General features: G+C 47.6%; 15 protein-coding genes, 2 long non-coding RNA genes, 1 other non-coding gene and 1 pseudogene across 31 annotated transcripts; 7 read left to right on the top strand and 12 right to left on the bottom strand.

Annotated features, from left to right (window-relative positions):
• Nucleotides 1-442: 442 nt before the first annotated feature.
• Nucleotides 443-5,791, top strand: LOC120681800 (CMP-sialic acid transporter 4). 3 transcript variants are annotated; one of them, XM_039963410.1, is made up of 16 exons: nt 443-738; nt 1,138-1,370; nt 1,640-1,756; nt 1,993-2,049; nt 2,343-2,420; nt 2,865-2,909; nt 3,065-3,124; nt 3,412-3,534; nt 3,649-3,726; nt 3,852-3,921; nt 4,314-4,421; nt 4,540-4,673; nt 4,781-4,857; nt 5,037-5,085; nt 5,177-5,243; nt 5,471-5,791. In XM_039963410.1, exons 2-15 carry the CDS (start codon nt 1,200-1,202, stop codon nt 5,225-5,227), a joined length of 1,218 nt encoding a protein of 405 aa, XP_039819344.1. In that variant the 5' UTR covers nt 443-738; nt 1,138-1,199; the 3' UTR covers nt 5,228-5,243; nt 5,471-5,791. The 3 variants fall into 3 exon arrangements, with proteins under 3 accessions (XP_039819344.1, XP_039819341.1, XP_039819342.1); XM_039963407.1 differs by having other exon boundaries at nt 5,034-5,085; XM_039963408.1 differs by lacking the exon at nt 443-738 and adding an exon at nt 793-1,113 and having other exon boundaries at nt 1,150-1,370; nt 5,034-5,085.
• LOC120681801 (PTI1-like tyrosine-protein kinase 1) lies at nt 5,773-11,017 on the bottom strand. The gene is made up of 5 exons (XM_039963411.1): nt 10,664-11,017; nt 7,145-7,799; nt 6,929-7,061; nt 6,253-6,339; nt 5,773-6,163 (listed from the first exon to the last, which is right to left on the bottom strand). Exons 1-5 carry the CDS (start codon nt 10,812-10,814, stop codon nt 6,047-6,049), a joined length of 1,143 nt encoding a protein of 380 aa, XP_039819345.1. The 5' UTR covers nt 10,815-11,017; the 3' UTR covers nt 5,773-6,046.
• Nucleotides 11,018-12,072: 1,055 nt separating this feature from the next.
• Nucleotides 12,073-15,363, top strand: LOC120682243 (ribosome-recycling factor). Its single transcript, XM_039964065.1, has 8 exons — nt 12,073-12,382; nt 12,619-12,759; nt 12,862-12,977; nt 13,274-13,365; nt 13,793-13,814; nt 13,888-13,956; nt 14,816-14,884; nt 14,961-15,363. Exons 1-8 carry the CDS (start codon nt 12,190-12,192, stop codon nt 15,039-15,041), a joined length of 783 nt encoding a protein of 260 aa, XP_039819999.1. The 5' UTR covers nt 12,073-12,189; the 3' UTR covers nt 15,042-15,363.
• Nucleotides 15,364-15,471: 108 nt separating this feature from the next.
• LOC120682241 (ankyrin repeat domain-containing protein 17) lies at nt 15,472-26,179 on the bottom strand. Of its 2 annotated transcripts, XR_005678327.1 has the most exons (5): nt 25,687-26,179; nt 18,646-18,921; nt 17,829-17,966; nt 16,063-17,720; nt 15,515-15,689 (listed from the first exon to the last, which is right to left on the bottom strand). XR_005678327.1 is itself a non-coding variant. In XM_039964064.1 (4 exons), exons 1-4 carry the CDS (start codon nt 26,032-26,034, stop codon nt 16,170-16,172), a joined length of 2,313 nt encoding a protein of 770 aa, XP_039819998.1. In that variant the 5' UTR covers nt 26,035-26,179; the 3' UTR covers nt 15,472-16,169. The 2 variants fall into 2 exon arrangements, 1 of the variants encoding a protein (XP_039819998.1); XM_039964064.1 differs by having other exon boundaries at nt 15,472-17,720.
• On the bottom strand, nt 18,213-18,336 carry LOC120684157. Its single transcript, XR_005679137.1, has one exon. It is a non-coding gene; the product is annotated as a U6atac minor spliceosomal RNA (small nuclear RNA).
• A 9,414-nt stretch (nt 26,180-35,593) lies between the features above and the next one.
• LOC120682329 (protoporphyrinogen oxidase 2, chloroplastic/mitochondrial) lies at nt 35,594-41,365 on the bottom strand. Its single transcript, XM_039964173.1, has 17 exons — nt 41,033-41,365; nt 40,765-40,900; nt 40,287-40,352; nt 40,138-40,188; nt 39,998-40,054; nt 39,693-39,778; nt 39,459-39,495; nt 39,284-39,349; nt 39,030-39,070; nt 38,404-38,536; nt 37,506-37,694; nt 37,254-37,328; nt 36,979-37,105; nt 36,710-36,818; nt 36,561-36,635; nt 36,284-36,390; nt 35,594-36,019 (listed from the first exon to the last, which is right to left on the bottom strand). The coding sequence occupies exons 1-17, from the start codon at nt 41,182-41,184 to the stop codon at nt 35,907-35,909; spliced, it is 1,620 nt and encodes a 539-aa protein (XP_039820107.1). The 5' UTR covers nt 41,185-41,365; the 3' UTR covers nt 35,594-35,906.
• Nucleotides 41,366-44,710: 3,345 nt separating this feature from the next.
• On the bottom strand, nt 44,711-45,753 carry LOC120680568 (receptor homology region, transmembrane domain- and RING domain-containing protein 1-like). Its single transcript, XM_039962076.1, has one exon. The coding sequence runs from the start codon at nt 45,733-45,735 to the stop codon at nt 45,199-45,201; it is 537 nt and encodes a 178-aa protein (XP_039818010.1). The 5' UTR covers nt 45,736-45,753; the 3' UTR covers nt 44,711-45,198.
• A 3,385-nt stretch (nt 45,754-49,138) lies between these two features.
• On the bottom strand, nt 49,139-50,302 carry LOC120680567. Its single transcript, XM_039962075.1, has one exon. The coding sequence runs from the start codon at nt 50,220-50,222 to the stop codon at nt 49,452-49,454; it is 771 nt and encodes a 256-aa protein (XP_039818009.1). The 5' UTR covers nt 50,223-50,302; the 3' UTR covers nt 49,139-49,451.
• Nucleotides 50,303-51,362: 1,060 nt separating this feature from the next.
• On the bottom strand, nt 51,363-52,394 carry LOC120682850 (E3 ubiquitin-protein ligase RNF13-like). The gene has a single exon (XM_039964883.1). The coding sequence runs from the start codon at nt 52,096-52,098 to the stop codon at nt 51,655-51,657; it is 444 nt and encodes a 147-aa protein (XP_039820817.1). The 5' UTR covers nt 52,099-52,394; the 3' UTR covers nt 51,363-51,654.
• A 1,359-nt stretch (nt 52,395-53,753) lies between these two features.
• On the bottom strand, nt 53,754-59,345 carry LOC120683205 (annotated as a pseudogene).
• A 151-nt stretch (nt 59,346-59,496) lies between these two features.
• Nucleotides 59,497-62,866, top strand: LOC120680635 (cyclin-dependent kinase G-2). The gene is made up of 7 exons (XM_039962141.1): nt 59,497-61,214; nt 61,298-61,426; nt 61,546-61,681; nt 61,773-61,861; nt 61,951-62,062; nt 62,155-62,261; nt 62,359-62,866. The coding sequence occupies exons 1-7, from the start codon at nt 59,779-59,781 to the stop codon at nt 62,453-62,455; spliced, it is 2,106 nt and encodes a 701-aa protein (XP_039818075.1). The 5' UTR covers nt 59,497-59,778; the 3' UTR covers nt 62,456-62,866.
• On the top strand, nt 62,859-73,708 carry LOC120680634 (sister chromatid cohesion 1 protein 2-like). Of its 6 annotated transcripts, XM_039962137.1 has the most exons (18): nt 62,966-62,996; nt 64,009-64,126; nt 65,114-65,233; nt 66,056-66,379; nt 68,040-68,505; nt 68,598-68,638; nt 68,862-68,908; nt 69,916-69,977; nt 70,055-70,183; nt 70,269-70,418; nt 70,538-70,770; nt 70,851-71,040; nt 71,667-71,803; nt 71,888-72,498; nt 72,589-72,625; nt 72,715-72,739; nt 72,835-72,967; nt 73,291-73,696. In XM_039962137.1, exons 4-18 carry the CDS (start codon nt 66,244-66,246, stop codon nt 73,399-73,401), a joined length of 2,508 nt encoding a protein of 835 aa, XP_039818071.1. In that variant the 5' UTR covers nt 62,966-62,996; nt 64,009-64,126; nt 65,114-65,233; nt 66,056-66,243; the 3' UTR covers nt 73,402-73,696. The 6 variants fall into 6 exon arrangements, 5 of the variants coding, with proteins under 5 accessions (XP_039818073.1, XP_039818071.1, XP_039818072.1 ...); XM_039962139.1 differs by lacking the exon at nt 65,114-65,233 and having other exon boundaries at nt 62,859-62,996; nt 63,957-64,126; XM_039962138.1 differs by lacking the exon at nt 65,114-65,233 and having other exon boundaries at nt 62,977-62,996; nt 66,097-66,379.
• Nucleotides 70,507-71,653, bottom strand: LOC120680638. Its single transcript, XR_005677748.1, has 2 exons — nt 71,454-71,653; nt 70,507-71,092 (listed from the first exon to the last, which is right to left on the bottom strand). It is a non-coding gene; the product is annotated as an uncharacterized LOC120680638 (long non-coding RNA).
• A 620-nt stretch (nt 73,709-74,328) lies between the features above and the next one.
• Nucleotides 74,329-79,555, bottom strand: LOC120680636 (protein FLOWERING LOCUS T-like). The gene is made up of 4 exons (XM_039962142.1): nt 76,397-79,555; nt 75,583-75,644; nt 75,429-75,469; nt 74,329-74,933 (listed from the first exon to the last, which is right to left on the bottom strand). Exons 1-4 carry the CDS (start codon nt 76,586-76,588, stop codon nt 74,704-74,706), a joined length of 525 nt encoding a protein of 174 aa, XP_039818076.1. The 5' UTR covers nt 76,589-79,555; the 3' UTR covers nt 74,329-74,703.
• Nucleotides 74,573-76,341, top strand: LOC120680637. The gene is made up of 3 exons (XR_005677747.1): nt 74,573-75,011; nt 75,090-75,199; nt 76,004-76,341. It is a non-coding gene; the product is annotated as an uncharacterized LOC120680637 (long non-coding RNA).
• A 3,158-nt stretch (nt 79,556-82,713) lies between the features above and the next one.
• Nucleotides 82,714-83,424, top strand: LOC120681181 (serine/arginine repetitive matrix protein 3-like). Its single transcript, XM_039962706.1, has one exon. It carries the CDS (start codon nt 82,714-82,716, stop codon nt 83,422-83,424), a length of 711 nt encoding a protein of 236 aa, XP_039818640.1.
• Nucleotides 83,425-84,006: 582 nt separating this feature from the next.
• Nucleotides 84,007-89,497, bottom strand: LOC120681821 (pentatricopeptide repeat-containing protein At1g06710, mitochondrial). 5 transcript variants are annotated; one of them, XR_005678099.1, is made up of 4 exons: nt 86,495-89,497; nt 85,443-85,837; nt 84,622-84,779; nt 84,007-84,279 (listed from the first exon to the last, which is right to left on the bottom strand). XR_005678099.1 is itself a non-coding variant. In XM_039963444.1 (2 exons), the coding sequence occupies exons 1-2, from the start codon at nt 89,357-89,359 to the stop codon at nt 85,796-85,798; spliced, it is 2,907 nt and encodes a 968-aa protein (XP_039819378.1). In that variant the 5' UTR covers nt 89,360-89,493; the 3' UTR covers nt 84,007-85,795. The 5 variants fall into 5 exon arrangements, 1 of the variants encoding a protein (XP_039819378.1); XR_005678100.1 differs by having other exon boundaries at nt 84,622-84,722; nt 86,495-89,493; XR_005678101.1 differs by having other exon boundaries at nt 84,622-84,699; nt 86,495-89,493.
• Nucleotides 89,498-91,905: 2,408 nt separating this feature from the next.
• Nucleotides 91,906-94,982, top strand: LOC120682307 (uncharacterized protein ycf20-like). Of its 2 annotated transcripts, XM_039964140.1 has the most exons (3): nt 91,969-92,303; nt 92,341-92,399; nt 94,188-94,982. In XM_039964140.1, the coding sequence occupies exon 3, from the start codon at nt 94,201-94,203 to the stop codon at nt 94,666-94,668; it is 468 nt and encodes a 155-aa protein (XP_039820074.1). In that variant the 5' UTR covers nt 91,969-92,303; nt 92,341-92,399; nt 94,188-94,200; the 3' UTR covers nt 94,669-94,982. The 2 variants fall into 2 exon arrangements, with proteins under 2 accessions (XP_039820073.1, XP_039820074.1); XM_039964139.1 differs by having other exon boundaries at nt 91,906-92,399.
• A 3,446-nt stretch (nt 94,983-98,428) lies between these two features.
• LOC120680498 lies at nt 98,429-101,490 on the bottom strand. The gene is made up of 2 exons (XM_039961996.1): nt 101,147-101,490; nt 98,429-99,251 (listed from the first exon to the last, which is right to left on the bottom strand). The coding sequence occupies exons 1-2, from the start codon at nt 101,434-101,436 to the stop codon at nt 98,909-98,911; spliced, it is 633 nt and encodes a 210-aa protein (XP_039817930.1). The 5' UTR covers nt 101,437-101,490; the 3' UTR covers nt 98,429-98,908.
• Between the last annotated feature and the right edge of the window lie 15,725 nt (nt 101,491-117,215).

Below are 117,215 nucleotides of genomic sequence, written 5' to 3'. Positions count from 1 at the left end.
TTTCTCTTATAAATAAATCAGCATCAGCTACCAACCACAGCCAGCCGAACAGAGCGATGATGTTTTACCGTGCCAACTAAAGATAATCACACACTAAGATTGGTACTTACAAAAGCGCCCTACAAATAGGAAAAGATGTAATTCATTTGGAATAAAATAATCAAGCGTAGAAGACAAGAATAGAAAATATCAACTGTTGGCATTAAAATCATATAATAATAGCTAATTGAAGAAGGTGTAATTCACTTGGAATAAAATCAAAGATACTAGAGAAGACAGGTATAAAGCAGAGAGAAGTGTCTACCTTCTTAGAGTACAAACATTTTCTTTTAGCCAAGAACTCTGGAAAAGGCGTAAACGTGCAAAACGCAGGGTCCTTGGAGCATTTTTCCGCGAGCGCAAAAGCGCGGGGTCACGCTCCTCCCCCCACGCGCACCTCGACACGACACACCTCCCCACCTCCCACGCCAGCGCCACCGCCACCGCGCTCGAAACCCCCCTTCCCCTCCCGCCCGCACCCACCCGAGATCTCCGCGCCGACGCTCTCCGCCCGACAGCACCACCGCCCGCCCGTCCCGCGCGGCGCGCGAGCGGGACGCGTGCCGGGAGCGGATCTCCACTCGACAGCGCCGAGCGGGATTCCCTGCGCGCGCGCGAGCGCGGTGACCAGGCAGACGGAGACGGGGCTAGATCCGCGAGATCCCGTCCCCGCGTTCCCGCACCTTCCGTGAGCCTGCGGTACAGTCCAGCGACGCCGCGCTCTCAGATCTCTTCGATGTTTGGCTTGGTTCAGCGATTTTTGGAGTTGATTTTTGTAGGCTGATTGGGCGGTAGAGGCAGTAGGACTGGGGTAGTTGCATGTGATCGTGATTCAGCTGTGTGCGTGTCTTTTAGTCCATTTATGTTGAGCTGCTGGCGCTGCTGATTTTTGGTGATCTGGTGTGGATTTTGATGTAGCTAGTTCCTGGCGCTTGTTTATATTGCCTTGCCGTTTGCATTTTCAGTGTTTAGGGTAATGATAAGTTTTGATGAAATTCGCGCTTTCTGATGCTTGAACTAGCAACAATGCTGTGAAAATTAGAGGGAACTGCTAGTTATTACTCAGTTTGCTGATGTGTTTTGGCTGTCTGTTGGCAGGGATTATTTATCAGCGGCCGCAGCTACACGGTGGGGCTGCTGATCCTGGTTGGTCGGAGGAGATGCAGAGGAATGGCGTGCTGGAATGCAGCGTTTGTCGCTCCAAGGTGGCGGTTCCGAGCCCCAGGAGTGTGTCAAGGGCATACGACAAGCACCGCAGCAAGGTGTCATCCAAGTACCGTGCACTTAATGTGCTTCTCGTGTCTGGGGACTGCATCTTGGTCGGCCTCCAGGTATTTCGCTCACCTTAGTTACCTATCACTTCATTTCCAATGATGAAATCATTCAATGAAATATGACTGAACTCGTTCTAGGAAAAACGCGTGCATTACTGTTCAACTCGTGTGATATGCTTGTTTGGATATAGCAAATTCTTTGTAGGAAAAGCTAGTTCTGAAATCTCCATAGGAAAAGCTAAACCTGGAGATGAGTACAGATGATTGTATCAGATTCTAATATGCTCACTGTTACAACTTTGCTAATAGTTACCCTTATTTTGCAGCCTATCTTAGTCTTCATGTCGAAGGTTGATGGGAAGTTTCAGTTCAGTCCTATCAGCGTTAACTTTTTGACAGAAGTTGCAAAAGTTATTTTTGCCATTATAATGCTAATAATTCAGGTTAGTTTGTGCTCAGTCATGCTTTCCTCAAGAGCGTGTACTTTGATTCTTGTCCGCTGTGTACAACCCTGCTGTGAAATATCAATATTTTTTTTTGTGTGTGTGTGTGTGTGTGTTGGGTGGGGGGGGGGGGGGGGGGCGTTCAGTGGACCAGTGGCACATCAGTTGATTACGTCAATATAGCTTTTGTAGTGTCAAATCGTTTTCCCTAACTTTATTACTCTTCTATTTCGCAGTCTAGAAAACAAAAGGTGGGGGAAAAGCCTCTTCTGTCACTTTCAACCTTTGTACAGGTGATTTATCTTGTCAAAAAGACAGCACAACATGTACACGTGCTCATATATGATACTTGACTTCTGGTTCTCATTTTGGACCATGATTATCTACTTTTTTTCTTCTATTCGTTTGAATTCCTTCAGATAAGCATTGCTCTTTATTTGGTTATCTTTCTGTCCTAGTTCCTGGTTTCAGTTTTCCAATATGATCCAGATTAATCTACGGAACTATGCTTCATATTTCTGCATTTTTTTTAAATTTTTGAGCGATGACAACTGATCTTTTGTTTCTTAAATGCTTTCTTGTGTAGGCAGCTCGTAATAATGTGCTCTTAGCTGTTCCTGCTCTCCTATATGCCATCAACAACTACCTAAAGTTTATCATGCAGGTAAAATTTATTGAACTGACTGAGATGCCATTCCCTTATGGGTGCACCTGTATTCTATGAGCCACACTTTTGAATGCTGGACATTTAGTTTTATCATACTATACATTTTTATCTACATTATTAAATTTTTTCTATAAACATATGCACTTTTATAAAATGCTTTCTGGCAAATTATGACTGATACTAGTACCATTTTGTTGTGCTCTAGTGAGTAGTGACTTATCTTTTGAAGAATTAATTGATGGAAAAAAAGGGAAAAAGAGAAAGGCATGACAATAGATAAATAAAGCATTTTGATTTACTACTTTTCAGGGTTCATCCGTCTTTATAATATAAAGTTTAACATATCTTGTTAAGTATTAATTCAAAGACAGACATTCAGTACTATCTTGAGTAGCTCTAGGTCCAGGCATATGCATATGATGTTTTGTACTTTCTATGCAGTTATACTTCAACCCTGCAACTGTGAAGATGCTAAGCAATCTGAAGGTACTTGTTAATTTACTGTCATGTTCACAAGTTTCTGTCCTGTACTGTCTGAGTACATGCGCATCTGTGCACACTCTTGAGTGAGTACACATCTAATTCTCTAAGCATGAAAAAACAAGGTTGCTAACATTGCTACTCTTTGATATCCAATATAGGTGCTGGTCATAGCTGTTCTCCTAAAAATTATAATGAGAAGAAAATTCTCTATAATCCAGGTAAGACTGATGCCAGCATTGTCAATATCACTACATTTTCATTGAGGAGTGAGGACACATTACTTTGATAGTTTGATGGTTAACATAATCTAAGTTCAGCTGTTTCTACATAGCCAAAAAGTTGTCTCATTTAAGCTATGAATTATGACAATATAGTATGTCCATTTTTTGTTCAGCCTTTTGCTCCCTCCCCCTTGCTGACTTTTTTCATGGCCTCTGTACTATCTTAATTAAAAAATTGTTACCTCAGCAATATCTAACCCCCCTTGCATTTTCATATGACTCAGTGGGAAGCCCTTGCCCTATTACTGATTGGAATCAGTGTCAATCAACTACGCTCGATACCTGCGGGCACCAATGCTTTTGGTCTTCCCGTCACTGCTGTTGCATATGCATATACACTAATTTTTGTAAGTTTGTACATATTGCCATATTGGTTTCATAGTTTTTATTTATCTTCGTCAGATGCCCGAACAATTGTTGGATGCAGAACCTCATGTACACGCATTCCTGTAAAATTTTAGGTTACCGTCCCATCGTTTGCCTCTGTCTACAATGAGTATGCTCTAAAAAGCCAGTTTGATACAAGCATCTACCTTCAGGTTATTTCTTTTTAAATTAATTTAGCTGGCTTGCCTAATTTTTACCTTCAAGTGACGCTGAAATTAAGCATAATTTCTTGATCATGCTCTCTCTTCAGTCCACTAATCCTTTACATAATTTGCAGAATTTGTTCTTATATGGTTATGGTGCAATTTTCAACTTCCTTGGCATCTTAGGGACCGTCATATTTCAAGGTAAGCATCTTAAGTGAAAGTTATTTTTCTACTGATAAGTAAGGTTGCTACACATTACAACTGCAGTTTTGTAAACTATATATAGGAATCCAAGGGTAAAAATATGGTCGTACTCCTACCCATACTAAGCAGTGGTAGCCAGGTCAGATTATTGGTGGTGCTTTGTAGGTTAGATTGTTGGGCAGCTGTTTAAGCGTTGTACATTGACCTGTATATTTGTGGTGTCAAATTGTTTTTCCCGAACGAAGTGGTGTCAATTTGTTGATTGTTGTGCACAAATGCTGCAAGCCTGCAATGTCACAACCCAAATTTTGAGTCATGTGTATATGTTTTGTTTATGACTATTGTTTATTACAGTGTAAGCTATAGTTTACTATGTCCTGCGTTTACAGGTCCAGAGAGTTTTGATATCCTTCGAGGGCATTCAAGGGCAACAATGTTTCTCATTTGTAACAATGCAGCACAAGGCATTCTCTCCTCTTTCTTCTTTAAGTACGCAGGTAAGGGAAAATATACTCAAATATCTCTTTTATCATGACTATTTTTCCAACCCTTTATCTTTTTCATCGATTGTTCTCTTACCTCATACTTCTGAATGATTTACTAATAACACTGCAGATACCATTTTGAAGAAGTATTCATCAACAGTTGCCACAATTTTTACGGGTTTAGCTTCGGCTGCATTTTTGGGACAACCCTTGACTGTTAACTTTCTTCTAGGCATCTCAATAGTATTTATTTCAATGCACCAGGTAATTGTTGCTTTTTATTATTTAGCTCATTTTTCACTCGATATATATATGAGCTACTTTTATTCAGTTTTTCTCTCCACACTTATATTAGTATTATTTTTGTTCAGTTTTTCTCTCCACTAGCCAAGGTCAAAGATGAAAAAACAGCAGGAACAGTGGAGCTAGGAGATTCACAAAATCATAGGTAAATAAACTGAGAAAATGTTGTTTTTTTTAGCCATTAACAATTTTATTGGTTCTCTTGGTTCAGTTGCTACCAAATAAATTCAGAATGTTAAAGGAGGACAGCACTATAACTATATTAGCACGTGTTGCTAAATATTTCCCAACATCCAGCCTAATAAGAATATTTCTGTTTAGCAGGTCCTCTGAGTCTTCTTTTGTAAATATGACTGCTGGTGCCGCTGACGATGTAAGTGACTCATTGCTTGACTGATTATATCTAGAACTAACAGTTCGTTTTTGGAGGCAGTTTCTAATTTCTGAGGTGGCAATGGTTTCAGGCAAGCCATCTTAGCGCAACTGACGAGAGAAAACCGCTGCTGCCCATTTAAGATTACATATTTTGAGGTACTTATAACTTTTCATATGTATGAGGGACACTGGTGTCCTACATGTAAATGATAATTTGATGGCACTGATAAATATAAACATAAAATGTAGTTCGGAATTGGTCATATGCTGGTACACCAATCCATCCACATGTCAAAAGTCTTTGAGCAGTGAACTTTTATACTTGCGTAGGAACATCTCATTCATAAGTATTTTGATGAGGTCGTTTTAATTTGGTTCTGCAGGTAGATATAGAAGAAATTCTTTTTGCGGAGAGTAGAACAATTGCCATTGTAGACTTTACAAGCAAAAGAAATATCATATATATGCAGAATTCATTTCAGGCCACCTTGTTCCACTGTTTTCTTGTTTTATACTCCGAGCTTAGAGCTTTGGGGTCAACATATGGCAGTAGGCCCCTGTTATGCAGTATACACAACAAATGTAATGCGTATCACATACCGTAATTGTCCCCTATTTTTGGGGCAAAATGTACTTGTGTCGATGATTGTTGTACCATCACATAGTTGCTGATCTATCGACGAGCTTGGTCCCTGTTCAACTTTTCTTCTGTACCTCTTCAAAGAATTATGTTCCGTAAAAAATTATATATACAGTGTTATTACACACTGGCCCATCTTCCATACTTGACCCCAATCGCTCTGGGCTGCTTTCATAGACTCCTATAGAATAGCTGTTGCTCAAACATGGCTAGCTTATACATGATAATTTGCATAGGACAAGACATGCTCGAATGGATTCACAGCTGCAGTGGTCGCCATGGGCGAGGGCAAAACTTGGCATCTCCACACGGGCGGCCATCAGACCACGCCCTGCTGGTCTCGCAAGACGGCGTAGTTGATCACGCGGGCGACGGTGCCCATGGACGGCCGGAAGGTCGGGTCGTACTGCAGGCACTGCACCGCGATCCGCCCGAGCTGCAGGGGACAATCAGGCTGACGGTTGGTTCGGGCATAACAAAAAAGAGTTCATGGGTAACACTGTTATCTGGGCTAGAGTCTGGGACCTTGAGAGCTCCGGCAGGAGGATACTGGTCGCCAAGCTTCGGGTCGATGCATTCCTGAACCCTGTCCTCCGTCAGCATCGGAGTCGCCTGAGGCACCAACATGACCAGCAAATCGTCAGACATTGTTTTCGCCATGTCTTATTCAAAAAAAAAATGTTTTCGCCATGTGGTGGTGCTTGTTGGATTTTTTCTTTAAGTTTTTCTTTAAAAGAATCTTAGGACTATTGCTAATGGAGTGCTATGTGCGGTAGCATCAGTTTAAGATAACCCATTTGCCACATCACAGCTAACTGCCATCTGTCAGTACTACATTCTTTGCTTATCACATTTCGAAGGCCAACTCCATAAAAATTTAATCTGGGCTAGAAGTTCCTTGAACAAACAAAATACATTTCGACCAATGTGACTGAACACCAGCTAAATCTTCCATCTAGTTGGGTCTCAAGGTGTCAGTTATTCTCAGCTCGTTAGGTATGACAATGCAGGGAGAATGGTTGATAAGTAGGAATCATTAACTGGTTGAAACTATGCAAATTTGGTTAACCTCTGCAAGTTGTAGCCATGTTGTTTGGGCAGGTGACCTACAACTCCATGAACACCCAACAAATCCTTACCCAGATTTTTGCAAGCTACAAACAGAGCTTTTCTAACAGAGCAAGAACAACGACGCTCTTACCCAGTTGACCAGGCTTCGCTGGCCCTGCGGCAGCGTCCGGTCCAACGGCTTCCTCCCCGTGAGGAGCTCCAGCAGGACGATCCCGAAGCTGTACACGTCGCTCTTGTCCGTCATCTGCCCCGTCATGGCGTACCTGAAAACCATCAGCCCGTCAGAAAACCACCCGACGTACTCCACTCAGCAGCAGCAGCGAGCTAGCCCAGGCGAGGCACGTACTCGGGCGCCTGGTAGCCGAAGGAGCCGAGCGTGTGCGTGGAGCGGTTGAGCCTGGCCATGTCGGCGGCCTGGCTGAACATGTTGTAGTCGGCGATCTTGGCCCGGAAGCCGTCGAAGAGCAGCACGTTGGTGGAGCGCACGTCCTTGTGCGTCACCGCCGGCCGCACCACCTCGTGCAGGTACTCGAGGCCCCTCGCCGCGTCCAGCGCGATGTGCACGCGGTGGATCCAGCTCAGCACCGGCCTGCCGCCGTCGCCGCCCTGCCCCGGCGCCAGCGACTCCCTGTCCCCGTGCAGGACGTCGTGGAGGGTGCCCATGGTGGCGTACTCGTAGACCAGCACGCGGAGGTCGTTGCTGATGGTGTAGCCGAGCAGGCGGACGAAGTTGCCGTGCCGGAGCCGCGACGCCACCGACAGCTGCTTGAGGAAGACGACGTTGGAGGCGTGCTTGGAGGGCTTCTCCAGCCGCTTCACGACGACGGGGTGGCCGCCCCGCAGCATGGCGCGGTACACCTTGGCGTAGGAGCCCTGCCCGATGAGCCGCTCGTCCGAGAAGGACGCCGTGATCTCGTTCAGCTCCCGCAGTGGCACCTCCGGCACCTCCACCGTCACCACCTCCTCCGGGACGGGGCCGCCGCCGTGGCCTTTTCGTTTCTCTGAATAATAAAGATGTTATGTCCAAGGTTTTGAAAAAATTGAAATTCCGGAAGCTCCGGGTTCAAAAACCGGAACCTCCGGTTTTACTCTAATCCGGTGGGCAGAGCGCGAATCGCGGCGCGCCGCACATCGCCACCGCCGCTAGCCATCCTCGCGCCATGCGCCGGCCATCCTCGTGTGCCGTGCCGCCCCCTCACTCCTCTCCTCGCCCTTAAGGCCCGACCGGCCCCTTTCCCTCAAACCCTAACCCTATTCGTTCCCCAAATCCTCCATGGCCGCCGCGGTCTGAGCTCCGTTGCCGCCACGATTCGCCGTCCTCGGTGCGTCTCTCACCGATTCCTCACTTGGGGAGCTTCCTTGTGTCGTCCTCCTCCGTTTTTCTTCCTCACCCGGCCTTGGGCCTCGCCGTGCAGGGCCGCCGGCGTCGCCCTCCGCCCGCAGCCATCGTTCGCCGCCGCACCGCCCGCTTAGCGCCGCTCCCCGTCCGCGCCGTCGCCGGTGAGGTCCACCGCCTCCTCCTCATCGCCGTGCGCGCCTCCCCCGGCCTGCTTCGGCCCGCCTCGTCGCGCCGCCTCGCGCCGTCGCCGTGCGCGACGTGCGCGCACCCGCGCGACGCGCCACACGCGCCGTGGCCGCATCCACGTTGCGCCGCGCATGCCATGGCAAAGACCGGCTGAAACCGGAACCGCCGGTTTTAGAAACCGGAACTTCCAGTTTTTCCCTGACAAGTGCCTCAAACCGGAACCTCCGGTTTAAAATTCCGGAACCTCCGGTTTTGTCAGGGTTGCATATCCAAAATGCTATTTCATGTATATCTTTTCGCGCATATCATTTCATGCAGTTTATTTTATGCACAATCGTAGCATTGCACTAACGCATGCATTATAGTGACCGAACCATCGGAGGTCGAACTCGTGGAGCCCACCGAGTCCGTTGAGCCTGAATCCGAAGTCCCGTTCGTGGTCGAGCCCGAAGCTAGCCGAGGCAAGCAGCTAAGCATGATTCCTTACTCCTATTTAATCTGAGTTAGTTAGTTATCTCACCGGGTAATGTTGGGTTAATATATATATATATATTGCATTTTTGTACCTAGCTGCGTGCATTATCCTTCCTTGATTTGTCATCCTTGTTCTTGGCACTAGTTAGTTAATTAATTACTTAATCTGACTAGATGCTTAGCCCTGCTTAGAATACTTCTTTTGCTCGCTAGACAAGAATAATTTGGAGGATCACACTTACCGGTTACCCTTGATCGCACTTGTTCGGTTTAGTGGTAAGGGTTTGGTAGTATCGAGGTTCGAGCGGAATGGTATAATCGCACTTGTTCGGTTTAGTGGTAAGTGTTTGGTAGTATCGAGGTTCGAGCGGAATGGTAGGGACTATAGAATGAAGTCACATGGGCATAGTCCGTTTGGATCGATTAAGGACCGAGTTGATGCCATCGGTCTTGAGCACCTTTCCGTGCTACCACATATCCAATATAATGGTACGGATGAGCCAATTACCTTCTTTGACTTGATCATTGATGTGCAGTCCTAGATATGTGGCTACGGGCTATGCAGAGAGGCTCAGTGTGTCCCCAGGTGGACCTATGTGTAGAAAAGTTTAGAGATGTCCCTGGTGAAATTAAGTCTCTACTCATAAACTAGGTGTGAGGTTCAATGATCGAGCCATGTTGGGAACGGTTGACGCGAGTACCCCCTTATCCAACTTTGGCCAGTTGGGTGAGTCGCATGGTCCTTGCGTCGTGTGGGTAAAGTAGTACACCCTTGCAAGGTTATAGTCAATTCGAATTGTCGCGCTCTCGGATATGAGCAAGCTTTTGGTTCGTCGAATTCTTCATAGAGAGTTTCGGTATTGTTGACTTTGGATTCATGTTATATCGAGGATCTATTATAGATTATGTTACTCTCTTAATCAACTAAAATTGTTTGGGGGTTGGGCAAAATTAATTAAGTTGCTAGATGATAGTCTAGACAGCTCATGCTTATGCAATAATTATTTAACCCTAAAGCCTTTACTTGAGCCTTTGCATGATCCTTGTTTATTTAATCGCGTAAGTCTTGCGAGTACTTTTGTACTCAGTGTGCTTCTAACCCTAGTTGCAGGTGAACCGGAAGTGGTGTTCGGCCACTTCTACCCCGCCGATTCAGGTGCGATGAGGAGTAGGTCGTTGAGGCTGGGATGGTGTCCTTGAGCAAGACATCATCATCGTAGTATGTTTTTATCGTAATCGAACTCCGTGAGAGCATATACATATAATAATTTTTAAGTTTTTGTTTAATATGGCTTTCGTGAGGCCAAAGTTTGTAATGGAAGTTAGTTGAACCCTCCTATATTAAATTTGTAATTTTAAGTGTGTAAAGTTGCTCTTTGTGGATCATCGGCAATGTACGTGTTTATGTAATGGTACGTGTGTTTAATCCTGGCCATGTGGCAAACACGTACCGGGACTACCGGGTTTGCTCTCGTTCTAGGTGAGTTGTGTTGATTAAGTGCCTCTAAGGTGTGGATTAGCACATGGCGTGTCGAGAGACGGATATGTGCTAGCCCTCGTCTTAAAAAATTAATTAATAATTTCACCTAAACCGAGTGCAAATTGTGTGGTTCTCTTAAACAATCACCAAAGGGGGAAACTTTTACCGATAGGCAATCTCGAGATGCTGAATTGCATAGTGTTTGATGCGGGCGTGTACACACGCGGAGAAAAAAAAAGAAAAGAAAAGAAAAATCAGCGCCGAGTTTTCTCTGTGCTGACTGACAAAGCATGAGATAATCCAGTAGAATCTAAAACGAACAGAGCACAAGAACAACAAATTCTCGCCAAGAAAAAAACAACAAGAAAGAGCGACCAACAAAGTACCTGGATCCGCCGTGCAAGCGTACGTGTTCCTGGACCGCTTCCTCCTGATCCTCGGGAAGCAGCCGACGCTCCCGCCGTCCTCCTCGCCGTCCTCGCCGCCGTCCCTGCCGTCGCCGAACACGCTCTTGGCGCTCTCCCACCACCGCCCCATCGCCGGCGAAAGCAGCACACCCCTGGCTCTCGCTCTTACCGCCGCCGGGCCCGGGCTCTGCTGCTCTCGGTTGCGGAATCAGAAGTCACTCCTGCCCTCCGAGCAAGACCGGGTGGCTGGGTGTCCGCCGCTTATGTACCGCACGGTTAGAATCCGCTGACGGTTTCGCTCCAGTTTTTCCTCCAGCTCGTTCTGTGGACGGCAACGCCGCTGCAGGAGCAGCAGGAGCGACGGGAATGTGGACAAAGCTCCGAGACCCGGGAACGGGGACGGCAGCGATGGGAAGCTCCGGCCGTGACATGACATCTCGGCCTGAATTTTCTCGGTCGCGGGCCCCGGCACTGACCATGGCGAGCCGAGCAGGTCCGGGCGGTTGCGGTTGTGTTTGGACCGAGTCCGCACTGACCGCGCGCTTCACCCCCCGCAAGGATGATGCGTCGTCGATGCCCGGTGGCTCATCTCATCTCGTCCTGCAAGCCCGCGGCCGTGAGGGAGGGAGTTGGTCCAGCAGCGGCTGACCTGTTGCTGCCTGGTGCAGCGACATGGCTGGCTTTGATGGGGCGCCCTGACTATGACGGGCGTTGGGGACTTGGGGTCGCGCGAATGAGCTGGGCTCATTCTTCGGCGCAGGGCGCGCGGTCCGGACCGGCGCTTGGTTGCGTGGATGGGCACAGGCATCAGGGCGTGTCTCCGTCGCGGTCGCGGCTTCTGATCGAATTCACAGATGGGATCACGTACAGGAGGCCAAATCCCGGGGTTGCTACGTTTTTTCTTAATGCCCGGGTTGCTACGTTTGGTTGAGGTCATTTGCGGCGGCCGTTCGGGCGTGCTGTGGCTTCTTGTTACGTTTGCACCCTTTTTTTTTTGCCCCCGGTGTAGGTGAATGGTAGTGCTTGTCTTCTCATGTGAATGTTACGTTGGCGGAGTGCAGTTATGGGAAGAGGCTCCGAAGTCCAAGCGACTGAGATCAACACGGACGGCAAGCAAGATTTTCTTCTGAAAGCTCTGCGACCCATCCATCCTCACGCTCGACAGCGATCTACATCCTGTGCAACAAGCAACAACTCCGTAACGGCGTAACGGCACACTGTGGGAGTGTATATTGATCGGCTAGTGATCGCTCCAACAACTTTGGGCTGTAAAGGCCCATTAATAGAGGCCGCAGAGAGAGAGAGAGAGAGAGCCCAGTGGACAATCCAACCGGAAGAAGCGTCTCGCCCCCAAAAAGGCCGAAACGGGTAAAAAGTAAAAACCCACTGAACGGTTTGCATTGCAAAACCCTTCCTCCCGTTATCACCTCGCCGCCGCCGCCGCTCGCCGGCGGAGCCTTCTGCCGACAGACCAGCCAAGGCGGGACCCCACCTCCCCTGCCCTTATGGCCCTCCTCCTTCGCCGGGGCGCGGCGCTCGCCGCCCGCTCCTTCCGCGCCGCGGCCGCCGCTTCGTCCGCCTCCGCCGCCGCGCACCGCCTCCCCGCCGCGGGATCCCTCGCGGGCGCTGGGGAGCTCGCTCCGGCGCGGCTCTTTCTCCTCGACAGCCGGAGAGGCTTCGCGAAGGGGAAGAAATCGAGTGAGTTGCGCACCCGCCCCCTCCTCGGGCCACCTCCTTTACATACTTGGATGTTGTGTATAAAATGGCAGCTCAGTTCCTGCTGTGTGTTGCTAGTAGTGCTTGTTAGGTCGCTAGATTTGATAGAAGTGGTTGATAAATCAAGGTCTTATGACTGCCGATCAGAAAAGGAAGGATGATAATCCAAGCATTGCTTTTGATTAATCGGTCGCGTTTGTTTGTATGTGGCTGTGTAGAGGATGACCGAGGTGACACGGTTCAAGCCGCTCCTGACATTGGTCCAACCGTCAAATCAACTGCCACCGCGCAAATGGATGCTGCAGTGATCGCGCTGTCGCGAGAGCTGAGCAAACTGCGGACAGGAAGAGCTACTCCTGGTACCATTGCATTCCTGCCTGTGCCATGCTGTTGCTATTTTTCTTTTGCTGGTCAATTGCAGTTTCTCCCACAAATAACGAAACAAATACACTGTTCTGCAGGTATGCTTGACCATATCATGGTGGAGACTGCAGATGTTAAAGTTGCGTTGAATCGTATTGCTGTTGTTTCTGTCCTGGATGCACATACCCTATCAGTGATGCCTTATGATCCTAGTGTAAGAGCCTCTCTTTCCTTAAATTTGGCTAGATGAGCTTGTACATTCGGCTATCATACATATTCTTCTTTGTATCAATAGTTTGTTGCCCAGATAATCTAGTTAAACTTCCTGAAAGTCTGAAGCTGTGATATGTAATGTCTTGTGTTGTTTTAGGCCTAAGTGCCATTTCCAAGTGTGATGTTAATATGTTTGTTACTTGTTTCCCTGAACTTACGTAGCATAGTAATGTGAATTGTACTTGGGTTTTTGCTTTCAGGCTCCCTTTGACTAATTTCTAATCTATTTCTGAACAGTCCATGAAGTCTATTGAGCATGCTATCATCTCGTCACCCTTGGGCATTAATCCAACTCCTGATGGAAATAGGATTATTGCAAATATCCCTCCGTAAGTATTTCCTTTAACGTCAATGCTTATTGTCTATCTTAGGTCTCTGCCTGCTAGTTCCGTTACAACACTAGCTGTGTATTCTAATTCTGTAGTTGGCATATAATGTTATGTTGTACCATAAGCAGCGGTTTCTGTACCGGGTGCCAATGATGATCTAGTGATCCGCAAGGCAATACGTTTTTGGGAACCAGCTTGTGAGGGCGAAACTGATTCTGTACTGGCTTTATTCGTATAAGTGATTCGGAGAAGTTCTTTCACGGTCAACTCTAGTCTACAAACTTGAGATCAACTCTAGTCTACAAACTTGAGATCCCTTCCACTCAATATTTATGTAGGGATAGCTGGAATAACTTGGTTTATATTACTCAGTAGCTACCGTCTCAAATTTGCTTCCTTCTGCTAACTTAGTTTTCGTGCATGGCAGGTTAACAAAGGAGAATATACAGGTTAGGTTTGCTAACTTAACACTAATCCATTGGTATTCCTGAAACAACTAACCTTTTTTTGTGCCGAGTATAGGCACTGTGCAAGGTTGTTACTAAATCTGCTGAGGATTTTAAACAAAGCATTAGAAGAGCACGCCAAAAGGTAAAAGCAGACTTGTTCTTTTTTTCTTCTTCTTTTATCTATTCTGGTGACGACAGTGCCTGTGTCCACAGTAAATCTGGACCACCTGATGCTTCATGTTATCAACTAAACATTATTTAGAAACTTGGAATTTAGGAGACAAATGTTGTAACAGGGCTTTCTATCTTTTTTTTTTTGATACTTGAATATCTATAGTTCTCTGCTCTGTTGCTGTTAATGGTATTATAAGTAAAAAAACAATTTGTGACTGAGCTCATCCAGTCTTCCAATAATTATAGCTGCGATCGAGATATCAGAACTGAAGACTGATGGTTTGATGTATGTACTCCCTCCCACCACTTGTGTTGGACACATTTTGCTCCAAAACTTGTACCAGTGCTCCTCTTAAATTGACCAGAATGCTACTAGTTAACCCCAGAAGTGCTGTCTCTCAATGCATTTGCATTCCAGTTTAGCTTGCTGGTGCCAGCTGCATGTACATTTTAGGGGCATCTGTGACCAACACAGATTTTGCATGGGGAAGGCAAACGATCCTCACAATCTTGGATAGCTAAAGAAAAATATACATCCAACATAAGTGGATGGAGGGAATAGCAATAGTGATGAACATTGCTATTGTGGATAATGTTCACTTGGATACTGACTAATTTGTGATTTCGCTTTGCATAGCATCTCACTCTAAGCTTTAGGGATAACTTCTTGCTCTCAAACTAAATTTATTTTGTTCAAAATCTTCCATTAAACTAGAGTTGATAAGAGCATAGGACTGTGGGTACTCAATTTCAGTTTCTATCGGCTCCAGTGCTCGATGCCGGTATTAGAGTTATGCAACTTAGTAAACTTTGCCGTGTGTGTCCAGGCACTTGATACAATAAAGAAATCTGCATCTAGCATGCCCAAGGATGATGCAAAGAGGCTGGAGAAGGAGGTGAGTAACTGAAACGATGCTGTAAAAGGAATACATTGCCTGACAGTAAACATTTAACCTGTTCTCTTCGCTCCAGATTGAAGAATTGACCAAGAAGTTCATTAAGTCAGCAGATGACATGTGCAAGGCAAAGGAGAAGGAAATCAGCGGAAGCTGAAGTCATACGTCTTGATGAAGTAATGTTTTATTCCAATTCCGACGATGTTGAGACTGCAATTGTGCTGTTGCGCAGCCAATCAAAAAATTTATTTCCTTTCGTGCCATTCTAACTACACTGTTAGCAGTTCAAAACGGTGTGATGCCCAGGGCAGGGTGGCCCTGTGGTATTGTAATTGAGTCACGCAGTCACAAATTCTTACAGAACGAAAGTTAGTGTAGTTTGGATATGATTCATCTTTGTTTAAAATTACCATGCCTTATTTTCTGTGAAAGAACCTGATGTCACTCTGTTGATTTCAATGCAGACACCTTTGCCTGTATACTCCATCCATGATCTTGCAAAGTGCAAATCCATCTCGATACTGAGCGTGCTGTTGCGGTGTTTGCTTTTATAACCTATGTGGGACTTTCTTCGAGGAAATGAAGGATTATACTGGGCGTGTTGGAGCTTGGAACAGCTCAAACAGCGAGTTTTCTGAAAGAGACTGAGTTCTGATAGAAAAACTACAAGCCAGTTAAGCTAAAGCAACTTATCCGAGATTACACCAAGCTATATAGACACACAACACAGCCCCCATGCTCCTGAACCAAAAAACCTCGTGGCAAGCCACACCCATCAGCAGCCTAAAGCCTTCGAGTTGAAGACCAGTTGCCTAAGGTTGTTAGTCCAGTTGGTGCGAAGCAACCGGCGGCACTCCACAGATGGGGGGTTCGAACCCCACCGGGGCGGATTTACCCTGCCTGTGGGGGAAAAAACCTCTCGCTGTGCTTCCGTTGAGCTTAGCTGTGCGACACGGCTCTTGGGCAACGGAACCCGGCCCATGTGGCTACGGCCCGGCCCAGTGGGCGACGGAACCCGGCCCATGAAGGTTACGGACCGGCCCAGGGCTAAGGTGCCGCCAGTCCAAGCCCGGAAGCCGGCTTTGGGGGGTTTTCTTGGCCGGGGTCAACTGGCCTCTTCTTAATTGAAAGCCGTGGGGGCGGTCTTTCCCCCGCCGGTCGAGTTTTTAGTTGAAGACCAGCGCAGCTGCGCACCACACCGCACCACACGCCCGCTAAAACTCTTTACACGTACGCATGCAAACCTACAGAGCCTAACGGACAGAGCGCAAGGCCACGCGCCCGCTCACTCCTTGCCCATCTTGCCGAACGCCGCCCTGGTCACGGCCCTGATGCCGCTCACCCACAGCTCCGCGGCCTCCTCGCCGCCCCCGCACACGAAGTGCACCTCCCTTCCCGTCGCCGTCACCACGCGGAACAGCCCCGGCTCGTACGCGTCGCCCTTCCTCTGCCGGTGCCGCTGGAACGCCGAGCTCCCGCCGACCTCGGCTTCCCGGCAGATCACGTTGCGCCGGCTCGAGCCGCCCCACCGGAGCAATCCCGCCGCGGCCACCATCCGCAGCGACTTGCCGTGGGGCTTCCCGCGCCCGCCCTTGGTGTGCTTCCGGACGCGCGCGCCCTGGAGGACCGCCTGCCGGCCCAGCTCGTCCATGATCACGTCCTCGGCCTTGTTGAACGCCGCGGTGGCCAGTGCCGCCCGCGCCAGGGAGAGCGCCGTCTCGCCGCGGGGCGTCTCGAGGTCGCAGCGGGCGCCGTAGGAGATGAGGAGCTCGCACACGCCCGCGTGCCCCTCCCTGGCCGCGAGCATCAGCGGGGTGCACCCGTCGCCGTCGGGGACGTTGACGTCGCAGCCCGTGCTCGCCAGGTGCCGCACCGCCGCGGTGTCACCGCGCCGGGACGCGCAGTGCAGCGCGTAGAAGCCTCCCGGCATGCCCTTCTCGAGCGCGAACTCGAGCATGACCTGCTCAAATAGGTCCCTCTTCTTGCTCTGCTGCGCCAGCCCCATGGCCGTCTCCCCGCGCTTGTTGCTCAGCTTCACGTTGGCGCCGGCGAACACGAGGGCGCGGAAGGCCTCGACGTTGCCCACCTTGGCAGTAGTCATTATCGGCGAGTACCCTTCCAAGTCCTGCTCATCCACGTCCACGTCCGGCTGCGCGAGCAGCACTTCCATCGCGGCCGCGTCACCGCACCGCGCGGCGAACATCAGCGGCGAGAACACGTTCCGGTCGCTTGAACGCGGGATGGTCCCGGACCGAATCGCGCCAAGAACAGAACGGTCGAAGCCACTCTTCCATCCGCCGGAAGAAGCGACGGAAGCCGCGGACTCACCAGCCGAGTTAAACAGCGCGACGTCAGCACCGGCGGCCACGAGCACTCTCAGGCAGTCCTCGCGGTTGTGGCGCGAACAGAGGATGGCGGCGGTGTCGCCGGCCTCCGCCCTCACGTTCACGTCGCAGCCCCTGTCGAGCAACGTCTGCAGGATCTCCGGCTGGCCAAGCCGCGCTGCCAGGTGAACCGGCTTGAACCTGCTGCTCCTGGAAGTCTTCACGGGAGCTTCGGAGTCCGCACCAGACGCCAGCAAGGTCCGGACGGCGCCGGCGCTGCCGCAGAGGATGGCGTGGTGGAGGAGCGTCCGTCCGAGGTGCGTGGCGCTCGACTTGTACCCGTTCTGGAGGAGCAAGCGCAGGATGGAGCCCGTGGACTCGTAGTACTCCACGGCGCACCAGACGGCGTCGTAGGGCTCGGCGAGCCCGGCGCCCACGCGCAGCTCCTCGCCGGTGGACGTGTCCCAGGACCACGCGCCCAGCCGCACCTTCGTGTCCCTCTTGACACCGGACTGGACATGACACGAGGGAGATGGTGAGTGAAGCGTCAGTTGCTGGGCCGAAGACTGAAGAGTAACTAAGTATGTGTTTGTGCAGCTGCAGTTCAAATGATGCGTCACCTCGAGTAGATGGCGGACCACGGCGACTTGGCGGCTCACAATTGCGGCGAAGAGCGCCGTGCAGTCGACGTTAGCGTGCAGGGATGGTTTCAACGAGCGCAGGAGCACCCTGGCGGTCGCATTTGGATCAGCCCCGCGCTGCAAAATAGACACACGAAATCAGGGGTTGAAATTGAATTTGATTTGTGCTTGGAAGGCTCTCTTGGAGTAGAAAAAAATATTTTGGATTGTCAAGGATAGCAGAATACTAAGATTTTGTATAACTCGGAACTTACGCAAGTAGAAAATGGAAGGACAGAGAGCCAAAGTGCAAAAGAATGAAGACGAGCAAACGCAGAGGGGGTCAAAGTGCAAAAGGAAGAAAAGGAGAGGGCCAAAGTGCAAAAAAATTTTGGGTAAGATCCGCCGAAACGGGTAGCCTTAACCGCAAATGTGCTATAGGAATGTCCGAAGACAAATCCCGTCCCTGTCAGGGGAGATGCCAACCGTCTCTCCTTTCTACGAACACGGGGTGCAGGGCAACGCTTGAGCTTATAAACTGAGAAAGGCTATCGTCGGCCAGCGAGGTGGGACTAAACGACCGTCTCTGTTGCCTGTCCTGACCCGTTGCCGGTTGCCCCGACATGTTGCGATGGCCCATATGAGAGCCCAACTTCCTCGGCCCACACAGCTTCTAATTTTTGGGCCCAAACATACGGACTGACCATAAGAGTACTGCGTCCTTGACTCCTTGAACAGTTTCTGAAGGCGACCAGGACGCGTAAACACACTGCTGATACGGTGATACAGAGTCAGCAACCACAGGAAGGCATTGTACCTTGATGAGCGTGTCGGCCACATCGACGAAGCCGCGCGCCGCGGCGGACACGAGCGCGTGGACAGCGACGCGCGGGCGGATGAGGTCGGAGCCCATGAAGATGGCCGCGAGGGCGGCCTGGCCCTGCAGCGCCGCCTCCACGACGGCCTCCTCGCAGGCCGGCTGCGACGCGCCCGCGCGCACCAGCAGCTCCGCCACCTCCACGCGCCCCTCCCGCGCCGCGGCCGTCGCCGGGTAGCCTCGGAACACCTTCCCGTTCACGTCGGCCCCCTTCGCCTGCACGCGTAGCACGCCATGTAAGAACCGAGAAGCGTCAGAAAACGTGCGGCCGAGGGATCGAAAGCACGCTGGGCTGGCAGTTTTAAGTTTCAACGAGATTGATTAGAGGTTCAAAAGCAAAACTGAAACATCCAATGGAACAAAAAAAAATCAGGCAGATTGGACATGACAGCAAAATGCTCGTGAAACCATCAACGAAGTTTGGGCGTGTTTAGATGAAACACAAAAATTTACAACATCACTGTTGCAAATCATAGATTAAGTAGATTCATTAGATTCGTCTCACGATTTACAGCCCACCCATGCAAAAAGTTTTACAAATAGACTTTATTTAGTACTCCGTACATGTTACTCCGCTTGAATGTTTACCATTCTTCTGCACCCATTTCACCCACACTCTTTTACTGTCGCATTCACAGTTTTACCTTCGTCCACTGCATGCTTTTCCTACTGCCTACTGTTACTTTCCATCGCTCTCTTTAGTCTTGTTTGGTTCGCGCTAGTATTTTAGCTGGCTAATGAATAGTGATATTTTGACTGTTAATTACGGTGTCAAATAAAGACAGTTTACAAAACCAACTCCAAAACCCCGCGCTAGTGACTTTGAAGAATCTAATAAGGCATTTAACCGCGCGATTAGAGGAAGGTCACTGTAGCATCACTGTAGACAATCATCGATTAATTACCGTCATTAGATTCGTCGCGAAAAATTACACACATTCCTTAAAAAATTATAAATAAACTTCATTTAGTATTTCATGCATACGAAATTCGAAATTCTCTTTTCGAAAAACATACACACTATTTTTATAGAATGCCAAACAAGACAGATGGAAGCAACAGCATCGAGCAGGGCGTGACAGCGACCATCGGGACTCGAACAACAGCTGTGCGGGTAACTAATGTCGCTGTTAGGGCGTGTTTAGTTGCTGAAAAAGATTGGGTTTTGACGCTATAGCACATTTTGTTGTTACTTGATAAATAATATTCAATTATAAATTAATTAGACTTAAAAGATTCATCTCGTGTTAATTAGTTAGACTGTGTAATTAGTTATTTCTTTCAACTGCATTTAATACTTCATATTTGTGTCCGAACATTCGATGCGATGAGTATTGTGCAAATTTTGTTGGAACTAAACAGGGCTTTACTACTACTATGTCCGATCAGGTCGGTGCTGCGCGGGCCACCAACGGAGAGTGGCCGCGTTGGATCACCGGAAGCAACCGGAGCAGTAGCGCGCCGTGGCTGGCTGGAACTCATTTAGGCCCTGTTTAGTTGAAACGCAATTTTTTTTTTTTTGAAAAAATCTTACTAATTTAAAGTACTAAATGAAGTCTATTTACAAAATTTTTAGCATAGATGGGTTGTAAATCGTGAGACGAATCTTATGATGCTAATCTATCCATGATTAATTCATAATTAGCGGACGGTTACTGTAGCATCACTGTTGCAAAATCATAGATTAAGTAGACTCATTAGATTCGTCTCGCGATTTACAGCCCATTCATACAAAAAAATTGTAAATAGACTTTATTTAGTACTCTATGTATGTGTCGAAATATTTGAGGTGATGTTTTTTTTGTGTTTATAGGTATATGGGGGTGGGAAACAGGGCCTTACGCGCGAGACAAGAGGGGACCGCCCCACCTGGAAGTAGGAATCTGGTCAAAATTCTGCAGGGCGATTGCTATCCGCCGATGATATCTCGTGCGTGTTGGTGTCACCTCGCCTCGTACAGTGACAGTAGACAGTAGTGCCCGGTGCGCCCCAGCTGGTACTCTTCCAGCTTTCAAGATTGCCTCCGTCGGCTTCGCAAGTCACGTCTGCCGTGCCTGGTGCACACTTGGAACAGGGAACAAATTTGCCACCGCCACACAAGCAAACGATGCTGCCGGACCACTTCGCCACGGACGCCGTACGATTCGCAAGATCCGGCGACAAGAGTTGCTGCGCCGGTGTCCCGATCCAACAATCATCAGGCATCGAGTCACCAGCAGGTCCCAGGGATGGATGGATGCTCATGGTTAATAACCACGCATTCACGATTCCCCAGGATTTTCTACTCAAGGAACAGTGAACGCGTCACTATTCGCCGCACCGGGCCGGGGTGATGTTCTTCGATCGCAGACACCCACCGTCCTTCCTCCCCGTGTCATCATCAATATTCCGCTGGGGGCGCGCCACAGTGCCATGAAACACGAGCTGGCCGGGGCAGGGCCGCAGGCAGCAGAAGTGGAATTTTTTTCTTTTTTATATTAAAATAATCAAAATTTTAAAAATATATGTCCGTTTTGAAAAATTTCAAAAATACCCCGGTCGCCCTATAGGAGAGCGACAGGCCCTAGATGTAATTTTTTTCTTCAAATTTGCAACGAGATCCATGGCCGAAAAAAAATGAAAGGGGGCCTGTCGCCCACCCCAGGGGCGACAGGGTCCCCTCCCCCCTATATAAAACTCTGGCCGTCATTCTTTTGTCATTTGAGACTAAAAATTCCGTATGAATCCGTTGATATTGAATAACAATTTAATTTAATTAGGGGATTAGCTGAATTAGATTTGGTGTTTTAGAAAACTCGTTTAGTATTACAATTTGAGTACTTTTATAGACTTGTTTTTAAATTAATTATGTATTAGAATAGAATTATGACAACACCTTATTGATATTTCAACATAAGACAATAGAATTATGACAGTACCTATATTTTTACACATCGATTTAGTATATGATATGTGCATTATTTAAATCATTGTTCGTCATTTGGCGCACCACACTATAGCGCCAATGTCTTCGTCAGGATCAACCTACATTCCGTGGAGCAAGTGTGTAGCCACCGTATCTGAAGGAATTGATGTGCCAATGTGCTTATATAGAGAGGGTACCCCCGGTCGCCCGAGGGGGGCGACAGTCCCCCACTGTCGCCCGCGGGGTAGGGGGGCGACAGGTCCCCTGTCGCACCTGTGGGCGGGGGCCACCGGTCACCCGAGGGGGGCGACAGGCCCCCTGTCGCCCGTTGAGAGGGGCGACAGGCCCCCTTTCATTTTTTTCGGCCATGGACCTCGTTGCAAATTTGAAGAAAAAAAATACATCTAGGGCCTGTCGCCCCATAGGGCGACCGGGGGTAGTTTTAAAATTTTTTAAAACGGACATATATTTTTGAAATTTTGATTTTTTTTAAATATAAAAAAGAAAAGAACGCGCAGCAGGAGGGCGTGCCCGCGGCTGTGCATGGGCGCCAGGTCACCAGTCACCATACCAGGATGGAGGAACGGGGGGAGCAGGCAGCCGCGCGGGGGATACAGCTGGCCGGTGGCAGGCGCGCGGGGCTCAAGGGCAGATGGCTACAGGGCAGGGCAGGGCAGGGCAGGGAAGAGCCGAAGAGGACAGGGCACGATACGGACGAGCACGAGCTCGATCGCTCCGTACCACGCCCCAATACACCGCACTGGGCGGCCCGGCTCCTGCGACACATGCGCTGCCGTCTTTAATACAGCAGAGATGGGGGCAGCCGGGCGCTAGGCCGAGGAGAAGCATCGCCGGCCGGCCCTACTACCTAGCCTGGGACCAGGACCAGGATGTAATTTCCATGGCGCGATGAAAATACACACAGCTGGTTCGGCTTGGACGTATTGGGGCGGCGGGGAGCACCGGCATCTGGCCTCGGATGCAGGTCATCATGTGATTGTGAGCGTCGTCCACTGCCCTGGCGTGGACGAGATCACTCGACCAGGCCCTATTTTGCCACCGCGGCGTGATCGGGAATCCAGGATCAGAGCACGCACGCGGTATCCTGAGCTAGACGACGTGTGGCTGTAAACTAGACCCGGGGAGGGGTCAGATTCTGAACCCTGTGATGGCCAATCTCAGAGAGTGGGGGCCTGCCTTTCACCCAAACCATCCAAACGACTGGCGACGCCTGATCACGCAGCGATGCAAGTTGAGGCCATGATTGTCCGGCCGAAGATGGCGGGATGGACGGCCACACGGCCGCCGCGCTTGCTCCATGCTGGCCGGCTCGACGAGGCCAGAGCTCAACCAAGGAAAAACAAAACAGATGCTTCAGCGTGTGTTCCGGGACAAGGGCCATGAGGGGGGCGCCTGCCAGCCCCGTGCAGCGGCATTCATTAGTAGGCTCTCTCGGCAGAGGGATCATCAGGGCAGGGAGGGGAAGCGAGCGCCGGGACAGGCGCCGTTCGCGCGACAGCGGAAGTACACGGCCGATGCCGGGCGCAGGAGCATGCAAGCGGCGCCCATGACGCCGGCGAATCAGCCGGGCCGCGCGGCGGACGCCCCGGCCACGACACACACCATCTCGCCTGCATCTGCGTGACTGCATGAGGATGTGCCACCAGCCACACCTTTAGCCACGTTCCGCTGACACATGATCTTCATCCTCGCACGACGCCGATTACTTGGTCGTATTCTACTACAGATACACATGCACGATGCCAAGAGGTCGCATGTAGGGCTTGATCATTTCCATCAGAACAGATCCGAAGGTGGCAAGCGTTACAGACAGGTGGGGCCGTAGTGACAGATTAGGCTCGAGGGGCGGGTGGCGAACTATCACTACCATAGGATCCCAGAGCTCAAGATGACACCGCACACAGGGTTATTAAAATGATAAAACGACGAAACGATTAGAGGGTAGATTTTAACAAAACAATGGATGTTTTATCATTTAAACGGACGTTTTAACGTTTAAATATCGATTTAACAAGAATGTTTTCTCGTGAAAACGTCATTTAAACATCGTTTTAATAACCAGGACCCCACACGCAGACGAGGGAGACGCGGAACGTGGCCGGAGGTCGGAGCCGGAGCGCAGTGCGGGGAAGGTCACGTGATCGGCGATGCCGCCCCCGACCGCGCTCTCGAGGGGAATATATTGGTCGCTACCAAAGTGCTGAGCTGGTGGCCCTTGGTCGCACGAGTTTAACAAACCAAAGGCCAAGCTTGCTTTCTACTCCTGATTACGTTACTGTCAGCAGTAAATAAACATTGGGCTCGAGTCAAACCCATCCGCCGCTGTCTCCCAATCCTCCCACTAAAATAATCTCCAGTCCAGGATGTATTTTTTTTTAAAAAAAAAGGGTAGTTTACTCGCCTACAGTTTACAGTTATGGATCTCCAGGCCTGGCCAGCTTCGTGACGCGACAACACGGTGAAACAGTGCAGCTCGCCAGGGACAGTTCCTTGAGATAATTTTTTTAATGAAACTACTACAGTGGTATTATAGTGGTGCCTGGTACAATACCATACGGTACATACTTTAGCTAGCCCCATATATACTTGGTATAATACACCACAATCGATGCCTCCATGGTACACGTATACCAAGGATATCGACGTGTGCCCAGGAAGCTTCCCCTGCCTAGGTTGCATGCCCCCCATTTGACGATTTCCATCGTGGCTGGCTAGAGAGCAAGAACGAGCACGCTGCACGTCCGTACGCAATAAAGAGGAGCTGCAAGACAGGTATGGTCCCGTTGCAGCGCAGACTGCAGACGGGAATGGGTAGGGGTCCTTCTCGTCCCAAAATGCAAAATGTAAAATTTTTATAAATTATTTGTATAGTGTACTAAATGTAGTTAAAAAATAAATCGCATTACATAAATGGATTGTAAATCGCGAGACGAATCTAATAAGCCTAATTATGACGTGATTATGCACTAAATTGTTACAGTAACACTACAGTAAATATACTCTAACGATGAACTAGATTCATCTCGTAGTTTTAGTTTACAGACGAGATTTGTAATGCAAAGTGATCTAAACACACCCTTGGTACGATCTGCTCAACTAATTAATCCCAGATTAAAGCTTCCAAATGATTTTAAGCTAGTAATGAGCTGCATAATTTGGTCTTGAGCCATTTGCGAAATTCCTCATAATGAGCAGCATTTTTATCAAGATTTATACCCTACTCTTTTGTTGGGAAAGTTGGCAATGGAAAGTGAATACTAACATATAGTACTAGTACTAGTAGCATGCAAAAGAGCAAGCAATTGAGAAGGGAGGAGGTAGAGTACAACTAGCATCATATATACTCTGCTTCGCATTCCTCTCCCCCTCCAATCCGTACTCATGGTTTGGAGCGATGAAAAGGGCGAAAGGATTTCAAGTGGGTCCGGTGAAATCTCTTTGGTTCCTACATGTATTCATGTACGCGCTTAAAGGATGGGATTTGTCCTCCGCGTGCATTTATACAGTGCGTTGAGCTATGATTGGGGTAGAGAAGGAGCTGAGTTGGTGGCTGGTACTTGGATGAACAGTGCGGATAAGCACCAGCCTTTTTCTAGCAAGCAAAAGCGAGGCAAAGATGCACTGGCACCTGAGAAATGTTGGAAGCGCCCGCTAAAAACCATTCGAAAATGCCGTGTGCCCTTTTCACCAACCAAGTAAAAGTGAAGATGAAAATAATGGGCCAGTGGGGCTAAGCAAACCTTAACCTATGACCCTTCAAACTTGATAAAGCTCGGCAAATTTGAATGCCAACTCGCACAAAAATCGGCCAAACATTTCAGGGCCAGGGCCACGCACGCACGCACAAGGGGCTAGAAATGCAACTTGCGTGGGGGCGTGGCAAGCCAAATCTGGGCTTAAATTTACTCCTTGGACGATTAATTCTACCACCGACCCAAAAAGCGACAAAAATGCAGAAACAAACAAGCGAGATGCGGATGGTGAAATTCCGACGCGAGAATGCAGAGCAGGGAGGTGGGAATGCGGGTGGGCAGGGATTGGTTTTGATCACTCACGAGCAGGGCGCGGACGAGCGCGGCGTCCCCGTTGCCGGCGGCGAGGAAGAGCGGCGAGACGTCGGCGCGGATCTCCTCGTGCACGGCCCGCGCCTCGGCGGCGGCGCCCTCCCGCGGCTCCGCCTCCGCGACGCGCCGCGCCCGGAGCCAGACAACCCCGGCGTAGTTCACGTCCGCGCGCCCCGCCGCGAGGAGCTCGCCGGCCTCCCGCGCGTCGCCGCACGCCACCGCCTCCACCAGCCGCTGCGACGCAGCCTCCGCCTCGCGCGCCGCCTCGTCCTCCGCCTCCGCCACCGGCCACACCTGCCGGCCGCCGGCGATTGCCGCCGGGCGGAGCAGCACCGCCATTCCCGAAGCTTTCCCTGGAGGGCTAGAGGCGCGGGGCTACTCTGTCTCTGCTCTGCTCCAGCTTCCTCGGTGCGCGTCCCTCCCTGGGTGTGCGGGGAAACTTGAAAGGGGGAGGCGCGCCGGCACGGGGGACGGGGCCATATATAGGTGGAGGCTCGGGAGGCGAGACGAGGAAGGTGGAGACGAGCGGTGAAGATAGGCCTCTTAGCGGGGCCACTTGTAAGTGGCAGCCGGTGTACGGATAGGGCGGGCGGTAGGACCCGGACCCGCTGCTCATAGAGGGGGCGTGAGTGGCCGTAAATACAACAAAGCTCGGGCGCTCCTCCGCGGCTTCGCTCCCGGCTCGGCTTGAATGGTCGCCGGCAAGGAAGCTTTCGGCTAGGCTAGAGCCTTTGTTCAGGCGTTTGGGTTGGTTGTCTAAACCGACATGAGGCGTTTTAGGGTTCAAAAGAAAATATCTCCAGCCAGGTTTGTAAGTTTTGAGCAGTGATTTACATAATGGGAGTTTCAGAGCTGCTGCTATAATCATTACAATAAAAATAGTGGATAGCGATTCCTTTAGCAGTCCGACAAGGATGCCTCTGCTATAACCTGTCATTTAAAATACTAATTTGAGCCACTTAAAAAGTATCTTTATTATGAATATTTGTATTACAATTCGGCTCCAATACTTTTTGTATATAACTACTAATAGCACTTATTATATTACAACGACCATTTGGATTTTTAATCTACCTTTTTAAACTAGACTCCATAGCATGACCTGGGAAAAAGTGGTAGTTTCTAAAATCTTGCTTTAGAGAAATAATCCAATTTCGTAAAAGTGCAAATAACATAAAATTTGGGACACGATTTCTTCAAATCAAAATTCATCCATATTTAGGCACACGTTCTTCCCTCTTTATTCTTTGTCCTATATATTTTTTGTTGCTAATTATGTTTCATAAGAAGTGTGGTAGTTAACAGTTGTTTATACTACATATTCCTATCCTAGAAATAGAAACAGGGGCATGGGTAATGTGTTATTGAATAGCCAAAGATGCAATTGTATTTTTATACTCTTCTTTTTTTCTCTTCATGTAGGACGGATACTTAAAAACTGAAAATCATTATCAAAGGGCCTCGTATAGGGACCATGCAGAATTTTTTTTAAAGAATTTTTCTACCCAATAGAAATTTACGAATTTTTTATTAAGACTAGGATCCGATAATACGTGTGCATACCGGTAGTGGTCTTGTGATTAGAGCCGATCCTCGAGCCCAAGCCTGAGCCCGGACTAACCACAGCTAGTCATCATAACCTTGCTAATTAAGTTGCTATACCAAGTTTCAATCCACTTTGTCATCTGGTGGACCTTTTAGTTTGTAGTAAAGGTGTGTCATATTTTCTCTTTTAATTCACGCGCTAAACGAGAACCGGAAGAACGTGAAAATGGTAGCCCCGGTCGAACCCCCGGAACGGATCACGTACAGTACTAGTAGTATAGCACGCGGCGGACTGGGGGGTCTAGGATACGGTGCCCTCGCTACCGATCCGGCGCTAGCTACCGACTGCTCCTGTGACATGTCTATGCAGCGGCTCGCCAGGACTCGTCGTTGGCGTTGCCACTGCAGACGATCGGGGTTGGCGTATTCCGAGCGCGCGCGAGCCAGACATGCATGCACCGACGCACGCGTACGAGCAGGTATAGTGGCCGGCTGAGAGTTGGCGGGAGTCGACGTGGCAGAGGAGAGAGACTAGACCAAGAGACTCGCAAATCGCCGGCTGACTGGCTGAGGCAGGCGGAGACGCGTTGGGCGTCCTGCTATTGGGTGAGCACTGAGCTAGCAGCGGGGCCCACCATCATTCCACGGGCATCCCAGCTAGGGGCGGGCGAAATCTATTGCCCTTGCTCTACTTCGATAAGGGGCGTGCGGCGGCTCCTGTCAGTAGTTGGAGCCAAAGAGCCTGTTCGGCTGATTTGATCAACAGTGCGGTTTTATTTATTTCGACTTATTTACTCTCACACAATACTATTCATTCTACCGGCCAAACAGCCTCAAACTCACTACCCTCGAGTTGTCCAGCAGCTTACGCTCGTACGCAGGCACGTACGTGTACGCGCGTGCGCGCCGCTCGACACGTTCGCCGTCCTCTTCTTCCATGTAAGCTGCTGTACCACGGCCCCCGTCGTCCATCGATCGGCGACCACTACCGTACGTGCCGTGCCGAGCGGTCGCGTCCGTGGGAACAGTAGGCCGATCATCGACCGTGCATCGGCATTGGTTGCATTGGGTGCACGCGCATCGCATGCACATGCGTCCGATTTTTGTTGCTGCGCACGGCAGTGGTGGGGCAACAGTGGTTGCGCCGCAGCTGCGCGCCACTATCGCTGTGCTGCCACCGCAGCAGCAGGCAGGCTCGTCCCGTCGTCGCAACAAATCAGCGCGCCGCGCCCACGCACCACCTGACCACCAACAGTGTTGCTCCAATCCTCCCCGCCCCGCTAGCACGCGAGTCCCGGCGTGATGGGACAGCACGGCGCGGCGGTCGCGGGATCCCCCGCAGGCCACCAAGCTCAGCTGGCGTCTCGGCTGGCTCCGATCCGATTCGGCCGGCGCGCTTTGGTGGCGGCTTGGCTTTGGGGCCTGGTTTGCCGTTTCCCCTGTGGATTTGTTTATTACAGGGGAGAGGGGGCGGGTGGGCGTCGTTGCCCCCGAGAAAAGCCGCGGCCGGCGCGGGCGCCGGCGCTGCTGGAACGGAAGCTCTGTGCCTGTGCGGCGCTGCCTGCCTGCGGACCATTTGGTGGGGGCTCAAAGCCTGTCGCAGATGCTGTCACTTCTAGCACCGCGCGCCGTGTTCTCTCTCTTTTTTCTCTTCCCCCTTCTCCCGCTCCATTTTTACTGCTCCAAGCGATCGAGCTCGATCTGGAGCACGGCCATTCTGTCCGCCCGTGCCAGCGTATCGATTGATACACGAAGCCGCAAAGGGGAGGGCACAGCGCTGGTGCCTAGTAGTAGTAGCAGCTGCGGGCCGGGTCTGCTCATTACTGCCGAGCTAGCCCGTATGGAGTGGCCGCTTCTACCAGAGTACTGCTACCAGACTACCACTGCGTTGATGGTGGTACGACGGCCCCGGCCCGTGTCAGGGAATGGGTGTGCATGTTGCTTTCCCGTTGAGCCTTGGGCGTACGTGATCGCTCTCCCGACCCCCGCCCCCTTCTGCATCGATCCATCGCCCCTCGTCCGGTCCGGACACCCATTCGTCCCCTGCACTGCGGTGGTCCACGGCCTAGCGACGCGCGACAAGTCGACCGCCCCTGGAACGGAACGGGACCGCGATCGCCCGCCATCGGCAACAAAAAGATACGCCGGCCGATTCATCTCCGCGGGGTCGATGCCAACCCGCAGCGCGTAGGTGGTGGCGCACGACACGTAGTACGTCCTATCTAACCGAAGCCGCTGGCAGGCTGACACGTTGCGGTGTAAGCCATCAGCAGGTCCAGGTCGGTCGCGTGCGTCGTAGAACGGGACCGCCATTTGCCATGTCCTCCTCCTCCTCCTTCCGACGGCCCGGTCGCGTTCGCGACTTGCCATGGACGCAGCGCAGACGTACGCCTTGTTGTCTGGCAGCGGCCGCCGCCGCCGCAGCGTGTTCTCCGCCTCTCCGGCTTGGCGAGATCGCCCGCCCGTGTTCGCACGCACAACACCACCCGGCCCAGACCAGACCAGACGCTGGTGCTCGTATTATAATACGCGGATGCATCAAGTGTGAGCCGCCACTTGCCGGTGCTACACATGCTAACCGTAGATCACAGTCCGATGAGTACTGTAGGAAGCTGAAGCGGCGGCTTCCGGCCGTACGTGCTAGGGGACAAATGCGGGGTCCGTACCCGGCTGCCGCGCTGCGCAAAGTTCCCACAGCTTTTTTTGGCCGTGTTTGGTTTGGGGTGTAAAAAATTTTGCGAAATTTTTTTGACTCTTTGATCACTAATTTAGACTATTAAATGAAGTCTAATTATAAAACCACCTCCACAATCTCTCATGTAAATCGCGAGACGAATCTAACGAGATCTTTGACCGCATAATTAGAGAATGGTTGCTGCAGCAACACTGTAGCAAATCATCAATTAATTACCGTCACTAGATTCATCTCGAAAAGTTACACCCACCCCTAAAATTTTTTTGAAAATAGATTTCATTTAGTACTCCACGTATGAGAGATTCTCTTTTCGGAAAAAGTGCGCGTAAAATTCACTGTAGAAATTTCCTCCCGTCCATCCATCCAATCCCCTGATCAGCAGGGATTACATGATTAGAAAGAAGAAAAAGCAAAAGAGAAAGCTGCTCGCCGTCTACCGTCCGTCGTCTCGTCCGGGCAATTCATGCTTCGTGGTCTGTGTACGCGGGAGACGGAAGAGAGGAGGGGATACGAAAAGCTCGCCACCGAGGTAACAGCTGAAGTACGGTGATCAGCGAAAGAGGCAAAGAGCAGATCTCTGCGGCCCTGCAGTGGCAAAGGTGAAGACCGATCACTGCGTGCCTGAGCACGAGCATCACTGCGTTTGGACTTTGGCGGCGTCAGTCGCAGTCTCGCAGAGACCGGCGGCGACGGCAAGAGTCAACTCTTGATGCCGCTCGGTTACGCTGCTTTGTTTTAGTTGGGTTTAGTCCGGCTGTCATCTGCAGCTCTGCTAGCTAACATAAACATCACATCGGTCGGTTAGACACTGTTAACCGAGTAGGTTAGAACGGCCTAACTCATAGCCCCTAATTAAGCTGATGGAGCACTAGCTAGCTAGCAGGATCAAGAGGCATGAGCAGCACTGGCAAAAAAAAATGCAAGGACAGCTCTAGCTTGGAGCAGAAATAAACAGCATCATTACGATCGAGCTGCAGCGCTTGACATGTACACGTACGTGCGTGCTCCGGTCAGGCCGGCTCTGTCTTGACACGACGGCGGCGAATCTTCGAGGAAGCGACGACGACGCTCGATCGATAGCTCTGAATAAAAATTTTGGTAAAACATGGCTACTAGTACCTGTTCGTGTAGGTGTAGCCACGCCGTGTCCGGGATCCACCATTTAAGCTGCCAAGATTCCTGTACTTCCCTTGCTCCTCTTCATATTCTAATATGTTATATACTATACACCACCAGTCAAAAAAAAATACTATACACCATGGAGATGGAGGGTTGGGAGCACCCGGCTTGCCCATGGAGTGACACGTGTCTCCGGAGAAAGGTAGCGCAACGCTGATCGTTCGATCATCGCGCGTGATCGATCCACGCCGTTTCTTAGTTTTTTTTCGCAAACAGACCCTTCAAGTTTTGTTATTTGAACCCGCCGTCCATATTTTTTTTACAAAAAACCCGCCATCTCCACCTTTCCCATCGCAACGTGTCCCCTCTTTTCTTCCTACGCGGCAAAGCGCGTTCTTCACCTAGTTTCTAAGCGCGTCCTCTTCGTCTCATCCAGCGACAGCAATGCTGTACATAGTAGTAGCCAGCAAGGGGAAGGGGATAACTCCCTCCATCCTAAATTATTAGTTATTTTGACTTTTCTAGATGCATAAATTTTACTATGCATCTATATATATATATATTATATCTAGGTGTATAGTGAAATTAATGTATCTAAAAAAATTACAATGACTAATAATTTGGGACGGAACAAGTAGTACATTATATTGCTTGCATTTTTTTTCATATCCAGACACCTGCCTGCACATACTAGCATATCAGCATGTGTAGCTCATGCAGCCCGTGCAGTAGCATATCTGCAACATGCTGCAGTACCGATGTTTGGTGGCATTTATACGGTACACATGTTCAGCGGTATTTGGACACGGTCCACTGCGTCGCACGAGGTACGGACACACACACATGGATGATGCAACCGGCTCGTACACTTGGGACATCTTTGCATTGGGTGCCAGGACGAGTGCAGGAACAGTAAAAACCTGTCCCATAACGCTCCGGTCCAACAGCTACCGAACCATGCGCGTGCCAACAAAATGGCTCGCCGATGCACACCGTCAACTGTTTAACCCTCGAGCACGCAGCTAATTATTTGCCATAAACAGTTCAAGAGGCCTTTTCTATGTGTTTTCTTTATCTTTTTTTTTTCGGAGCTAGGGTGCTGTAGTTTTTGAGGAGCTAGAGATTTGCTTGCAGTTGTAGCCATGTGCCTCAATGAGCTTGGGGCTGAGGATATTCAGCGGCAACATCACAAAAATGTCTAGGCCGGTGGCACATTTCACTGAACGTCTGAACCAATCATGGATGGGTGTGCTTTGCAACGACACGGACTACAGGGGTTTTGTCTTCTCCTGTTGGCCATCTTGCTTTGAAAACCGGCGGCAAGGTCGGAGCTCAACTCCTGTCGAGACCCTCTTGGTTCTTGGCCCTAGCCTTTGGCCCGGGCGGCTCAGCTCCTTGGTCCATGGCATTGAACGGATCAACACAGTGCTGGGTTAAGTAATCTAGGCTTCATAGGCAAGATTACTTTTAAGTGCTTCAATGATGCTCCCTGCTTTCGCTTACAATAATGTTAGTGTCGCAATCACAGTTCGAGCTAACCATTTGGCGCTTTTAACCAGAATCCAGGCTGGGGGCGGCATTGTTGGTTGACTGGGTACAGCCCTAGCTACGTACAATACAAGGCATTGCTGGGAGCAGAACGCTCGCTTATATCTTCTTCGGTTCTTTTTTGTTAGCTGTGACATTAACATCTAACACAACCAGGAAAACTATTTCTCATTTGATGAGATAATTATTCTGCAGTGACAGCTGCCAAAGGTATGACTTATAAGCATGTCAAGCTAAACTGAATTGCTAAAATAGTGGGGACAACAAAATACAAACCATATAAGAGCAACTCCAGCAGGGCTCCTATTTGAATGACTAAACCCACATTTTAGTCATTTTGTTCAAATTTTCATCTTCAGCAGGGTCCCTACTTGGGTGACTAAAATGAGGGGGTGACTAAATTTCTTCTCTCACCCCCTCAATTTGGTCACCCTCTACTTAGAGCATCTCCAACCGGGAGACTAAATTTGGGTGACTAAATCTAATTTTAGTCACCCACCCTAACATTTAGTCACCCTAATATTTATTCCCAACTCCAGCAGGACTGATCAACTCACTCCCTATTATTCATCCTGACATGTGGGTCCACCTTGTCATAGAAACATCAAAGAACCCCTCTCGCCCTCCGCGCTCGTGCTCCCGACCCCGACTGCGCGCGCGCCAGCGCCGCCCCCGATCCGCCTGCCGACGCCGCCTACCAGCGCCGCCTCCTCCCGGCGCCGACGGCCCACCCGAACGTCCCTACCCTGCTCGGCACCGCCCCCGCTCCGCCCGCCGGCCGCCGCCAGGGCCGCCTCCCAGCGCCGCCCGCGCTCCTCCCGCCGGCCGCCGCCAGGGCCGGCTCCCAGCGCCGCCCCCGCTCCGGAGGATCGATGGGTTGAAGAAGCCCACGGAAAAGGCCGACACGGTGGAGAAGAAGACGCCGGGAGAGCGGACGAAGGCGGGTAAGCGGCTCCTTCATCAGCGACGTCTTCGAGGACTAGGAGGAGGTGGTGTACGCCCGCCTCCAAACTAGAAGCACACTGTTCCGTCCTGCGAGATCCAGGCCTCCGTTCTCCTCACCTTCCCTGCCTCGGCAAGCCTCTCCCCTGCACCAAGCCAAGAGGTGAAGGCGAGGCAGGAAGGCGCCGGGTGCGAGCGCGGCATCGGGGACCTGGCGTGGCCGGACGCCGACAGGATCAACCCTGGCATCGAGGTTCTGGCGAGGTAGGACGCCGCCGGGAGGACCTGCCGGTCGTGTGGGTGCCACGAATGTCGAGCGGCGTTTCTTGGATGCCGAGGTAGGCTCGGCCGGCCGGGGAGGGCGCCCATCACCGGAGATGCCGCGAGGCAGCGGCGCCCCGGCCAGGCGCGGTGGCGGCCTGGTCCGCCTCGGCCCGTCGCTGTCTCCGCCCCAAGCCGGCAGTCCGTCCCCCAGAGGGGCGGATCCGGCCATGGCGGGGATTCTACCGGCAGCGGGCGAGGATCTCCGGCGACGGCGAGCGGGATGGCGGCGGCGGCGGCGAGTCGGGTGCTGCGGCGGCGATTCGGGATGGAGCGAGCGGACCAGAGAAAGGGGAAAAAAGAGGTGGGGCTCACACGTCGGGTGGAAATAGAGGGCCTCCAATTGTAGGGGCTCTGGATTAAAATTTGGTGGCCTCTCCAAAATGGGGCCTTGTTTAGGGGCCCGGTTGGAGATGATTTTTTCCACTGGAAGACTAAAAGAAGAGATGGGGGATCATTTGGAGGGCCGACTGGAGATGCTCTTAGGCTATCAAAAGTAGAGCCCACCATTTTCTTTTCCTTTTAGTCTATTTAGAAGTCTATTTAGTCGGTGCTGCTGGAGTAGAAACTATATTTTGGGTGACTAAACTTGAAAAGTGGGTGACTAAAATGAGTTTTAGTCACTCAAATTTAGTCAGGCTGCTACATGGATAAGGTGGTCAATTGCAATAATCCATTCAGTCCTTCAGACATGGAAAAAAAAGGGAGAACAATGCGTAACCTAACTTTCTTATAGTAGCTCCTTTTATGGGCAGTGGCCGCCATGCATGCTCAAATGCTGATACAATACTGGGAAGGATGTGCCCAAAAAGAAAAGGGCAGCCAAGGACATAAAGCCTCCCAAGGACAAGGAGTGCCCTACTCATGTTTGCTTGTGCCCTAAAGCTCCGAGGGCCAAGCAAATGCGTCTTTTAATTTTCTCACGCCGAGACAAACCCAAATACAATTCCAGGCTACAAAGATCCAGGATGTATCTGTGCGCCTCAACGTGTCCCTCCTATCATTCACACCCAACCCTTTTAGCAGCTGCACTACTCCGGAAAACCATGCCTTGCGTTGCATGCAGGTTTTCCGTTCTGATTGAACTGGAGAGGCTGCACTTTGAGTTTGAGATGAACACACCTTTCTAAAACTACGAAAAAGAAATGATGCAGCAATAGTGCTTGTATGAACCAAAACCCAAGCTTCAAGCATCATGTAATCCTTCTATGGCCCATGGTGGTTATGGAGTACTCCCCACGTCAAAAAGAGGGGCCGAGGATAAAAGGGGAGGAGCATCATGATAATGCACACAGCAGCGGAGCACGCATGTCGTACAATCGTATCTTTAACCTGGATCCTCACCAGACTTTCAGTTTGGCCGCAAGCTGACCTGATCCACCGAGCTTGAGGCATTGACCCTTGGTCAATGGTGGATGCTATCAGTCACTCCTAGTGGGAAGTCATCAGCTACAGTATTGTCCTCGAGCTAGTATTCACATCTACTACTACTATACTGCAAATTCACCACTAGCACCAGGAAGGCTACCTCCACCATTTTCCTATTGCCATCTGTACGCAGGCTTATGTTTTTATTCAATACTAAAAAAATGTCATTCAAATATTGTAAAAGTCTGATATACGATTTTCTCCTCTTTGCTGTTGTGATGTAAGGCCTAAATAAAATTGGGGCGCGTGAGCAATAAAAAATATGTAACTCTTGAGAACCATAAATTACAATCTGGGAAAGGCTACTCACAAAATCATAATGGATAAATGGACATGTCAACACAACATATATTCTCAAAAATTTCAATCAAATTAAATTTATTTCCAGCAGCATGTGTCAATGGTCACTTTGTGGGGCAAAAGAGGCGCCACCAGAATAGTTTTTACCCTCATTTTTCCATTCTAGACATGTGACCACACTTCTGGCCGATGTTTAAGGAAGGCCTATAATGCATGACGAGGTTCTGAGACTGCATCACAACTGCTTCTGTTCTCCATGAGGCATGAACTGAGGAAGTTTGTCAGTCATTGCTAGAACATAGGTCAGATACCTTCAGTGTGAATTATTGTACTTGGTGTGAGATTCAAGATACGAGATTGCAAGGTCAGCAGCCCTGCTTCCTGAAGCTATAACATTACCAACAGCCAGCCCGTCCTTGTTATTTCCTATATGACAGAACAAAAGCTCATAAACTTTTCAACCTATCACAAAGATTGAGGTTATAAATTATTGTTTGCCAACTGTATAAATTGTTTTTACATGTTTTCTCAGATAATAGAATCCATTTCAGAAAATCTAGAAATAAAGTAGTAGCAATGGGAAACTATAACTGAATGACTAGATATTATAAAAATACTGTGGTGCCCAGTCAACAAGGGGCGCAGGTCATATATCCAACATTTGTTTTGAACAAAACAGTAGTGGCTTGCCTGCGTAGAAGAACCCTGGAAGATTCTTCTCCATCTTCTCTATAGCTTCCAATACAGAATTGTAATCACAGTCATACAAAGGAAAAGCATTCCTCCAGTATATATGCCTGAGTACATAACAAATAATAACAGAGAAACATAAGCATGTGGTGGTTAAATGAATTGCACAACTCTTACTCCCCACAAAAATGACAGATCATAAGATCAGCACGAGGAAGGGGAAAAAAGCATATAGTGAGTAATATATACAATTAGAATAGCATGTTTGAGTACTTACTTCACAAAAGTTGGTTGCCCCTCGACACCCAAGAGCTTTTTAAGGTCAGAAGTCACAAGTTGTTTCAAAATAGACCTGTACAGGTATATGATCAGGAAAATCTAGCTAAAATGGAGAAAGAACACAAACAATCCAAATATGATTTATACATTGGAGCTCCAGCAAGATCTCTATTGTGACTTCCCCCAACAAATGTTGTATACAAGTATTGGTCATCAGGAGCTCGATCTGGGAACATCATTGAGGAGAACAGAGTCCCTACAGAGGCATGTGTAAGGATGAGAAACAGAATACTAAAGCAAACCAAAGTATAAATGCAGAGTCCAAACAAAAAGAGTCTAGCTGCTTTATACCAATAGGCTCTAAACAACAAGACTAGTAAACTGAGAACAATTCAAATAAAGTTAAGCTGGCCTACCAAAAGTTTTCAGACCATATTTTTGCTGTTCCTTGTAGGGTATCAAGACTCCAAATCCTTCCAGAGGTTTTTTGACATCTTCCTTCTTAAAAGCTGTCACCATGAGAGATAGCGGGAGATAATCCACCTGCATAACTAAAAGAAATATAAAAAAATGAAATGTAGATAATGGAAGCAGTTACACTTCACGATTGTAAAATTGTAATATGATAGCTTGCACGAACAACAACATCAATTGCTGCATTTTTAACCCAAAAGGGTGATCCTAATCTGACCTTAGGAAGAAAGTCTAGCACAAAGGGAGCTCCACCTTTTCTGAACTTCATCCTCTGGACATTAGACAATGGAGCCTGAAGGGAAAAAAAATAAAAAGGGAAAATATTATGGTTCATGACTATACTTGATGCTCATAAAGACCTGAGTACAAAACTACCAATCTGGCAAACTCTAGATCAATTGCAGAAAAATTATCAGATCAGAGACCGGAGCCAGAACTTCTAAAGATGAATCCAGGTTAAAGTTCTTACTGTCATAATAACAGCATCGAAGGTTTGGTTTTTAGCAAGATCCTTGCTACCACCATCCTTCGAATCAACAGAAATCGACCACCCACCAGTCGCAGGGAGCCCATCAAAGGTACATGCTAATGACAATACTTCTGTACCAAGCTTCACATTACCATCTCCAACTTCATTGTGAAGTGCATTTATTAGTGACTGAAAAATAACAAATAACGTTAACACTTTCCCAACCATTAAAAAAAATGTAGAGAACTTTAACAGCATAGATGTTAGATAATAATGATAAATATAGAAAAAATTAACAGCATAGATGTTAGTACTGATATTGTACTACAAAAAATGCATTCCATACAGTGGGTAAGGGTTCTTTTTAGAAAGAGATAAAGGGACAGGGCAGCATTGAAGCTGAATTGCTAGTATTTCTCATGATAAATGGGTATATTCAGGACTCATCATTGCTACCGTGCAAACTATCTAAAATATTTTACTTGCTTGAAAGACATATTTTGCACTTGGACATTTATTTGCTCGAAATGCATATATCTTTGCAAGCTAATAAACCTGTATCAAGTCTACAAATAATGATAATGGTAGGCTGTAACAGGGTGACTTGAGCGTGACATGGATATAAACCATAACAAAACAGTACGACCTTTTTCTGGCTTGTGAGATTTAATAAAGAGTTATACTCTTTCATGGAAGTAATGTCCTCGAGTGGCACGAACAACTGACCCTTTTAAATGCACGATCTGAAATCTGAATTCACTATTTTTAAACGGCAGCAACAGAATTAATAGGACTGATGAAATTGAAGGGCTTGCCATTAAAATCGTTTACAGTACAACAGATGATAGTATCTCTAGCAAGGAATTATAGTTTGAAAAAAAAAACAGGCGAGGAATACCTGCATTCCAACATGAAATGAAAATGATGCACGTCTATTCCTTCTTTTCCCTGATGAATCACTTCCTGTCTTTACTGGGCCACCTTTAGCTGTTAGCTTAGACAAGATGGCACCAATAATGATAGAACCATATCTGGGAGCGTAGAAGGAGAATGAAGTAACACGATATGAAAAGAAAAGAATTATTAAAAAACATAACTCAACATAAAAAAAATGCTTTCGACCATGTTTATCACAAAGAGGTGCTGAAATTGTAAATGCCACGGAAAAACTGTACCATCTTATCAGAAATATGATTAAAACAAGGCAAGTATGCTGCAAATAATAGCATATCAATAGGTGTTTGTCTGCCAGTGTCCAATTAATGATATTACAGCAGAAAAATAAAAGATGCAGTAGCCAGCTTACAGCACGGGCCATTAAAAACATGCAAGGAATTAAAATTGATGATTATATGAACGCTGACTTGAAGGATTTCAAATTTAAATGATAATATGATACAGCTGTATGCAGGTTTTAACATAAGAATGCACAGAAAGGAATGAGATAGCAAAAACAAGAAAATATATTGAAAAGGTAATAAAAACATACTAAAGGAATGAATAGAAAATCAACATGCAACTTACTTTCTTTCCAAATTCCACAATGCTGGAAATGCATGGCGTATCTGCACAAAGCAAACAATTACTCAAAATCGACATAGAAGCTAATGACATGATCTGATCATATGGGCCAGTAATTTTGTGGAATATCATTACGAAAAACACACCACTTAATCAAGGGATGTACTGTTATGTACCAGAAGTTACATTACTGCCAAAATGCAGGGCAATATGTGTCCCAAATCTATAAACACAAATGATGGAACCTAGTAGCTCACAGATAATGACTCCGGATCTCCCGCACTGGTTCCAGCTACAAATGGATCAATAAGATAGTCAACAACCTGTAAGAAATTTAGAAGTTATAAGCCATGGCTAATTCTGAAGTTGACTAAATCTGAATATTTTCAGTCACTTGATTATAAATAGTTTCTTCAAGAAACAATAACTCACTTCTCTTCCAAAGTGGCGTTCAAAGAAGCTCCTGACACTACAAATGTTTTGAAACGAGACAATTCCATTATCTCCTCAGCCAAATTAAAACAATGCGATGATGTAACATATTGATATACAACGATATGTGTATTGAGGAAACACTAGGTATATAGCTCAAGACTTAAAACAAAACAAGAGCTATTATGACGGTTCAAGACACCAATGCAGGATATCAAAAGTATGACGGTTCACCTCTCACTTAAATGCTCATCAGACACTTTTCCAGAGTTGCTTGTGTTACTTTTCTTGTACAGAAATGGCTCCAGAAACAAAGCAAGCTGCAAAGAGACAAGTATAGCATACAGTTCCATATAAAGAATATAATCACAATCACAATGCTTGGAGGAAAAAAATTATAATTGAAGTAAAATCTGTCAAGTGGTTAACTCAAAGTAACTACAAGTAATGAAGGTAGGCATTGATAGTAGCAATCATATGGTATTTTGTTATGCAAACCAATCTATCAAGTAACTTCTGTATTCAATAGCTGAGCATACCTTTGATTTCGTCGAAAGAACACTGCTTTTCATTAACGAAATGGGATCCGAAGGAATCTGGTGAAACCAAAAGGCAGGTTAAGGCGAGGTATAATACAGGGGAAAAAGAGATACACATGATTACATGGGTTTTTTTTTACCAGTGCTGGTGCTCCATCTTTGACAATGTAACGCTTATGTTGGGAGTTAGGCTGAAACAGATATCATATCATCAGCTCTATGAAATGGAAACAAACTAAAGACAGCATTTGAAAATAACTAATGTTTTGTTAGCAACATTTGCACATACATACTGCTGTCTGTCATGTAGACCCAGATCATCAATCAACTTGCTGGCCTCCAATTCACCTTCTGTCTGCAGGAAAGTAATGAAGTAACCTCATCAACTAATCTGCAAACCTCAAAACCAATTTCAATGCTGGACATGGAGAGAAGTCCATGTTAACTACCTAAAATGCACAATCAGCAGTCCAATAGCACGCACACAAACACATGCTTTCGAGATGATGCAGGACTAACAGCAAACACAAAACACACAATCAGGCAACGCGGACTAACCGCTAATGCAAACAAACAGCAGGTTGTTCAATTGGCTCGCTTTTAGTCCGCTAATGCAAACAAACAGCAGGTTGTTCAATTGGTTCGCTTTACTGACTACTGACTAGTGGCACGATTACAATGATGCGGGAGAAAGCAGCAATGCAGACTAGACTAGCACAACTGAAGCCCTCAAATTGTAAGCAGTAAGCTGACCGAAATGCACTTACCATAGTGTTAGCCCCTTCATCCCAGAGGAAGCCGCCCTCGGAATTGGTCCGTATCTTCCCACCCGCCCTGTCAGCCGCTTCGAACACAGTCACGTTCACGCCGCTCTTCCTCAGCCTGTACGCCGCCGCGAGCCCGCTGCACAAAACAATACGGAGCACCGCCACCGCCCATTCCATCAAACACCTCACAGGCACAAGCGCAGATCAAAACCAGCAAGCAGCGCACCACCGAGGCACGGAGAGAGATAGAGGGGGAGCGCCCACTCACCTGACCCCGGCGCCGACGACGGCGACCGACCTCGCGGGCGCGGCGCGGGGGTCGTCGGAGCCCGCCATCGCGAGGACGGGGCGGAGGCGGGGCCGGCTGGCGCGCGGGGAGGCGGGGCGATGAGGATGTGAGGAAGCGGAGGATGTGAGCATTTGATTTGGGGTTTGGATGGGGATTTGCTTGTCGGCTTGTGCGCGGATCGGAGTTTTCGCTGGTGCTTGCTTGGGAAAGGGGTGGGGACTTGTCGCCGTCTCGTGGAGGTGGAGGCGTGGGGGCTTTCAGGTCAAACTTTTCCGGTGGGTTTTGCAGTTGGACGCCTCCGTTTTCGCATGGCTGGTGCCGCTGAAACTCGCAGCGTAACGGGGAAAGTGATTCTTCTAGCGCGTGTTTAGTTACAAAATTCAAAATTCCAAAAAAAAATTCCGACACCTGCATGTAGGCTTAAATCTAGACGAAATAAAAAACGCATTCGCAGCGTAACGGGGAAAGTGATTCTTCTAGCCCGTGTTTAGTTACAAAATTCCAAATTCCAAATTTTTTTCCGGCACCTGTACGGAGACTTAAATCTAGACGAAATAAAAAACGCATTGCGACTGCTGTCTGTAAATGGCGAGACGAATCTAATGAACCTAATTAGATTGTAATCAAATGCTAAATTGCTACAGTAATGCTACAGTAAACAACCTCTAATGACGGATTAATTAGGATCATTAGATTCGTCTCGCGATTTACAGACGAGTTCTGTAATTATTTTTGTGATTAGTCTATGTTTAGTACTTCAAATGTAGAAAGATGCATTTTCAAAAAATTTACGGAGCGCAATTAAACACCCCCTAGTTTCTACCCTTTCTAGTCAGACTATCTGCACTCGTTATACTTTAAACTTATCCTCTAAAAAATATATTTTATTCTAATTATTAATATTTTCTACTCCACATTAAATTTATCCGCCCTCATTCATACTCTAAATCTCTACTCTATCCCAACTATTTCATATTTTATTCAATCATCCAACTACCATTTTCCCCCTCTCTCTTTTCTTTCACCTTCTCTTCTCCAGCCTCCCCTGTGTCTCTGCCCCTCCCCCTGCGCTCTCTCTCTCTCCGGCGGCGGCAAAGGCCCGCGCGCGGCGGCGAGGCAGGCGCAGAGGCGGCCATGGCGCGACGATGGGGCGGCGGCACGACGGCCCGCACGCAACAAGGCGGCGGCGCCTCCCTCCCTCCCTTCATCCTCTCTCTCTCCTCCTCCCCTGCTCCGGACCACCTCGGCCTCGCCGGCGTTGAGCTCGAGCGGATCCGCCGCGCCGAGGTCCTCCGGGCGCTCGAGCTCGGCCGGGCCTTCCTCCTCCCAGCTCCTCCCTCCCCCGGCGGTAGGCCATGGCGCGGCGCAGGCGTGCTAGCGGGCGCGGCCCGCGGCGAGGCGGGCGAGGGGTGCGCGGCGCGCGGCGAGGCCGGCCCGTGGCGGCTCGGCGGCGATGGCTCCCTTGAGCTCCGGGGCACTGCGTGCTCTGCAGCCCCCGCCAAACGCGCCACCGCGCCCGCCGCGCGCGACGCCGAGCTCCGCCGCAGCGCTGGGCCCAGGCACGACAGGACGGCGCGACGGAGCGAACGCGGTGGGGCACGCGGGAGCGGCGGCGTCCATGGCCGGCGGGCGAGCGGTCCCTCCTCCCCCTTCCTCCGCCGACGGGCTGCGGGGCCGCGCCGCTTCCTTGCCGGCCGTGGCGCTCGCCCGCGAGCACGGGCAGGGCCAAAGCTCGCGGCGGCGGCGGCAGGCCAAGCTCTGCCTGCTCGCCCTCCTCCGCCCCTCCTTGCCATTCGCGTCCTGCACGCCCTGCTCCGCTTCCGCCGCGGTGGCCGGCCGGCCGGAGAGCACCGCAGCGAGCTCGACTGCAGCATCACGCACCTTGGCCTCCCGCTCGCCGGTGATGGGGGCCGGGGCCGTGTCGATTGCCTCGGCAAGCATCTGCGGGCTGGCGGCGCGAGGCGGAGACGCCGGCGTCCTTTCTCCCCTGCTCTCCCCTGCCTCGCCCTTGCCCCTGCACGCCTCCGCCCCGCCTCGCCGCACGCCTGGCCCCGGCGCGCGCTGCTGCTCCGCCCCGCCGTGCGCTGCACGCCGCCGCACCGCCGCGCGCGCAGCTGTTTCTCCGCCCCACCGCGGACACGGCCCACACCGCCGCGCGCACGGCCTCGGCCCCGCCTCGCCGCACGCCGCTCCTCCGGCCGGCGGCGGTATGTCCTCCAGCAGGCGGTGGGGAACCGGCGACGGCGCACGCACGGGAGGGGTGCACGGTCGAGCTCCCGCGAGGGGAACTTGCGGCGGCAGGAGCTGGGTGGGGAACCGGCGGCGCGGCGGTTGGAGAGATGGCGCGCGCGGCGGAGGAGAGGTGGGACCGATGCGGAAAGCGGACGACCGCTACCTACGCTGGGAATAGCGAAAGGGGGAGCTTCCGCTTGTTTACTGGAGCTCACCAGTATGCCGCTGCTGCGGATAGCCTTACTACCCTTTCGTTAGTTCTTCCTTCGGGTACACAAAGAGCATACATTGCACAATGGCTTAAGAAAAGACAACTGCAATGACACCATATCAGTACACTGTACTCGAGCCTCAACCGATAACGAAAGATAAAGGCTACTATGGAAGTGCTTACAAATGTCTTGAAAAAAGCTTAGTATTGCATTTTACTATTTTAGCGTGCTAAAACAAAAGCCCTCTTTTTCCTAGCAATTCTGCCACATAGACTTTGCTTCTTCAGTTCATTCTCACCTTAGCCAAATCCCCAACCTAACCTCTTCGATGATCTTCAGGTGCGCATATGATAGCACTCGATGGAGTCTGAGTTTAAAGGCAGTTATGTGTCGCCAACAGCTGAGAAGGCAGCAAGGCACGACCCGATCATTACTCGTATATCGAGCATTGGAGCGGCATGGAGAAACAAAGGCGCCTTGCAAAGTTTTTTCAGAGCTCCAGGCAGCATAAAATGGAGGATAAACTAGGAGCAGGAACAACTCCGAGCATAGGCTAGGTCAGGGGCCTAATTCGCGAGGCAAATCTAATGAGACTAATTAATTCATAATTTGTTGCAGTGATGCTACAGTAATTAACCGTTAATCATGAATTAATATACTTTGTTAGATTCGTCTTGCAAATTAGTCTAAAGGTTCTGCTAGTAGTTTTGTACATAAATTTTATTTAATACTCTTAAATAGTAAGATTCCTCGGATCTAATTATTAGACTGAAGGATCCAAACCCTGTTTGCATGGCGCCCAAGCCAACTCGGCAGGATCGACCCGTGCCTGGCTGGATTGCCATCCAAACAGCGCAGGGGCCCACGGTAGCGACGGAGGCAACAAGCGTCACACGAAGAAATCTAAAGATTACAGGGAGCCCATGCACTCTGTATGCTTGTCACTGAAACTGGACGGGCATACAGAACTCATGACAAGTTCACAACGTAGAGCCAGCATGCGCATGCATGCTTGTAACTTGAAGCAAGAAACATCGTCAGCGCTAAATACTACTTACATTTCAATCGCAGTGGAAGTACAGTAGCACCGAAATTTAAATTCGCGTGTATTCCATTGCCCCATCCTATGACCACCCAAATCTGAGCTACAGAGTACAAAAAAAAAGTGACCAATGGGCAAACATGAAACATGCTAGGCCCTGACAGAGTGGAGGTTTCAAAAGACCACATGGGCAGCAAGGATTCCATGACATATTCAGAGCATCTCCAAAAGACTTTTTATATCTTCTCTAATTTATAGAAATAGAGTTTTTGATTAAAAATTTGCCTCCAACAGGCTCTTCAAATGAATATCCAAAGATAGATACCCTCTATTCCGGATTTCATGTTAGTCAAAGATGGAAAGTACGGATGGCTCTCTAGACTACAAATAAGATATAGAAGAGCTGTTAGAAAAGACAAAGATACGAAAAATGATTTTCATTTAAATGACTCTCCAAATGATAATTTAGAGAGTAGATTTTGGAAAAACTCTTGGAGATGCTCACACACGCAGGATTCGATCAGTTTCAAAAGAATGCAGAACAAGAGTAACGAGAGAATCCTTCAACGAACCTCTCCAAGGGCTTGTCCAGAGTGTCCCGTCGGAGACTGGCCGTTGTATGGTAGCCCGATCATGTGTGTCTACTGCGATGACTGCAGTTATGGATCCTCCAACCCCGGCGACGGCTGCTCCGACTCCGATCCCCGGGACGATATCGGCGCCGGTGGCTCCTCCGACACAGGCATTATTGGTGGTTCCGCTGAACGCGACGGCGCCGGCGCCGGCGTCGGCGACAACGGCGGCCGCGCCTTCCACGGCAGCACGGGGAGAGGAATCCTGCGGCAGATGGGGCAGATCATGCTCTCCTGGACAAGCCACCGGTCGATGACGTTCCTGCACTTGTCGCTCTCGCGGTAGTGGAACACGTGGTTGCAGGAGAGGGGGCCGACCTCCTCGTGGGCGGCCAAGCTGTACTGGCACATGGCACAGTTGTAGCTCAGCTCCCGCTGCAGGGTCGTCACGCCGCCGAGCGCCCTGACCCGGAGCCACCGCCAGCCTCGCGCCAGCCGGCCGCTGCCGTAGGCCTCCATGGCCCAGAAGCTCACGCCGACGCCGACGAGCATGGAGACGCTGCCCACGGCCACGACGGCGACGGCCTGCCCCTGCCCGAGGTTGACGTCGTCGTCGTCGGCCATGTGGTGGTGGTGCCTTCTCACCTCGGGCCTCTTGAATCTTGATTGCCTCTTCTCCTCTCGCGCGCCTCTTGCTTTGCTCCAGCTGCCCTCTTGTTCGCTCCTGTGTGGTCTTGGGCGTCGGATTGTGCTTGGTGGAACGGTGGCCGTGGCGCGGTGGCTATTTGGCAGGCTCCGTGGGCCCCTGGTCTCATATATGGCCAATCATGGATAACCTTCTTAGATGATAATAACTTGGAAATGATAGGCTAAATCGTCAGATTGGTTAATTTGACCTCACATGTCATTGACCGTAGACACCACAGCGGCCCAACCCAAATCATGCGCCTAAAGCGTACCCAAGAAGCGCACAGGATATCGCCGGTACGAGGGCCCAGAGCGCAGACAGGCACACACCCAAAGGCAGATCCGGAGATGTGGAGGTTGTGCCGAAGCAAGCGAGCGTGCTGCGTGCAGGCAGGCAGGCGGAGCGACAATGGCGGGAGTGGGACGAAGCGTGGGAAGAAGAGAAAGCGCTAGTGGTAGCCGATGAGAATTGAGAACATCTCCTGTGGCTTTGGGGCTCCGATGAGGATTCGCTTGTCCTTGTGCGCCTTTGTTCTCTGGATGGTACTGTAGTTACTGGTGCTAGAGGCGCAGATTGCTCATTGTCGTAGAGGCCTAGGTCAAATTGGGCGCGCTCCGTGCGCAGTTTGGCACGCCCAGCTCTACCACACAGCTATGCCTTCTTGGCATCTTCAAAGGAACCTCTCGAAAATACTGAAATGGAGAAAGAAATCTCGTCTGCAGTATTCTTCGAGATGTACTGGTTTGGGTCGTACCTTCAAATTTCATACACTGGTGAACAGAGTGAATTAGAAAGGAAAAAAAAGAAATGCAGTGTGCAACGCGTAAAACAAACTGTGTCACAGGCTACGGTGCAGAACACTGACGGAACCAGTAACAAGCAACTCGGAATTCTGGATCGTGAAAGTATATGAGGAAGATGAGGAGCAGAACGCAATGGCATATGCCACCCAACGGATGCTGTGCTTATTAGTGTTAGCTATCGCAATGGAAGCAGTGCTACTTGGCTAATCGGCAAACCGGAAGTTCCAGCTCCCCCTCCACCGTCGTCGTCGCCGCGCGCCCCGGTAGACACCTGCATCCACCACAGTGCCACGCCCCCGCTTGGACGCCGCCGCGTTCTCATCAACCTGATTACCTGAAGCTCCGGCGCCCCTTAATTTGTCGCCGCGACGCGCTATGCAGCGCCTCGCACCTCATCACAGCAACGTAAGCACGGACACGCCGGGCGGCGGGCGGCGACGGGCCGACGGCCCATCGTCCCGTCCGTTCGCCCGCTCGTCCAACGTCATCACGCCGCGGACTTGCTCATCCACCGCGGCGCCACATCGGACTTGGAAGCGGCACACCGTGCGACGGGACGCCATGGACGCCGGCCACTTGTGCAGGCCCCATTGCGCACGGGGAACGGACGGTGCTTGGTGCCGACGCAGGCAGCAGCGGGTGCCTCGCAGGCGCTCCTAGAGTTTTCACCAGAGCATTCTCCCCTTCCTGTCCTCGCTAGCAGGCTCTCGGCTCGCCGGCGGGCGGGCCTTGCCCCCGGACACGGCAAAGAGAGGGTGGACGGTACCCAAGTTACCGTCCGGGGTGGACGGTATTTCATTTACCGTCCACCCCTGCCTCTCTGGGCAGCCGAGGGCCGTCCGATCCTCCACCGACGGCCAGCATGCAACCGAAACTGACTCCAACGAAGCGACCAGGGCTCTTCCCCTCGCCCCCCTCGCCGAGTCGTCGTCCCGCGGCGCTGCCTCTCCAGCCTCCGGCGAGCTCCCGAACATTGCGTGCACGAGCCGGTGTTGCTTCGCTCCGGCCGGGATCCAATTTGCTTTGGGGAAAATTGGACGCCCCTTGTTCGATCTTCTCTATGCAGACCCTCCTGAACACATCTCAGCTCGTTTCCACGTTGCCCTCCATGGCCGACCGGTCGGATGCTGCTACCATGGCGAGCTGGAGCAGCACATCATGCATCGGGGACGTTGAAAAAGCCTTTGCTTCAGTGGTCAGAGAAAATTGAGTAAAGGAAAACTGAAATGGAGAAAGGAATCTGGTTTGCACTATTCTTCGAGATGTACGCGTCATACGTTCAAATTTCATACACTGGTGAATATACTGAATCAGAAATGCAATGTGCAACACATAAAACAAACTGTCTTAAGCTAGGCTGCAGAAGCAGAACACTGACAGAACCAGCAACTCGCAACTCGGAATTCTGAATCGAAAAAACATACGAGGAAGATGAGGAGCAGAACGCACTGCCATAAGAATATGGCACCCAACGGATGCTGTGCTTGTTAGTTATCGCAATGGAAGCAGTGCTACTTGGCTAATCGGCCAGTCTGAAGAACTATGAATGCTTTGACACACTGACACTGAAGCAATGAGGGGAATTCAGCACTGACCCCAAGTTCAGAAGGGAAGAAAGCTAATGTGAATCAACAAATAACACGTGAACCACAGCAAAAGGAGAGTGGACTGTAACCTAAATCCAAACAAAATCAACTGAATTTAACTGCAGGGGGTACTCCAACGCCGGTGCGTACAAGAATTCTGGACCTAAGAATACAGACAAAAGTTTATCACTAGGAATGAAAATTAATGAATAAACGAATAGCAATCATGTTTAGCCCTGACACAAAATAGTCTTTCAGTACCAAGGTGTCCTGCTACTGCAAAAGAAATTGGAAAGACACTTTTTAAGATTTGAGAACCACAATGACAGCAGGATATTGGTAAATTCTTCTGCACATACGGGGCAATCAGAGCCCATACCCTACTGAAATTTGGGAATATCTCACTGGCATGATGGGAACAGAAGATCATATTCAAGAGAATCGATTCATCCATCTGGCAACTTGTGCCGGGTAATTAACACACCATGGAATGCTAACGTTATCACCTAATTAGCCATTGCATAGATCAAAACAGAAGAGAAGTCATGAAATTGAACATGGACTAACGCACATTCCCCAACTGCTGCATGAGATTAATCAATTGGCACTATCAGTCGTATACTAGTCTTGGTGTACGATAACTGCACAAGCAGTAGCTCCTGTAGATATCATTCAACTAGAATGCAGGAGGAACCATATGAACAAAACAAAATGACATCAAAATAAGCAAAGCAGGTCAAGCACTACAACAAGAAAAATCAACAATGCATTCTACAGTTCTGACCGAATCCTACATTTCTCAGCATAAGATGCCTTCTAAGCAGTATAAATCTCCCACTGGGGTAAAAAGTAATGGTGCGGATTATTAAAAGCAACGGATCCTAGAACTAACAAATCATCATTACTTCACCACATTCAGATTATTAGTACATCAAAGGTGAACGCAGCTCTGAACAAAATAACAGAAACCCAGGATATTTCGATCCTTTCCTGACCAAATTCTTCAGATGTTTAGTTCATCAGATGTGAACAAAAGACAGCTCTGAACAAAAGAACAGGAACGCAGCTAAGCTCGATAGTTTCCAAAGCAAAAGACCGAAACAACGAAGGAATCGTTCACGAACTAATCCAGACCATCAGACAAGCAGGACGCACTACCCTCCACCAGTTCCAGGAACGCAGAAAAGGGAACGATGAAAGCATCCTCCAAAAACTTACAGCCCGACAAAACGCACCGTCCAATCAAAGCTCGATCATGCGCGTCTACTGCGACAGCGATGGCGTCCGTAGTGTGTCGTCGAACCACTGCGACGGCGGCGGCGGCGGAGGCCTCTTCCGTGGCGCCGCCTCCAACGCCATCGGCAGCGGTAGCTGAGCCTCCAAATCCGTCGTCGACGGCGACCGCGGAGGCGCTGGTGGCGCAGATGTCGGCGGCGCCTTCCACGGCAGCACGGGGTAGGCGATCTTGCAGCAGACGGGGCAGCGCATGCGGTTCTCGCGGAGCCAGTCGTCGATGGTGTTCCCGCACTTGGTGCTCTTGCGGCAGTGGAAGGCGTGGCCGCAGGAGAGTGTGCGGACCTCCTCCCGCTGGTCCAGGCTGCGGCGGCAGAGGGCGCAGTCGTAGGCCAGCGCCTGCTTCAGGGTCGTGACGCCGCCGAGCGCGCCGACGCGCAGCCGCCGCCACCCCCTCGAGAACCGGCCCTCGCGGTACGCCCTGAGCGCCCACCAGCTGCTCGCGCCGCTGGCGAGGGCGGCGGAGGCGCCGCTCCCGACCGCGACGCCGATGAGCTTCGCGATGGTGGCCGCGTCGAAGGTTTCGTCGGCCATGGCGCCTTCGCTCCCCTTCCTCCTCGCTTCCTGCGTCTCCTCCCCTCGCTCACCTCTCGCGCTCTCGCCTTCTTGGCTTCTTGCTCGCTCGCGTCGCTCTTCGGTTGCTCTTGTTTGGGAATTGGGAGGTGCCATTGCTGTGTGCTGGGCATTTCTAGACGAGGACGGCTGGCTGGCTGATGAGTTTGTTGGTCGGTTGGTTACCATGTGGGTCCCAGGTCTCGGTTCCCGATGACGGGCGGAAGAAGCACAAGCCCAGACATCGTGAATGGACTAAAAACTGCATCTCGGTGAAGATGCGCTATTCTGATTTCTGAACACTGCATACTGAAGATAGAGGTGATGAGGACAGTTCATTGACACGTCGACATCATCATGGGATTAATTTCGCGAAATTTGTGGAAAGCACTGACCATCTGCAGTCTGAAGAATGCGCAGATCCTACGAACTCTGAAGGTTCCTTTTCAAAAAAAGAAAGAAAGAAAGAAAGAAGAACTCTGAATGTTACTCAGAGAAGGTTCTGCTTTTGACATGGCCAGGCCCTACTGATACTTACACTAGACTCAGAAAGAAGAGCAGTACCCCAATTTGAACTGACCACGAGATCAATCTTGGGTCTGTCCTAGATCCATTCATTAATTTGACTGTATCTTATCTAAGTTCAGATATGCAACACAAGCTGCAGATTTAAGTAACACAGGCCTAACAGATAGGTTTGTTTTTCCCAATAGCACATTGTGCTTAGACATTAAACCGAAACGGATTCTTTTCAGATTAGAGAACAACAATTTCAACAAGGCAGTTACTTAGCGGTATATACTAGCTAATACAGTATAACAGTCTGATACTCTGATGCAATCAGTAGAAGACTAGCAGCTGTGCTGTATTGACCTGGAATGCATGAAAAATTATATTCCAAACAAGGAAAGGGTAGCAAAAGATTTTTCCCAATAAATTTTAATCATATGTTCATTTCAGAAGCCAAATCTAGGGTAACGAATTACCATACAAGTGATTGGCGTCAGGAAATATTGCAAGAAAAGTGCATGATTTCTGCAAACAGTTTCTTACCAAAACCCTGCATTCGTCATCACAAGATGCCCACTGGCACTATGCAGTATCAGTACATAGTTCAGACATTGAAGAACAAAAAATGGAACAGAGATTACCAAAGCAATATACAAGAATCTACAGAACTCTTTCACTCAAGAAAAGTTTGAACAGAAGCAAGTGATGCCATCTACTACTGAAACATTGCAGCGAATAGTTATACCAAACCCTGCATTTCCATCCGAGATGCTTACTCAGCAGTTTCAATTCCAGATTGGGGAACAAGGAAGATGTTACTGACTACCAAATCAATCAACAAGAAGCTATTAGCCTTTGTCAGAACAATGGAACTGATCCAAGAACGAACATATCACCGTTTCTTGGCCAAATACAGGTGTTTAGTTCATCAGAGGGGAACTGAGATCATAGCTCTGAACAATAGGAACCCGAGCTAAGCTTAATCAGCTCCAAGAAAGCAAAAGACAAACAACTAAGGAAGCCTTCAAGAACTGATCCAGACCATCAGACAAGAGGCACTACCCTTCGCTCAGTTCCAAGAATGCAGAAACAAAAACGACGAAAGAATCCTTCAAGAACCTGGTGGTGACGGCGCCTGCCGCACTAGTGGATCCTCCAAATCCGACGCCGACGGCGCCGATGTCGGCGGCGCCTTCCACGGCAGCACGGGGAGAGCGACCTTGCGGCAGACCGGGCAGGCGACGCGGTTCTCGCGGAGCCAGTCGTCGATGACGTGCTTGCACTTGTCGCTCTTGCAGCGGTGGAACACATGGTCGCAGGAGAGCGTGCGGACCTCCTCGCGGGCGTCGAAGCTCCCGCCGCACATGGCGCAGGTGTAGCCTAGCGCCTCCTCCAGGGTCGTGACGCCGCCGAGCGCCCAGACGCGCAGCCGCCGCCACCCCCTCGCGAGGCAGCCCGTGTGGTAGGCCCTGTAGCCCGCGACGATGATCACGGGGGAGGAGACGCCGAGCAGGACGGCGAAGGCCCTCCCGAGGCTGAGGTCGTCGGACGCCATGCCGCCTTCGCTTCCCTGACCCTTCCTTGCTTCTTGCTGCCTCTTCTCTCCCCTCGCTCTCTCGTGATCCTCTGGCTTTCTTGCTCGCTCTCTAGCGTGGCTCTTGGATTGTGCTGTGCGCGATTGGAGGCCTGGGCATTGCCGCGGTGGATATTTGTAGGCGAAGGGGGTGGCTTCCGGGTTTGTTGGTCGGCGGTTGCCGGGTGGGCCCTGCGTCTCGATTCCCGACGACGGCCGGGCATCGGACGCCGGAAGCGCAGCAGAGGGGAGGGGGGTGGGGTGGAAGGGAGCGCTGCAGGCGGCGATCTGGCAGCGGTCAGGGCCACACCAGGGCCGTGTTTGGATGAAGGTGGAAAAGTTTTGATGAGAGAGAAACGATGCTTTGACTACTAATTAGTGGTATTAAATAAAGTCTAATTATAAAATTACCTCCACAACTGTGGTACTGTAGCAGTTGCTCTAGCTAATGAGGTCTTTGACCGCATGATTAGAGGATGATTGAGCGCGGTTACTGTAGCATCACTGTAGCCACTAATGATGAAACTTGGCTCATTAGATTCGTCTCGAAAAATTACACCTATTCCTAAAAGGGTTTTGCAAATAAACTTCATTTAGTACTTCATTCATCCATTTGTCTTTTTGTGCAAAAGTTTTGATGGTTTTATCCAAACATGGCCCAGAAGTTCCATTTCATTGATAGCCCATCATTGCCGTGTTCTCAACTTGGGCCAAGCCCATTGCGACCATGGGCCAGTGTAGCCTTTCTCCCTCCCGCTTAAGCTCGGATCCCTTAGGGCCTGTTTGTCTTCGCTCACGAGGAACCCGTGACTGGGCCTCGCGGCGATGCAGAGAATCGAGATTGTGGCTGCGATTTTCCGATTCTTGATTTTCAGTACAAACTCTGCCCGCCAACTGAAGCCGCGACGTAGATAATCGACCGTATCGCAAGGCGTTTGGCGGGATTTTTTCGCTTCTCGCGTTCTCTCGCCGGAAAAGCAGCTTATAATCGTATCCAAACAGGCCCTTAAGCTCAGTCCTTGGCTTCTCCAGCTTACAGAGAACCACTTCCATAGTTCCACGACCAAGTTTCGAGGCGCGGCGGCGTTCCGTCGAGCATATGGCTAAGGCTGTCCACAATGGCAAGAGCAAGAGCAAATTTGCTCTTGCCTCGTTTCCCACGCCCTCTCTGTCTACAGTGCCAAACAGTACATCTACAGTGCCAAACAGTAGATTTACTCCTCCATTTCCTCCTATCGCTGTGGACGGTCTAACGGCCCAGACCAGCTGCAAATGCCCGCAACGGGAGAAGCCGGCGGAGCCGGCGGAGATGGAGCTGAACGTGAACGGGTGCCATGCTTCTTAACAGCAGCAGGAGAGCCGATCAACAGAGGCTAGACGCAGTAGAGATGGGCTGCTGCTCTGCTTGCCCTACCGCCGCCACACCTCCGGGACGTAGGGAGAACTATCAACAGCTGCGGCTAGTTAACTCATTTACAAATTGTCGATGCCTGATCATGAAGTGTCACGAGTTTGTGATGCCTGTTATGAGATCCATGCCTACACCCACGTGATTCTAAACCGTGTCTGAAACTCTGAATGAAGCTCGCATCAAGGCGAAACATACCTTGCATGTGAAAATCTGTTGCACAAAGATATCAGGAAACACAGGTATTCTCTGCCCAAACTTTACTAGATGAAAAGGGGAACAAACTGTTCCTGAACCGCCTATTTACACTTACAACAACCTTGACCCCCTGATTGTTGCACAATAATAATCTATCCCCAAGAAGTCAAGATGTTATACAGCCGGGCAATAAAAGAAGATGCCCAAGGAAAGGGATACTTGGATGAGTGAGGGTAATAACTCCAGCACGAGTGCACAACGGGCTTCAGATGCAACATATGGTCTGATAACATGCGAGATCCAGAATGCCTAGATCAGATAATGTGCGTTCAGGTAATATCTGTTGATGTACTTTGACTGCGGAAAACAATAGATACAGAGTCAGATCTGGTTCAAAAGAGGTTCAGATGTTTTGATTAGTGAAGACAGAACACCACTTCATACCTTTACACTGTCAACATCTGGTGTTTCCGGGGTTTTCACAGGATAAAATTTGTAAAATTTGATATTTTCAAATGCCTCTTTTTTCTTAGGATCCATATCACCGATCGCTTTCTTCCTGGCTTCTTTAGCCTGCAGAAGTTTCAGAAAAAGTGAATACTGATGCAGTAAATCTCTTGTAAACAAAGTAAATATGTCAGGTATTTGTGGACCTGTTTCAGTTCCCTCTTCCTTTCTCTAACTTTATCCTTTAAAAATTTCTGTTTATTTTAAACACAGCGGCAAAATTAGGTAGGTTAAGGAACTACTGTAAATAATGCTAAGTTTAGCTTTATGGATTATAAGCACAAAACTAATACTGTACCTTAAATTTTTCTTTCTCATCTTCCGGCAGGTCGTCATCTGACTTTCTGATCAGCAAAATCCTGCATAGCAACACAATGTTCAAGCCATTCGATGCGTATGCACTAATGCACATTCATGGGTGACTACTCTAGAGTATCAGATTGGAGCAAAACAAATTCCAACGCAAACCTCATAATCATCCATTTCCCAGTCAAAGTCATCTACTATCTGCAGAGAGCAGCACAAAGTAAACATAGTGATACATGGCAACAATCGACGGTTATATGAAATCAGAACTCATGCATAAATTAGGAGGCACTAAATACACTTAATGTTTGAAGGATCAGCTAAAAGTGGAAAGCAGGGTGAGGAGATTTATATGTCACTGCACATAAATAGAGAGAAACTTCAATAACCGATCCTCTATTAAAGTTTGCATGATTAATTGTGATATGCCTAAATAGCTTAGAGGTCAAACATCCAGCCAATTGCGACACAGGTGACAAAATTAAAAGGCATGAGAACAATGACCACATGGTTATGTACTAGCAAGGGGAGACGCAGAGTGGTCGACAATGTTGACTTGTGCAGCAAGGGTGATGGCAGATGCCAGAAGCATAAAAAATCCTATTAAAAAAATATACACTGATGATCATGGGATATGCATGACCGCATGAGTAGCCTAGTGAGCACCATATAAGCCAGAAGAAATGAGCTGTAATGCAGATGTTGATATTTGTGATGAAAATTAGGACAATAATTATAATACTTCATTCAATAGAAAATCATCACAAATACAAACCTAGTTACGCATGCAACTGAATACATTTTTTTCTCGAACGTGCAGGAGAGCTATGCATCATTATCTTAAGAGAAAGAGTCTAAGAAGACTCATACATGCTCAACATGGCAAGTGAATAAATTCATAGTAGGTGTAAACAGTGTTGCAGATGCTGCAACTTCTAAATTCATTTCTCTGGAAATTATGTTCCCTCCCCTCTATGATATATAACAAATAATGTATGACCGATAAATAAAGAAACAATTCTTGATTTTTAGGTAATACTGCTCAACGAAACAAACCCACAAATGGAATCTTACCGGTGGTTCGAGAGGATATAAGAAATTGATAACTGTGTCATCTTGGTCTTCAATTGGTTGCAATGGCATGTAATCTGCAGCGATAGTAAAAAAAAAAGGTCTGTACTCATATGAGGTTACTCAGAAAAAGATCATGAAAACCATATAATGCCATTAAACCAGACAACTTAATGAACTAGTAGAACAGTTTGATGATTTGTGTGGGTATTCGAGAACACATGTGCCACATAAGGATTCAATGGGAATGTCTTAATTTCAAATGATTAATGACATCGTCATGCCACCACCACGACACCTAACTTATGCTTGCTGCACAGGTGGCTGCCTCACTAGGTGGTCATCATTACGCACTAGGCACCACCTCACCGCATGCCTAGAGCTTTTGTAACACAAAATGCATTGATGCATGGATTTACATCACGACTACAAAATGTGTTTTGAACACCTTAAAACACGTTGCAAAAATTATCTTCAAGGCACAAACAGCAACCAAGACCAGCCAAACTTAAGATATGCTATCACGTGCTATCGAATTATTAGGAAATAATCGATATGTAACTGCACATGATGATTCGGTAGCATACTAGCAGGAAATAACTAGTCAACCAACAATGCAAATCAGCCAACTAGGTACATCTTAGTTTAGAAGACAATGTGTTTGTTCATGAGCATATTACTTCAACTGCCATTCCAATGAATGAACATAGAGATGCATTGCAACCATTTAAAAGATGTGGTTGCAGCTCCACAGAATATATGCACACATTAAAGCAGAGTCATTTACATGATCTTGGACTGATGCACCAAGGGTATTTACAGCATTTGGGCCTCAGTCTAAGGATAAAAGGTATTTCAAGGATCCTAAAGTAACAATGGGTATTCACGGAGAAGCAATACAAGCCTATAAAAAATAAACCCAATTCAGCTTACAGGGCATGCAGTAGTCAAACTTCTTGACTCTCTCGGTTTTGAGATGCTTTAGTGCAGACCTGCAAAAGGTATAAGAATCTGAGATTTTGTAAAATTGTACCCAATGGAATAGCAGAGCTTAAAAATGCAATATGGCACCTCACTGGATGAGAATGAAAATGCCATGTAAATGAATAGCAACAGACATGAAAATATATACCTTAATGCACGAAATTTCAGAAACATAAATTCATAAATCAACTGACCTTCGCTGGGTGCAACCGAGAGTGAATATTTTTGTTTTCAAACTATCAATCCTGCTGAGCCTATAAACAAAGTGATACCAAAGTGAGAAATATAAGTTCTGATGGCTCGACAAAAGGTATATGTAAGCAATGAAAACCATAGGCTACAGATATTGCTCAATATAATAACATAGAAGTACCGGTCCTCAAGGGGAACATAAGGCACCCATGCCATCTTCATCGCCTTCATTGGCAGTATTTCTTCATTTTCCCTTTGGACAGAATTAATGCCAATCTTATCTGATGGAGGCAAAGGACAGTCTACCTGCAACATAAAAAAAATCAAGTGATAAATGAGACCCACCACCCATTATTTTGGCCTCAAACAAATTATTTGATCAAGCCGTCACAAAATACGATTGTCAAAAAATACACATTCATTGCAGCATTTAAGAGTCAAAACATCAGTGAAAGGGTCGCAAGCCAAATCTTTTTGACCAGGACACCAGGTAATCCAATAAAGAAAACTTCGAGCACAAAAATATTACAGAACAAACTATAGAAGGTACCGAACGTGCCTACCAAATATAGTCCCCTTAGTCATATCACCAACAAGCTAAGTGAAGTTTCTTACCTTTCTCTATTTTCAAAAGGTTTGTCACAAAATTATCTTAGAATCTGATATATAATTTTTTCATCTAGCCCAATCAACAATTTTACATAAAAATAGTAAAGAATAACATATACCAAAGATGGTATGAATTGTTTGGTAATGCAGAAGTATAAACATAAATGCTGGATTCTTTAGCTGATATATATTGTATGAGCTCTTCAGCTTAAGATGATGTAGAACTACACGACCATTTTCCATAGCGCATTTTCTAATAACAAGTTTTGGAACTCAAATAGTGGAGTAATATAATCATCGTATAGGTACAGCCTAGATGGTAGATAAAACTTACAACAACTATAACTGGAATAAGCACTATCTTCGATTCACCATTAACATACAATAGCTGAGCTGCATGTCAACAATAGCGAATTAGACACGTACGGAACAATATTCTACAGGCTAGTAAAACTAGTAAGAAAATAAAATGGATAGTCTATACCAATATCCACTTTTACACATCCAACATATAACTCTATTGATTCCTTCTTAGACGAATTGATAGTGCTCATGCCTAATGTTTAAAATGAACAGTACTACATGGATAGAATTGTTAAATCTTACTAAACCAGACTAATGGCTCTTCAAGATAAAAAAATCAGATTAAATTTAGACCAGATAACAACAGTGTGCTGCTGGCGTGCTGATTACTGAAATGTTACAAAGATTAACAAGCATGCATCAAGGATTAGTGTTAGCCAAAGTAACTTCAGAAACTAGCTGAGAAGGAAGTGCACTTACGTTCAGTGCTTCCAAACACATATACTGTCTTCCCATAAAGTCCCCCCCCCCTTCTTCTAATGCTTTCTGTTCACCAACAAAACCACATATCACTGTAAGGAGAGCACATTCAAAAAGCAAAAGGAATTTACAAGATTAAGATCGATCACCATACCTCTAAGTTTTCGAAGTTCCAGTTGAATTCCTTTATCTTATCCATGTTTTCCCACTGCAGATGATATGTCAAGTTACATAAGTTGTTAAGGAAAAGCTCTAAGCTATGTCCAGATGTGCATCTCTAACATACACGCTATATGAATAAAAGAAGGCAGGGATGGGAGCAAACCTCAGTGCCAACAAGGAAAGCGGATAACCACAGATCCTCCTAAACATAGCAACAAACCATTAGTCAAGGCGTGAATAAGTAAAATAACAAGGGTAAAGGACAGTTTTTTTTCCAAAAGTAAACATGTTTGAGACAACGCGCGAGAAAGTGTTTCTAAAGTCGTCATCTTCTTATCGTACCTGAAACTTTTCTAGTCCTATTCTGGTGTGATTCTCGAACCTCGTGTAACAACCACTACCAATGGACAGAAGAAAATATTGACCTAATAATCTATCACTTCAGCACAATGCACACAGATTTGAAAATTCTAATCAATAACGAATTCTATATCACCACGGCAGAGGCATTCCAATTTCCTACTCAGATAAGGAGAATCCAATAGCCAGATCAAGTCTAGTCCTGCATAACTGTGAGATGCCACATTTGAGCATCAATGGCGGCAGACAGGAACCCATCATCCCCAGTTTTTTTTTACCAATCCAGCACTAATTTCGAAAGTGAGGAAGTCCGCGAGCTAATCCGACCAGGACTAATCGATCGAGGATACCAAAACCTAATAAAAAATCGAAGCACGCCTTCCAGACAGGTCATCATGAAGCCCACTCACCAGATTCCGCTTCTCAGGAAAGTACTCCGTGAGCCTGGGCGGCGCCATAGCTCCCGGTTGCTAGGGTTTGGGCCTCGCCTCGCCTCCGGATTGGGAGCTGCACTTGTGCGGCGTTCGGGGGAGGGGTGCGTCGGCCGGCAGATTTGAAGAGGGGAGGCGAGGAAGGAAAAGGAAGGAAGGGGGGAGGCGGCGCCGGCGCGGAGCCTGGGTGGGCGTTTGGAACACCCAGCGGCCCAGCCCAAAGAACCACGTACGCACCCAGTCATACACACATGCGACCTCCCTACCCTCGGCCCCACCCGTCATACACGCGCGGAACCACGTACGCACGGAGGCCGCGGGTTCCTCGAACGAAGCCCGAAAAGGAAAAAGCCGGGAGCCGACCCGTAACAACGCGGAGCGGCCGCCCGAGGAGCAGTCGCTTCCGTCCCTTCCTCCTCTCTTCCGCATCGCCGCCGCACCAACCACCACACACCCCTTTGACGCCGCGTTCCCGACCCTTCTCGCATACTCCTCCGTGCCCGGCCGGCGGCCGGCGTCCAAGAGGCCGCCCGATCCAAAAGGTCAGATCCGAACTCCATCCTGGTCCGAACCCCCGCCGAATTTTTCTAGGTTTTGGTACGGATCTAGGGTTTGCCGCGGAACCTCGTGCGGGGCTCGTTCGGTTCGCTTATGGCCGCTGGGCGCCACGGAGGGTACAGGGACTACGAGGCGAGGGAGCGGGAGCTCGACGCGGAGGCCTCCAGGAGGAGTAAAGAGCAGCACCACCATCTTGGCGGCCGCCATCGCGACGCGGACCGCCGCCGCGACGGCGGGCGCAGCAGGGGTGGCAGGGACTACGCCAACGGCCACGGTCGCCGCCGCTCGCCCCCACCCAGGAGCCGCCTCGCGGGTAGGCTCGGTGACTGTGAGCCCGGTGAGGTGCTGAGCGGCAGTGCGTCCGATGACTCCGGTGGGAGGCCGCATAGAGGAAGGGAGAATGGAATTACCAGTTCTAGCAGGGAGGGCCAGGCTGCGGCCGCATCAGCTATGGCTGGTGCAGCGGTCTCGTCTCCGAGCAAGAAGAGGAAATTCTCGCCCATAATTTGGGACAGGGAGAGCCCAAAGCCGCCACATTCTGATGCAACAGGTGCCAAGAAAGTGGTAGAATCTGAGCCTGCTGAGCTCCCACCACCTCCACCATTGCCTCCAAAAGACCACATCCCAGTGATATTAGCTGTGGAGAAGTCACCTATGGATGTGGAGCCTACTGTTGGTACAGAGAGTGCTAAGCAGTTGCCAGAGCATGAGGAGAATAGGGTGGCTGAGGAGGAAGAGGAATATCCAACAATGAGGAACATATCAACTTCAAGATGGGCTGGTGCTAATGATGATGAAGAAGATGTTGAAGCATCAATGAAGAAGAAAAGTGCATCACCTGCAGACTCTGTGCCAGGGCAGTGGAAAAGGGCAAGTCCAGAACTTGGTGAGGTTGTGGTCAGTGATATCTCTGGAGGAAGGACCATGTCTAGGTCATCTGACTCTGGGAGAATGGGTAACGACGAGAAAGAAGATTTTGTAGTAGATAAAGATGACTATATGGATGTTGACAGGGGGCAGGCCAGTGACAGTGATGCACAAAATAGAATGTCAGATACTGATTCAGAGGATGAAGCTCGCAGACCTGAAACACCTGAACCAGTGAAGGCACCACACAGGTGTATCAATATGCTTCAAGGTTGCAGAAGTGTTGATGAGTTTGAGAGGCTCAACAAAATTAATGAGGGCACATACGGTGTTGTATATAGAGCAAGGGATAAGAAGACAAATGAGATTGTTGCACTGAAGAAGGTAAAAATGGAGAAGGAGCGAGAAGGTTTTCCATTAACCTCTCTAAGGGAAATAAATATCCTCTTGTCTTTCCACCATCCTTCGATTGTGGATGTTAAGGAAGTAGTAGTTGGAAGTAGTCTAGATAGTATTTTTATGGTTATGGAGTACATGGAACATGATCTAAAAGGTGTCATGGAGACAATGAAACAACCATATACACAAAGTGAGGTCAAATGTTTGATGCTTCAACTATTAGAGGGTGTAAAGTATCTACATGACAATTGGGTACTTCATAGGTAATTATTGTTTACTTTTGTTTTTGTTTGAATATGTTGAATCTGTTCTTGTGTTGCTGATACACGCACATCATTTCATTCAGGGATCTGAAGACATCAAATCTTTTGCTGAATAATCGCGGTGAGTTGAAAATATGTGATTTTGGACTGTCTCGTCAATATGGGAGCCCACTAAAACCTTATACTCAACTGGTTGTGACTTTGTGGTACAGGTAGGTCATCGGCCAACATCAGATTCCTCAGCAGTGTTTTGGTTTTCTTCTAAAGTTATTCATTGAGAGTTCTGTTCGGTCAACCAAGGACTCACCTTTATTGCTCCTTGTGGCTACAGGGCCCCAGAGCTATTGCTAGGAACAAAGGAGTATTCTACTGCTATTGATATGTGGTCTGTGGGCTGTATAATGGCAGAGCTTCTGGCCAAAGAACCATTATTCAATGGAAAAACAGAGTTTGAACAGCTAGATAAGGTATTTAATTTGTGCTGATCTCCTATAGTCCTGCAGCTCTTGATATAGCTTTTATTTGATGACATCTCACATTGAAGCTACTTTTTGGCAGATATTTAGAACACTTGGCACACCTAATGAGAAGATTTGGCCTGGCTATGCCAAATTACCTGGTGTGAAAGTCAACTTTGTCAAACAACCGTATGTCTGCATTTATACTTTCCTTTGTTGTTATTTTGCTGAATTTGCATTTCCATTTGATAGTATTGATTTTTTTTTGTCCTTCCCAGGTATAATAGGCTAAGAGATAAGTTCCCAGCTGCATCTTTTTCTGGGCGACCAATTCTGTCTGAAGCTGGTTTTGATCTGTTGAACAGTCTGCTAACTTATGACCCTGATAAGGTGCAATTCATAATCTCCAATTGGCATTACTTTTGTGTTCTTGTATTCTCATCATGCAAACCTGTCTGAGCACCCTTGTTTCTATCGTACAGCGTATATCGGCAGATGATGCTCTGAAGCACAAATGGTTCTCTGAAGTTCCTCTGCCTAAATCCAAGGACTTCATGCCAACATTCCCTGCACTTAATGAACTGGACAGGTAATTTTTGAATCACATCTTCCACTTTGGCCTAATGTTACATGGTTCTATTTCATACAGCATAAATTGATTTCTTATAATTTTATTAAAATAACAGGCGTACCAAACGGTACATGAAGAGTCCTGACCCTCTAGAAGAGCAACGTTTGAAAGAACTGCAAGGGAACATAAGCAACCGTGGGCTTTTTGGCTGAACAGAACCTGATTGGGTTCCTATCCGTACTAACTGTTATGCTTCACCCTGAATCAGCGAGGTCAGATATCTTCTGAGGTGAGATGTGCCATGGACATGAAGTATCAATCTTCTCGGTGTCTAGCAGCGACTGATAGTGTTCTTTAGCAGGCTTGGTGCCAGTTTAAGTGGATAAGGTTTCTCCTTGTGGCCCGTCATAGAAATTTTGTTGCAGGAATTAACACACCATCCAGATTGATCCTAAAAGCAATATAATCTGCCTGCATCGTAAGGTGTGGCGTGTTGGCTTTTATTGGTTACACCAGTTTCACCTTTGGAACTTCTGTATGTAAAATATGCCAGATTGGTACGTTGTAAACAATGTTCAGTGCGTTGGATTAAAATAAAACATCATCATTATTGTTATTCTTTATGCTTCTCGTGCCTTTTCTTTTGATCTTTGCATTTTGTTTGCAAGAGACGAAAGAAGCGCAGGGGAAGGATGCCTTTTGCTTTTCACCAAATCACCAGGAAATCAATGGGCATTTAATATAACTTGGAAGGTAATATATTCACAAGCCAATTGCTACAAGTGATGTATTGCTGACTAAAACCTAACGAACGTGGAACTTATCTTCTTTCCTGAAAGATCAGTTGCACCTGTATGAAATGTGTGATCCTCGTAAGACTATTTAGGTGAACAGTCTGAATATTAATGTGATATCTTCCATTTTGATGTGTCTGGATCATGCATGTAACATTCATTGAGCAGCTGCTTCGATGTCAAATTGTAAATAATAAGTTGACAAGGAAAATGGCTGAAAGAAATGACCTGAAAACTGTGGAGCGAAATATTTCTTGCATAGACGTTTCTCCTTGCCATCTCAATTGCAAGAGATCAGTGGAATTTCATAGCCGAGATCGGAGCACTTTTCTGACTTATTTCACTACCAAGATAGATAGTTAGATCAATTGTGAGATATGTCCGCAAAACAAATTTGGAACTTGGATTTAAATTTGTGGATCTAATTTCTGCTTTGTAGTTAATTTTGATCTTGATGTTAATTTATTTAATATCAAAGAGAGAAACCGTGGCAGATCTATTGCAATTCATCATGTTGTGCATCCCTTCTTGTATGCTCTTTGCTCCCCTGTTAAGTTCATCACTATGAAAACATTGCATGTGCTGAAACCTTAGAAATACATATTAGGTTCTTTGGTATCCTTCTGTATCCTTTCTAGCCAAATGGCTAGTATTTGAATAGTCTTTCCAGTTTTCACTCAAAACGTGATTTATGACTAAGCATTTGAAGCATATATAAGGTATTCATGGTGCTAAAAGCTCAGTCTTCTTGTTGTTATTGAGCAATGTAGTTTACTTGTTGCTTGCTACACTTGCACGCAGGTTTTTAATAGCCTTGACTGGGAAATTGCTCTTCTGTTATTTTACTTGTTAGCTGATGATATGTTCCCTTGTTTTGTACTTTGCACCTGGTGATAATTGCTTCTTTCTACCTCCCAAGAGCTGGGAAAATTTGTTAAACTCACTACCATTGTTGTATGACACGTCTGCAGCTAAGCTGTGGCTGCTTCAAGATAGGAAGCTTGATGGCCGTCAGCTTGTTGTACCTAAGTGACTAAATTTTGTGGAGGGCCTTCAAAAGTGTTCATCTTTTACTATTGAACCATGGTGGTCAGTGCACTATCCTTCCTTGTACATTAATATAACCATTCTTCTAACTGATTTGTAGATTATTCTTCTACAGTTTTTGTTTGCATAGGTAGCATGTGTTCACTTGACAGTCCTAACATAGCTTACTGAAAAACACAGAGCGAAGTGGTTCCCTGTGATAAATAACAGTCAATCAGGTGAAATTTAGTCTGTAGTACTTTATGGTGAGCTTACATGGAACAGAGCTTTAGGGGAGTAAAGAAGTTGAGCAAATTCCCTATATACCATTGAGATATATAGCTGATCCCCTATGTTCCATCGGAAATTAGCATATCCCAGTTTTATCTTTTGTCTCCTAAAGGTGTTTTTTTTCCTGTCGCTGCATTATGGCTCACTTAGATTACAGCAAAGGTAAAACCCTTGTAGACTTTTTTTTTGTTTTTAAATTACACAAACGCATTTGTTAGGCAATTTCTGTGATTGGGAGTACTATCTTTATTCATCTGGTTTAGGCGCATTGATTGGGTAGTATTCGTTGTGTTCCATTTGTTTTGTTCCTGCCCAACGGCCCCACTTTACAGTATGACATGCAATTGACAGAATTCCAGGGCCTTGTACAAACACTGAGCAAACTACATATCTTAGAATGTGGCGCCGTGCTTGCAAAATATAGTCACTGGGACATGGTTTTCGCATTATAGCTGTTCGAAGTGAAGTGCTACGGATGTTTATGGAGCGAGCTTCGTTGGCCTGTAGTATCCAGTAATCGCTCCAGTACAACGTGACTACACCAGAGTTGAAGCTGCATTTGCGCTCTTTTGCGCACATGGCCTGAAGTTAGCCTCACGAATTGTGCTGCCACGTGCCACTCTAGTTTTTACTCGCCTTTGCGTCCCTTGTTCTCCGCCTCACGCCTTTACCGCCTGTTTCGCTCCATTGCTTTTGCCATTTACCTGATACTCCTGGTTGTGAGGACCTCCTCTCTTTATGGATGCAATGTAATTGCAGCGGTTGTTGGTGCAACTTTGGTGTCCATGGTTGCGGAGATCGCTTCGGAAATTGACATGGGAGTGCTCACTGCGTCCACAACTACAAACGGCAAAAAGGGGAGGAGCATTTGCATCATCAGTAAGGAAGCAGGGCTAAGTCCGGTTTACACCCTCCAGCTATCGCAAAAGTCCGGTTTTCAACTTCAACTACGAAATCGGACAACATAGGCCATCTAACTTTCAAAACCGGGCAAATTTGTCCCCTAGGTGGTTTTGAAGGTGGTTTTTCATTTTGTGAGAATTAAAAATATTCAATTTTACACTAAAAAAATTATAAGTAATTCATTTTAAGTCAAAAAATTATGAAATGGGTCTCAAAAGTTTTCTAAAAATATAACTTATCTACTGTCACATGACTTGTGAGCTATTCAGATCTAATTTTTTTATGTTCATAATATTTGGCTACTTGCAGTTATACCTATTATTTTTAATATCTAAGATTCAAATGGAACAATAATAGATAGGTTACATTTTTAGAAAAATTTTGGTACTAGTTTCATATTTTTCTGATTTAAAGTGAATTAGTTTTAATTTTTTTTAAATCTAATTAAATTTATTTAATTTTTTTAGAAAATACAGAACCACCTTCAAAACCACTCCAAGGGCCAAATTTGTCTAGTTTTGACAGTTGGATGATCTATGTTGTCCGATTTCGTAGTTAAAGGTTGAAAATCAGATTTTTGCGATAGTTCGAGAGTGAAAATTAGACTTTTCCCTAGTAGCATGCTTGCACTTGGATGTTTGAAGACGTGTACTTGGATGGTTCATTGGATTGTGTTTTTGATTAGCATTGATTTGCACAAATGTTTGCTCATAGACACAAAAAAATTTTTTCAATGTCATTTAGTGGCATTCAAGAAATGGCATTCAAGGGATTAATGAAAATTTCAATGTCATTCAGGGAATTAACTCCAAATGTTTCCCCATTGGTGCGGTAACTAGATAACAACCTGCTGCCGGCGCCAACTCCGACGACGAGACCTCGTTGGTTGGCCCCGACGGGACTCGCCGGTGCTGAGAAAGGTGAAGGGGTCCGGTTCCTGCACGTGTTGGCCACCCAGCGGGCGTCGCAGGGCGCAGTAACAAACGATGCGCTGCTGGAAAGCCGTCGAGAGCCATCGTACGTGCAGCCGGAGAATTCAGTGGGTCGCTTACTGGTGGGCCCCGTGCCCCCCACCTCGAAGCGAGTGTGATTCACGTCGGCCTCCTCTGCATTTACCTCGAGGTGCGTCCCGTCGCTCCCCGCCTCACCCCAGCCCCCAGGCCGCAGTTTCATGCTCATCCGAGTCTCCGAGGAGGAGAAATGACCGTAGAGGGCTGTTCACTGGCAGTCTGGCAGAATTTACAACGGTCATCTTTACGGGCTCCGTGTAGGTTCCCGTCCCCCAGGTTTAAAATGTGACTCACCCGCTCACTGTGAAGTGCTGCCCTGTATTTTCCCTATTCGGAAGATCGGCCTCGCTCTTCACTTCTTCAGCCGCCAACCTCTTGTAACCCTTGTTAAAAAAAAAGGTAGTTTCGCATATGCACCGCTGGTAGCCTGGTAAATGGAACATTTAAACTTTCAAATTCATTCTTTCACACATGCGAGGTTATCTGGATTCAACAATTTACCGATAACGAGACTGTCAGATGAATATGTAAATAATTATCTAGTTCGATGCTCTACTAAATACCACATCTCAACACCTAAGAAACTGAAAAACCTGGAATAATTAATGCAAATCATATCTGATCCTATATATTTGATTTTGTTTGTCTCACCAATCTCACTAGTCATTGCCGTTTATATGCTCTATTATAGTATGTAGGTCGCTCATAAAAATAGGAGGCAATAACACACATCCAAACGCAGGCCAACAGGAAAAAGGAAAGAGAAGGAAAACAACCCCAAAATGTTTTTAAAAAAACCTCTTCAACGACTCAACGAGGGGCAATCACGTCACTTCGGCACGCCGGCGAGCCGTTTCGTTTCTCCCCCCTCCCTCCGCTTCCCCCTCCTTCCCCTTGAAGCCACTGCGCCCCCTCCCCCTCCCCCTCCTCTGCTCTCGTCAGACGCCCCGCAAAACCCCAAACCAAAAACCGCCACGCCTCGCACGCGGACCGCGCTGTCTTCCTCCACTCTCGGCGGCAGTTGGGCAGGCCTGGGCAGGGGTTTGCATTGGTGCGGCGCGGCGGCGGCGGCGCTCGGTGTTTCGAGCAAGCGGCTACGACAGGGGGCCGCGGAGATGTTCTACTCCAAGGCCCTGCTGTCGAAAAAGGGCCCGCTCGGGACGGTGTGGGTGACGGCGTTCTGCGCCGAGGCGGCGCTCACCCGGGACCAGGTCGCGCGCACGGACATCGTCGCCTCCGTAGGTAACGACTCGGTGTTCACTCCAGCAATGCGAGAGCAATCCCCCTTCGGTGTCCACTCTCTAATGTAGAAATTTGTGATGTTGGTTCGGAGCAGTGGCAGAAGGGAGATGGGAGGGGTTTATGTGGGGGTTTAGGTTTTAAAATTGGCATGCGAGGGGGAGTTTGGTGCCAGTTCCTGCGGTGTAGTGTTTGTAACTCTGTTTGTCATCTCAGTTTTGGGTGGTGTTTTGATTGATGGTTTTGGCCAGTGTAAGGTTTGGGGGTTTTAGGTCGGAGTGTTTTATTGATGGCACTCGAGCATAATCCTGAGAATCGGGTGCGCTAACCACATTTACCATGTGAACCAATTGGCCATATCGTGCACCGATTTATAGCATTGAATTAGATGATGATATGTAAGAAGTGCTGTTAAAGTTGCTGGTAATGTTGGTAGAAAAGGGGTAACTTTCCTTTACTAGACCAAGCTATCTTATTCAGGAATTCTCCTAATAGGTTTGTAATGCTGATGCATTTTGTTTCGATGTTGGCAGATGAGATTTTATCTGATGTCCAGGGCCCACACAGAATTTCCCTCAGAATACTGGCGCAGCTTCTGTTTGGTATTGTTAGGATATACTCCAAGAAAGTGTATTACCTGTGCCATGATTGTGAGATAATTCACCAATTGCAACTAAGACAATGTGTGGAACCTAGCGCATCAACTGGAGGGTCGACACATGGAGTTTTGAAGCAAGTGAATAAAGCTATCCGTGCAGGAAGATCGGTGGCAGGTCATAAAAAAACTAGCAAAGCCAAGAAACCTGTTCATGCTGTGAGAACAACTGAAGTCTCTAGCCTGGTATCAAGTGAAGGCCTCTCTGTAAGGGTAGAAACAGAAGTTATTGTACGAACATCTGTGGTAATCCGGGAAGCACGTGTGTGCCATGATCTGCCAACCTTCACAATACCAAAAAGATTTGAGCTTGACTCTTTCGATTTGGGGATTGCTGAAGATACGTAAGCATTCCTGATCATATACTAGTCTGTAGTCTCATTATTTTGTTACATGGAACGTGGTTTCTTAGCTACCCTTTTAACCTTCTTTGCAGAGATGATGAAGGTGAGGATCACCATCACTCGGCACGTCAAGGTATTGATGCCATTAGCATAGCCTTTACTTTTGTTGCTTTCCTTTCCCATCCATTTTGTTTCCTTGAGATACTTCAATCAGACCTCTGCATTTCGGACTAGCACGCATATAATTGAAAAGTTGCAAATACGTTCCCTGCTTCCTTTTGATCGTGAAACATTTCATACATTTTTTTTTTGAAAACGAACATTTTATACATTCCCTGCTTCCTTTTTTTGTGTAGATATTCTATTGGATGATGAGCGCCATCATGCCCCGTATTTGTATGAGGTACCCAGCTCCCTCTCCTTGTCTGATCACATTGGCATGCACGTGAACCCATTATGAGATGCTCCCTCCTTCCTTTTATACAGGGGCATAGCTGGGCCAGCCCAGCGCCTAGGGCCACTCCATGGGCTGATTGGGCTTGCTTAGCTGGGCCTCTTTGCTGCAGTATTGTACACTGTAGACAAAACGGGCCATGGCCCTAGTGGCGCCCTAGGTCTTCCTCCGCCCCTGCTTTTGTATATGACTCTGGGTAGTTCACTGCTGAACTATCCAACATCATATATAAAAGAAAGGAGGGAGCACATTTTTTAACAGTAACATCCGAAATGAAGAATCACTGATCTAACCAACTGTATGAACTAAGTGACACTATGAACCTACCAGACTCCCAAGCATTGGAAGAAAGGTGTCACTGGGGCTGCCACCTACTGCAATGCAGAAGTGTGACAGGCCCCAAGCAGGCCAAATAGCAGCCAACTGTTTATCACATATGTTTCTTTTTGTCCCCAACAAAACATATTCCACATGAGGAACTGAATCCACAAGCATCCAGCAGCAGTCCAACCTTCCCAACAGTTGCAGACATTCCTTGTGCGCTATAAATGACAAGCTGAAAGATTAGTAATAATGCTTCAACACCCCCTACCACAGACCATGTTTGTGCCAAGTCCTATCCTAACTAAAGGTGTTGTGAGGCCTGCAATCGATAGGGTTTGGTCTGTTCAACAACATATTGGTGCTGCTCTAGATGCCCCCACCTGTGACCTGTGCAGTGCTCTAGCCTGCTGTTGTATCATGTGGTGTTAGTTTTGAATATATGCAATTACAAGTTAAGTTAGTCTCAGCTCTTTCATAGACTATTTTACAAAATAATTACTCTCACAATTGCTCCTTAGACATGTTCTACTCTTTGCTTTTCGAATGTTATGATTCAACTTTGCTGGCTTCAACTTGTTTTTTCATCTTATTGCTTTGAAAAACGGAAGCTTAAAGTTTATTCATTGCTACAGTCATATCGGATGGCGTCATGTTCATCCGATGTTGATTCTACATGTTTTATGCCGGAATACATGTAAGAACTTGAGCATCTTCCTAATGATTGTAAAAGAAGGTTATGTCCATAGGATTTCTGAGCTTCCTTGTGTGCAGCTCTGTCCCATGTGAAGTGATGCATGCCATTAGTGAAGCAAATAATATTCTGGACTTGAGTACCGAAGCGGATAAACCAGGAAGAGAAAACCAGAACGCCGATTCTGCTTGGTTCACACCAGTGAAGGAGTAGGTACACCTTGCTCTGTTGCCTTTCTAACAGCATAAGAGCACATTTCTTCTGTTTTTAGTTCCTAAAACAAATTTGGAACAGTGTTCTTCCGCCTGATATGATGAATATGGTGGCCGAAGCCAACTATCCTTCAGAGAAAAGCAAAACTGGGGATGATTCTATAAGTGAAGTGAATATGGATGAGAATAATGGGGGTTCTACCTGTTCTATGACTCATATCCCTCCGCAAGAGTGAGTAAAATCAATTTTTTTACCACAAATTTTCTTTTGTCACAGCAAACCTTTCACTACCAGATTTTTAGGTCATACTGTTGACATATATTGATCAGATTAAGCTTGCATTGAAACAGAAGTCACGAAGGGCAAAACTCCGAGAATATTCTGGAGAACATGACTTGTGGGAGTCTTAGTGCAAATAACCCCACAATTGAAGCATCAGCGAGTGATTCACCTCTAGGAAAATCGAATAAATCTCTACCTGGGCAACATGAGTCACTTGAAGCTCCTGTCTTAAGCTGTGAAACAAGGGCAGAGAATGAGCTATCACCTTTTACACTAGAGCCTTTGCCAGAGGGTGTCCCAGGTCTGGTCTTGTGACAATTATTTGTTGTATCTTATGGTCTTAATCATACTAATTGTGAGCTTCATTCACTTCTGATCCAGGGCCATCATCTTCTCCTACATTTGGGGTTAGGACACCAGCTAAAACTGAGAAGAGCCAGGCTACTAGAAAAAGGAGGAGGGCATTGTACAATAAGGAGGACTACATACCAACAGAACGAGAAGGCAGGCGGCGGGTTAGGAGAAGATTAACTTGGTCGTTGTATGATGAGGGTACCGTACTATCAAATGAGTAAGAACAACTTCTGGCTTCCTTGTACAGACTCTTTCACAAGTTGCATTACCTGTACATGTGTGTTTGGAGGTGTCAGAGCAGTAGGTATTTGTTAGCTTATGCTGTGTTCTTATCAGATTAAGCTGGGTTTTGACTGCTCTGATAGAACTAGGCTCTCAGTTGTGTTTCATATGGATATTAAAGACATGGAACACGTCTAACGTAATTATAATAATTATTTGGATAGAAATAGAATATTTTCACTTGAGAACTAAAAATCAACATGGAAAAATAACTTTCATGCTAATGTCCTGGGTTGCTAACAGAAAATCCCAAAAGCTGGTTTATTGGGGTTTAATTATATAGGCTCTCTAGGGATTTTGACCTTAAACTGAATTGTAAATCAAATCAAATGATTCAAGAAACCTAACCTAGTCGAACAAGCCGCCATAGAAGTTTCCACAGTGAAGTTTTAGTCCTATAAGTTCTTTGTTTTCCAGATTCACCACTTTACTTTTTGTTGGGAGTAGGGAGATAGTGACCTGCGCTTCCTTTGAAGTGATTCTCAGAATATTATGGACCATGACCATCCAATGCTTTCACAAAACTGTAACATGTATTATTTACATTTTTATGTATTGTAGGATGTTGAGAGAAGCAATAAATGATGCAACTGATTTAGTGAAGCAAAGAAGGAAGGCACCTCACACTCGTCTTGATACCTGGAAGGTGGCAAAAGTTGGTTCTCTACCATATACATTCTTGGATCCAATGATTCCATGTAAGTCACATATTCATGCATTGTTAGACTCAATTATTGATGTAAACTTCAACAATAACTCAGTGCGTCCTCTTATTTTGACAGATAAGACCTCAATTTCTCTTGCACGCGTAAGTGCACCAGAGGCACCTGAAAATTCATGTGAGGAATCAGTTAGAGCAAGGAGGCGTCTTTCCTACGAGCACACTGAATCTGTCTATTCTTGCAAGGATACTGGAAGTACAAAACGTGAAACCATTCTAGATGCATCAAAAAGAAGAAAATTGGATGAGCGGACAGATATTGATACACCTGTTGGCTGTCACACAGAAAATGGGCCTGATCAAGATGGAGTTTGTGAATGTGATGAAGATACAGCCAAAGAAAAGGGCACTCAAGTCGATGGAGATGAACCTAGTTCAGAAATACCACCAAAGAAGGGACTACGTGAATCAGAAAATGAAATTCCATTGCACAATGGAGCACTGAATGATCAGACAGATTTTGAGGCACATGTTAGCTGTCACACAGAAAGTGAGCCTGTTCAAGGTGGAGGTTGTGAATGTCATGAAGATACAGCCAAAGAGAAGGGCACTCAAATCAAAGGAGATGAACCTAGTTCGGAAATACCACCAAAGAAGGGTCTCCATGAATCAGAAAACCAAATTCCGTTGCACAATGATGCGCTGAATGATGCTCTAGATAATATAGGCGAGGTAAGCTACTGCATGCATCAAACTCACATGATAGGGTTTTCTATGGTTTATGATGAAAATTGCTGTATTTGAAATGACGTTTATGTGCAGGATATTCCTATATATGATGAGCACACCAGAGATGAAGGTAATGTTCATAAACTGTTATACCTTATGCTGTGTTGTAGATGTTTTTGTACTTTGTCAGGCTCTTATATGCACAATGCTGTTTTGCAGGTTTGCTGAATTCAACTAAAACTAGGTAGCTAATGATCTTGTTCTGTTGCTTATGGATTATCATTATTTCCTCCCTGCTTCTCCCTCTTAATCTATTGCTTACTAAATTTACTAATTTAGGAAAATAGCAAGTTGCCTACACCAGCTATTCCTGGATAAGAAGAGTAAGGAGGGAGCTAATTCTTTAAGTCTTAATCAAGTTCTTGAAGGGGAAAAGAGGAGAACTTCAGCAACTTTCTTCTATGAAACTCTGGTATGGTTACTGTAACCTCCTGCTTTGATGGTAATCCATGTGACTTCATGTTCTTTCTTCAATGATTGATCGTGTTTTGTGTTGATAATTCAAATTTCCTTCACCTTTCCATCATGAGCTATCCTTTCCTTGTGACCAAATTAATAGAGTGTATTTCTTTACTAAGGTATCATTATATATCATCAAGCTGTGGATCTTGGGCATCCCATTTTACTTATTCAATCCATCATAGTTCTACTCTGTTGATAAAAAATTATCTGTAACTTAAGCTTATTAGTAAATAGTGAAACCCTTGTATCCTTATGCATGCATTTCTTCTGCAGATTCTGAAGAGCCGTGGGCTCGTACAAGTTAACCAAGAGCAGCCTTATGAGGATATCATACTCTCAGCGACTCCGCAACTTGAAGCAGAGCTTCAGCGCTGTGAGAACTAATCGTCAGATTAACTTAACATGCTCCTTAGTTATATGACCTGACCTTAGTCCAGAGTTTCACCTAGTACTATCCATCTCCTGTAGTATCTTTGAGATGGTCTTCACATGTATATATGAGCTGCTCATGGGGGCATGTGTTATGTGCATTGAGTGTGTTAGCTGGTTAGGAGCAAAGGATATGGTTTGAGCTTGTAGTTGGGTTCTAACTTATAGATGTAAATTACAGTTATTTTTCCTGCATTGAATGTAGCCAGTATTGTTTCAAACCCTGGAGTATTCATGAGTCAATTGTTTACAGTTTATGGCATCAGACAGTATGGACGCCGAGCTTTGCCATGCCGTCTCAAATTGAAATTGTGAAACACAGGGGAGCATAACGCAGGGCTCGTATTTTTTCTGCATGTTATTGCTGTCTGGAAAATTTTATTCTGATTTCTAATACGATCAATAAGTCTTGATTATGAATGGTTTTTGATCAACGGTTGTAATACTCTGTTTGAGCATTGCAACCGTTGATCAAGTGGTCTAAAGGACTGGACACAAGATCTAAGTGGTTATTTGCTACCAAGGCCACATGAATTACTCTGGATGATCGAGACTAACAATAACCTTGGTGGGAGGCTACGTGTTTATGGTAGTTGTTTCTCACTCCTAGCAAAGGCAGTACTTGTTTTTGTATTAAAGCTGACCAAGTTAGGTACAGACTGTTGTGATACTTTTTGTAACATTTGTTGACTCTGCGGTGCTTGGACAAGACTAGTGGTGATTCCATCATCATGACTGGTTGAATGCAGAAGAGATCCGACTCTTACATGATACCTTTTGAGTCTATAGTAAATTGCGTTATAATACTTCTGTATCAGGTGGTGAAAAGGTTCAGATGTTGGTTTGTCGAGCTCATGCTGCACAGCTTAGCACTGTGTTATATAAACCTCAAGCAAGCAACCCTTTATTGCGATTGCTCTGTGAGGAGCTACAGGGCCTGATGCAAGATTTATTTTGTTCATATACCCTGCAGCCAACTTGTTAGTTTGATGAAGGGTATATGCTTTTGAAATTTGAACACAGCTGGAATAACAACTTTTATATGCATCAGCATCAAGTTTCCCTCGCTGAAGACGCAGATTGTTGTCCAAGATGGTGAAATTGCAAACTAAATTGCAACATGGCAAACTAACTTTCAATTGAAGCTACATTTCAAGGCCCAGCATTTACTATCGTTTTGCGGCGTGCTTGAGCTTGTGCATCTTTTCACGTTTAATAAACATTCCTTCTTGCAGACCACTGTCAGTTATCTGGTACTTATCTAATGTACCGTCTGCCTCCACAACCATTCTCCCTTTGACAATTGAAGAACACCGCAGCCACAGGAGGTCCAAGATTATAAAGTGCTGAAAAGTCTCTAGTGTTGAAATTTGGTCTCCATCCCGGAGCATAAACAGTTTGCTGGACATATTGGCGAAAAAGTACAAAGACTAAGCGATGTATTCCAGCAGTTGGCTTTGGGTTTTCATAGCTGACAATTTCATTTCCTGTAATAACATTTGTGCAAACATGTCAAAATGTGTTAATGGAATGTTGCTCTCATCTGTGGAAATATTGTGAGACAGGTAATTATTATGGTACAGTTGAATTTGTAACATATGGCAACAACAGAAATTCTCATGTTGAGCTAAATAAAATTTCAGCTGAATAAATCAAATCTACTTTCAGTGGAATTGGATTGCAAAATTTTTATTGCAGCAGCAATCCAAAGAATCATCATCAGGGACAAGACAGCCAGCTTCTTACTATTCAGGTATGCCCTACTTTTGATAGTGTTTATCCTTCCTAATTCAGCACTGATAATTGTCATTTTATTTTTTTCCATTAAACTACAGATGATATGCTATGTTTTTGTTATGTAAAAGGAGGTACATATAAATGTAATCTTGACTAACATATATGCATTTATTATAGAATCTTAGATAACTCTTGGATTTATGAAACATTTGAAGTGTGAAAGGGACAGAGACGAAAGAACCCACCATAGCTGGCATTTGTTGATTCTGGGATGTCTGTCACCAACCTTTGACATGCACATAGATAGGCATTAATTCTTATTTTGGAATTCTCACATCATACTGTTGAAATTGTAGAGTCAATAAATTTCAAATAATTGTGAAATGTTCCAGGTCTTACCAATGAAGGTATTCTCTTTTTGTTGGGTTGCTTGGACTTGGCGAGTCTGGGTCCACCAGCACCTAGTTGCATGTTAGCTTGTCATTTTCAGGGAATATTTCTCTTAGCCTAATGAAGCAGTTTCCTTGTCAAGTAAAAAGATGGCTAACAGTAACATGTAATCTCTGAAATTTGGACCACAGTTCCTTATCTTTTATTCAGAGGATCACAAAGACATTATTCTTTTAACCTGCAATCTAGACATTCAAATTATCTACTAACTTTGATGCGTTTTAGGATAAACAAATCATAGTAATGCTGGAAAATTGTTTGTTCCAGACTTCTTGCAGTACTGTTACTATAGTGGCATTTTCATTAGGCTACTAAATGTGAGAACTTGTCCCGTGTGGCGTGTGACATGTATTGCTGCATCTTATCATAGTTATTCAAGATTCCTGTACTTCTCGACGGCATAGTTTTTATTCTAGTCAGCACCATGTACACAAGATGCAAGTCAGGTACATGTGCCGACGCTATCAAGCGAAACGGAAGTGCAGAGGTCCTTTTCAGTCCATAAAGAATAGCTTACAACTTACAGAAAGTTGAGATTCTTGCTTTCAGTGCTCTTTAGCACTGAAAACAACTAAAGGCAATGAACTCCAAAAGCAGATGTTACAAATAAGAGACTGTGCAGTAACTTCACAAATAAGAGATCCTGTATAATTAAGCATATATGTTTTTTCATTGACCCTAAATACATCCTGTTGAACTTAAGGTTTACTTTTTCATAAGCTTAATACTGCTCAATGTATTAATGAACTGGTTATGGACTTACCAGAGTGTAAAGGTTCCTCATGTCGTGCCCAGCAATTTCGACCCTTGGTTCATTTGCTGCTTGTGACGGCTTGAGCTCAGATCCATTGGTCAGTTCCTTATTGTTGTACATAACCCTAAGTGAGGCTGATTTGATAAATGGATCCAAAATGTCACCAACGACATGTCCTACTACTAGTGGGTCCCTTGACATGGTTGGTGAGGAATGATAAATTTGAGGTTGCAAGGTGGAAAACAGATTGTGCTCTAGAGTCTTTCTTACAGGCTTTGGGCTATAAGGTACAAAGAAGCTAGCTTGGCCTCAAATGTGAACTTGGGTGAACTGATGGGCGCAGGTTCATGCCCTATTTATACTTGCAACCTGAAGTGCTGAAGGCATTCATAATATCAGGAGTTGTGCTCCATATTCCCTAGAATCTCAACTTTAAAATGTATATAATGATATTGGTCGTCATCACTGGAAATATGTAGGCCTGTCCACTATCTGATCTTACAAAAATAGGAGTGTCCATTGCAATTCCATATTGATGAATAAAATCTGATGACCACACTCACTTATTCCCTATATCTTGAACCCTAGACATGATACGTTCCTCGTGAAAAGTGGGTTGCCTTTTGACTTGTCTATCAGATTGACACATCATCTTCTTTGTTTGCGGCATGAACATTATTTCACCCCTTCATTAATAAAAGTTTTTTGCGAATGGGGCTGCCAAAGCATCAAGTCCCTTAGTATTTGGTATTCTTCTATTTCTTTGTTTTGTACAGGCTAGAACATACATTCTTGGGAATGAGCTAGTGACCTGGGGTGTTATGGCAAGTTAGATTGATTCGGTTAGGATATATTGCTTAGGGGTCAAGTCAGTCGTCTCTATAAAAGAGACACCATTGTAACAGTTGAGGTCAAGCAAGAATATAAACCCTAAATAGTTTAGAGCCTCCGAGGGAGGGCGAACTGGTTTATCTTGCCCTGGTTTTATCTACCATAACAGGGGTGGTGGGGAGGACTGTTTAACCTCATCAGCTCAGGTGCCCAGTTCCACCTTCAGTGAATGCAGGAATGCATGGCCTTCTTTTTACTGGAGCATACATATTAAAGATTCATCATAGCATTCTTGTAGTGAATATCACCTTCTCAGTACAAATGGTGGAAAACTTCCTTTGACTGAAACGCTGTTTGCTGGGAATATTAGGCTTCAACCATAAAAGGCGTCAAGGCATTTTCTTGATACTTGTTCTGTCTTCCCCCAACATAATAATTTCTTTCTTCATTGGTAGTGGACTTTTACTAAGGTAGATGCTTGGGAAGCAAATTAGTGGTACAGCTGTATGGCTTATTTCAGTGCATGCCGACATCTAGAACTCAGAATCAAGTCTTCTTCATCCTCCAAAGATTATAAAATAGTGTTTATGTTTAGATAATGATGACAAGGTGATATATTGACATATATTTCTTCTTATATTATTCTGGTATGTCTATTCTTATCTGTGCACATCTTTCTATCCAAACACATCTCTCCATGGCTGTTTCTGTCCTTTATTTAGAAATTTAATAATGTAATTTAAACCTGTAAGTTCTGTTCTTCAGTTATCGGGAAAAATTGAAACTAAATGTAGTTTCCTTATCAATTAAGCTGCTTAATCCCCTCGTCTGTGGCATTATAGTCACCTGAGTAATATGGACAATAGTAGACCTTTTACTGTCATACTATCACTAGGCTGCACTTTTACTTCACTAGGGTTAACAGTCCTGACTGAAACCCCAATAGCACACTGGAAGATTCACTTGGAGCATCAGAGATGCTACTATGCAACAGGCCCTCAAGAGGCAGTTAGTGCGGATTGTGACGTAGAAGTTATTGCAGCATACCAGCCAACAGTATTTTTCTCTCATACCACTCCAGCACTAGCCACCAGCACCAGCACAACGAACAGAGTGAATTTTCTACGCAAATCCAATCTCACTGCGTACGCGGTACGTCCCTCCTAGTTTGTCTGATGGAATATGATCTCTTGACGGTCAGCTCTTAGTGTAGCTTCTGAACAAGTCTCACAGAGGCACATTGGCTCTTTGGCATATCTGTCGAGACTGCAGACCGTCCTTCCAGCTTTCTGATAGAATATGATTTGCGAAATACAATGTCCTAATCTTTCTATCATAACAAGAATATGTCTGCGGATTTGATGGGCTTGAGATAAAGAGGGGGCGGAAAGCGGGGAAATAGATAAGGTTTTACCACATTTGTTCTTGCATAATAGGGGGTCCCATGGAACCCCATCTTTCTTGCTCCTGTGATTTGCACCATAGGTTCCATGGCAAGCGCCCCCCTTCTGATGTTGCGTTCCCACTTGCGGACAGCATACGGGCCTGGCCTTCAGCTGAAGAGGGCTCTCCATCACAGTCCGGCTGAAAGATCTCATCCGATCACATGAAGGCGATTCACTATCCACTACCCATGGCTCTCCCCAGTGGTTCCATTTCTTCTCTGGAGGCAGAGCTCGTGTTCTCCGACTGGTTGATATGCATGGGACTTGCAAGAAAGATCCGGAGCAGGAAAGGCCCGGAGGCCGGTTACGTGGACGAAGTGAATCGTCAGGCTGGGGGAATCGGCGGGGCCGAACTGTCGCTGGCATGACAATCTTGACCGGAGAGCAAGTGAGCCAGGCACCATGCCCGTTCACGTGGGAGCATCCCATTCGTCCCGTGACGGATGGGAACTTGCCGGAGCCGTGGTCCTGACGGGTCGCCGTCGCCGGAGACGGAGGGGACTCTTTTGGGGCAAGTCTCGGAAAACCCAAACCAAATCCAAGAAAGACGGTGTCATGGAATGGGTAGGTTCCGCCAGTGGCGGAACGGAATGATCCAAATCATCTGGTGTCCAGTTGGTGAGGAATATCGGAGTGGATCCGATGTACCCTGCCGCCGGAATTATTGGCACATTGGCGAGAGGAGATAAGCCGGCGGAGTCTTTTTCCATTGGGCAAAGAGGATTGGCTCGACAACCCAACTTTCTTCCCACAAGTTGATCGTGATCAACTCATCCTCGCATGTTACTGATAGACTCTGCTTGGAGCCAATGAGAAAAGGAAGATCGGCTGCTTCCGGCAGTACTCACTGTAGCGTGCGACGTCCGTACAGGTGCCTTGCGTGGATCAAAGGCTACTACTGCTTTATCGGAATCCACACACACCCATCCGTCGAGGAGCATCAGTAGGGGCAGAACTTGGAACAGAGTGCAAAACAGTACTGGATGCAATTGCTTGAACTCATCCGGTGTGATCCATCACCATGACACAACCTGTCTCATTTCCTCCGCATAGTGCTGGGGAACAGCCCAACGTTACCAGCCTTTTTGCAACTATCCTTCACTATAAATGTCCATGCAGCCCGCAGCCCGTTAGCCCGCCCGAAGCACGGCCAATTTGGCCCGGCCCAAGCACGGCCCGGCCCGGCCCGGTCCAAACCGTGCCCGGGCTGGCCCGGCCCGCTCCCCGTGCCCGGGCTGGGCCGTCACCCCAGCCCGTGGGCTGGCACGGCCCGGCCCGGCGCGGAATTAGCAGGCCGGCCCGGTAGCGGCCTGCTAACTCCAAAGGCCTACAGAAGCACACAGCTAGCCCACGGCCTTACATCGACAAACACAAACCCACCGCAACTCCACTCCCCCCACCCCTCGTCCCCTCCCCCGTCCCCGCTCCCCAGAATCGCAGATGCCCAAACGACCGCCAAACCCTAGCCCCACCCCACCGGCCCACCCTCCCGGCCTCCCTTCCAGCACGGCGCATGGCAGGTCGGCAGCACCGCCGCGGCGCCGCCGCCCCGTCTCCCTTCCAACCTTCGACGCCGCCCTCCGGCCAACGCTCCCTCGCCCCACCGTCCCCGACCACCGTCGACGCCGCGTCGCCGCCCTCTCTGGCCTTCGTTCCATCACCCCGTCGTCGACGCCGCCCCCCGCCGGCCTCTGCTCCCTCGCCCGCGTCGACGCCGCCCCTTCCGACCTCGGCGGCTCCGACCTCGGCAGCTCCGCTCCCTTGCCCCGCCATCGACGCCGCCCCCTTCGACCTCCGCTCCATGGCTCCGCCGTCGACACTGCCGGCCGCCCCTTGCCCCGCAAGGCCGCAACCCTAGATATAGCGCCGCCAGTTCGCCGCGCCTCCTCCCGTTGACGCTCCGGTCCGCCATCGACGCCGCGCCTCCTCCGTCGACGCTCCGGACCGTCCGCCATCGCCGCCGCGCCTCGGCGCCTCGCCGAGCACCGCCCCCTTCATGGGCCGCGGGGCGGCCCGAGCCCGACAAGCAGGCCGGGCTCCACGGGCTGGCCCGGCACGAAACTGGCCCATGGGCCCGTGCCTGGGCCGTCGGTGCAGCCCGTGGGCTAGCACGGCACGGCCCGCTAAGGAGTTGGGCCGGGCCAGACACGGCCCGGAGGTTACCGGGCCAGGGTGGGCCTGGGCGCGGGCCGGGCCGGGCGGCCCGAATGGACATCTATATCCTTCACCATCTCATCTCCAATTTTGTGATAAGCACATGGATATTTCCCTTCATGCATATTGTCGTATAGTACAATGCAACCATATTTTACTGGTAAAGTTCAGAATTAGAGCACCTGAACATATGTGAAATTTATCGATAGTCATGCATTGTTGTTAAAAGGAGGACATAAATTTTGTTTTGATGGACAAAAAAAAAGGGTGCATTGCCTCGTACATCTAATGGGAGCTTCATGCTCAAAATTATGAGGCAGAATAGCATAAAATGAATATCTATCCTTAAAAACTGTCAGGATACCTAAAATTTTCCAAAAAACAGTTCCAGTAGATTTAGTATATGGATACCTATCCCTAAATTTTTTAGCAAACCACCTAAATTTCTCTCTCCTTGACCCAAATATACCAAACCAAAGGCTGGATTGCTAAAACTCCAGACGTGTGGCGGGAGAGCCAACTGCTCCGGGTCGGAGCTTTCCGCGCCGCCTCTGGCCGCGCCGCCGTTCCCTGAGATGCGCCGTGCCTCCGAGCGGAGGAGCCGCACCTCCACCCGCGCCCGCGGCTCTAGACCCCGTCTCCACCGCCAGATGGGAGCAGGGAGTGGACCTCAAGATCCGCACACGCGCGAGATAGAGGGAGGGCGCCGGCGGAGGCCGCATCGGCGGGGAGCACCACGCTGCCGCGTGCGTCGGCCATGGCGGGCGCCGTTTGAGAGGACGACGAGGAAGGCCGGCGCGGGAAGAGCCGCTGGGGAGGAAGGCTCATCGTCGCAGATCCACTGCCGCCACTCTACGTGGGCCTCTGCCACCGGAGTTCGAGGGCAGGGGAGGCCGGCGGGCGCACAAGAGTCCGGTGCGGGAGCTCGCCCGCCCGCGCCGAGGAGGGAGGCCGCCGTGGAGGCAGGCCGTCAGGGAGGGAGGAGCGCGGGCGGGGGTGGGGGAGGACGGTTGCGCGCCACCGTGGCCGGGAGGGAGGAGACGGCGGGCGGCATGAAGGAGAGGAAGGGGATTTTTATGTGTAGGTGACATTTTGCAAAAAAAAAATCCGCAATGAAACATGTAATTTTTGATAGTTTTTCTGTGTCTTGGACTTTTTACGAAAAACTCCTGCTGCATAAGAGTATTTTTAGAAAGCTTTATAGGTAACCAATTATACCAAATCTGCTGGAGGGGAGCACAAAACCATAACCTAAATCTTCTCTCTCCTATACCTAAAAGCAAATTTAGGTATCCAGTTTTACCAAATCTACTGGAGATGCTCTAAAAAACAATAGTATCAAGAAATAGCGCAAATTTGTGACATGTCCAAAAGTAACTCGTCCTTGAGACCTCAGATTTATTACAAAAAGAGCACCTGCATCATGATCAACTTTCTTTCTATGTCATGCAGCTCGCCTGATAACCGTATACGAATCCCGCGAGTCTCCTTCACAGCCTTCACACACCATTGAAGTGCGTTGTACGTATCTTAATACAACATTCGATTACTGTAGTTCACCTTTCCTTTCATAAAATGTCCGTTATAAAACAGTTCAGCAGAATGCATCCTGGGGGCATGAAACGGCACACCAGCAATCCCCATAGTAATATAAGGAGTCAAATCATTCAGTGGCATGAGACATTAGCAGCAACTTATGTCATTCAGAACATCTAAAAGATACGCTGCTTCTTGGAGATTGCATTTAAGAAAGGGGCTTTTACCTATGTACCATTGTAAATGTTGTATATTACTTTTGTACCATCAAAAAATTTTAAAGTTCTTCAGTGCCATTGAATGAATTTTTCCCCCTACATACCACTACCGTCCACTTCCATTGATTCTTGCCGCACGGAGATGCGGACGCTGTTCTTCCTGCCGGAGCCCAAGCCTTCTCTGGTCACCGGCGTGATCCGCGGCGCGGCGCTCCGGGTGGGCTCCACCACCGCTCGCAGCAGCTCCGCCGGCCGCACGGGGAGGTTCGCCGCTCGCAGCAGCTCCTTTTTTGCGCCACACCATGAAGGGAGCAGGGGCGCGCGTGCCATGGGGAACAGCAGGGGAGGGAGGGAGGGGGCGGAGGGCCGGCGGCGGCTGGCCATCTCCGAGCCGCGTGCCGCCGTCCTCCGCACCTCCTCCGCGCCGCGTCCGAGGCGGCAGAGTAGCCAGCGCCGGCGCCGGCGCGGAGGAGTAAGGGCGCGGCCAGCGGAGCTCCGAGCGCCCCTCCGCGTGGCAAGGAGGCGCCGCCGGAGACCGTGCACGCCGCCCCGCGCAGGCCCCCGCAGCTTCACGTCCTCGCCACCGCGCGGGTGCTGGGCGCTGCTCCGCGCGTGGCCTGCATGCTCGCCGTGGCCGGAGCACCCACCATGCCCCGCGAGGAGGGAGGCGGGGGTCCCGAGCTCGAGGTCGCCGCCGCAAGGGAGGGATGAGGGGCGCCAACGAGGAAGGGGAAGGGAGGCGTGGCGAGAGCGGGGAGGGAGGAGGATGGCCGTCCAAGATCCCACCACGGGGAGATGGCCGCCGCGCGCCGTGCCTCCGGCCGCGTCCGAGGGGGCCTCGCCGGAGGAATGAGCTGCAGACGTGGGCCGTTCCGGGCCCTGGGTTCGGCCGCCGCCGCGCCGCTCCTGGCCCCACCCACCACGCCGCTCCTCGCCGGCCCCGGCGAGGGAGGGGCAGAGGGCCAGCGTCACCAGCTCCGCCGGTAGCGTGGAGAGAGAAGGGGAAGTAGAGAGTGGTGGACTATGGATAAAAGCCCCCACCCCTCCCACTATAACACCTGGGTTTTATGGTCGGGTTGGCTAGGTGGGGCGCGCTAACATGGTACCAGAGCAGAAGTCCCGGGTTCGAACCCACCCGGCCACGCATTTCCGCTGCGCGATTTCCCCTGCGCCTCTCGTGTGCTGAGACCTGCTGCGGGCTACGCCGGGCACTAGAACCTACTGCGGGCTACGCCGGGCTCGCACGCCGTAGGGGGAATGATGGACTATGGATAAAAACCCCCACCCCTCCCACTATAACACCTGGGTTTTATAGTCGGGTTGGCTAGGTGTGGCGCGCTAACAGAGAGGAATTCACGGACCAGGCCCACATGTTAGGATGGGCAAACGGCAAGAATCAACGGAAGCGGACGGCAGTGGTACGTAGGGAAAGAAATTTTCATTCGATGGCACCGAAGAACTTTAGAAATTTTCGATGGTACACAGGTAATACGCAATATTTACAATGGTACACAGGTAATTAGCTCTTTAAGAAAGCACAGGTAACCGAACACCAGTCACCAGGTGCAGTCAGTTATGACGTAGCTACAGACACGCATACCAAAGAATATATAACACTACTGGTATCATTTACCAACTCAAGGGGCAGCGCCCTACCTACTCAAAGGTACGAAGAGCCATGCATTCCTTAGAATCTCTTCAGTCACCGCTGCAAATTCAAAGCAAAAGGGTTAAATGTTCTGTAGAGAAACAAGCTTTCTTTCTGGAAAAGCCTAATGGAACATTTTCCTACGCTTTCATCATAGTACACAAAATAATAGATACAGAATGAAGCCAAAAAGAAAAAACGAAAAAAAACAGCTACAATACTCAATATTTTAAAAGAGGTCATGGAGCACCTTCAAGTATCGACTGCCCCATTATTGTGTTAGGTATTGTAGCAGCATCTAGAAAAGGTGGTGTATTCAAACGCAAGCAGTAGCAGTGTAGCACATACAAATATAAATATATGAGCAAACAAATGCACGGAAGTCCTTGGCATTTGACTTACAGTAATCAGTAAAAAATGTGGCTTGGTGTGCTTTGGGCATTGAAAGTGATGCTTCCACTCATCTAGTTGCAAGAACCTCTACAAAAGATAATGTCGAGACACTGCCACAGCAATCCCATTCAGAATATGCTTAGTTTAACGAGTAACCTGAAAAGAAACTGTATTCCAAAGTTGATGGGCTAAATACAACTACTGTAAGGGCATTATCTCCACATAAATAGAATAAAGAAATACAAAAACAAGCTAGAAGTCTGGAACATGCTGAAAATCAATAAGTATACACTGTCAAATGAAAAGGAGGTGGAAGATTTTATGATCTGAGAAAAAGAGTTTAAATGTTTTGCTATAATAGGATATCACCACATATTTTAAAAGTTAAATAAACAAAGTTTAAATTTGAAAGAACACATTTGTAAAGTGAAAAACTGTAATACATTTGAGTTTGTTTTTGCAGTTACAGAATATCTTTATTGCTCTACCACGAGAGCAACATTCGTTAGAAGCAGAAGGATGCATTTCGAATAACTGGATAGCGAATTATGGACATTGCACATTGCGGCTTTCATGTAACCATCAGTAAATTATATAGAAGCTATTCTTGGTAGCTATTGAGATGATCCTCTGTGGATGTGAAGATAAACCAACTAGCCTATGTCATAAAAAAGAGAAACCTAAGGGAGGGTAAAAAAAAGGTAAAACAATGTTCAGTACTGAAATGACAAGGAATATGATAATCTGCATTGTATGAGAGCACGGATATGATGATAAGCAGCAAACAGCCCTGTAGATTCGCTGCAGTTATGGAGTGAAGTTCTTCTTACATGAGTTCAGCTTCAGTATGTACAGTGTTTCTGAAGGTCTTTATAGTATCCTTCTGAAGGTCATATACATGCCAACAAACAGTTTTAAGTCAATCCAGCCTCTGTGCTGTTTGCACATGAGCATGCTTTCATCCTCAGCTCCTTTTCCGTTGAGTCACCACATCCAAGTATCCAACTACAGTCTTCAGAATTGATGACTCCACAGCGGAATGTTTGGAAGACGCATCATTCAGGTATCTTTTTAGAATACTGCCCAAAGTTGAACTAAACCATAGGATCAACACCACCTCATTGAAAATAGGCTCTTAAGGACAATAATGCCACTTGGAGTAAGAGTGTGAGACAACACAGCTTTACCCTCCATCAAAAGAGTTATTGTCCTGCCAGTTTACACCCTGATCCAATACCAATATGGCAATATTAGTGTCTATCAAAAGAAAGTATTATGACATGAAAGCATGAAGATTAAAAGGCAAGAACAGGGCACAAATTAGTGAAGCTAGAAGAGTGAGGATGCAATTAATGCCAAACAACAGAAACTGCTTAAAGTTACACTATTGTATTATTTATACAATTTTGTTTGGAGCTACAGTGTAGAAAAGATGAGGACTAAAACTAGCACAGTTGTGCCCATATGCTGCATCATTAGCAATGCTACCTCTACACTTACAGAAAGCTATTTAAGAAGGCCATCATTATTTATAGGGAATCCAGTTCAATTTGTTAATGTGAGTCACTTTATGTTAAGTGAGTGTGAGGTTTGAAACAAAAGCTTATCAATAATTGATGGTTGAATATGATTCATGCATAACAAATCACTGGATTGGCATCCCACGTGGCAATAGTTCTCTGCTATCTCAACTTGCCGTTAGGTAAACTAATTGGGAAGGTGTTATCAGACCAAACCAAACAGTCTGGGGGCTCAAAATCAATATAATAGAAGTTTACGCCTTAATTAGCCAAGATGAAATTTTCTGGGGGTTGATGTGGCATTCTGCCTAAGAATGAAGGGAAAATTTTTGTTGGAGTGGTTATGTGACAAGTGGGCCGACCTCATGACATATGCTGTAACACAACTGCAAGGCTTCATTCCACTTGTTCACTTTGACTAGCCCCTTTATGAGGCAAACAAAGACACTTAGCTCTGGCACAACACCTTTTCTCGTCATTTCACTATATAATTCAAATGCTTCTTCAGGATGAGATGCCAAACAAAGTGCCTGGATTAATGAAGCGTATGTATCATGGCTGGTTATGTTTTGTGATGGAGAGACTTCAATAATCTCTTTATGCAACTCCAAGGCTTTCTCCAGTCTGCCAGCCTTAGCAAAATTATCAATGAGCAACCCATAAACTGGAGCTATTGGCACCGTGCCATGTGACTCCATCTCCTCCAACAATCCAAGAGAAGCAATGAACTTCTTGCTAAAACCTTGAACTGCGAAGCCGTATCCTTGCAAATATTTTGGCCAGTAAGTCTGCTTCATTTCACAAAGCAGTGAATGGGCCTCATCCAAAAGGCCAGCAGCACAGCAATGGTTTATCAGTACTCTGTAGGTAACATAATTAGGAGCACACCCTTGTGTGCTCATTTGTGTAAACAGCTGAAGGCCTATATCAACCTTACCAGATTTTCCTAATCCATCTATTAGAGCAGTGTAAGTTACAACATTTGGGCTGCATCCCTTCTTTTCCATCATTGACAGCAGCTTTAAGGCCTTTTCACTTTCACCTATTCTACAAAGTCCATCAATCATAGCTGTGTAAGTGACGACATTAGGAGTGCAAGAACCCTCCAACATCTGAGAAAGAACTTTCATGGCTAGATCAAGCCTTTTATCCTTAAACATCGCATCAATTAAGGAGGTGTATGTATGCACAGTAGGCAAGTAACCACACTTGGACATCCTCAGAAATACCTCCTGAGCATTATCAATCTTCCCAACCTTGCAAAAGCCATCAATCAAGGCATCATATATAATGTTATTTGGCTCGCACCCAGTTGATAACATAGCATCTAGCAATTCATGAGCATCAACCACTTTGTGTGCTTTACACAAACCATCTATGAGCGCTCCATATGTAACAACATTTGGAGCTATGGTGTCTGCGTGCTCACCTTCAAAGAAAAATTCAGATTCTACACTGCCAGAAGTTCCTATCAATTTGGCATAGACTTCACAAGCCTTTTGGATTTCACCTGCCTTACAAAGGCCATCAATTAGAGCACTATACGTGATTGCATTGGGAGGACAGCCAGCATCAACCATTCTGTGAAAGAAGTCACTAGCTTGAGATAGCTGCTTCGCTTTCAGGTAAGCATGAAGCAATGCAGTGTACGTTACTACATTTGGGGAGCAGCCCAAACTCCTCATCTCATCAAACCAGCTTTGTGCTTGTTCAATGAGACCGGCCTTACAAAAGCTATCAATCAAAATTGTGTATGTATAAACATCAGGGTTGACACCGACATTCTTCATCTCCTGGAACAAAAGGAAAGCCTTTTCTACCTTCATAGCCTGACACAAAAAGGTAATCACCTTAGAGTATGTGCTTGTATCAGGTACAAAACCATTTTTCATCATCACCTTAATGATCTGAAATGCCTTGTCAAACTTCCCCACACCACAAAGGCATCGTGCAAAATTGGCAGTGTTAACCTTATTAAGAACGCATCTAGAAGCCAGCATCTCCTCATAGACTTTCTCTGCCAAATCCAACAATTCGAGGTTTGGTAATTCCTCCCCACCACAGATGCTTCCGATAAAAATATTGTATACGACATAGCCAGGAGGGCAACTACAAGCAGCCATCTTCTTTAAAAGTTTATATGCATATAGGTAATCCCCGGCATTGCAATAACTATGCACAAGTGAATTAAACAAGGAAGGGTTTGGATTGCAACCCTCCTTCATCATCATGTTGATTATCCTTTTGCACCAGCCAAGCTGCTTCTTTTTCAAAAATCCAGAGAGCAATGTCCTGTACGTGACAACATTGGGAATGCACGAATTGCACCGCATCCTGTGGAGGAATGAAATAGCCTCATCAAAAAGGGAGGCCTCCATCAGTCCACTGATCATTTGGGTGCACAACACTGTGTCGAGTTTGAAATCCTCCCTCTCTATTATGTCAAGTGCATCTGAGCATCGCCCCTCTTTGCATAAAGCTTGTGCAAAACACCCAACTGTGAACTTATCCATGCAGAATCCCGATTCAAACATCTCCTTCTGCACCCTGAACCCCATGTCCACCTGCCCCGCTGTTGCAAGCACTTGCACCAGAGCATTGTAGGTCGCACCCGATGGTCTGTACCCAAAATCCTTCAGCCTTCCAAGCTCCTCCAGCGCCTCAGCCCATGCTCCGTGACGGCAGCATTTTCGCACAAGCACATTGAGCAATCTGCCAAGCACCTCGCGGTCATCCTCCCCAATCTCCCTCAGCAGCCTCTCCGCGGTCCTAGCACGGTCCTCAAAACTCAATACCTCCGCGAGCGTGTCGTAGCAGGCACTGGTGTGGCTGTACCCCACCTGCCGCTCGGCCCAAAGGAAGAACCTGACACAAAGCTCCGGGACGCGCACCGACTGGAGCACAGCGACTACCACGGCTTCGGTCAGGAATTCCCGGTGCCGCCGCAGGAATCGCTCCGCTTTGCCGTCGAAGTCGGTTGCGTAGGCTCTGATAGCCTTGGAGATGAGGACGGCCTCCGGGGGCGGCAGGGCTGCGGCGGGGAGGGGTGGCGTGGGCTCCTGAAGAAAGGAGAAGTCTTTGCGTGAAAGGCGGAATCCGTGGTGTGGCTCCGGGGCATCCACAAGGCCAAGCAGCTGATCGTCGGGATCGGGAGCGTGGGAGGAGCAGGCGCGGCGAAGGTAGGCGCGAAGGGCTGTCGCGACCGCCGCCGCGTGGCGGCGGATCATGGGGTGGCGGGTGCGATTGGGGTGTGTATGGAGATGGTCCGCAGTAAGGGTGGCGAGGGGAAGGGGGAGGAGGCGGCGGCGGCGGCGGAATTCGGAGCTCCGGCCATGGAGGTTTTGGGTGCCGGAGAAGAGGGATAAACCCTAGTGAAGGGGAGGGTATTTCGGTAAATAATTTGCTAAACCTGTGCTGCAGGTGGGGCCGACATGGCAATGGGAGGCCATGTGAGGGGACCCAGTCCACGGGATTTCTATTCATCTCACACTTTGGTCCTGTTGTTTTTTTAAGCACAAGTTACTATAGCAAATTTTGACCATTAATTAAAGATACTAAATAAAGACAGTTTACAAAACTAACTTTATAACGCCTGCGCTACTTCGCGAGATGAATTTAATGAAGCCTTTGATCGCACGATTAGAGGATGATTACTGTAGCATTAATATAGCCAGTGGTGGATTAAATATAGTCATTAGATTCGTCGCGCAAAGTTGCACCCATCTGTAAAAAGATTTTGCAAATAAACTCCGTTTAGTACTCCATCCATGCAAAATTCTTTTTGTAGCGCGAGTAGCACAATACATGCAAAATTCTTTTTGTAGCGCGAGTAGCACAAATAAAACAAACAGGGTCCTTACTGCACACGATGCTATTGCAGGAGGGGTGGAGCGCCACCGCTCATGTGTGCGACGGCAGGAGGAGTGTGAACTAGGCTAGGAGGTGGAGCGGCCGCTGGCAAGATCCTCGATCAGGATGGTGGTCGAGATAGTAGAGGTTAGAATTTTAGGTTTTCAAATAGACATCATCCATCAGGTTGAGTCGAATTCGGGTCGAGTCAAAAGAAATCTTCAGATCAAATTTTCAGCCCGAATCTAGCCCAGCATGTGGTCAGGTCAGATTCGGGACGTATTGGGTAAAACTTTATTTTTCTTTATGTATAATTTTTGGATCGGGTCAGGCTTTTTCGGGTTTTGGCTCAAAAATTTCGACCTGAGTCCGACCCATACATTCATCGGGTTAGGTTTGACGGGATCGGGTGACCTTTGATTAGATCTATTTTCAGGACTCCAATGGCCACCAATCCTAGAGGAGGAGGTCGATGGCGGCGGCGGCCCTACAATGGTGTCGATTCAGCCGGCGGTGGAGGTGAAGCGACGCGGGAGAGCCACCAGCCGAGCGGGGTTAGACATCCGGTCATAGCCCGTTGTCTGTATGATATTTTCCATAAAAGCATTATTTTATATGATTTGCTCTTTATTCTCTATATGATATTTTCCATTCCATTCTTTTATTTCTTATTTAACTATTTTCTATTTAGTTAATGTTTGTTATCTTTTTTATTTAGTTTTCTTTAACTTAGTCCGTTGATAGACTTCTTTCTCCTTCCTTTTACTTTTCTTTTTAGCCCTTGTAACTTTCTTCTCCCTTTTTCTATATTCATTTTGTATTCTTTTTTTCCTTTTCATGACTATGTAGATATTGTTAATTTTAACTAATTTTTTTCTTATTTAGAATATATTTCATGAAAGATTTTATTTTATTTGATTTATTGGTGGGTGAATATATTTTGTTCACTCTTACATAATTGTTATATATAGCATATGCGATTTAAAAACTTTTTGTCCCTAAGCATATGATCTGCGTGAGCATGCCATGGTGAAAAAGAGCTAGCTGATTTGTTTTCCATATTGACTCATTTGTACACGTATATGCTTATAATTCTTTATGTAAAATTATTTATCCATGTGTAACCAATTTATTTGCAATGCCAAATTATTTTTTCTTATTGTAGATTAAATTGTTCCGTATCGTTGACTCATTTGTTAGCGATATTAATTTTTATTCTAATTTTATATTATTTCTCATATACAATTAAATGTTCGTAATGTGTAATATTTTGTTTGTGTACATTATTATTTATTCATTGAATTTAACTTTTTATTCGTAAAAAATAATCTTTTGATTGTGTTCTTAAAATATTTGTTCCTAGATGTAAATTAATTATTTAGTATAAATAAAATATTTAAAAAATATTATTCAAATATACTAGACAAGTGTGATCTTATTTTGAAGATCTTATCATAAGAAAGATAATAATACAATCCAAATTTAATCTAGATGCTTGATTTAATAGTTATAGTTTTTTTTTAAAAAAAAATCATATTTGTATGTATTTGTGTGACCTCACTAATTTTATCTACTTCTGCATACATGCACAGATTATCTTCTATTTAGCTATCAACAATTTAACATGGACCGACTCAAACTAATGTTGCATAATAAAAATTACCGCAGATACCCTATAGGCTTCAGGGTCTGAATCCTGCCCCTTGGGTTTTGGAACTGTTGCAATACAAGCGTGTCGCGGCTCAACGGCCCACCAGCACCCAGCGTCCCAGCCAACTTCCCATCCCATGTGTGGGCTGTAGCCCTCCCCATTCCCCTGCTGTGTTGTTGCCCGCACCACAAGAAACAAGCCCACAAGCCACAGCCCGGCCCACACACAAACGGACACGAATGAGACGCTGAGTGCGACGGCTCGACCCCTCCACCTCCCTACTCCCTAGTAGACCCTAGTAGATGTCGCAGCCGCGCATTGTCCAGCGGCCAGAGCCGGCGACGGGCAGCGAGGGGAAGGGGACGCTGCTGGGTGAGAACAAAAACATCAGTGGCTGGCGGATGAAGAGGGTCATCCCCTGCTGAGGCCTGAGAGGCCAACCCCATCCGACTCCCTACGACCGCACGAGACCCCGGCCGAGAGCCAGGGCGCTGGTGTGGGGGCGGTCGGCGACCAGCGACTTGGCTAGGGAGGGAGAGGCGCGGGTGCGGGGCTGCCGTGCCGAGGCAGCGAGGGGAGGGAGCGTGAGTGCGCCGCCGGCCGGTGCGACGCGCTGCTGGCCCCTCGGGCGGCGCGGGGCAACCCGCTAGCGCAAGCGCGCAGCAAGGCAGGCAGCAAGCAACAGCAAGCAGCTTCACACCGCGGCAGGCAGCACAGTTCGCACTGCAATTCGCAGGCACGGTTGCACGAAGCAGCAAGCTAGCAAGGTAATTATCTAATTCGCATAGCAATTTGGTACCTTCCAGATTAGTAGCCATGGTAGGGAATTGGGATTTAGGTCTGTAGCTTGTACTGCAGAATTGTACTGTTGTAGCTCATTGTCCCTTAGGATTTGTAAGCTTGCAGCAATGGTAGGATTCCAGATTGCAATTTGTAACTTCTATACCATGGATTTAAAGACGCTTTCACCTCAACTGTGGGTTTCCAAATGTTTTCACCTCATTAAATTTTGTTAATCATATTGTAAATTGGTACTTTACATTTGTGACATTAACAAAATTGCCTTAATGGACTAGCCTAGCTTGAAATGCTGGGTGTGCCACTGGCTGGGTATTGTCTTCCCCTCTTCCTCTCCTTGATGTGCCTTCAAAATCCCTTTTTGGAGATTAGCCCACTTCTGTTATCTCTTGAATTGGCTGATTAGTAGGTTTTAGAATTAGAGTACTGGACTAGATAGAGCTGAACCATTTCTGAGAAAAAAACGTAGTCAAGCACTTCCAAAGTATGAGAATGTGTAAATTTCTATGAAGATTATGTAATCTTTACAGTCACACGAGAGCTTGATATTTTGGTTTGAACAAGTCAATTAGCCTAGTTTCAAACTTTTGAAACCTATGAACTGTTACGATTGGTATGGTGAATGTGTTGTGCACTTGTGCTAGAAGGACTTGTGTGCTGCCAGTGCCAGCCATGGAGGGTGCACCCCGTCGACATTTTTCGAGATCTGACCCCCAGTACCCTATTAAAGTCTGCCCCTGATTCTTCCTTTGCAAGAACCATTTTGTATATGTGGATGAAACTATGAGGCTTCTCAAAACTAATATGCTTTTCTTATCTAATATACTCTGAAGCACCTAATTATCTGGAAACGATATGGATATTTGGTGACCTTATTTTGGCCAGCCTTAGTCCCAAAGTGGCGGAAATGCTTTTGTTTGAAATGAAAGTGGAAAATGTTGTGGTACCTAGGAGCCAAAGTCTGTGTTATTCAAATGAAAATATTGCCTTATTTTCAATATTTTTATTTATTTCTTAGTGATATGGTCAGATGCTGGAGGTGTGGCCTTCAGGATTCAGTTTTTGCTAATTTCTCAAGCTTGCTGTGTTATATGTTTGATGCTTTACCAGCGAATTTGTTATTACGTTACTGTTGTTCTCTTCCATATTCATGAACCGTGATGCTTGTTGTTGGAGTTGATCTTGCTTGCTAACTAACGCATGGAGGACTTTCAAAAAACTCAACGAATCGAAAGCTAATGCCTTGTTTCCCCTCACAGTGTATTGCATACTGTTCTGGGTCCAGATTGCGGTTTAGATTTAGTTTTTTTGTGGAAGCAATACATGTGAAACTAAGAGCTAGTTTTTATTGTATAATTCTGTGATGTGAACTACTACATACTTCTGGTTGCTAACAATCTGTTACTCCAATTATTCTTGATGTCTGCAGTGGCTGTAAACTAGGATTTAGAAATTTTCTATCATGCACCTCTTCAGTGCTTGCATTATCAGCTGTTGGAAATGGCTTGATAGAGTGCTATGTGGTAGTAGTATCATTAAGCACACTGCATATCTGAATCATTGGAGCAATGGGCAGCCAAAAATAGCATCTGTAACTTCTCTGCATACGCTACTGATGCAGCCACTCATTATGATCCTTGTATATTGCATGCAGCCAGTCTGAATGATCTTGTGTTTGTGTTCTGGAAACTTTGCTATATATGCATAGCATCATCTCTTATGACTTTTTTTGATGAAACAAATTTCTGTCTATGCAGTGCAAGCATCTCAATGACAAGGGTTTCAAATGCTATTTCTTTTGGTCTTCCTAGCTATGGGCTATTTGCAGAGTCAAGGTTTATATCGCAGAGCTATAGGAACTTCCCACGGAGATCCTCTTATAAATATCTTAGAATCCGTGCAGTGCAAGGAAATGATGGGCGTCGAAGTCTGGTTGACATCATCCGAATCATCCCAGAACTGTCAAGAAACTATTTCAGAAGCCGGTCAAGAAGAACCCTTTTTGGTGGGATCTCTCTTCTGGGTGGCTTTTATGTCGCTCAGACAATCTCTCTGTCGTTTGGTGTACTGGCTGTGAATGATGTTATAGCTGCAGTTGTTTGCGTCCTGCTGACAGAGTATGTGACTAAGTTCTATTACAGCCGGCCAAAGGTTACATTTCCCATAGCGCTCCTCAACAATTTCAAGATGGGTTTCACGTATGGTCTGTTTATCGATGCCTTCAAGCTTGCTAGCTGAGCTGCATTACCTTCTGCTGGCTGCTTCTCACACCCTTGATCACCGCACACATGACAGTTATATGGCATATACAGTATGGTTTTATTGTCCGGACCTTTATCTTTCTTCCTTGGTCCTATTCTTCTATGTAAAGATTGACCCCACTACTGTAGTCTCGTCAGGACTGCTGGGACATATGGCACATGGAATTGATGTCTATGTTAGTCGATGTATCACGTACACTTACCTTTGTTACTGCTCTTTGCCCGGAAACGATTCAACGAATCAGTGTATCTGTTGTTTAGTTACTCCAAGTTCTGAATTTCTTTGAACTATTCCCTTTACAGCACAGTGCACTACCACTGTATCAATCTTTTCAAAAAGTATTTGCTGGCACGCTTAGATGGCAGTGGCACCCGACAATATTTTCAGACTTGTTCTGATGAGGACAGTAACCAGTTCTCTCATCTCTGAACATAAGCATCCTAGATGATCTATGAGCATTCCTGATGATCCCAGTTTGCCGGAGGAGGCACAGATGCCCAAAATTTCCCAAGAAGAAGGTAAGGGCGTTCTCAATGGTTAGCTATTTAGCTAGCTAGATCTGATGTGGCAACAAAAAAATAGAAAAGAGAGTAGTCACTGGTGATGAGCAAATAGCTTATCTATTTCACGTAATCCAAAAACATATGACAGGAATATGTGGGTCCAATAGTATAAAATAGTTTTTTCTTTCCTTTCTCACTTCTATATTAGCAGACTAAATAGCTAGTACTAGTTATTACCATTGCGGACACCCTGAGGAGATGGAGGATCGGGCTACGAGGTGTGCCGCCAAGTTAACTTTCTGAAATCGCTGGTCGCACTTTCTGCCGATGGCGCATTGAGAATTTCACTCAAGCTCATGTTTGCAGGACGATACTGAAGGTGTTCATCCAGTTTGCATATATATAATTTTACCGGCAGAGCGATGGCACAAGGAGAAAACCCGGCGTGAACATGAACACACATGTTCCAGACGGCAGGGTCAGTGGATCGCACGAACAAACAAGAATGGAGGTAGCGTTTCAATCTTCAACTCCACATGATGCAACTTGAGATTGAGGCGACACGATCGCACTTGAAAAAACTGGCGACCCATTCAGAGCAGCCAAGAAATTGACAATCGATCATCTCAACCAGAAGTAGCCTGCTGCTGGTCCTTGAGGAGCTGACGGTGAGCAGGAATTGAAGCAGATCCGTACGGGCCCTGGCGAGCTGCTCATGTGTCCCGCCGCCAGCCCAGAAACGCCCCAGAAGCTGCTCCTACGCTTCCGGATCGGGATGGGAACGAGCAGAGGTGGGGGCGCGTCAGCTTCCCGTATCTGTCGCTGCCGGCGCCACGGCCGCTTCTTCAGTACGGCCATTTCCAGCTATCTGAACGCATCAGCTTCTTAGACCGACTCCAACAAGGAGATGCAAAATGGGAGAGGCATTCCTCCATTTGCCTCGTACACAGTAAATTCATCACCCACGCAAAAATTTTCATCTCCAACAGGCGGATGCAAAAGCACATGCATCACCACCGGCGGTTCCTCTCGCGCGCTGCTCGTGAAGGGAGGGAGGGGAGAGAGCCGGAGGAGGAGGAGGCCGTCGGACTGCCTCACCACGACCTCGAGGTCCTTGACGCTGAGATTCGCAGGAGATGGCATGAGGAGGTCGAGGAGGCTGCGTCGGGGAGGACGTCGCGCCGGGGAAGCCGCCGCCGCCGAGGAGGCCGCGCCCGCCTGCCAGGCCGCCTCGCGAGGGAAAGGGAAGGAGCAGGGGGCCGCCGGCCGCGGCCTGCAAAGGCGAACCGGCAAGGAGGGGGCCGCGCCGCCGGAGGTGAGTAGGGGGCCGCGCTCGCCTCCGTCCGCCCCCACATCGACACGTCGCCACCAGAGCTCCGCCCTGCCACCCCCAGATCGACGCACCGCCACCCCCGGATCCACCCGCCCCTCTGCTCCTCCGTCGACCTGGAGAGGGAGGGAGGCCGCGGGAGGGCGGGCCAGCGGGGGAAGCTCGATCTGCCGGCCAGCGCGCGGGAGAGGCGGGCCGGGCTGCTCCTCCCTCCGCCGCCGTGGAGGGGCCGGCGGCCGGTGGAGTAGCTCCGGGTACACCGCGCCGCTCCGGCCGCTCCCCCGCGCACGGCCACCCAACCGGCCGCCTCGAGCCCTGTGGGTGGGAGGACGGGAGGGCGCGGGCCAAGGCGGAGATGCCGGGCAGGAGGAAGGGGTGGAGGCGGTCGGGGTCGTGCGGCGGAGGAAGGAGGAAGGACCGGGCGGGGTCGTGCGGCCGGGCAGGAGGAAGGACCGGGCGCGCACCGCGCCGCCGCAGGAGCTCGCCTGGCCCCACAGGCTCGTTTGCCTTCGAGGAGAGAGGTGATTCATTTTTACCTCTCCTCTCTCCTCACGAAGGAAAATGCCTCGCCCTTTGCCTGTCCTGTTGGACCTCCGTTCGGCGATGCACAGTGCCACGACGGAGGCATATATGCATTTGCATATCGCTGTTGGAGTCAGTCTTATGGTAGTTGCTTTTCCCCGTTGCATCTATCACCCCTCCAACTCCATCCGTTGCATGCCACTAGCTCAATATCCAGCAAATCGGAGCTTTGTGGTAGCAGATCCGATCCACTCCTGTGGAAATGAACCCATGGATCAGCAGATTAGACTATTAGAGTGAGAAGGAGAGTACGAGACGGGTATCTGGGTAGCTCCTAGTTAGGGTGGTGGCCGGCTTGGGGCCAGGTTGGCAGTAGGGGTGGTAATGGGCCAGATTAGAATTTAGCCTTTCTTCGCCCGGTCTTTAGATTTTCTAGACTAAAATCTAAGTCCCTTTACCACATCTAGTTGTCACCGAGCAGGCCTGTATCTAGACACGTGCGGGCCGTGCGACCGCACAGGGCCCCCGAATTTGAAGGGCCCCCAAAATATTAGATATACATTAGATATAGTCATGTAAATATTTTAATTTAGTTGATTGTTGATCCAATTTGTGGTAAAATATGACCCAAATTGCTCCTAAAATATAAATCATTGTAGGCGTATCACTTATCACTTTCTTTTACATGGGTGCTACTCGGGGTCACGTGTGTGATCTCGAGTGGACCTATCACAGCACCACAACCTCTCCAGGATTCCATATTTTGAACCTAAAATCGGCCTAATAAACCAGGCCCCTCAATGCTTTGTTGCTAGAACAAACTTTTTTTTAGAAAAAAATTTTGTTGCTCAAACAATAATAATTGTTCCAGCAATAAAAGAAATTATTTCGGAACAAAAAAATAGTTATTAGAACTTTTGTGACGATTTAACTACCAGTCACACGTGTGACTTCTAACATTTGTGCTTTCACACAGCACATTGCGCTTGCCGGCTGCTATCGCTTGATATTCGCGATCCTGCACTAGGCCACTAGGGCCCATTCCATTGTTTCGCACAGGGCCCTCGAATTTGCCGGTACGGCCCTGCACCGAGTAGAGGGGGGTTGTAATGATCCATGGCTTCACGCCTTCACGTGGTTGGTTCGAATATGAAGACAGATGTAGGTTCCACGCTAATGACAAAGCCCCAAACGAGGAGAAAACATAGCGGAGACCACGAACATTTGGGGGGGGGGGGGGGGGGGGGGGGGGACGTAATGCGGTGGAGCTTTGGGTAGCCATACAACGGTCTGTTCCGAACAAAATTTACGCAAGCTTAGGCAAAACTTTTTCTTTTCTTACTGGAGAGGAGATTCTGATGGCAAGTATTAAAACAAAATATAAAGTCATGACTTGAATAGCTAGGTATGAAAAAAAATAATGTTCAAATGTGGGGGGGTCATCAATGAAATTAGGGTACACATACGACTGTAACGAAAGAAATGACCTAACCACTCAAGTTTGCAAGATAAGCACAGAATCATAATTTGTTACATCGTTCAACTGCCTTCCTTACGCGCTCTACACACTAATCTTCAAGATGCGCTGCGGTCAATATTGTCTTCTTCAAGCTCCCCAATCATGCATGGAGTATATACAAATGACTCGTATATACCATTTGAATGATCGCGATCGTAACAATGTGGGCGTGAGTTGCCTAGATATTGAACCTTCAATGTGTTCAAATGATAGGCCACTACATCAAATGACCAAGCCAAAAATACAACTTTCTTGTAAGGATGGAATCCAAGAATCTCATTGAAGTCTATCCGATAGTAGTTTTCCTCACCTCCAGCAGTAACTGAAACAATGTCATCATTGTCAGAGTCCCACTCGACCCTCTTCCGATAGAGTTTCAGCAATGTGATTACTATTGTGTACACTAATGTTATGTTCCTTTACGATCCAAAGTCCAACCTTCAATCCAGCATGGTTGTAGAGTGATGCTAAATAAGGGTAAGGGGAATAGCAGTTAAGGTCATTTTGATACCTTAAAGCCCACTCTATCTTTCCATATGATTCCTTGAGGGTCCAAACCTGTAGTTGGCCCTCATGAACAATTCCAAAACACACCTCCTTGTCTAATCTTCCAAGATATGGTTTTCCATTCCCAATGTTTGTTGGTGTATTAATCACTTGGTATTTATCACTTGACAATGATAACCTGTAAATGAAAATTTTATGTTTAAGGAATTGATGGCATGTGCATAAACGATTGATGGAAGATAAATAATTTAAAATGTTTAAATATGGACATAATATTGCATATGAAAAGAAGACATTTACTAGAGGCAGAATTGCCAAATACATCCCTATAGAATTTGCTCCAAGGATCATTTTAGTGCCTTAACTATTAAATAGGCCACTCATGTCCATCAAGTTTCTCTTTAGGATCAAATTAAATTGGTCCGTAAACTGACTTGGCATGCCATGTGCTCTTGCCATGTCAGCGGTGAGCACCATCCAAGTCAACATGATAAAATGGTCTGCTTTACCCCTTTTATTCACCATATCTATTACAATGCTTGTGTTCTAGATATTATTTGTAATTTGTAATTGGACAGAAGATTTTGTGGTGACTCATTAACAGAAATTCCTTGTAACATGTCCAATATACATAAAATATTATTTATAATTAGATGAAACAAGGGTAAATGAGATAATTATACCATGCTGACTCATCCAAGAACATAGTCTATTTAATTAACAACACTTAAAATGGTCTCAATATATTTGTATATTACATGTCTTTTACGCCTTGTTTAGTTCCAAAAAAATTTCCTACAGTATTCGTCACATCGAATCTTCAAATACATACATGAAGCATTAAATGTAGTTGAAAAAAATAACTAATTACACAGTTCAGCTGTAAATGACGAGACAAATCTTTTATGCCTAATTAGTCCATGATTGGACATTAATAGCTAAATAACAACGAAAGTGCTACAGTACCAAAATCCAAAAAAAATCACGAATTAAACATGGCCTTAATATGATATCAATTTTCACTACTGCAAAAAACTTATCAGAGACGGGCAAAAATGATTAACAAAGGTGGTTTTCGCAACCGCTTCAGATCAAAGGTCACAGAAAATGATCTATTTTCTGAGGCGGTTATGTGCCCGCCTTAGTTAATGAATTAAAAAAGAAAGAAAAAACCGTAATGAGCCCACCAAGATCATCACTGACCCGCCAAGCCCACCTGAGCTGCCGGCCGCCGCCCCGGCTGCCGCCTCAGGGCTGCCGCACGAGGCCGCCGCTTGGGGGCAGCACCTGCGGCCGCGCCGGCCAGAGCCCGCTGGCGCACGAGGCCGCCGCCGCCCCGACCGCCGCCCGCCATTCCGTTGCGCCATGGGAGACAGAGAGAGGGAGGGGAGGAGAGGGGGAGCTGGGCCGCCGCGCCGAGGCCCGGCCGCCGCCGCGCCGAGCCCGCCACCGCATGAGGCCGCCGCCGCACCAACCGCCGCCCGCCATTCCGTTGCGCCATGGGAGACAGAGAGGGAGGGGAGGAGAGGGGGAGCTCGCGGGCCTTAGCTATGCGGGAGGGGAGGGAGGGAGGGAGAGAGAAAGAGGTAGAGAGAAAGAGTTAGGGTTTGGTGAAAGAATGGGCTCATTTGGGTTCATTGGGCCCAGTTTCTTAACTGAGGCGGGCTCATATAATTAAACCGCCTCAGAAAGTAGGAGTATTAATAGAGGTGATCGCATTTACGATGACCACCTCTGTTCATCGATTTTGAGAGGCAGTTTCTTCAACCACCTTGGCAGTTTCTTCAACCACCTTGGTTAATGAGACATAACTGCCAGCATTAACAGAGACTGTTATATTTTTGTGCCCGCCTCAGAGCTCCTAAAAAAAGTCGCTACTAATCAGTTTTTGTATTAGTGTTTGTAGCGATTGATAATAAATATTGCAAAAGAAATTGATGGTCAAAATACAATTTTAGACTATTACTCTTAAGAGTAAAGCTTTTGCAACCATGTTATTTAATAATTAAATTGAAATAGAGGGAATGTGAATATTCTGGTGTTATAATAGAGTTCTAAGCAATGCATGCATACCTCATAATAAAAGACCCTCGACAGTGCACATAAAGCACTCCGTTCTGGTATACAGTGTAACGCCGGCGTACTGATCGTTCGAGCAGATCCAACCTTATGTCTTCGATCGTTCCAGCAGGCTTGCCTTCCCGGATGAAGGACCTAACCTCCCATTGCCCAGTCCTCGACGAGAACACATCCAGCTGCCATGGTGACGGTGGCCATTCCATCAAGCGATGCGGGTCATCGGGTTCCTTGTCCTCATCTTCATCCTCATCGACATATGATAGTGTAAGTGCTGCCGATTTCATTGCCGGCTGAAACTCTTCTCCATCATGTGTTTGCTCATCAAGTAATAATATGGCATCAGGCGATGAGAACAAGAAGTCCACGCAGAACGGCTCGTCCAGATCCCGTCCCTCCTCCTCCTCCTCCTCCTCCTCCTTCTTCTTCCAGTGGCTTGGACACAACGGCTTATCTGGCACGGCAGGGATCAGGACCACCTCGTAGTGCAGAGACACAGCCGGATCAAACATGAGATACGCGTCAGCGCAGCCGTGAATGCCATCCATGCGTGGGGGAAGCAATGTGTAAGGATCGATGGACCAAGAGGGGGGGTGAATTGGGCCTTTTTCAAATTCTAAAACAAAGTAAAGCAACCTTAACCTATGCAATGCTAGTAGGGCACCAATTCACCAACCGGATAACTAAGCTTCTAACACAAGCTAAGAGAGCTAAAACAAAGTAAAGCCTAGCAAGGTAGAGCTAAGTTATGATCTCTAAGTCAAGCACATGAGTAAATTGCATGAAAGAAAATGCTTGAATAAAAGGAATGGACAAGAGACAACCGGATTTTTTCCCGTGGTATCGATGTGTTGGCACACACCCCTAATCCACGTTGTGACACTCACAAAGAGTATTGTCACCTCCCAAGTCACCGAGACGAGGGCGCTCACTAAGAGTCTCCGTTCACCATCCCGGCGTGGTGGAGATCAAGCCACGTACAATCTTCTTCTCCGGGCTCCCACAATCCTTGGCAAGCTCCGCGAGAAACACCTCGATCACCAAGATCGCCTAGGTGATGCCAATCACCAAGAGTAACAAGCTAAGGCCTTCACTTGAGCAAGAACCGATCACCAAGAACGGATGCACACTAGCTTCTCTCTACTCAAGTCCTTAATCTTGCTTCTTGATTGATTGAATGCACAAGTATGTGAATGATGAAGCTCAAGGTGGCTCTTGACTATGGTATGAGTGTTTGGATGTTGCCTGATGTCAAGAGTGGGCGAAATGACCCATTGGAGGGGTATATATAGGCAGCTCACACAAATAGAGCCGTTGGAGAAAAGCTGCCAGAAAACTGCGTAGCGCCGGTTAATCCGACGTACCCCCCATTGTCATCGTCGGTTTAACCGGTGAATGTAAACTGCCTCTTCTGAAAACTAGCCGTTACAACTGGGGCAGATTAACCGACGTAGCATCGGTTTAACCGGTGAGTGTAGTTGTCCACTGAACCATTGAAAAACCAAGTCTCTGGACAACTGCACCGACGTTAACTCAAACCTATCGTCGGTTTAACCGGTGAGTACAACTTTTAAATTCCTCTGAAAAACCATCTCACTGGTCAATTGCACCGACGTCTTGATTCAAACAGCGTCGGTTAATCCGGTGAATAGAACTTGAATTTCCCTGGAAAAACCAACTCTGGACCAATGCACCGACGTTAAATTCAAACACGTCGGTTTAACCGGTGTATTGAATTTGACCAGACTCTGCTGACTTCGTTCAACCGACGTATAGAAAATTGAGAGCGTCGGTTAAACCGGTGTATAGACTTTTTCTGATTTTGTCTTTTCTGATTTGAGTCTTGAATGAAATCCAAATATTCTTGAGATATAGTTTGAGAACCACTTATTTAAACTTCTAGAAACCTGAGTGACCATAGTGTGCATCCATTTTCAAATGATCATGTCCATGCTCAAGTTACTTAGCCTTAACCCCTCTTAATAGTGCGATCACTACAAAACTATAAAACCTATACTAACCTAAGTGTCCTTCTCAACCTTATGACACTTAGGACTAGAAAGATCCTTAGTCTTGACATAAAATTGAGTTGAATATCGAGATCGCCTTTTTGAATAATGAAATTGAGGGGCCTCTTTTGACATATGACCAAATGAGCGATAATGATCTATTAAGCTGCACAAACTCATTAGTCACAATAATGGTTGTCATTAATCACCGAAACATACCTTGAGGGCCTAGATGCTTACAATCTCCCCCTTTTTGGTGATTGATGACAACACAAACATAAAAGACGAGAGAGCGAGAAAGATAAAGCAAGATAAACACAAGCAAACTCGAAAGCAGGACCAAAGAGCTCAACGGCTCAAACGAAATCCATAGATACGTCTCAAAGAACGGCATACTCAAGCGACAAATGTACATATCCATGAATTAACACCAAATGTGATACAAATAATCAAAGTCCTGATAACTACGAGCTCTCTCTAGCTCTACCCTCCCCCTAACTCTGGTGCTCCCCCTAACACCTCTCCCCCTTTGGCATCAAAGCACCAAAAAGGCGAGCTACGGGTCGTGCTGTCGTGGTACGGCGACGAAGCGGTCCGGGTCGTCGTCGTCGGACGGAGAACTCTCACCCTCGGTGACAGACGGAAGCTGCTGGTCTGGGTCTGAGCTCACTGGGGGGGTGACTGTCGTGGAGGCTCTCGTGCTGGCACTGCCTGGTAGAGGATCCGTAGAAGTCGTAACCGGGTCAGCAGAGGAAGTATCAATATCTGAAGAGGTGACTGCTGAGGCTGCCGGCTGCGTCGACTGTGGAAGCAGGGACTCCTCTACTGCTCCTCCCCCTGAAGGTGCTGCCTGAAGTGAGGAAGGGAGGGCGACCGACTGAACCGCTGACGGTGAGTCCTGAAAGAGTGTGGTCGCCGGCAGTGGTGAAAAGAGCGGACGACCGGCAGACCCAAAGAGTGCTGACATCGAGAACGTGGTCTCCGGTGTCGCTGTAGTAGCTGGGGCTGCAGTAGGAGCTGGAGGAGGAGGAGCTGGTGTGACGGCAAGCTGAGGTGCTCCAACACCCTGAAGGCCTGGCTGTCCTGGCTGCTGCGGGGCGAGTCCGGTGTGAGAGTAAAGCTGTGAGATCATCCCGAACATCGCCATCATCCCCTGCTGCATCTGCTGAAACTGAGCGTCTGTCCTCTGTGAAACTCTGTCGATAAGCCCGACAAAACGCTCCTCGGTCGCAGCCCGCTCTCGGGCGGCCTCTCTCTGTATAGCAGCAAGCTGAGCCTCATGAGCTCTCCTGGCCTCCTCCTGTGCAAGCCTGTCCTCTCTCTGCTGAGTCACGAGCTGCTGTAGAAGTGCGGTGAGCTCGGACGGCTGAGACACCTGGGACTCAGAGACTGTAGCAGGTGCTGGTGACTCTGGAGCTGGCTCTCTAGACCCCCCTGCCTCGTGGTCGTGACTAGCTGGGGCTGCTGCAGGGAAGTACTCAACGTCGTCGGAGGAGTCTGACTCAAGCTCAGACCAGTGAATCTCATCATCTCCCCCGGGAAGCTGTGCCTCTGCTGCTAGGAGTGCCTCATCCTCCTCTGCCACTCGTGCCTGAACCTCCGGTGACAGTCGAGCCATCGCTGCTCTATCTGCGTGTCTGCCCCTCCTCCTGTCCTGTGGAGCTGTGGGTCGGTAGACAGGGAACCTGGGAGCCTCGTCGTGACGGTAAGGGGCACTGATGGGTGACTCTGCTGGCACTATCATAGAGCATATGTAACTGATCCAGTGCGCATAGGGAAACTGTCGCACCACACCCATCCCATCAGTGATCACATCCTCGATTTCAGCCAAAATAAAGTCAACTATATCAAATGGCTCGTGAGTGAGGATGTGTAGGAGCAAGAGCTGCTGCAAACCTGTGAACCCCTCTGGGTAGCCACTCCTCGGTAACAGAGTCCTCCGGAGTGCCATGTGAACAGCGTAAGCCTCTGGGGTCAGCAAGCTCGGCACTCTGGCGTAAGAGGCTGGGAACGGCTGGCGGAAGCACTGAGTGATCGCCTCGTGAGAAGGAGCAATCCCGCCAACCATCGCCCTGCGGGGTGGATCTGAGTCCCCGTAAACCCTCTCGTGCAGCGAGACGTCGACCAGGTCAACTCCAAGAATACCAGCAATGGTCGCCCTCGACAAACCAAAGTCCTGCCCTCCAAACATGAAGTGTACGACTCTGCGCTCGGGGGCTATCCAAGCTGTAGCGTAGAACACTCTGACCCAGTCCTCGATATAACGGTTCTGCTCCATCTCTAGCAGTCTGGGCAGACCTCTGAAGTGAGCAAAGTGTGCTCTCACATCTGCTCCCCCTGCGGCTGTCCTCAGTGAGACCCAGTCAAGAACCCTGTGCTGAAAGATCCGGTGGCCCCTCCGCTGGAAAGTCTCGTAGAAGCTGGCCTGTAGCAAAGTCCAGAACCTCCTGTCGACTCTGCTGTCTCGGGTCACTGGGAACCAGACCTCCTCGTCAACACTCCACCTGAGCCTCTTGACCTTGGCCGCATTGGCTCGGGTCAAGTTCTGGAGCATCACACCTGGCTCCAGACGCACAACAGTGTCCATACGGAACACTGCGCGCTCGGCCTCTAGGGCCTCGGCTCTCCGAGCTGCTGCTGCTGCTGCTGCTGCTGACCTGCGGGGCTCCTGTGGCTGGTGTCCTCCCCGAGTCCTCGGTCCAGTGCGACGCTCTGTCGCTGCCGGGGAACCTCTCTCAGACGACTGCTGTGGAGAACTCTGCCCCTCTGACTGTGCTGCCTCTGAGTCAGAATCTGCAGCTGTATCTGACTGATCTGACTCTGCTGCTGCTGCTGTCGCGGCTCTGGTGGCCCTGGCACCTCTCACTCTGCCCATGCCCCTGCCTCTGCCTCTGCCTCTGCCTCTGGGGTCCTCCCTGATCTGAAACGGACGAGCGCGGCCTGATGCCTGCTCCTCGGCGGCCTTGGCCACCATCTCGGCCCTCTCGGCCTCCTTTTCTGCGCGAGTCCGCTTGCGAGCGGGCTTCTCGACCACGACTTCCTTCCCCTTTCTCTTCTCGCGACCCATCTCGACTGACGGAGTGCGGAACACGAACGCGGCGCGAAAGAAGCGGCTCAGGCAAAACGTCGAGCACCTGGCGAGCACTGGGTGAAAAGGTGCTGCGGATGTGGCTGCGGCGCGGGGCTGCGGCTCTGAGCACGAGGATGGCGTGGAGTACGGCGGCGCTTGGCGAGGGAGACTCGTGCGGCGGTGAGGGCGTGGTGCGGCGGCGGCGGCGGCTACGCGTGCAGGCGGCGGCGCAGAGCTGTTGCGCGGGCGGCGCAGAGGAGAAGGGCTGCTGTGCGGTGGCGAGATGTGGCGGTTGAGGCGGTGCGCAGGTGGCGGCGCAGTGGGACGGCGGCGCGTGGAGGCTTGAGTCGGGCGGCGGTGGCGTGAGAGGAACGAGTCGGGCGGCGGCGGCGTGAAGAGAGAAGAGAAACAGGGGCCGGCAGCGCGGGCAAGAGACATATATGATAGGCGGGCCCACGATTTTTCTTAACGCCGGTCGATTCGACGCCTAGGTTTTGAGCACCGGTTGATTGCGTCGGTGTAGTTCACCCGAGGCTTCTGCAGATCTGAAACTGAACGCCGGTTGAACCGATGATGCCAAAAGTGTACTCGTCGGTTGATTTATCAAAACACCGGTTGATTGCTAGGTCTGATTTGCATTTATTATCACCGGTTGATCCGATGCTCTGACTTTTGTATACGCCGGTTGAACGCCTGAAGCTTGACTGAGCTGAGACAAACTTTAGTAACGCCGGTTAATCCGATGGGTATAGATCCTTTGAACGTCGGTTTAACCGGTGAAGCCAAAAACCCCACACTCAGCTCACTCTTCTATGCTAAGTCCAATAAACTTATAAAACTCAAAAGAACTCAAGTTAATGGACTTGCATAGGCGACTTTACCCCTCAAAATAAATAGGATAGCACACTTGCTTAAATAAATTTCTTTTTAAACACAAGGAAAAGCCGCAAGAGAGATAAAACGCCAAATAAAATGTATGAGCCATGTCATAGGAATATTGAAGATAGAAAGCTTCAAACTCATCATGACATTGCTCACTAGGCAATAACGCACCTAACACTTTGCTCTTTTCACTTTTCATGAATTAAGATCTTGTATATGAAAACAAGTCTCATTTTCATCAAGTGATCTCCTTTGTGACCCTTACGCATGCAATGATAATGCAAGCTACAACCACATGCGAAAGTATAGTAAACATGAAGTGCACATCTATATGACAAGAAATGCATAACAAGAAATTAAGATCTACTTGTCAAGTTTGAACCCACGGGAAGCTTCTTCATGATGAGCCTTTCTACAAGCCTAGAGGAAAACAAGTGGACCACCACCTCTAGCTAAACCCTTGCTCATCACTATCTTACCATGGTTAGACAAGTGTCCTATATGTATGCATTTTTCTATATGACATGGCAACTTACATGACGTTTGCCGCATCTAACACATTAAGCTCATTCCTTAGCCTAACAAAGGTACTCTCGTCTAAAGGTTTTGTGAATATATCCGCCAATTGCTCCTCGGATCTCACACCTTGAAGGGAAATGTCCCCCTTGGCTTCGTGATCACGCAAGAAGTGATGGCGAATATCAATGTGCTTTGTGCGAGAGTGTTGAACCGGATTCTTGGCAATTTTTACGGCACTTTCATTGTCACAAAGGAGTGGGATCCTATCTAGTTTCACACCAAAGTCCAAAAGGGTTTGCTTCATATATAGGATTTGGGCACAACATGCACCGGCAGCTATATATTCCGCTTCCGCGGTGGACAAAGCCACGGAATTTTGCTTCTTACTCGACCAAGAAACTAAAGAACGCCCAAGCAAGTGGCAACCCCCGGAGGTACTCTTGCGATCCACACGGCTTCCGGCAAAATCCGAATCCGAGTATCCCAAGAGATCTAAACTAGCGCCTTTGGGGTACCACAAGCCTATGCTAGGAGTGTGCTTGAGATACCGAAGGATCCTATTCACAGCCGAAAGGTGTGACTCCTTTGGGTTAGCTTGAAAGCGGGCACACAAGCACACACTAAACATTATATCGGGCCTAGATGCGGTAAGGTAAAGCAAAGACCCTATCATAGAACGATAGAGGGATTGATCAACCGGTTTACCGTCCACATCCAAGTCGAGATGCCCATTGGTTGCCATGGGTGTCTTGATTGGCTTGCACTCATCCATCTTGAACTTCTTCAAGATATCTTTAGTATACTTTTCTTGATGGATGAATGTCCCTTCCTTCATTTGTTTGACTTGAAAACCAAGGAAGAAGGTCAATTCGCCAATCATGGACATCTCGAATTCCCTAGACATCATGGTAGCAAACTCATGGCTTAGTAAATCATTAGTTGAGCCAAAGATAATATCGTCAACATAAATTTGACAAATGAAAAGATCCCCGTTGACGTCTTTTGTGAACAACGTGGTGTCCACCCTCCCGATCTTGAAGCCTTGCATGATTAGGAAGTCACGAAGCCTCTCATACCAAGCCTTTGGAGCTTGTTTGAGCCCATAGAGTGCCTTGTGCAACCTATAAACATGGTTAGGATTCCTCGGATCTTCAAACCCGGGAGGTTGCTCAACATAAACAAGTTCGTTAATGACGCTATTTAAGAATGCACTTTTCACATCCATTTGATACAACTTAATGTTATGATGTGAAGAGTAAGCAAGAAGGATACGGATAGCTTCAAGTCTTGCGACCGGAGCAAAAGTTTCACCAAAATCCAAACCTTCGACTTGAGAAAATCCTTTTGCCACAAGTCTTGCTTTGTTGCGTATCACCACCCCATGTTCATCTTGCTTGTTTCGAAAGACCCACTTGGTGCCGATGATGTTCTTGTCTTTCGGAGGAGCTTCGAGGACCCAAACTTCATTGCGGGTGAAGTTGTTCAACTCATCTTGCATGGCCATCACCCAATCCGAGTCCTCAAGCGCTTCCTCTATGCTAGTGGGTTCAATACAAGAAACAAACGAGTGATATTCGCAAAATGAAGCATGTTTAGAGCGAGTTCTTACTCCTTTTGATGGACTACCAATGATTTGACCAATTGGATGATCCTTGGAGATGCGACCATGCTTCACTAGCGGTACTTGCGTTGATACTTGTTGGGGTGGATCATGAGTGACTTGTGCTTGTGGTGGAACACTTTGCTCTTTTTGTTCTTGAACTTGGGGTGTTGGCGTTGGCACATCTTCTTGAGGTTGTGTATCATCTTTTTCTTGATCTTCATCCACTTGGGGCGCCGTGGAGGTGCTTCGTGTAGATGAGGAAGGTCCTCCCCCTTGATCATTGTCTTCATGTACCTCTTCCGGCTTGATATCCCCAATGGACATATTCTTCAAAGCTTCATCAATCTCCTCATCACCTACATTCTCATAGCCAACAACCTCCTCTTGGGAGCCATTAGATTCATCAAACTCCACATCACATGTTTCTTCAACTAACCCAGAGGTTTGATTGAATACTCTATATGCTTTGGAGTTTGATGCATAACCAAGAAAGAAACCTTCATCACATCTACTTTCAAACTTACCGAGCCTTTTCTTCTTATAGATGAAGCATTTGCAACCAAAGACTCGAAAGTATGATATATTTGGTTTCTTCCCGGTGATGAGCTCATATGGAGTTTTCTTGAGGAGTCGGTGAGGATATACTCGGTTGGATGCATGACACGCCGTGTTGATTGCTTCCGCCCAAAACTTCTCGGACGTGCCATAATCATCCAACATTGCTCTAGCTAGGGTGATGAGTGTCTTGTTCTTTCTTTCCACCACTCCATTTTGTTGAGGCGTGTAGGTGGCGGAAAACTCATGCTTGATGCCCTCTTCATCGCACCATTCTTCAATCTTCATGTTCTTGAACTCGGTGCCATTGTCACTCCGGATCTTCACAATTGGGGAGTTGTACTCCCTTTGAGCTCTTCTTGCAAATGTCTTGAAGAGTTCCGGAGTTTCACCCTTATCGCCTAGAAACATAACCCAAGTGTAACGTGAAAAATCATCAACGATTACTAGGCAATAGAGGTTACCACCAATGCTCTTGTATGTAGTTGGACCAAAGAGATCCATGTGTAGTAGCTCGAGCGGCTTGGAGGTAGACAACATCGTCTTGATGGGATGATGTGTTGCAACTTGCTTCCCGGCTTGACATGCTTTACATAGCTTGTTCTTGTCAAAGGTGACGTCCTTCAAGCCGGTGATCATCCCTCTCTTGTGGGCTTTCTTGAGGTTGCTCATGCCAATATGAGCAATTCTTCTATGCCAAAGCCACCCAAGAGAAGACTTCGTGAAGAGGCATGTCATGGTACTTGTTTGCTTTGAAGAGAAATCCACCAAGTAAATGTTGCCATGCCTAAACCCCGTGAATACCAATGACTTGTCTTTTTCATGAGTTACTACAACACCATTCTTGTCAAAGGCACACGTTAGTCCAAGATCACACAATTGAGCAATTGAAATAAGATTAAAACTAAGTGCTTCTACAAACAAAACATTAGAAATAGATAAATCTTTAGAAATTGCTATTCTACCCAAACCTAAAACTTTTCCCCTTGAGTTATCACCATAGGTGACGTGTTCATGATCGCCGGGGTCTTCAAGGGAGGTGAACATGCTATCATTGCCGGTCATGTGTTGAGAGCAACCGCTATCAAGTACCCAATGTTTTCCACCGGCTTTGTAGTTCACCTTAGAGTTACCTTTGGCCATGAGGCACATTGGAGGTGGAGGTAGTGATGGTTCTTCATTTGTGAGGGCGATGGTGACTATGTCTTCTTCATCACTTGAATCTTCGCTTGATGAGACATCGGTCACCCACTCTTGTTTTTCCACCAAGAAGCTTCTCTTGGTGTGCCCTTTCTTCTTTGGGAAGAGCTTGGTCTTCTTGTCATGGCTCTTTTTCTTCCCAAGTCTCTTGTTTTTGTTCTTCCTTTCTTCTTCTTCATCATCGCTTGAATCATGGCGATGCTTGCTCTTGTGATCCTTGTTTCTTTTGTCCGGCTTGGGGCAATTTGGACGGATGTGACCTTTTTCTCCACAATTGTAGCAAATTTTGTTCTTGACATCCATTGGCCGGAACATTCCCTTCTTAGAGTCAAAGTTGAACCCCTTCTTGTTGATCTTGTCATTCAAGCGGGTGAACTTTCTCATCATAAGAGTAAGCTCTCCATCATCTTCAACATCGGATGAGCTTTCATGATGATCATCTTCTTCATTGCTTGAGCTTGAATCTTGCTTGATCATCTTGAGCTTGCGGGCTTTGTTTGTCTTGGTCTTTAGAGCAATTGATTTGCTTGAAGTTGGCTCTTCGGACATACCAAGGATACTCATCTCATGAGCGCGAATTTCGCCCACAAGTTCTCCTACTTCCATTGTGTCAAGATTCTCCTTTTGAAGCATAGCATTGATGATGTTATACTTGGGCTTCGGGAGGAGCATGAGAATCTTGCGATTGATGGAGGCACTGTCAATTTTGGATATTTCAAGTGCATTAATGTCCTTGACAATGACATTCAAGCGAGAGTACATATCATTGCAATTTTCATGAGCTAGCATTTTAAAAAAATCATACTTAGCTCTAAACAAGTGATATTTTTGTTCACGGACTTTTGTGGAGCCTTCATGAATTTCAATTAGTTCTTTCAATATATCACTTGCTAAGTCCATGCCATTAACTCTAGCAAAGACTTCCTCACTAATGGCTTCGAAAATTGCATTTCTAGCCTTAGCATTCCATTTTAATTGTTCGGTGGTGGGAGTTCCGGTGAACCCGGTCTTAGTCGCCAACCATACTTCGGGGGCAATCGCATCAAGGTATGCGGCCATGCGAACTTTCCAATAGGCAAAGTTCTTGCCCTCGAAGTGAGGCGGCGAACCACCCATCTTGGCCATAGCTCTAGGCGGTGAAGCCTAATGATCCAAATGAGCAACGAGGCTCTGATACCAATTGTAAGGATCGATGGACCAAGAGGGGGGGTGAATTGGGCCTTTTTCAAATTCTAAAACAAAGTAAAGCAACCTTAACCTATGCAATGCTAGTAGGGCACCAATTCACCAACCGGATAACTAAGCTTCTAACACAAGCTAAGAGAGCTAAAACAAAGTAAAGCCTAGCAAGGTAGAGCTAAGTTATGATCTCTAAGTCAAGCACATGAGTAAATTGCATGAAAGAAAATGCTTGAATAAAAGGAATGGACAAGAGACAACCGGATTTTTTCCCGTGGTATCGATGTGTTTGCACACACCCCTAATCCACGTTGTGACACTCACAAAGAGTATTGTCACCTCCCAAGTCACCGAGACGAGGGCGCTCACTAAGAGTCTCCATTCACCATCCCGGCGTGGTGGAGATCAAGCCACGTACAATCTTCTTCTCCGGGCTCCCACAATCCTTGGCAAGCTCCGCGAGAAACACCTCGATCACCAAGATCGCCTAGGTGATGCCAATCACCAAGAGTAACAAGCTAAGGCCTTCACTTGAGCAAGAACCGATCACCAAGAACGGATGCACACTAGCTTCTCTCTACTCAAGTCCTTAATCTTGCTTCTTGATTGATTGAATGCACAAGTATGTGAATGATGAAGCTCAAGGTGGCTCTTGACTATGGTATGAGTGTTTGGATGTTGCCTGATGTCAAGAGTGGGCGAAATGACCCATTGGAGGGGTATATATAGGCAGCTCACACAAATAGAGCCGTTGGAGAAAAGCTGCCAGAAAACTGCGTAGCGCCGGTTAATCCGACGTACCCCCCATTGTCATCGTCGGTTTAACCGGTGAATGTAAACTGCCTCTTCTGAAAACTAGCCGTTACAACTGGGGCAGATTAACCGACGTAGCATCGGTTTAACCGGTGAGTGTAGTTGTCCACTGAACCACTGAAAAACCAAGTCTCTGGACAACTGCACCGACGTTAACTCAAACCTATCGTCGGTTTAACCGGTGAGTACAACTTTTAAATTCCTCTGAAAAACCATCTCACTGGTCAATTGCACCGACGTCTTGATTCAAACAGCGTCGGTTAATCCGGTGAATAGAACTTGAATTTCCCTGGAAAAACCAACTCTGGACCAATGCACCAACGTTAAATTCAAACACGTCGGTTTAACCGGTGTATTGAATTTGTCCAGACTCTGCTGACTTCGTTCAACCGACGTATAGAAAATTGAGAGCGTCGGTTAAACCGGTGTATAGACTTTTTCTGATTTTGTCTTTTCTGATTTGAGTCTTGAATGAAATCCAAATATTCTTGAGATATAGTTTGAGAACCACTTATTTAAACTTCTAGAAACCTGAGTGACCATAGTGTGCATCCATTTTCAAATGATCATGTCCATGCTCAAGTTACTTAGCCTTAACCCCTCTTAATAGTGCGATCACTACAAAACTATAAAACCTATACTAACCTAAGTGTCCTTCTCAACCTTATGACACTTAGGACTAGAAAGATCCTTAGTCTTGACATAAAATTGAGTTGAATATCGAGATCGCCTTTTTGAATAATGAAATTGAGGGGCCTCTTTTGACATATGACCAAATGAGCGATAATGATCTATTAAGCTGCACAAACTCATTAGTCACAATAATGGTTGTCATTAATCACCGAAACATACCTTGAGGGCCTAGATGCTTACACAATGTCCACTGCCATGTCGCGGGGTTGAAGATGCAGACCCGGGCACCCTCCTTGATGTCGCAGAGGGGGAGGCCGTTGATGTCGTAGAGGAGGAGGCCGTTGCAGTGGTCCATTGTAACACCCCAGTGTTACTGAGCGCTAATCATGAGCTTAGATTCGCTATTTAGGAGTTTAATCTTGTCGTTAGCGTTAATCGAGTTCGAGCGGTAAACATCGTTTTAGCGATGTTCGATCTCGTTTTTGTCCTTGATCTGAGCTCCAAATCAACTTTCGCCCAAAACGAAAGTTGTAGATCTTTTAATCCTCTACAACTTTTATTTTGGCCAAATTTCAAGTTGTTATATGAAATTTGGAGTTTTAGTGGGTCAAACTGGAGTAAAAATCATTCAATCGGGTCAACAGTGAGAGCTCCAGCGTTTTCACTGTTTTGCCCATACCGGCACCGGCGACCGTCGACGCCGGCGAGCTCCTCCACGCGTCGCTCATCCCGGCGTTCCTCGGCGTCTGGGCGCCGCCCTTATCCTCTCGCGAGCACGAGAACCTTCTCCTCCCTTCCAGCCCTTCTCCTTCCTCGGAGCTAGGTCGAACTCGAACGAGCAGAGACGAGTTCGAGCCGTCGTTGTTCGTCGCACCGGCCAAAGCTCATCACCCCGCCTCGATTCGTCGCGACCGGAGCCGCGCAGACTCGCCGTCCACCCACCCCGACCATCCGCGAGCGCGGCCGTGCACAAATCCGGCCGAGATCAAGCTCAGACCGCCGCTCGCCATCACCGTCCGACCGCCGGAGTTCGCCCTCTCATCGACGACCCATCTCCGGCCCTTCCCCGCCCAAAACGAGCCCCCGGTGAGATCCCCTACGACCTCCTCTCGCTCCCCGACCCTTTCCCCAATCAGTTTCGGCGCCGCCGCCGTCGAATCACCGCCGCGCCGCCGTGAACGCGCCGCGTGCGCACGCCGCCAGACCTCCCTGCGCCTCCCCGTGCGCCGTCTCCGCGCGCCCTAGGGCCGCCTGGGCTCCCTAGTGCTTGCGCCGCCCGCTCCCGCCGCCGCCTTGTGCTGCTGTGGCCGGAACACCACCGACGACGCCGCGCCGCCGCTCCAAACCGCGTGCGCCGCCGCCGCCGCCCCTGTGCCCCGCGCCCCTGTCCCGCACCCTCGCCCCGACCCCGCCTGCCGTCCTGGCCGTGGCGCCCCGCAGCAGTGCCGCCAGCCGGCCCCCGCCAGCGGGAGCCCCGCTGCGGGCCCGTCGGCGCCGCGCCGGCCATGGCCGCGCAAGCGAGCGCGAAGCAGGGGAGGGGGAGCAGCTGGGCCGGCGCCCACTGGCAAGTGGGGCCCGGCTGTCAGCCCCCCTTTATCTTTTATGTTTCCAGTTTTTATTTCTTTATTTTTTTTCGGCTGAAAGTTTATAATTGCCTAGAAATTCACAGAAAAATGCAAAAAATGCCAAACAAATTTTGTTAGGTTTATAAAATCATGATCTTCAGAGGAAAAATGCTTAAGCATGCATTTTGTCACTGTTACGCCTGTTAATATTTTGTTTTGTGCTTGAGCTAGTTTAATTATTACCACCTTTTCTGTTGCTCTAAAAATTGTGAAAAATTTGCAGCAGCTTACTCTTGGTATGTGTGGTTCACTGAAAAAGTTTCAGGTGCATAACCTTTGTGCACGTTTGTGGAGCTATTGTTACTTGTTTTCCTTTTCTAGGGCTAAAAGAAATGCTTTTCTTTATCAGTAAGTGTTAGTAATTTATTTACGCACTTCGTTTCAGCAGCTTTTCTTGATATCAAAGTTTAGCTAATAGATCTCTGTGGCGTGTTAAGTTTTGATCTTTAATTAGTTCCTAGCTTCATTTTATTCCTTTATCCTTTTGGTAATTGATTATTTTCATGCATATGTTCTTCAACAAAACAAACTCCGGTTTTAATTCTTGCTGCTCTGAGCAAAGTTAGTAGTTGTTTTTGGAAGGAAACACTTCAGGCTAAAATGAGTTGATCTTTGCATCGCATCGTAAGCACCCATACGTTGCACCGTATTCTAACTGTTGCATGGCATATTTATTCGTGTAGACGCCGCGAACGAAGTCGCCTACGAGCTGATCGCTGAGCCGGTCCAGGAGCCACGAGCAGAAGAGCCGCAGAAGGACGCCGTTGAGCCCGCTCCAGAGGTTTTCATTAACCCCGCTGACCTGCAAGGCAAGCCCCGGAGCATAACCATAATTTAAATTATTCAATGTTTATTTAAGTATTGTGCATTTATGTTCTAGGAGTTGAATGGAACCATAGTATGCATATTTTCCCTAGGTACCGTGGGCCTATACTAGTATGTAGGTGTCGATAGAAATGCTTTGCTAAATAGGATTTCGGTAGAAGTCGAGTGATTACTGTCACTCGCGAGTTTAGGATCTTGGTCCCTTAGCTTTGGCTTGGAAATACGTTGATGAGTAAAAAGAATTGGAGACCGGGCGGGAATGAGTTGGAATAGATGAGAAAATGAACTTCCGCCTGTGTCGATTGAGGACCGTACCGTTGTTGGCCCTGATGACCGAGTTTGAATAGTACTAACCACATACCGAAAGTAGGAGGTAGTCGAAACCGGTGAGCTGTGTACCACTTTACAGCGGTGATTTGAATTCCGTCATGCTACGCTGGGCGTGGGAGTTGGCGGGTGTTGGATAGGATGCCGCCTCCAGGTTCTCCGGGAGTTCACCGCGAGGGGCCCATCACCTGGGTTTTAGCAGGCGTAGTTCAGATGCCGTGGTAATGATAGAAACAGTTGACGCGCGTGACCCGACAGGGTTTACATGCGTCGTGTGAGTTAGGTCCACCTTGCAAGGTTAAATCGGATCGATTCGCCGTCTCTCTCGGTTAAGAGAACCTTGGTCACTGCGTCACATCGTAGTAAGAAGTGGAATAAGTATTGAAGGTAGCGATGGAATGTTGTACCTGTTGTTTTGAAGACTTTAATCTGATCTACCATGTGTGCTCTAGATGATTAGGCAAATTTAGTTAATACTTGGTATACTAAATGGAGCTAAAATATTGAAAGTAAGGATTCACTTCTAGCAGCCTTTCAGCATAAGAACTCCAGAGCCAAAAAGCTTTGCATGTCTAGGTAATGGGCTAAGTATACCCAAAGTCGGGTAAGTCTTGCTGAGTATTAGTATACTCAGGATTGTTGTTGTACCCTTTTTAGCAGATTGCATTCCCGCTGACTTCGAGGAGGTCTGTGCGTCCTGGATTGGACAGCCGCTTCCTCCGGGTTGGACCGTCGAGTGAGCCCCGTATTCCCCGTGAAGGTTGGGCAGGTTGGCGTCACATCGGTGGGCAGGATGTGGAGCTCACCTTTTATCGTCGTCGTAGTA

This window comes from Panicum virgatum, chromosome 7N, assembly GCF_016808335.1.
Source record: "Panicum virgatum strain AP13 chromosome 7N, P.virgatum_v5, whole genome shotgun sequence".
Taxonomy (NCBI): Eukaryota; Viridiplantae; Streptophyta; class Magnoliopsida; order Poales; family Poaceae; genus Panicum; species Panicum virgatum.
Note: the sequence above shows the minus strand (reverse complement) of the source record. Positions and strands in the feature narration are given on the sequence as shown.

Excerpts from the sequence above, each read along its gene's own strand:
- LOC120681800 (XM_039963407.1), top strand. The coding sequence starts at position 1,200 with ATGCAGAGGAATGGCGTGCTGGAATGCAGCGTTTGTCGCTCCAAGGTG. Across the intron at positions 1,757-1,992 it reads TTATAATGCTAATAATTCAG|TCTAGAAAACAAAAGGTGGG; the intron begins GTTAGTTTGTGC and ends TCTATTTCGCAG. Across the intron at positions 2,910-3,064 it reads AGATGCTAAGCAATCTGAAG|GTGCTGGTCATAGCTGTTCT; the intron begins GTACTTGTTAAT and ends TATCCAATATAG.
- LOC120681801 (XM_039963411.1), bottom strand. The coding sequence starts at position 10,814 with ATGGGGCGGTGGTGGGAGAGCGCCAAGAGCGTGTTCGGCGACGGCAGG. Across the intron at positions 7,800-10,663 it reads CGCTTGCACGGCGGATCCAG|AGAAACGAAAAGGCCACGGC; the intron begins GTACTTTGTTGG and ends TTTATTATTCAG. Across the intron at positions 6,164-6,252 it reads CTCCTGCCGGAGCTCTCAAG|CTCGGGCGGATCGCGGTGCA; the intron begins GTCCCAGACTCT and ends TGTCCCCTGCAG.
- LOC120682243 (XM_039964065.1), top strand. The coding sequence starts at position 12,190 with ATGGCCCTCCTCCTTCGCCGGGGCGCGGCGCTCGCCGCCCGCTCCTTC. Across the intron at positions 13,815-13,887 it reads TAACAAAGGAGAATATACAG|GCACTGTGCAAGGTTGTTAC; the intron begins GTTAGGTTTGCT and ends TGCCGAGTATAG. Across the intron at positions 13,957-14,815 it reads TTAGAAGAGCACGCCAAAAG|GCACTTGATACAATAAAGAA; the intron begins GTAAAAGCAGAC and ends GTGTGTGTCCAG.
- LOC120682241 (XM_039964064.1), bottom strand. The coding sequence starts at position 26,034 with ATGGCGGTGCTGCTCCGCCCGGCGGCAATCGCCGGCGGCCGGCAGGTG. Across the intron at positions 17,967-18,645 it reads TGGCCGACACGCTCATCAAG|CGCGGGGCTGATCCAAATGC; the intron begins GTACAATGCCTT and ends TCTATTTTGCAG. Across the intron at positions 17,721-17,828 it reads TGGTCCGCCATCTACTCGAG|TCCGGTGTCAAGAGGGACAC; the intron begins GTGACGCATCAT and ends TGTCATGTCCAG.
- LOC120682329 (XM_039964173.1), bottom strand. The coding sequence starts at position 41,184 with ATGCTCACATCCTCCGCTTCCTCACATCCTCATCGCCCCGCCTCCCCG. Across the intron at positions 40,055-40,137 it reads AAGATGGAGCACCAGCACTG|ATTCCTTCGGATCCCATTTC; the intron begins GTAAAAAAAAAC and ends TGGTTTCACCAG. Across the intron at positions 37,106-37,253 it reads TGCTAGACTTTCTTCCTAAG|GTGGATTATCTCCCGCTATC; the intron begins GTCAGATTAGGA and ends TTAGTTATGCAG.
- LOC120680568 (XM_039962076.1), bottom strand. The coding sequence starts at position 45,735 with ATGGCCGACGACGACGACGTCAACCTCGGGCAGGGGCAGGCCGTCGCC.
- LOC120680567 (XM_039962075.1), bottom strand. The coding sequence starts at position 50,222 with ATGGTAACCAACCGACCAACAAACTCATCAGCCAGCCAGCCGTCCTCG.
- LOC120682850 (XM_039964883.1), bottom strand. The coding sequence starts at position 52,098 with ATGGCGTCCGACGACCTCAGCCTCGGGAGGGCCTTCGCCGTCCTGCTC.
- LOC120680635 (XM_039962141.1), top strand. The coding sequence starts at position 59,779 with ATGGCCGCTGGGCGCCACGGAGGGTACAGGGACTACGAGGCGAGGGAG. Across the intron at positions 61,215-61,297 it reads GACAATTGGGTACTTCATAG|GGATCTGAAGACATCAAATC; the intron begins GTAATTATTGTT and ends CATTTCATTCAG. Across the intron at positions 62,063-62,154 it reads TAACTTATGACCCTGATAAG|CGTATATCGGCAGATGATGC; the intron begins GTGCAATTCATA and ends TCTATCGTACAG.
- LOC120680634 (XM_039962139.1), top strand. The coding sequence starts at position 66,244 with ATGCGCTGCTGGAAAGCCGTCGAGAGCCATCGTACGTGCAGCCGGAGA. Across the intron at positions 71,041-71,666 it reads GGTACCGTACTATCAAATGA|GATGTTGAGAGAAGCAATAA; the intron begins GTAAGAACAACT and ends TATGTATTGTAG. Across the intron at positions 72,499-72,588 it reads CTCTAGATAATATAGGCGAG|GATATTCCTATATATGATGA; the intron begins GTAAGCTACTGC and ends GTTTATGTGCAG.
- LOC120680636 (XM_039962142.1), bottom strand. The coding sequence starts at position 76,588 with ATGTCAAGGGACCCACTAGTAGTAGGACATGTCGTTGGTGACATTTTG. Across the intron at positions 75,645-76,396 it reads TGAGGAACCTTTACACTCTG|GTGCTGGTGGACCCAGACTC; the intron begins GTAAGTCCATAA and ends ACATGCAACTAG. Across the intron at positions 75,470-75,582 it reads AAAAGAGAATACCTTCATTG|GTTGGTGACAGACATCCCAG; the intron begins GTAAGACCTGGA and ends TGCATGTCAAAG.
- LOC120681181 (XM_039962706.1), top strand. The coding sequence starts at position 82,714 with ATGCGGACGCTGTTCTTCCTGCCGGAGCCCAAGCCTTCTCTGGTCACC.
- LOC120681821 (XM_039963444.1), bottom strand. The coding sequence starts at position 89,359 with ATGATCCGCCGCCACGCGGCGGCGGTCGCGACAGCCCTTCGCGCCTAC. Across the intron at positions 85,838-86,494 it reads GTTACAGCATATGTCATGAG|GGTGTAAACTGGCAGGACAA; the intron begins GTCGGCCCACTT and ends GTATTGGATCAG.
- LOC120682307 (XM_039964139.1), top strand. The coding sequence starts at position 94,201 with ATGACAAGGGTTTCAAATGCTATTTCTTTTGGTCTTCCTAGCTATGGG.
- LOC120680498 (XM_039961996.1), bottom strand. The coding sequence starts at position 101,436 with ATGAAATCGGCAGCACTTACACTATCATATGTCGATGAGGATGAAGAT. Across the intron at positions 99,252-101,146 it reads CGAGGGTCTTTTATTATGAG|GTTATCATTGTCAAGTGATA; the intron begins GTATGCATGCAT and ends TTTCATTTACAG.